The sequence below is a fragment of the Anas acuta genome, chromosome 2, assembly GCF_963932015.1.
Source record: "Anas acuta chromosome 2, bAnaAcu1.1, whole genome shotgun sequence".
NCBI lineage: Eukaryota > Metazoa > Chordata > Aves > Anseriformes > Anatidae > Anas > Anas acuta.
The window spans coordinates 27138156-27282334 of record NC_088980.1 but is presented as its reverse complement, the minus strand read 5'-3'; the positions used below and the strand labels follow the sequence as shown (position 1 = coordinate 27282334).

Below are 144179 nucleotides of genomic sequence, written 5' to 3'. Positions count from 1 at the left end.
CACGATTTTAGTCATTCAAGATACCTGCTTTTATTGCTGTGCCTTGTTCTCCCTGCAATTGATCAGCCTGAAAAAGAAGGCAAAGAAAGTGTGATATTGGCTCAAACTTGAAAACAGACTCCAATTTCTCTGATACTTTTGTTTTCAGTTCACTGTTGTTGGTTCATTTTCCTTTGCATGTCTAGTTTTGTTGTTAGTGTTTCTTTTCTTGATGCTTTAAAGGATCAAGACAAACAAATAAATGGAATGGAATAAATGAAGTTTTTTGCTGGGATCTTTCATAAACCTTGATAGACCAGCAAACCTTCTGTTGGCTGCCTTTGCAGAGGCTTAGTTTTGAGAGAGTTGTATTGTAATTCGGGCACCACAGTTAGATGACTGGGACCAAACAGCACAAACTTCTTTCCCTCTCAGTACCCACCCAGGAGTATGGAAACTGGGAAAGAGATCCCCTCGCTGTGTAATCTTCCCATGTTTCTGTTAAAATTGCATGAAACGTCTTTGTAGATGTCAGCTCTTGAAATAGGTTGAAAGAGTCATTTTGTTGATGCATCTTCTCCCCTCGTAAGACTGCAATATTTCTACTCCTGGGAAGTTGTGGGTAACATTTAACATCTGTCTTGGGACCAGGGAATAGACAAAAAGTTGTGGTGGATGGAAGGAACTGGTAATGCAGCGCTTTCACAACAATTTTTAAACTTTTTCAATTAATAAGTAAGTGCATCAGTGTGTAGTCTAACAATGAAAATATGGATATGAAGCTAAGCATGGATGATTCAGCAGGATTAGAACAGCAGTGATGAGCTTTAGAGGAAAAATTAATTCTTGTCATTTGTCATATCAACGTAAACTCTAGATTCGTTTTATCTGGATTACAGCAGCACCTATTCATGGAGTTAGATTAGGCATTATACTTGTAAGTCTATGTATAACTGTGATGTCAAGTGCCTATATAGACCCTGGCTTTGGTTTTCACTCTTGCGTTTGACAATGTGGATAATTCAGATCAATAGACTGCTCTATTCACTTTTGCTTGTGAAAGGCAAAATGAAACGTGGTTTGAAGCCCTGACTCATTGGGTCTGCATGTTTGTAGAAAGACCATAGGAGATATAACTGTGCCTTGCTTGATCTTCCTCTTGCAGTGAGACTGCTTCTTGCTTTGGAGACCCATTTACTTGATTCAGTTTGATCACAGCTTTCTGGCAGTAGAGGAGAGGAGAGAGGTTGTCAGGCAAGAGCTGTTAAAGAGGCACAGATGGCATTGATTCCCTCACCTAAGCACATCACAGATTTTCCTCCCATCAAAGTACTTTACATAAATGAAATTATCACTGTTTTACAGATAGAGATCTTTAAAATTCTTTTTTTTGTTGTTGTTATCTAGTACCAATGTAGTGTTACTGTATTAAGTTTCTTGGAGAATTACTGATTTAATAAAAACATTTAAGTGAATCAACTGCAGTGCATGATTCTGCCATTTTTTGTAGTTATAAGTTGTGGCGTTTTTAAGGTGAAGAGAGTTTGAGGACTTTCCAACCATGTTAGCTGCTTTGAAAGGACAGTAAACTGAGATGATAGTGCTAACTATCAGTGAAAATGCAAATCCATCTGTCTTTTTTGATAAACACATTACTTTCCCATCAGACTTGCTGAATTCTGCTCTGCCTCTCATTCTGTTCCCTTTTGTTGCTTCTGAATGCATCTCAGAAGAATTCAATTTACTACTTTCCTATGTAACTATGGTAGGTCATCTTTGGATGCTACATTTTATCTTCAGCATCTATAAAAGCTTTGCAAGGATTTTGGCTTACCTCATCGTTCTAAGATGTGATTGGATCAACAGTTTGTTTTAGATATAATTTCCATGGATGAAAGATTCTTGTTTGCCAAGTCCTGCTTTCTTCTATGGGATCTGCTGGCTACTCGTATTAGTGTAATGCTCAGTCAACAACAGATACTTGAATGAGAGGAAAATAAATATTTATTATTTTTTTTCCAGTAACTAGGAGGGCATTAAGATCAGAATTTCACTCTGCTACATGACACTTGTTATTTTTCTTTTCCAATGAACATTAAATATATCCGAGTGACATTAATACACAGATAATGTTGTTCAGCTCTTGGGAAACCAGACAACTTATGCTGCAACAACCTATAATATAATAAAGCTAAAAAAGAGGAGCAAGGAAGTATGAACGTCATACAGAGGATGAGCTGGAAGGAAAGCCTAGGGAAAACTCTTTCCAGAGTTTTAATCATTCAAAACACCAAGCTAGCATTTTCCTTGTTTGCACAGGAGGATGTTGATGGTGTATTCAAATGGTTTTGGAGGGGTGCAGAGAATTAGAGGATTTTCTGTAGTCGAGTGGAGTAGAGATGCATTGGCTAATGAAGATATTCTCTATCAAGCCTCCTTCGAGCATCATGGCTACTAAAAGTTCCTGATATGAAAGCAGGGTGAATCAGTATGCCAGAAATATTATCAGGTCCTGTAGCATTCCAGCTATTATGCGTACTTGTGGAAATAATTTGTGGATAAGTAGCCCACAAACCAGATAAACTGCCACAGATGCGAAGGTGCCCTAGCTGGCCATGTGCAGGGCCATCTTGGTTCCAGCATGTCTTGTTAGCTCTGGCAGAGCGCTGATGAGTGCAGCTGTCCTCCTCCTGAAGCCAAACTGAGTTGTGAAACACTGGTTGTATTTCAGGGTCCAGGCCAATGACTGTGCCAGACCTGAGCTGGTTGCATGTAGTCCTGTCTGGTATCTGTCTGCACACGGGGAGGTTTGTCAAACGTGGTGCTGAGGCTTCTCAGCTGCTTCTCAGAGGGCCAGACAGGGATTTCCAGGGGGACAGCAGAGCTAATGGGCCCAGCTGGTGCCACGTGGAAATGGATATCTTAGCACTGTGATCCTTGTCTTCCAGGTAGGCTTGTTATGATAGGGCCAGCTCAGGTTTAAAGCTGAAACTGAGGTAGCATCTGTCTCAAAACATTGGAAAGCACGTGGAGAATTAGCAGCGTGTGGACATACCCAGACAACTTCAGATCCACTGCTACACAGCTATAACCATGGGTTTGTGTACAGTCAGCTGTAGCGTGACGCTGTTTTCCCTAACAGGCTCCACAGCACCTATGTTTGCTGTCTCTTTTTTTTTTTTTTCCATATTATCTAGATTATCCCTACCTTTTGTTAGTCAAGATAAAGGCTTATGATAAAGAATGACGCAACATGCACAAGTGATCTCTATGACAAAGCTAATGGAAACTTTCTGATAGAAATGTTTTCCAGTGAGGTGGTGGATGCTATTTTTTTTTTTCAGTCAGTGTCAGTGTAATATTATTTCTTGAAACATCTTTTAGTCTTAATACATTGGGAGGAAAAAGGGAACAGGAAAAAAATAATCCTTTCACATCAACTCTGGCAAATTAAGCTTAGTTTTATATGTAAAATTCTATGATAAAAGGTTAATTTTAAGTTTGACTGCAGTTTTCAGGTCAGGTATTGGTGGGCTTCAGTCAGTGTCATGTGTTTTCTATTGTAGTCAGCTCTGGCAAAGAGCAACTCTTGTTACTTCTGTTCAGGATATTCGGGCGTTATTCTTTGAAAGCATAAGAGTTCAAAACCTAAAGTAGTTGAAGGTTGTGTGCTCATTCATGTCTTTCTGCAGCCTCAGGGTCTGCCTTTCCTGACTGTGGGGTTGCTTTGTTATGTGGTTATGAAGTTTCCTTTTAATTCCTTGATACTTCGTTGGCCTGTTTCCAGTCCCTGTTTATTAGCATCTCTCACTTTTTGTGGCTAGACTTACGACTTTGGGTTTTCTTTTTAAAAAAAAAAAAAAAAAAAAAAAAGCTCACTGCTTTCAGCTGTGCCAGATGCTTTCAATAATCTCCTTTGTTACAGCTGAACCAATATCTTAACCCTCTTTTGTTCCCGGACTTGGAATAGGCAGTAGTAGCACGTGAAGTTAGAGACTATTCCAAAAATAAAAAAATTATGGCCCTTTTAAATGACTACAGGAACAATTCACGCTGTGTGTGTAGTGGTATCTGAAGAAATGAAAAATGTTAATCTTCAAAGTTTTGGATGTGAATGAAAATAATACAACTAAAAGCTTAATGTGTTGTAGGTAACTCTTTGAAGGCAAACATTCAGTACTGTTTTTGTATGTGTGTCACCAGTGGTCATGGTACAATGTCATTCCACTGTCCGTTTACAGCATGTTTTTAAGGAAAGTTTTATGCATTAAACCAAAAGTAGCAGCGAACTGTTGCTCACCAGTCTAATATTTTACATTGTACAAGTTGTCACAGAATCACATAGGTATCACAAGAACCTGTAAGGTTTCTGTGGGACACCATGACAAAGGCATTGCTAACATCAGCATGCAACATCCCCTGCTCTCCCTTCACTCACTCACCAGAGGCAGTCACCTCATTGAAGGCAGTCAGCTTAGGAGTGACTTAAATCCATGTAGATCTATGCTGGCTGTTCCGTCTTTCCTTCTCTTCTTTCATGGGGCTGGGAATAGTTTCCAGGAAGGACTTCTCCAAGATCTTTCTAGGAACTGAAGTGAGGCTGATGGGCCTGAAGTTTTCCTGATGCTCTTTTCTGTGCTTCTTGAAGATAGGTGTGATGTTTGTCTCACTCGAGGCATCTCCTCTGATCAACATAACCTCCAAGACAACAGGGAGAACATCCAAACAATTATATCAGCCAGCTCCCTCAGCACCCGCAGATCCATCTTATCTGGTTTCTTGAATCTGTGTACATCCCAGTGGCCTACATACCTCTTGACTGAGTCTTTCTCTAGTGTGGTTAATGCTTCATACCCCCAGACCCTGACCAGTAGGCTTTGAGAACTAGAATGCTGAAGGGCAGATCTCCCACTGAAAAACACAGCAAAAATACAAGTCTGCCTTTCCATATTCTCTGTCACAGTGGGCCTGTGCCTTCTGTAGCCTTTCTTCTGGTGCCACTATCTTTATAGAGCCGTTCTTGTTGCTCTTTGTATCCGGTCCTAGTTTCAACTCCAGAGCACAGCTTTGGCTTTCCTAACTCCATCCCTACATACTCTGGTAATACTTCTGTATTCTCTTGAGTAACCTGACCATGCCTCTGTCCCTACGCGTTTGTTTTGCATTTGAGTTCAGTCACAAATCCATCAATGCTGGCTTTCTGCCATAGATGCTCAGCTTTCTGTGCATTGAAATGGGGAGGTCATGTTCTTTGAGGAAGCTGATTTCAAAGATCACACAGGTGTCCTGAACTGAAAGACCAGTTTAGGATAAACATAATTAGTAAGACTGTGTTTCTTAAAAGAAAATCCTAAAATCAAAAGCTAAAAATTAATACATTTGCTGTTGCTCTCAGATACAAACATGAGAAGTCCTTTAATAGCACATCTGCTACATCTAGCTGAAGTAAGTATTCCTATATTACATTTCCCTCTACCCTTGATTCTGATTTTAATGTCTACATTAATAAATACTGTTTCCATTTCAGTCGAGCTTAACTATAATGCTGAAACATGAAATGTAAATTAGTATACAGTACTATAAATATCACACAAGTGTATCTAACTTGAAACAAGTTCTGTGTGAATGGAATCATTTAGGGTACCACTGAAACCAGTGGGACCCAAACTGAGTGCACTTTTGTGGTCTAAATTAACAGCTAAAAATGGCATAATAGTAGTGGGCATTCAGGTTTTTCAGAGCATTCTCAGTCAGTAAGAAAGGTGAAACTCATCTGGGACTTCAGAGGCATAACTGGTTTCATTATGAAAGTTCTTTGAACAGCATCTGGAATGAATGGGATCCAGGAACTCTTCATGATGGAAATTGCAGGTGATATGGCTTTTGCCAACGCTTATGGTACCTTATTCTTTTCAAGCAACCACAGTTCTGTTTATTCAGTGCCAGTGCTCACTGAGCCGTCTTTGTACAACCTGAATTCTCATTTAGGACCAAAAGCTAATTCCGTATGGGTAATAAAAGGGGTCCAGGGACTAAGCTTGAGCACTGGGCTGTTTCTTGTTCCTGCTGTTTAATTGCTGTAATCTCCCTAGAGTGGTTTTTGTCTATACCACCTACAGTTCCCTGGGACCCTCTGTTTCTTGGCATGTTCTGGGGGATATGGCATGCCAGGAGGCATATCCAGTAGACAATATGGGTAAGATTCCAATTCTGTTTCCTTCCACCCTATAAAGCCATACAGCACTATCTCAGTAGCCTTTTGGCCTCAAACACCTCATGTGCCTTCATGTCACACAGCAGGGCCAGGAGAGCATACCCTCATTTTCATACCATGAAAACACTATCCGAATAACTGTGACACAGTCCTCACAGGTGCTCTGAATTAAAAAAAAAAACAAACAAACAAACAAAAAAAACACACAAAGAGTATCCTGTGGGCATGGGGGGGGGGGGGCACTATGTAGATCTCAAAGGAGTATAACTAAGAAGACCCCAGAGTCAATTATAGGAAAAAAGAATGTGAGCTATGCATGTAAGATGAGAACTCTATGTCACCATGACCCTTATGTCTTCTTTTTTTAGGGACGTTGGTTTCCAGGAGAGTCAGGTGAACGTGTACAGAGTTTAAGGTCAGTGCCTAAGACCTGTTCCCCTTGCTGAGCTACACTTTGTTCCACATAATACACATTATTTCACCTAGATGGGCTGTTCTTTGCTTCCTGTCAAGCCAAGCATGCTGCTCAATAACTGAGTCATGGATGTGCATACAAGCCAAATCCTGTGTTCTTATCTCTCGCACACACCCACTGTTGACTTAAGCAGAACCTGTATTAAAACAATGAAGTCAAGCACATAGGTATTAGAAAACTGGAGTTAACGTTGTCTGTGCCTCATGGCTCTAGAAATTAAAGCAAAGCTGTGGCTGTTGCTCTCCATTCTGCATATTGTCTGACATGACAGTGCTGTAATGCAAACAGCAATCCAAAGCAGTTCTTCCTCTTCATTATTTGGCTGTTGGCCTTACAATTAAATGCTGCTGAAGACAGGGTTATGAATTTACTATGATCTCTTCTGCAGTGCATATGAGCTCTTCACAAAAATTCCATTTCAGGAAAGTGTCCTGCTCTGATAAAATCTTCCAGCATCTCATGGAACTTTGCCAGGAAGTTTCACAGGTACAGAGAGCAGAGAGGCTAGAATCCAAAACCTGGGATTTGGCTTCAATTGGCTGTAAATGGAAGTGTATGTGCTTCACAGTTGCAGGAAGCACTCAGGTTTGCATTGCCTTGTCCGAGTCCCTGCAATCTGTTCCAGTCCCATTACCATCCAGTGTTTGCCATACTGTCTTTAGGCAGCATCTTGTTAGACGTGTTGCCAGAGCCATGGCTCCCCATTGCAGCCCCTTTTTTCTCTCCAAGATTAGTGCCAGAGAGTCCTTTCTGAAAGCAGCAGAGGAGAAGCCAGGTGCTTGGTTTTTTGCAATGAGTGTCTGGCTTGACTAGTAAATTTGGCCTGGAAGGAGTGTGCTCAATTACTGGTGATGTGTGCACCATCTGGTCAGCTCATTGTGTATCAAAACTGGAGATATTAACTTTTAAAATTTAAAGTCCAAACACATGCAAATCATATTCCATTCACAGGAACTGCGATGTCCATCTGAGAAAAAAAACAACTGGTGGTTAAATTTTGCATCTATTGCTCAAGACATAAAGTAGCTAATGCTTTTGAAAAGTGGATCAATGAGACATTGGTGAAAAGAGTAGCTGAACTAGGTTGTGGTTAAAATTCTGGTTTAAAAAACAAAGAAAAAGAAAAACACACTTGACTGGGGATTATTCCTAGATTATTCCTAGCATGTACGCTTCGGGCTTGCCGTGTCAAAAATCACTGAATTTACAACAGGAAAACTTGCTAAAACACAAAAAATCAGCAACACCACTTAAATGTGTTTGTCATGGATTTAAGTGAGAATTGTGTGTTATATGAGAAAAGCATTTGGTCTACAGATGGAAAAAATTTCTTTTGTAACATATACAAGATGATAAAGTATGGTAATTTTTATATGTGAAAAGGCAGGAGTTTTTCTGTTGTCTAAATTGAGAACTATATTTTAAAGATGTTTATATTAACTGATAATTTCTTATTTTATTTAAGTGTCTGAAGAAAATAAGAAACATGGAAGGTCATAAGTAGTAAGTACCTTGGTCATTTTTTATTATTCTAAAGAGTTAATGGTGTTTGGCGTGTTGATTTGTGACTGCATAATCATGCATTATGTTCTGGCATCTAGTATTTATATGAAGTCACTGGTAGATGTTCTGTTTAAAAAGAATAAAAATAGAAAGTGGAAAACTGCCAACTTATCAAAGAATGGAAAAACAAGTGAATTGATGAGATGGAAAAATAGCATATGTTATCAATTTTCTGCATAATGGCAAAAATTGTATGAGTGTCTCATTTCAATGGATTTATCTGTGATCATCAGCATTAGAATAAAGTAGATCCTTCTTTTAGTTATATTTTTGTTTTTTTAGTAAAATTTAAATATATCTATGACTGCTTGACAAAATCCATTTTTAAAGGTATTGACAAGGACCTTTAAACCTCCAGAAAAATTGTCCACCAAATATTTCATTAAGATAATTATTTATAAGCACATTAGACATAAACAGGAGCCAGAAATTTCTCCAAATGAAATTAAAAGTTGAATTTGTCTGTTGTGGTAAAAGATTGTATTCTTCATATTTTCCCAGTTTGTTTATCTGTGTCTAATTCAGAAATCTCTATTAATCCCAGGACTTTTTTGTGACCTCACATTAATGACTCATTTTTATTTTTTCCACCCAGTCCCTAGAATTTCTGGTGACCTCAAGCAAGGTAGCTATTAAGGCTGGTTGACAGCAAATGAATTACGGTGTTTTCTTCGTTTGATCACTGAACTGAGATATCAGTTATTTGCACAGCTGTAGCACAAGTTAAAGCACACAACTAGCCAGATAGCTAGGGTCTTTATACTGCCATGTGATCGGTTTCATTTTATTTATTTATTTTCTTTTAAAAATAATGTTAGTTTTATTAGTTAAGCTCTCATATTCTGCTTTCTCATAATGCAGGGGGATTTGGGAGATATCTAAATGTTCTCCTAATTTATTAGAGGTACAGCAAGTCAGGTCAATACAGGCTTCGCTTAACTTGATAGGCTGGAGTTGTCAGGGGATGTGTAATGTCTTGTTTGTGCAAAGCTGCATGTGAAATGTGATATGTTTTGCAAGTGTTGTTTATTTTGTGCAGTGGCACCAAAAAAGTGTCTTATTCTAAGCCTAATGAAATTCATAAACTAAGGACTGTGGACTGTTGCTTTGGTAAAATTAAATGGGTGAATACCTTTTCTTTTAAAGTTTGGGGAAGAAGCCAGGAAGTGCTGTATATTTGTGCGTTTTGACTTTTGTCTTTGCTCATTTCCACTTCAATTTCTTACCATCTCTTTGGTGATTTAAGTCACTGTCTCCTAACTCACTGATTAGAAATAACCAAAGCAAGTAACAAATCCCTGTCAAGCAGATTTTCTTTTCAGGATGAATTGTGTCATTAGTAACTGCACAGGGGAGAGCTGCCTCTCTTGGTGAATATGTGTGCCAATGGCTTTCAGAACATCTGAAATATTTCACAGCAAGTGTATATATCTGTATGTCTCTCTGCATGACTTGATGTGTGTGTTGAGTCTGAGGACTCTTTGGGGTAGCATCAGTGAGTTACCCATGTGTTGTGTGAATTGAGCTAGTGAGCAGTATTTCAGTAATGTAAAACAGATAAAGAGTATCTTTACTTGAAAAATAAATTCAACCGCTTTAATTTTCTTGGACTATTTAATATAAATTTAAGCAACCATGTATTTCCAAAAAAAAGCTGCAGTGATTTTGAATATCTTAATTTATACACATAAGTGAAATTAATAGTGGAATAACTATTACTGAAAGAGATCAAGATTTCATTGTGAAACTGTAATTTCTATTCATATGGTTTAAATATTGTGGAATGTACTGGCCAAAAAGGAAAGACCTGTTGCAGGGGATGAGGTGGAATGAGCTGAGTTAGGCAGCCCGATCTGCTCCCAGCATAACAACTGGTGAAACTGAGAAAAAATGACAGGTGACAGGTAAGGGGCTCTCTTCTGAGAGGTAGAGACACATCCTTTTGCCAGCCTGATCCACTCTTGAAGGAAGTCAGCTGCTTACCAGGGGCTTGTATCAAGGATGTCACCTGGAGACTGCCAAGCCTCGTACTGGGCACCAGTGATGCAACCAGGAGCAGTCTGAGGGGTATCAAGAGGGATTACAGAGCCCTGGGAACAGCAGTAAAGGACTTGTGAGCGCAGGTAGTTTTTTCATGAGTCCTCCTGGTCAAAGGGAAGGGGACTGAAAAGGCAAGTGGAAAGTGTCAAATCAATGGATGGTTACGGGACTGGTGCCACAGACAGGGGTTTGGCTACCTGGACCATGGAACTGGCTTTGAGAGCTTTGGTCTGCTGGGGGCTGATGAGCTCTACCTGTTGGAGAAGAGGAAGAGCATCTTTGGTCATAGGCTTGCCAAGCTGGTGAAGGGAAGATGAGGAGGGATCGTCACCCTCTGTGTCAATGTGCAGCTGGAGCACATGGAGCTCCTTCATGGGGAGTGTGAATCTCAAGGGCAGCCTTGGCTGCAGTGACCATGAAGTGGTGCAGTTTAGGATCCCGAGGGCCGTGAGGAGGCAGCATGGCAAGCTTGCTACCCTGGACTTTGGGAGAGCAGACTTTGGCCTCTGCAGGGATCTGCTTGGTAGAATACTGTGGAACAAAGCCCTAGCGGGAAGAGAGGCCCAAGAAAGCTGGTTAGTGTTCAAGGATCATCTCTTTCCAAGCTCAGGAGTGATGCATCCCAACAAAGGGTCAGGCAAAAATGCCAGGAGGGAGGCCTGCAGGGATGAACAGGGAGCTCCTGGCCAAACTCAAACCAAAAAGGGAAGCATACAGGATTGGAGGGTGGAAGAAAAAACAGATAACCTGGGAGGAGTACAGAGAAATCATCCAAGCAGCCAAGGATCAGGTTAGGAAAGCCAAACTTCTATTACAATTAAATTTAGCCAGGGACATCAAAGGTAACAAGAAAAGTTTCTGTAGGTACAACAGTGATAAAAGGAAAACTAGGGAAATTGTAGGCCCTCTCCAGAAGGAAACGGGAGACCTAGTTACCCAGGATATGAAGAAGGCTCAGTCTTCACCAGCAAGAGTTTCAGACACTTAGCCTGGGCCACAGAAGGCAAAGGCAGGGACTGGAAGAAAGAACTGACCACTTTAGGAGAAGATAAGGTTCAAGACTAGGTAAGGAATCCTAAAGGTGCACAAGTCCATGGGACCTGACGAGATAACATCCACGTCTCCTGAGCTAAATGGCAGATGTAGTTGCTAAGCCACTTTCCATCATATTTGAGAATTCGTGGCTGTCCGGTGAAGTTCCCGCTGACTAGAAGAGGGCAAACATAACCCCCATTTTTAAAAAGGAGAATAAAGGAAGACCCAGGGAACTACAGGCCAGTAAATCTCAACTCTGTGCCCAGCAAGATCATGGAGCAGATCCGCCTAGAAACTTTGCGAGGGCACATGGAAAATAGGGAGGTAATGGGTGACAGCCAGCGTGGCTTCATTAATGGCAGATTGTACTTGACAAATCTCTGTTTTGCACCTACATTTATCACTTGGTGATTGCACAGTGAAAGAAATGGGCTATCTTGTACATAGTGTGCTCAAAAGAGATAAGTATTCTCTTTTTTTATTCAATTAAAAAAAAAAGTCAGTGAGTAGTCTAATTTCATTCATAAAAAATGTACTTTGTGAAATCCTGACAGTACTAAAATTGCATGAAAATTGCTGTCTGCTTAAGCAATTCTACTAGCGCTCTTTAAACTTTCCTAGTAGCTATATAAAAATAAAGTTTTAATTCCAGGAGCTGTAAATCATTCCATAATGCATTGGAAAGAATTCTTTGCAGTTGATGCTTTGGAAGTACTACACACTAAATACATTCATGTTATATGCAATGTAGTATTCTCCGAAGGAGGATGGGAAATGTTAGTGGAAATATATTACTATTTTAATGGTTTGTTACGAATGCATAATGAGGAAATACATACTAGAACACATGTGTCTGCATGTAAATGCAGTATTCCCAATAGGGGTGTATTAATCTAGCTTGTTAGTCTTATTTTTAAGTATCCTATTGACATTTTGTAATTTTCTTCCTTAATATTTTAGTAATTATCCAAGGGAATTTTATGATCAATATGCTCAAAGCCAAGAAAAATCTGTGGTCAATAAAATGCAACAGAAGTACTGGAAAACAAAACAAACCCTTATAAAAGTCACAGGAAAAAAAGAAGATGAACATGTTGTGGCTTCAGATGCAGATCTGGATGCAAAGCTAGAGGTTTGTAATGTCTACGTAACGTGTGTTCTCTGATAACTCTTAAAATGTTTTCATTTCCATAAAGCTGCTAAGATGTGTATGTATAGATACCAGATAATAACATATATAAATTTTATCATCGCATTTGTGTAATATCCTTTCTAATTTCGGACAAATATACTTATGCAGATGCAGGGAGTCTAGTGGAAGTTTTGTAACACAAGACTTTATTCAGAACTTAACATTTCTCTTACCTCCTTTCAGGCAGTTTTTTCTTTTTTGGTGTCAGGGGGAGCAGGACATCACCCTTTGTATTAGCTATCCATATCCTTTCCTTATATCAGTTTAAATCATTTTTTTAAATACTAGACTGTAGTATACATAAATGATGTTCTTTTTTATAACTATGAAATGCCATATCGTAGCATAGACCATAAAAATATGGAGTATGCAAAGAAGAAATAGATGCACATTGCAGTCTGCTCTCTGAGGCTTTTGTGCAGATTCATGTTTTTGACGTGACCAAAGGCAGCTTCTGAAAGTCTGTGAAGTGTGACTGAGAGAAGAAATCCTACTGGGTCATATCTACAGTCCTACTGTCAGTACCCTCAGCCCCACTTGAAAAGAATTAAGGTTCTACAAACTGAAGAGCTTAAACGTCTTTGACACAAATCAAAAGACAGAGAATGGACTTCCAAAGTTAGCATCTAGCTAAATTTTACTTCTATCATTTTGTTACATAAGGGTGAATATTTTGTCACTATTTTTCTTAGGAAATTGTTGACTTAGGAATCTCAGTTTTATACAGATTTGAGCTGAAATACAAGAGGCATTTTTACAACAATCAAATCTTTGTAGTCTACCTATTGTAGACAACTTATAAAACTTAGATTCTAACTATGTGTGTGGCCTTCATGATAGATTTTAAGTCAAAAGTATTGGTGTTAAACAAGCTGAAGAAACTGAAATAGTATTTTATAAATATATACCTGATTTCCTATTGTGCTTGTGGTGTGGCAGATTAATCAGGAAGGATGCTTTGTTACTTCATGTGGGATTAAAAATAGGGCAATTTGTGTTTACCAGATAGAAAATGCAAACATGTTTTCACTTGAACAGTTTCAAAACTGCAAGTCATGTTCTCTCTTGAAAAGACAAGATCCTAGTAAACATACAGGAGGTCAAGCAGATGCAAAAGGATGACAGTTACTAGCAGTCCATTTTACTAATATTTTCATTGTACTTGATATAGTGAAGTTGAGGTTTAAATTACAGTCTAGAGGTTTTAGGTGAGCAGAAAGAAAGCAGTAATTTCTGTTTTCCTCTTAATTCTCCAAACCTAGTCAAAAGTGACTTTTTTTCCTCTACTTTCTTTGGAAACTGCTACTCTGTCAATTTGGTTAGAGTACCAGAGCTGTGACAGTAAAAAGGCCATTTTAAAATCAAAAACCTTCCTGTTGGCATACCCATACAAGTTTCTTGCACTAGATTTTGTGGTATTAAAAATTCAGTATACATATTGCTGCTGATCACATGTCATTGAAACTACTGACAGCCTTTTGTTCCATTGAGGGCTGTTCAGAATCAAAGATTTATGCATCTTCGTATGTATCAAAAGATAATTTAAAAAAAAAAAAAAGAAAAGAGTATTTTGGTTAACTATGAGCTGTTTGGAGTAGATCTGTTTCCAAAATTATTTTGTCTTTGTTTATCTTTATGTTTGGGTTGTCTGTCTGTAGTTTCAGTGGACAACTTGATTGAAAGAAAAGCACAATTAATAAGGAAAAAAACACTTTCAAGCTTGAAAGATTACTCGGTGTTCAAGAAGGAAATGGTGATCCCTAATAATTTCTACAAAAATAAAGACAAGCTCTTTCTTGTGTCTTAGTCTTCACTGTTTCTTACATACACTTATTTTTTTGTATTCTGTTTCAATTTCAGCTCTTCCATTCTATTCAGAGAACGTGTATGGAGTTGCTGAAAGCAATAGGACTTTATCAGAAAAGGATTTGTTGTAAGTATGAACAAATACAGTAGTTGATAAGGAACTCTGCAATATGAAATCATCTAAAATGTAAAAAAGTAAAAATGAAATTGGAGAACTACTAGTTTCTTTCTAGTTAAAATTAAAGGTAACATTCCCTGCAGACAATTAAATGTAGACTTGTTTAACTGCTTAAAGATCTCTTAGTTTGTTATTAAGCTTTATATTTGATGTTATACAGTGAAAAGTGGCAATTATTATGGGAGAAAGCTTGATTTTGGGGGATTTTTTTTTCCATTAGTTGCTGTGCCCATCTAAATTCAGAACTTCTGAAATTCTAGCTCTCTACTGAACTCCTGTGTTTTTTAATTGGGATTAACAATGAAGATTATTAGTCATATTACTAGTTTTATAATTAAGTAACCTGTGCGATTATGATGAAAATGATTATGCTGACTTGGCTGCAACAGGTGGATGTTAATTATTGGCAGTCGTTAATGAGAGAGAGGAAACTCACTTGGGAAGTTTCAAACAGCAGGTTGTATTAAATGACCTAAAGAAATTGTTCCCTCTAATCAATATTTTTGATCCTCTGATGCTGTGACTTCTGTCCTGGAAAAGAGAATCAGCTATGAATGTATCTTTTAATTTACTTTCTTTTTGTTGAATTTTATGCGTATTTTCTCCATTCTTTCCCTTTTCTTTTGCCTGTCCAAAGAGGTTCTGAGCTGATGTTTAAGGATACTGAGGTAAAATTGTAATACAGAATAGAAATATGAGTTCAAGAAGTGTTACACAACAGCAGGTAAAATCTCTTATGCAAAGATGCGTGTGCATACGCTGGCAAAATGTGCTATTAGACTGCAATAGATTTGACTGTCAGCATTTTAAAATGAAAAGAGGACTTAAAAGATCTTCTTTTTTTTTTCAGTATACTACACTATTCTCCTCATTAAGCCTGGGAAAAAAATAGGCACCATAGGAGACAGCCACTTAAAAAGACAAATAGACGAGGCCACAATGAAATGCTTTTGTAAGGACATGAGATTGTGAAGACTTATTGTTCCAATTTGGAAGTAGCCAACATATAAATATATAAACACTTTTATTTTTCTGCATCCTAGTTTAAAAAATGAATTTGTAAATAGTATTTTTCATATTAAAAAAAAAATCAATATTGTAGTGGAACATGAAAAATGGAGACCAAGAGAAAAAGCAACTGAAAAAGTTTTGGGTAGTATAGCTAAGAGTTAGCTTCAGCAAAAGTATGCTAACTAAAATCAACTAAGGTAGTCCATGTGCTAAAAAAGGATAATGAAAGACAAAACAAAACACAAGACAAAAAGATACTGTAATCAAGCCTTAAGTGGGCCCTTTATGTAGTCTAACCAAGCTACTTTTTTTTTTTTTGTTCAAGAGCAAAGTAGCATGTTTCTCCTACTGATTTTAAGCACTGACAGAATTTTGTGATTCTTGTTAAGTACGGCAAACCTGTCAACAAATGTCTTAAGTGAATCATAATTTCTGATTGAAGACATAAATGTATATATAAATGCAGGAATTCCATGGAATTATTTTTTCTGCACTGCTTGGATTTGGAGTGATTTAAAGTATTTGATATTAGGCCAGCTTTAAAACTGTCAGAAACCTATTAAATTACATTTGACCACTCATTTATTTTTCATTAGTTCTGTCTCAGGAAGAAAATGAATTGGGAAAATTTCTTCGATCACAGGGTTCTCAGGATAAAACGAGAGCAGGAAAAATGATGCAAGCCACAGGAAAGGCCCTCTGCTTTTCTTCTCAGCAAAGGTATGTGTATCAATGTTACCACCTGATTACATGGGAATAATGGTAGTTGATTCTTCATTGCCACAGTTCATTTGAGATATGAGGAACCAATTGATACAAAAGTTGTTATCGACCAAACCTGCTACAGTATTGGCAATATTACTGTCTTGCTGTGAGTAATTTTGCCTGATCCTGGTTTTTGTCCCATGAATCTGCTATGTCTTTTGATCTGCAGATTTCCTCACCTATGCCTGTTCTGATCAGCGTTTCTAAAGCTGTACAGGTGCCATCTGCATGGCCTTTCTAACAATAGGACAGTAAAGGAGCTGATATCAGGTCTCTCTCCTGCTTGATGGCATTTCACACTCTGAAAAGAAATGCTGCTATAGCAGGCCTGTTGTAAAAGTGTCTGGGTCCTGGGAGAGTAGGAAGTGTCTTTTTCTGGACTAGAGTCTCATGCATTAAGTAGACAGAGAAGAAAGGAGTCTGCCATTTCCTGCTTTAACCTTACACAAAAGCCTCCAGGAGAAGATCCTAGGTTGTAACTGACTTCATGCAGATTGAGTAGGAGCAAATTGGTAAAAGGTAAGGAATACAGAAGAACTCATATCCACATAAATTCTTGCTTTTACCTATAGCTCTTGACACTCTGACTCTGCTCATTCAAAGAGTTTAGAAGCAACAGTACTTGATGGTGTTATGGATTTTACTATATAAGGGTTTCTTTCGGCTTTGTGAATTTTTCTTGGTTGGCTCCCTTCCGTTCCATATTGGTACTATGGAACCTTGAATTTCTCCATTTATTCAGAAAGTAAAATTCAATCCTATGACAAATTACAAATTAAATTCTATGCTTTTACAGGATTTTGGGGGGTTCTTAAATTTGGAAAGTTTCACAATAATTAGCTTAACAGCACAGCTGTTTGGCTCAGAATAAAACATCACATACCAAGCACTGAGAATTTCATGTTTATCTTGGGCTAGATTTTGGTTATTAGCACATCCAGTAAAAGCTATGAGTGGGATCTTCAAAATACATGTAAAGCACCATTAAAAACCCTAATGATTTGCTTCTTTAAAAAGCGTATTATTATTATTTAGAAATCCCACTGTATGACTTGTCTACATAAGCTGAATTTTTCCTTTAAATGGTTGTCTGCTTGTAGAATGTGAAGAAATGTGCACTGCACCTACAAAAGCCGCAATAAGAAGTTTGCATTTTGTCATCTGTCTTACTTGATGCATTTTTAAGGCATCTTTATAAACAACCAACCATAAAAATAGAACCAGTTGTTTGTCTTCCTCCTCTTCTTGAGCCATCCGCAAGCTCATCTTGGAGTCAAGACTGCTCTTATTTATGTTGTATGCCAATAGCAAGCTGGAGAGCATGTAGATGAAATTTGCTGGCTATCGGAGCTGAAATTAAGAATTCTCTCATGCCTAGGAAGTCCCTAAGTGGCAAATTAAACTAGCTGTACACTGATGTGGAGCTGATTGAACCCATTCCAGTGAGGTGGCTTCTGGCAACAAACAGGAAAGCAGAAGCAGCAGGAGGAAACAGCGAAAGTTGGAGTAATTCTGTCTAGTTCTGAGATTCTGTTAGGAGCTGAAGTGGTGGCATAGGGAAGACAACAGTGTCCCCTACTGCCTCTCCAAAATGTGGTATCTGGAACAAACATGAAAGAAAATGCCTAAAACTTTCCCAAAGATAAATGTCCTTCAAAGGAATTGTTCAGATTCTTTAAAAAGAAAAAAAAAAACAACAGATAATTATCCACTTGACAGATGACTTCTTTATTTATGCGTACATTTGAAGACTAAATGCTAATAGAAGTACTTTTTTTTGAGGTTTAACATGACAATCCTGATGCATCAATGGTATGTATCCAGTAATAAATTATCTCAGGTATATTCTTACACTTGTTAAATGCAACTGACAAAGAGGAATTTTAATAGCATAAATACAAGCAGTTTGGCTAAATAAAATATACGCATTAGTAAAAGTTCCTTTTCCATTAATGTGTAAGAGAAAGGAGCTGTAAAAGGTAACTCTTTGAACAGAAGTGTTGCAAGCACAATATATTTGTAAAATTACGCCATTAATGCATTCCCGCAACTAACCTGTAGAACTGTCTGAAGGCAGAGTAGCAATTACGTGAATTCTTTTAACTGTGTGTCTTTTGATTGCTAGCAAAGTATCAGGAGTTGTAATAATATGTGTGCTTTTGTGGAACAGCTTTAATATATTCTTTTCTTCATTCCTTCCTGCCTTCCCCCAGATTAGCACTGCGTACTCCATTGAGTAGATTATATCAAGAAGTGGAGACTTTCAGATATAGGGCCATCTCAGACACATGGCTGACAGTGAACCGAATGGAACAGTATCGGACTGAATACAGAGGAGCTCTACTTTGGATGAAAGATGTGTCTCAGGAGCTGGATCCAGATCTTTATAAGCAGATGGAAAAGTTCAGGAAGGTATGATGTTTCCTGTAGTTTCCTAGAAGGGGATGCCTGATGAATGACAATGGAGTGTGATTTTGATTCTTCTGAGGAAGACATAACTCAGCAGCGCTAAGGATGCCATTAATCATAACCAATCTTTTCCGTGTGACAGAACTCCAATTACTCTGATATGGAATACAGTATCCTTCACAGAAGAGTGGGCTGTAAGGGAAGATATGATAGTAAGAAATAGCATTTTTCAGTAGCCGATTCAATTTCAAGCTAAATCTTCATAATTTAAATAAAATATATGGTTTAAAGAATGTTATCTAATTTTAAATACTTAGCTGTGATGCCTGAGTGACTAATGGAAGAAGATACGTCTTCTTTCAGCCGGGAAATGGAAAATTGACTTTTGTAACTAAAATGGACAGAATAGCAGAAACGCCATAGCATCAGCTGATAAATCTTTGGGTGCAGTCAAAGGCCAGTATTTCAAAATTGACTGTTGTAGGATTCTGGGGAGGAGTCACAAAGTTGGAATTTAAGTTCCTCATGCAATTCAGCATAACTCATGGGCAACCACTAAACACTGAAATAGTTAAGAATGCACTCTCCATAGATTGTCTTCCCTCGGTGTCTCTCAAGTTTGCTATACTCCTCAGTGTCTCTCAAGTTTGCTATACTCCTCCCCTTCCAAAGGGCTTCCAAAAATCACAAGTTACAGAAGATAGTCTGCAGATTTTCTATCAGGTGTGAGGATGGAATTTATTTGGGCTGATTCTGTTTAGTAATGCTCAGACCTTTGCATTTGTTAGTGAAACTTAAAAGCTGTGGTTTTTTAGACTATAATGTTCACAGTTTGCTATTTATAAGTATTGAGTATTATGAGGAGTTAATATTCTAGCTGTAAGTTGGTGGCTTGTGCTCTGAGTAAATGCAGTAAAAAATAAATTACGAAAACTGCGATAATTGAAAACAGAGGCCTAATAATAGAAATTGCATTGAAGTACATGCATATGTATGTGCTAGAGGCAGGTAACAGAAAAGAGAATCCCTGTTCATTAATGTCTTCCTGTAAGTGAAAGTGTTTGGAGATGAAAGATGCTTAATTTGGGATTTGAAAAGCTTGACTAAGCCATCCTAACGGGAAGGAACCTGTATGCATACAGACTGTGCCATTTTTGTAAACTGAAGTGGTGACAATAGCAATTAAGAAAGGAGTGGAACAGATGAAACTCCAACTAGTCATCTAATCTTTATTTAATATCCTTCAGTACAGGATATTCCTGTAAGTCTTGTGGCACCAGACATGTATTTTATTATGCCTTGTGGGAAATGTTTATAATGGCAAGTTCTTGCAGGTAAAATAATTGGTATGGTCTTGGCCTCAGCCGATTGCTTATGTAAAATGTTTGATTTATTAGAAAAACACTTAAAAAATGGAATGTTAGAATGAATAAAGCAGTGCTGGTAATGGTCATACAAAACTGATTTATAGCTTTCTTGCAAAATAAATGCTATGGAAGGTATAAATTATATAAATGGCAAAGTAATTAAAATAATGTATGCCTTGACTTGTGAGCTGCTGTAGTTAAAAAGTTACATGTGAAATTTCAGCCCTCTTGTGTTGCTGTGCTTCAAGGTCAGCAAAAATATGACTTTTTAAGCTCTCATAAAACTTGGTAGCATTTAGAATTTCCCCATTTTTACCATGTTAAGTATATTTGAAATATTTCTTGGTCTAAAATGAGTTATGTTCTGACATAAAGAAATGATCAATGTGTTAGACGTAGATTCTGAAAACTTATGTAGCATTTCCTTGAATAGCTCAAAAATATCTTGGAGAAGGTCTTTGAACCTTTCTTTTCTCTGGCTGTCAACACAAAACCTTTCAGATCATGTTGTATTGCAGAGAGCAAAAAGCTCTATTTTGTAGCCAAAGTAAAAAATAAATAAATAAATAAAATAATAATAATAATAATAATAATAAAAAAATTGGTATCAAGTATCAACTTTCCTATGTATTTTAACACCTGTAAAAAGTAAACTTTATTTTACTCATTTTGGAAAAACTTTACAAAAATAAAATACTAAAGTATAACTTACCTAGATGGCTGTTGCTGAACAAGGCACAATAGTATGTTTCTATGGCTTTATGAAAGTAGTAGACAAACATAACTAATGATGAATACTGCAATCCTAAATAGTCATAGGAGTTCTTTTGTCTTTTTGTTATATTTTTGCTTGCAGATCTTAATTGTACCATAGTGTGGCAGTGTAATGCCGGGCTTTTAAGGCTTATTTTGGATCTCTAACAACAATTTAAGTCATACTAGCTTTGTGTTGCTTTGTGTTGAGAGAGATGTTATAACTACATATGTAGGGGTTTAAATTCTAAAATATACCTTCACCAGAGAGAAGTGTTTGATCTGGAGCTGCTTATGTAGTGATACACCACCAACTAGTAAATGAAGCTGGACCTGACAGAGCGCTTGAAAAAAAGTTTTCTTCAGGCTTCTAGTTGTAAAAATCCTAAGTATTACTTCACTAAACATTTTTTTTTATTTCAAGTAAACATTGCTAGTTTAGAGATTTTTAATTTACCTTGTGCATCAGCAGTATTTATATCACTTGGTTATAGGACTGTTTTTCAAGTTAGTAGCCTTTTATAATGTAATCCTAAATATATCACTATGTATACAGATATGGTACTTGTTTTAAGAGACCAAAGCTAAATCAATCCAGATGGGTTTTTCATACCTTCCCTCAGAGCAGCTCAGGCTAAAAGATCAATAGTTGAGTCAGTATTTTCAGAGCTGATAAAATCTGAGTTAAAACATTGACATTTTTGTAGCTCTCTTTCCAGACAGTGGGGTACTTGAAAGAATTTTCTACTGCTGTTCCCAAGGCATCTGTGTAAAGATGCTAGTTCCAACAATATTACAACTTTCAAAGTGTTCCAGTGTTGATTTTTCAGCAATAACCTGCAGAACAACCCTTTTACACTATTATTTTAAGATCCTTGTGATTGTAGCTACTTGAGTCAAACCAAGGAAACAGGTAAAGTATTTACTTCCCCACAGAGTTCTCTAAATGCTATGTACCTCCATTGTTGTACCTCCCATTTGGGGGACATTTGTTGTTCTTTTTGGTTTTCCTGTAAACGGATTTTATGGATGCTCAAGTGTAGTACTAGTTATAGTCACTTGTCATCCCCAGTTAGGAGTATGAAGTGTGGTTGGAGAGAATCTAACCAGTGCTTTGCTGGGCGATGCTGTGATATTTAAAAGAATTTGAACAAGTTAATGTCCCCTTACCAAATTCTCCACCTCTGATCAGGTTTGTAAGGCTCTTAAGTTTAAGCTGTTCTATTGACTGTACACTACAGCATGAGCTCTGCTGTGATGCTGTAAAATTACAGACCAAGTAGCCCAAGTGATTTTGGTCCCTGAGTCTCCTTGCCATGGTTCTGAAAAACGTGAAATTTTCCATGCATTTCCTGAGGAGGAACATACTAATGTGCAGTGATGGGCTATGCCACCAGGCAACAGCTCTTTCCTAGGAGCTCTGCTTCTGTAACAACCAAACAAAGCTTAGGTGGGAGGAAGAAAAGTTGGAAACTGTGCAAGGGTAAGAAGCAGTGCATGGTCTGTTTGCCACAGAGCTTTGTAAATGCCATCAGATTCATCTGCTTGGAATATAGTGCAAGTCCTACCTCTGTGGTACTGAGATTTTGCAGCAATAAATATGTTTGTAAGGCATTGTGTATTAGGCAGGGGTGCTATCTGGAAGAGGAGCTGGTTCTTGATCAATATATTTGTGTGGAAGCTGGGGGGAACAAGAAGTGTGGTTTGTGCTGGGCCTTCTTGTTCTGGGAGATTAGACAGGCCCCACCCCACAATGCAGCACCCCAAGCTACTTCAGTGATGCTGAGGAAGTGGCATAGATCCTACTGTGGAAGAGAAGTTTCAAGGATATTCCCAGTTCCCCTAAAGATCCTAAGAGTTATAGGACCCTTAATGTCTAGATGTTACTTTTCATACAGCTGTGAGAAACTTGCAAGCTTGCTGCTGAGCTATTTGGGAGCTGTTTATCTCAGGTTCTTCCTAGTTGTAACACTCTATATACTTGAAACAAAATTAATGCCCTTAAATGGCATTTTAACATTAAGTCTGGCAAAATAAAAGGCAAAGCAGTAAGAAACAGGAAGGCTCAAAAAGAAGGATTTGTAAGGACATAACGATCGTTCAGACTTGTTTTTATAAATGTACTTATGTAGGGAGTGGCTGATCTGCACAGTTCTCTGTTAAATGTCTTTTAGCAATGAAAAAGTTAAAGCTTGTGTGGACAGTTGGGGAATAATGAGGATCTAAATAAATCCATTGATCAAAAGGTCAGAAGGGAAACATGTAAATATATGTATATATTGTAAAGATTTCAGCAAGTATGGATAAGATACATCTGCCACAGCCTCACAAGGAGGGCTTAGGAGACTGTGGTCAGCCCTACAACTTTATCTCTCTGCTGCCTCCCTTGCCTATCAACTGTGCCTGCTGTGAGTGCACTTTGGCTTGCGTGGTGCTGAAGGGGCTGCACGATGTTACAGCATCATCTGCAGCTCTCCTTCTACCCCCCAGGCCATTGACATCACAGCTGCAAACAGCCCTGCAAACCTGGAGGCACTATGGAAAAGTGCTTGAGGATTATTTTTTTAATTGTCTGTTACATTTAAAAACTCCTGGAAAGCTGAGGAAATGCAAAAGCCTAGGGAGGGAAAAAAATAATATGGTACTGATCTTTGAAACAAGACCAGGCTTGGTAGTTCCTATCCTTGTAAACTTAATTTCAGTTCATGGTAAAATGACGAAAAGAAAAATCTGTAGGCATTGAGAGGGTAACAAAGTGAGGCATAGAAAACAACACAGGTTTATAAATAACATTACAGAATTTTGTGATGTTGTGTTTTTAATTCAAATTATGAAATTAGTAGAAAAATACATTACATGTCATAAATCTGTTTGTTCAAAAGTATTTGTTGCAGTTTCTTAGAGATCACTGGGAAAAATGAATTTAATCTTGCTGAAGTAGTAAGTACTCTTAGAAGTTGAGAATGTTGATTGAGGAATGTTGAAAACAAGTTTCTGAAACTCTTAGAAAACAAAGATGGAAAATGCTATGAATATCAACTAAACTGTTTTCCTGCCAGGACAAAATTGTGCACTTTGTAATACATTTTTCCAAGTGTTCATCTAGTAAATATAATTCAGTTGAGGGTGATGGTCTCAGAATTTTTGTGGGTATTGGTTGTGTTCTAGTTTAATTATTTAAAAAGTCAACCAAAATGTGATAATGTTAATTACTTCTGCAGATGACATTGATCTGGAAAGTGTTTGGGTTTTCCAAGCAGTAAAGTATACCAGTATCTCAAAGAAAAATGTCTTTAGCCTTTGCAATCACAGTGGCATAATCAATAGACTTTCAACTGCCATAGTTACAAATAGCACTGTAAGGGATTCAAGTTTAGACCCAGCTATGGTATTCACTGTTTACTAACTTTGATTTGTTTAAAAATAATAATAATAATAATAATAATTAAAAAAAGTAAACTCTAATTACCTCTGTTTCTTTGATATCTCTGTGATACTCCCACGTTAACTTCCAAGTTTAACTTCATCAGCAAAATGTAAAGCTCTTTTGCCTTTAGGTGACAAGACCATCTTTGTTTACGAGAGAGCAGATGATTATTGTCAGAAATGTCAGAAAGATCTGTGTAGCTTTAGTAGACCACACGTTAGATATGAGGTGTTTGTAGCACTATAATGCGAAAAATAAAAATAATGCTGGCTTTTACAATACCTATTAGGAATGTGAGGTGGTAGAATCTGTCACTTCAGAAGTCCATCTTTATTATTCTTGATTCAAAACCTTCCTTGACATATATAAATCCACTCAAAAAAAAAAAAAAATCCAATCTATTTGCTAATTTGGAATGCTGCTACTCATTAGGTGAACAGGTGAGCTTCCAGGAGACACAATAATTTTGCTGCAAGGTAGCTGCATACACCAAAATTAGTACAACATTATCACTCTGCACTCAGAGATCCACATCTCAGTGTAGCAAGTGATGGCAGAGATAAAAGCATATTCTTATAATATGATGATAAACAATACCTACATCCTTCACTTCTTGTGAGGTGCTTGTAGCATCAAGACTACATTTGCTTTCATTCTGGTAGAGAATAACAGAAGGAGTGTTATTTCTTTTTAGCATTTTTTTTATTTATTATGGAAGTATATTATTCTGGAAGTGTTAAATTTAATGATTTACCTGTAAATCATGGTAATGAAAATCAAAATATGTAAGTAGTGCTCTTTGTACAAAATCATAGCTTTTGCTTTGTCATTATTGTTTCTCCTTGTGAAGTCAGGTGGAGTTTAAGTGCTGAGAATGTCTTCTTTGTGCAATTCCTGCTGTAACGTTTTTTCCAGGTTCTCCAATGTCAATTTCAGTAGCATTAAGTGGAGAAACCAAAGCAGTCCAAGATACCTTACATACAAAATACTTAAGCATTTTTAGTTGGTTGTAAAAGATGTACTTCTTTTGACAGCATGACCTTAAGCAGAAATGTTTTTCACAGTGTAAGTATTTTATAGTCTTATAAATTTAAATTACCATTTGAAGTACTATTTGTAAGGATTGCTGTAGACAATGAGATAAAATCAATGATTTTCTGAAGTCATTTCATGTATATTAAATATCACTGATGATTGTTACTGGGTTAAAAGCAAAGTAACAATTTGTGATAGAGATGCCCTTTTAAAAGCATGATAAGAGGATGCTATTTAAAAATAGAAGCGAGCTTCTTGGAACAGATTACATCATCTTAAGATGTATTGCTTGTAGAATATAGTTGCTTCCAGAGATTGATGCTTGCCCTTGAGAGGTGGTTCATCATCTCTTCAATTATTTTTAAGAAGAATCTGAGATATAAGAGCCAGCAAAATGGCTGTAAAAAGAATAAAATGAAGTGTTAGACTACAAATACAATATATTTTTGGATGATCTTGTTTAATGTAACCTAGCTGAAATGCAAAAAAGGTGGACTTGGTTTAATTCTTGTGCAACTTCAGACTTTTATGAATACCAAGAAAAAGCAGGCTAAAATTGCTGTTCTTATAATCAGAAAAACTTGTAATGCTTCAACAGAATATAGCAAATAAAAGTATACAATAATAATTTTTAAAAAGATAAGTGATTGAAATCAATAATGGTGTTAAGTCAAACTTTAATGTTGGGGTTTGCAACAATAATTATTGCATTAAACAAGCACTCAAATATGATGTGAAAAACATTGTGCTCCAACAATTTTTCTTAGACTTTATTTTATTAGACTTTTTCTGAAGTCCAATAATTATTGAATGTGTAAGCATTCAATGTAATCTTCTTTTTTTTTTTTAATTTCAAGAAGAAAGGAACTACCAAATGCTGTTTTCACTTAATTATCCTGCTCTGTTTTGATCTTAAAATCTGAAGGAAATGATGATTGCGTAGGCAATTTCAAATGCTCACATGAAAACTCTAACCTTGCAAACCAGTCTGTGTGGGTAAAGCCCCTAACCCACATGGATCGTTATGTGAATTCAGAACCTAAATGAAGTGTAAAAATGTAAACAAGATAGGTTGTGAAAGGAGAAATGAGATTTGGAAAATTCCCTCAGTTTTAATAATCTGGAAGGCTAGGAGGATAGCTAAAGAAATATTTTTTAAAAATAAATGAAATACAGATGTGACTGAACTGAGAGAATTCTGCAGGAGAGAAGAATAAACAGGAAGGGGAATACAGCTGTTGGGGAAAACATTGTTTACACAAGAGAACCAAGTTTTTCTATGGTCGCCACTGCCCAGGAATTCCTTTTTATACTTTCCTAAAATGCCTGGGCACATACATAATGTAGTCCATCTGCTTTCACTTCGTAAGGCCTTTGCTGTTCAGTAATGTGCTACATAGGCTTTGAATCTTTACAAAGATGCTAAGTTTGATTTTTCTTCTTAACATAATGAAACCAAATTGAAGATATGAATGAAAAAGAAAAAATAATCTAAAAAACACAAAATCATTCTAATCAGAGAAATGGCTAATGTGACATTTTATCTTTTTATTATTTTTTATTTTAGGGATATTCTTCCTGAACCCTGTTAGATTTTAAATGTTTTCTGTGATAGAACAATGTAAAGTCAAAAAAGCAATGCAGTAAGATTTGTTTGTTTGTTTGTTTGTTTTTATAATAACTAAAATCTTTCTAAGTTTGCATCTGGACAAAATATAATTAAAGTGTTTTGAAGTATACGAGTGAGGTATACTCACCAGTGTATTAAACACCAACCATGAAACCTATTAATCATCGTGCATTTATTTTTCTATTTAACAGCATTGTCATTTCAGGTAATATATAGCTTAGTTGTGTTTCTCACTGGAGCAGTAGTAGTGTACAGGATTACGTACAACAATGCAAATCAGTAAGTGTCATTCTATTATCTATGCGGAAAAAGATTAAATAGAAAGCAAAACCTGAAATTCAACTGTACAACTTCTTTTCTTGCATTAGCACTGTAAACAGGGTGGCTTCATGCTCACAACTGTGAGAGCATATAGGGAGTAAAAATTAAAGGCAACTTGGTCATCGTGGTGATGTTGCAGGTATTTTTCTTAGAGTGTTGGTGTCACACTGATAAGGTCTGCAGTGTGTCAGTTGCATTCCCCAGCATTATCTCGTATCCACCCATCCCAAGTATGCTGCCATCATTTGTGTTGGCCAAGAGGACCTTGAAGGCCAGCTTAGTGTATTATGGTGCTTTAACTGAGGAAAATGCTACTGCCTCTAAGCATGAGCTTTTCACATCCCATTCCAGTTGATTCATTTCCCCTGCCCGCCTACTCAAAAGGGACTGGAAGTCAAATAACAGACTTGCTCAGACCCTGAAGAATTTAATCTGGAGGCAAATAAATGAAAAAATGTAAATGACATTTTCTAACTGTGAGGATATTACACCTAAAGGATTCAAGAAGACCTCCACCACATCTTCAGTAAATGAGATGGAAACTGAACTGTATAATTACTAGGTGAATAAAATCTTGTGCATAGTAGAGAGTTTAGTTTTACACTGTATTGCAATTTTCTTTACATAACCCCTCTTGCTGGTCTTTCAGTCCTCACAACCTTTCTCTGCCTCCTGTGGGGGGTAACTGCCTAATTGCTCTCCTCTTGCCAACACCTCCTCAGCTCCATGTGTGCCAACCATCCTTGGTTCTCAGTTTCCATAATATAATCAGCACAATTGACTTGTGGAAAAAACGCGGAGCAATTCTCAGTACATTTAATACTAAGTCCAGGTTTCTTCTGGTTTAGAGCTGATGAAGATCTTTTATATCTGAAAGCTTATTTCTTTGCCTTTGACATCTCCTTTGGTTGGCCCACTTCTTGCTAGAAATCTTTACAACCATTTTTGGCATTTTGCAGACTTTCATCATAGTATCCCCAAAATGACTGGATTCAGACTGTGTTGAGTTACATGCATGTGTGCAAACTGTTGGATTTTATCAACTCCCTCACAGTCATTTGAGGAGATGTTCTGAGTTTTTTGTTACCAGGAACAACATCTTCCCTAAAGAGGATGTATATTCTTGTACAAAAATGTGCACCCATTTACAGTTAGGAATAGTATGTGTCCAAGCATGTTGTGGTAATTACTCACAACTGCAGACTGACAGATGCATGCTTACTACTGGAACTACATTTGGGGCTCATAATGTAAAAGTCTATCCCAAAACTATGAAGTAATGCTACTCAAGTGAGTGTTGTCCTGTTTGCAGTTAAGAGTTTCTTGGTCAACAGAATAGAGAAATCATTGGTAATTATTTTCTGTGCATGTCATTGCTTCAAGGTCTCCATTAGTGTCAATACATTTTTTTTTTTCCTTTCAGCTTAGTATAGCACACATCCTGAGTTTGACTAATACTGAAACTTGTCACCAACAGAAAGCTGAGGCACATGTGTAGGCTGCTTAAGGTAGAAAAAGCAGACCTGCTAGGAGGTTAGATGCTAGATGGTTACTGCCTTCCCTTCCTTTAAATTGTCATTTTCTATTTGTTCCCTTCTGAAAACAATTTCTGTATTGATCCAAGCTGTAAAAATGAAGTACTGTGAAAAATCTTTCCATTGCAATTGCTTGAGTGATATGTTATGTGTTGGCTGATAATCAAAGAGTAGCCAGAAAGTGTTTACCCTGTGAGAGGTAATGCTGCTCTCACACAGTTTATGCCTGTGAACTCCTCTCCTGGACTGGAAATTATTCCTGTTGCTGGTTTGACAGGGATTTGGTCAGGCAAAGTAAGAGGTTTGAGTGAGGCTTCATCTGCCAAGTGAATCGAAACAAAGCCCATCTTCCCTTTACAACAAAGCAAAAGACTTTGAGGGAGGATGTGGGTGTAGAAAATTGCAGCAGGCCAAGGCCTGCAGTCATGCAGACCTAGCAGTTGTGTGAGTGGCTGTGTTCTGCCCCGCCAAGGCTCTGCGTGTCACTGTGGCCACCCTGTGTAGCTACCCTGAATGTGCTCCTGCTTTGTGGCCCATTCACAGCTGCTCTTCTAGGTTGTTGTTTTTTTGTTTTTAACAGTATAAAACCCCTTTTTGTCATGTAAATACCAGATGGCCAGGGAAATTGTGTTCACCCAATGTGGGCAAGTTCTGAGGAGATTCCACTGGTGTCCTTGCTCTCAGCTGTCATGTACCTGACTGCATGGCAACTGCTCCTTCTTTGGCACAGTTCAAAGTTATACAGATTACTTTAACCCTAAGGAGTTTGTCCATATGCCTAACCAAAATAGAGGAGAAGCCTCATGCAGCCAGCAGTGGTGTCAGTGGGGATGGAGCTGCTGACAGCGCCCCAGTGCTGTCCCATGTCCTCATCTGGCACAAGGTCTATGGCTCATTGGGTCAAAGCCCCTGAGGTCAGAGCATACCCTACATACAGTGTAGGCACATTTGGAGTTCATTTCTTTCACTCTGCACAGGCAGGAGATGTGGAAGTTGGTATGTACCATGTAAAGAGCACTGAGCTATGTATTTGAAAAGTAGGGCAAGATTTTTAGAAAGAAAAAGCCAATAGTACCAATAGGAGTTGTTGAGTTTTTTCTTCTGGGAAAAGGAATGGCTGTACAGATGAGCTGCTCTTCTGAAAGATGTTGCCTAAATGTAGTTTAACTGGTGTGAAACTCAATACAAACGTTCACTGTGTTTTGATAATAGCATATATGAACTTAGCTTAAAAATGTATTCTTCACAGCTTAAATTAAGTAAATAAAGTCTTGTTTAAACATGCTTAGCAACTGTTTAATTCAAAGTCATTTTTAAAACACTTCAGTTAAGCTGCAGAAAAGTAACACATCTCCTCCATCTCTAGAACTGAACTTGGAAGATCTTGAATGTTGTAAGATGGTGCGACTCAGTCATGTTTTTTGCTTTGCCTGAGTTTTAGTGTGTGGTTATGTTGTGCTGTGATCTTAATTTCAGTAATGACTTTGAGTGTGCATCTGATGGATTGAAGACTTACTGTTGCTGCTTTTTGGTTCTTAAATTTAACAGACTTTTCCCTGTTTTATAGGAAGTCATGATTGGAGTTATGGAAGTGACCCACCTCTCATGCCTGAGTCAGTTGCATCCTGTATTTGATAGATCTTTTTCTTAAAGCTGGCTTATTGTTTTTGCTTTGTGTTGTGTGTTTTGTTGCAAATAGTTCCTTGCTAGTAGAGTGGTTGGATTCATAATCTGCAATCGCGCTATGGTGCTCTGTTTGTAAAAGCTGTTGTGAGGCTTACAGCTAAAGATTTGTTCTCTGGATTTTGGCTGGTTGAACTTGCTGGATTGTGCTGAGAAATGTAACTTTGGCTAGGGCTGTGTCCAGCTGCTGGTTATGTGAAAAGTATTCAACAGAGGCTGCTCTCACCAAATAATATGACCATGTCTCCTTGTGTTGGGCCATGCTGGAGGGGCATGGGAAATTGGGAAGGAAGAAGAACATATCTCCAGATCTCCTTAGCAAAACAAACTTAAGAGTTTTTCTGTTGCTATTGGGCTGTACCTCTCAGTCTGTTGGTTTTGTTTTGTTTTTCCTCTGAAGGGACTAAATTATTTTTTAATAATGGAGGAGAAAGTGTATTCATATTGCTGCAAGGCAGTTGTTCAGACAGTTATTTTGCACAGAGAGCAGCAATGTTACTCACCACAGACTGTTTCCACGTCTCGAAGATATTTGATTTGGATGTAACAAAATTTTGCTGCTGCAAAGATGCATTTGGATCCAGATCTTTGCACTACAACAGTATTAATAGTAGGGTGGAAAAGGTGTCAGATTCAGCTCAGAAAGTTAAACAGAGAAGGGAAAAAAAAGGACTCTCCTGAGATGTATTCAAGCAGAATACCTTGTTGGTTGAATACCATGAAGATCTTTGGCATATGAATTTGGGGTATCTTTAACTGATGGACCAGTTCTGACCAGAATATCTAAACCAGTAGTAGGGCTCCTCTAACAATATTTGTTTTTAGCAAACTACCTTGTCAAAAATTATAAAAAGGAGAAAAAAAAAAATAGCTGTATATATGCTTTTTCTAGAGGATTCATATAGATGATATTACTGCATGCGTGGGCAACAGATGCTGGAAACCGAGTTAGACCTATCTAGTAGGTTTTGGCAGTTTGCAAAATTGAAACCCCGAATATAATATTCAGACCCGGGGTTTCAATTTTATATATATATGTAATATATATATATATATATGTATGTATGTATATGTATATGTATATGTGGACTTAAGTGGAGCGGTGTACAGAATTTTGTGAAAACAGGATATTGAGATCTGGGCTTCTCTCTGCACTGCAGATATAATTGTAAAAATGTTGGAGTGTTTGAAAATTGCTCCCATTTTTCCCCAAACGAATCTGTGAATGGAAAGCTTACTTGCTGTCATACAGTTACAATATAGGGAGTATTTCTACATGCTTTCTATTATTTAGGCATGTTTGGGCATACGCAGTGCTTGAATACACCCTGGCAATTGAAGATGAACGCTCTTAGAGTTATAAAATTCTTTAATTCAATGTGCTTTTGAATTTTCGTAAGGGAAAACCTGCTATTAGTGTAGTGAGAAAGAGATTAATACCTTTTTGGAAAAACGGAAGTATCCATGACAGAACAGCTTTCAGGCAGCACCACGAGAAGGCACCGATCCAGTGGGAGTCCAGCACAGCACCTTGCTCACAAAGCCACCTTGACCTGCCTCAGGGTTACCTGATTCTTAACGATGGATGCATTAGCTCAAACTCATCCTGCCATCTGTCCAATATCTTTGTTTGTGACCAGTGGTAGCAACCAGTTGCACGGAGCAAATATATGTTGATATTTTCTTATAATACTGTGACCAATGGACGCATCATAAGCTGTAGTGTTGTTTTTTTCTATAAAATTGACCATTTGCCTTTTGAACTCTGGTCCTCACAATGTATTGCTATGATTGAGAGTTGCCCTACTAACACAGATGTTATGTAAAGATCCACTGTCCTTCTGTTGACCCAAACTGCTGGTTTAGTATAATGCTCTCTGCTTCCTGCGTTGGCCAATGTATAGTCTTTCCCAATGTTTGTATATGCGATCTGATGGCCTCCCAACACTCTCCTTATTCAGCTTTTTTTTTCCATACTGAGAAACCCTAATCATTCTTCCTATAGAAGCTAGTTACATCTTTGATCATACATTTGTTCTATCCTGCCTTTTTCCCTTTCCAGAGTAATGGAGCTTTTTTCCCTCAGTTCTAAGGCCAAACTGGTACACTTTTGCAGATCCGTCTTGGCTCTGGGCAGAAGAAAAATATCCAGTGGGGAAAAAAAAAAATCTTCATGCCACTGTATAATATTCATGGAACCAAATACACAATGTGTGAGGATGTACTTGTTTCTCCACATACCTAAAGAGACACAAGAGAGGTACAGTGCAAAACAGCAGGAATAAACAGGGCTAGGAAGGAAGGGATTTGGTAGGAAAAGGGAAAGAGAAATGAGTAAGGTGTTTGTGTATTTGTATAAAACAGAGAGGAAAGCTTCTCAGTAGGATTCAATTTCCATGATAGCCATCTTTGAATATATTAGAAGATGGTACAACCAGCCTTTGTTTTTTTGGGGGAAAAAGGAATAATATTCAAGTCACCCATGATTTTATATCCTCACAGGGGTCAGAGAATTGCTTACATCTGCTGATTGTCAGTGGTTATGAAGCAAGCAGCCTTGACCATGGCTTAGTCATTACTGCCAGGCTGGCGTTGCATGGCATGTAAGCCAATAGACTCCACGCAGTAAAATTTTTACAGGCTGAGTACTGAAAAACTTAAGAGGGAGATTAGACAGAAATGTGACACAAACAGCAGATTTCATATTCCACAAAAATGGTGGCTTGAGTCCATGACCTTGCTGTTTTGTAAATATGATATTTGTATAATATCCTTTAGAAAAAAAATCCTCTGTTGGGATTTTAAAATAGCACTGTTTCCAATAACATATTTTGTTACCTTATATATTGCTCTTAAGGAAAAAACAAAATACAGGAAGGTTCATTAAGCACTTTGCTTCTTGCCATGACGTTGTCCTTGACCTGGGTGGCTTACCACAGAACACATTGCAGACAGCCAACTAGGTGACATGGGTCTTGAAACAGGAAGAAAAAGGCAAGTATCTGACTCAAAGTACTGGGAGGACAGGGGGAGGGATAGAAATTAGGAAAAAGCTACACAGGTGGGGAAAAAGAAAGGCATTAGGCAGTTAAAGAAAAAAAAAAAAAGAAAAAAACACAGAGAATGGAAATCATAGTTTGGCATATATTTGTATCCTGAGCATAATTGCTTTGTCCCCATTGACTGCAGATACTAACAGCATGGTAGCATCTATTTGGAGTCCTGTATTTAGGAGCTCTTTTGTACATTTAATTGTAATTTCATCTCTTTCTATATCTTTCTTTTCTGCTCTCAGGCAGCTAATTGCAGCTATGCAGCTGCATTTGCTAGGTGTCTGCGCCAGTTTTTGTCAAGATCTTCTGTGAAGGTGTAGCTTAGCCAGCAGCAGGATTCCTAGGAAACTGAGACATTTTTTTTGAGCAGTCCACACTTCTGGCCTGAAAAACTGGAGGGGCAGAGAGATAAAGAGAGAGAGAATCAAAAACTGTAAGAGGTAACTTGAGGACTAGGGGAAATGGCTTTAGACAAGGTGTTTCTAGGTCAATCTGTCTCACTTATCAAAGAGAAGATGGAGAGTTGGCTTTACTGTGGTATGTAAGTTCCTGAAGCTCCTCAGTCCCCTTTTCAGGAGTTTAGCAAGAATCATTTCTTGGAAGCTTATCCTAGATGAATTTATCCTAGATGAATTCAAATAGTAAATGAGCACATATTTAAATAGTTATGGTTGTTATTAGCAATAAAGGAGCTTGTTTTATTTCCAGACATCACTTAGGTTAGGATTCCTTGCCTTTAACTTCTGATAGTTGCTATGTAGATGTCTGCACTTAAGCTAATCATCAAAAGCTCCCTTTTTAGTCCAGTGGAAGGAAATGGGTGGTTTTAGGGTAACATGAATCAAACTCTAGAGTCAATAGTGGATGGAGGGCTGGCCAGCACAAACTAAAAAAGACTTCAGAGTAACAGCGTAGATGTCAGTGGCTAAGCTAGTCGCACCTAGTGTGTCTTTCTGGAAGATGTGCCTTAGGGCAAGCACAGGAGAGATGTTATGTGATTGATCTGTTCTGTCCCTAAACTCTCTAGGCAAATACAAAGCAACTATGTAGGAACAGTTCGAGAAAACCTACAAAACTTTTCTCAAAGCTGGATAAGGTATGAATGATTCAGCTATGCATAAGGGAAAATTTTGGCAAAATAGTGACTACAATTTTGAAGATTACTATGGGAGTTAGAGTGGCTTTCAAAGAATTGCTAAAATGGGCCCTGTCCTATCAGGATATGCATTGACAATTGCAGAATCACAAAAAATAATGGATCTCTCTTAGTGCTTCCCGGAGTTTAAAAGTTTGTTACCCACAAATAACTGAACATTTTAATAAAGTGTTTAACATATTTAAAAAAATGAAAAAAAAAAAAAAAGAAAATGAAGTATAAATTCGTTTTATTTAAAATCCAAAATTGCAGTATTTTTAAAATTATTAGTTCAGCTAAAGCTAATGACAAATGACAGAATATTATCATCCCACCTTAAAAGACTTTCAAATTGTTCTGTTCCATTCTGGGAGAAGATAATGATCTCTAGTGATAAATATGTATATGTATGTTTGTATATGCAGTTTAGGTTCTAAGTAATGCAACCTTGCAAAGTTTTTTAAATATAGCTTCTTAAAAGGCTCTTAAAATTTTCCTTTTCAAATTATAATATATGTAGTGCCTCAGGTCAGCACGGCATGTTAGAGGCAGAAGTAAGCTGTGAGAGTACAATCAGTTCCCTGATGAAAAAATAATTAAAACCCCAGTTCTGTGGTGTAGCATCAGAGCCACTGATGGGAGTAGAACACAAAAAGTGTTTTTATTTCTATTAATTTCATGGGCCTAAGAAACTCCGTTGTATTATGCATTGCATGCTACACACTTATTTAGAGCTGTACATTGTGTCAAAGCTATCATGTGTCGGTGTAAAGTGTCCATGTGAAATCTAGTTCTGTCATGTAATCCTTTCCGTGCTTGGTACACAGAAATTTTCCTGTCTGTAGCATCTTCCAGAGGGGGACAGAAGGAGAAGAGAGAGGGAAGTTTAAAATCCTATGGCCTTACCCATGAGAAATGGTACACAGTGTGCAAAGAAAGCCCCCTGCAAAGCCTGAAACGTTAAGCAGTAATTTGAGTTCAGTTTTATCTTCGCTTTAGTCAGGATATGTTTATATTTTTATTACAAAACAGTAGAAGCAGAAGAAAAATCCAAGCCCTTCAAACTCTCATAATTCTTCAGATCAAGAAGCACAGCTGAAGGCTGAAGTTCATTTGAACGTGTTTTGTCCAGACACCCTCTGGCAGCTCTGATGCTTTTTAGCTGGTGGGTGTTGGTGGTGGAGCTGTGCATGTGCATGCACATGTACTGAAGTGTGTACTGCACTGAAGGTTTAAGAGAACTGTACTACCCAAGTCAAGAATAGTGCATGCTGTTCACAATCATGCTTTTGCTTTTTTTGAAAATAGGAGGGATTCCTACCTTGTGAAGGAACCTTTTAATTTTTCCTACCTTCCGTGCTTTGCTTTCAGCCTGCATTACCAAGTGCCTGACTCCACTACTTTGGAGATGCCCAGGGTGGTCTCATCTCAGGGCTCCTGTGCAGGTGCATTGCGTGGTCTCTTACAGTGTGTGCTGGTGCTGGACTTGGTGCTAGCACGGCTGGCATCCATGCTTAGTGAAACTTAGGAAAGTTTTACCAAGGGCTGCAGTGTTCTGGTGGGGTAGACTCCGCTATCCGCAGGGCAGGAGTCATCCCCTAGGTTTCCAGCAAGGGCTTGTTTTCCCAGCGCAGCCCCAGTTTAAACCTCCATCCTTCAAACAATGGGGCTTGTACTTCAGTACTGCATATCACTGGGGCAAGACCTGTGACTGACTTGGTGCTTTTTGGTGTCTGATGCAGTGGGATCCCTCTCATTGAAACCTTCAGTACCTGCTGCAATACAAATTTTACATAATAATGAGCAATAGTATTGAAATCAAAGGGGATAGATGAAAATGGGAATTATCATCAAAGACTATTGTTCTTATGTGAGAATTAAAACTATTACAGCTATTACTTTGTCTCACATTTTGATTACAGAGGTGAATGAAAAATCCTGTCTTTGACTAAATCTCATTTTGTGAGAAGGAAAACTGAGTGTAAGAATGATGCTAACACACAAATTCAAATAGGATGTTATAGTGAAAATGGGTATAATAGAGCTGGTTTGAATGACAGAATTTGCATGCAAGCTACCAGGTTTGGGGGAATAACATTTAATTACAAAGTGACTTTTTACTAGTTCTTTTCTTTAGACAGCTTCGTCAGAGTAAAAGCACAGCAAAATATATATCAGTCATGGAGATTCAATTGTTCTGACTAGAAATGTGATTAAAGAATAAAACAAACAAACAAAACACTTTTACCAGCATATGACGAAGATTTTATGGTCACTTTGTTTGTACACAATGTTTCAGATCTAGTTGTTTGACAGAGAAACATGGTTGTTCTTTGTCCCAGTAAATACAGCAAAATGCTGCTACTGGTTCACTAACCCATATTAAGCTGCATTTCCCTGTATTCTGCTACAGAATGCTATAGCATTTCTTCTGCTTCCCCTTCTCCCCCCTTTCTTTCTTTGCAGTACTTCTAGCACTCTTGCTTTATTGTGTATGTTCAATTCCAGGACTGTATGAACATGCTGCAGTGAGAACTCCAAAGAAGTGAATTAGATATTCCAATTAAATCTAAAATTTCTGGGTAATTATGTCAGGTAAACTACTAGTAGGTATTTGCAATTATTTGAATAGAGATTGATTTCATCATGTTATGTTGGATATCACTGTTTCAGCTGAATGTTTAATGTTCTCACTATAAATGTTTCAGCTGCTAAAAAAAATGGTCTTACACTGCTGAAAAGTCTTTTTGCTGTGTTGTATCTTATGATAGACTTGCCTTGATCAAATCCATACATAATGAGAGTTTTATGCCCCTTTTGGATACCAGAATGTTTTCTCAGTCTCCTTTCCAGAATCTTAATAGCTTACAACACAACTGGCCTAATATATGTTTAATTTAGCTTTCACTTACATCTGTTGTCTTTTCTCATGGATTTGCTAATACACAGAAACAACCTTGAAACAGGACATTTCAGTTTTCAATAACGATGTTCCAAAGCAGTATTTGCTTGTACTGCTGTAGTGACTGGGATCTGAGTCATGGGTAGCAATTCTACTCTGCTAGTCTTGTATAGGAATAGAAGAAAAAGTCAGTCTGTAGGGCAGGCATATCTGCATTTTTTCCACTCATCACACAGAATTAACCATTACTTCAGAGCTGATATTTTTGCTGTTCTTCTGTGGCAGAAAGGCTGACGATATTTTTGTTGCTTTAAAGAGTAAAACAGGTAGACAACTAATGGTAATTAAGTCCTTTTTAAGAATTGCAACATGACTGTTAATCTGCTTAATCAAGCTTAATAGGGTGAGGTGCCTGGGAATGTTTGCACGAGCAGAAGAAATTGCAATTAAGTCCAAAATGTCAAACTTGAGAAATGTATCATTGGAACTTACACACTTTTTTTCCAAGTTACCTAAACTCTTACCTCTTTCAAGAATTGTTCCACTTCTTGAACAGATTTGGTGTATGTCTGCTTAGCTTCAAACCTGGCAGATATTATTAGGATCTATTACACTGTCCAAGTGGTTTTCCTTTCTAGGTAGGCATTTCTCACTTCGTAAATTTCATCTCCTAAAATTAACTTTTATCAGTGTTTCTCATCGGTTCATAAATGAAGGGCTAAGGCAAACGAACAGAAGTTCGCTACCTCTTCTTTAAACATTGTTCTTATGTATTATTCCTACAAGTTCATGGAACAGAGATTAATACATGCAATAAATACTATTCCCACTCAAGGGAACAGTTGAGTCAAAGTGTAGCCTGCAAAATGCAGAACATAGTGAAGCACACTAAAATCAGGCTTAGTACTGTGCAAGACTTAGGAAGTTCGCATGTTGCACATGGAATAGTTTAGTTACAGTCATTATTTTGTATAAAACATTACCTTTTATGTTCTCAGATTATGTGGCATCAGTCTTGACTTAAAAAAAAAAAAAATCAACATGTGCTTGCATGTGTTGGTGTAAAATTGTAATGGGTGCTCCTTTTTGTAACTTCGTAGCTTGAATGGTGTTCTTACAGTTCTGTGGGAACTGTGATAACCTAGTTCCTTATGCTTTCTGTGCTGTATGCTACATACTTTGTTCTCAAACTGCAGTCTACTTTAGTTTCCATTTCAGTTTCCCGTAGTCTTTACAACAATCAGGTATGCCAGAAGGTGCTACACTTACTTAATGCAGAGATTTGTGTCAATTCCATCTGCTGGTGGAGTTTACCCAGAGCCCCCAGCAGGAAGGTTTGCTATATTCCAGGAATTTTTCCCTCTTGATTTACTTCCCCCCCTTTTCCACCCTGTACACACACTGTGCATGCTTTTCAGATCGAGTAAGTGAGAGGCTGGGTGACAAATTAGACTGAAAGCATCTGTTTCTGCTTCTATGCTGGAAGTGCTGAGACAAAAATATACAGTATATAGAATGAGTTAGTGCATTTATCTGATTTAAGTTCGCTTTGGAGATGATGCCTCACTAGCTGAATTCTCCCTGAAACTGGGCTACTACTAGAAATAAATTTTCCATGTTATGATAGACTGAAAGAAAGTAGTAATATAGAAGACAAGGTTCCTTGAAAACACATGACAAATCCGTATTTTAGTAACTGAATGTACTGAACAGGATTTTTGATTGCATTTGAATATTATTATTATTATTTTTTATGATAGCACTCTTGAAAGCTGGGCCTTTTCTGTCTGAGATTTAGGAACCTGTGTTTGCAGATATTTGCCCTTACAATCAAGCATGCCAGAGTCTGACTTTCAAACTCCCAGGATTTAGGATCTTAACACTGATTATTTATTTATTTCAATCTATTCAAATTATTTCAGTTTTATCTGGCTTCTTAAAGTTTATCAAGCTATTGATTTAATACTTTGTTTTCTCATGTGTTCTCTTTAAAGAATTCTGTCCCTTAAATATTGTACTTTGATATTTGCATTGGAAAATTAAAAGCAGATTGTTTTTCCTTAGAAAAAGGAAAATATGGAGGGTAATGGTCTTTTTTTATGTCAGTACTGCCATGGTAAGATTTTCTTGTACAGCATAAATCTCATAACTAGCACCTATCGCTTCAGATGCTTCAGAGCTCTTTTATTGTAAAATGTCTGCCTTGCCTTTGCTTCAGTACAATTCTCTTAGTCAGTAAACTCCCAACACTTCTCAGACCAGGATTTTGAAGGAATTTTTTATGTTGTACTCAAGTGAAACAAAACATACAAATAAAAATTTGCAGGATAGAAACCACAATGAAGTCCTGTTTGTAATGTCTTAGAGTAATTGAAGGAAAAGGAGAAGATTAATACGTATTACATTAGCTTTCCCTTGAGTAGAAAAGCAAAGGTTCATTCTGATAACTAGTGTGGTATTAAGCAGATTACACTTCGTAAGCGTAAAGGTTTTATACCTAATTCCTGAAGCCACAAGTAGTTTTAAAAGTTGTCTAATAATAATTCAAATTGAAAATGCACTTATACATGAAAGGCAAAAGCTTGTGCTGATGCATTAATGTGGTGGTCTTCCTGGGCTGTCCTGCACTGCTGCTATAAAATGAAGAGTGCTTCTGCTGAATAAACCTTTAGGATATCAAAAAAGCTGAAAAACATTCTTCATTTAACAGTTCTTATACTTTTGCATCTTCCCTGGTTGGCAAGATAAATGTGCATCATTTGGTAACGCAGCACTGCATTAGGTATTTTGGGTCATCTATATGGACATATCAAGCATATATGCCTGATATTCCACATTGTGTTATGAATCCTTTTTGTCAGTGTTCTAGGTTTCAAAAGAAGCACTAATTGCATGTTAAGATAAAACATTGACGTTTCTTGCTAAGTGTCGCTGAAGACTGCAACTAGAAACTTTACAAGTTTTTTTTGTTTTCTGGCCTTTTTACTTGTCTTTCAAGGAGTTGGAGACATGAGGTAGACACAAATCCCGGTCTGTTGTATGAAGTGGAAACCATGGGTGCAGTTCCTCCTTTCTAAGAGAATTCAAATCTGTCTCTGCCTCTCCAAAACATATCCTGACTACCAAAGAACTCTTTCAGCTATGGACAGCCCTCTTTAGTTTGAAGTTCTTTCAAACAACACGAGTGGAATCGTAGAATCACAGAGTAGCTCAGGTTGGAAGCAACCTTAACGATCGTCTTAGTTCCAATGCCCCTGCCGTGGGCAGTAGTCAGTAAAATGCTGTAGTCTAGTGTTTGGAGTACTGGATTGTACCAGGAGTATGGGATGTAGTTGTGTGACTAGAAGTCTCATGTACTGTAAGTGAGTTTAGGTAAATGTGATTGGAAATATGGTAACCCTAATGCTTCAGGTTATGTTATGAGGTATGTCATTGTCCTTCCTGTGTAAATGAGCACAGGTACTTGCTGCAAGGTGCTGGATTCACTTCTGAAGACCAGAAGCATACAAGTTTGTCATATCTTGTGTGACTGAGTCTGTGTATTCTGAACAAAATAAGTTTACTCTCGAAATTAGGCAAGTAAAAAAAAAAGAAATGTATTTGATTTGAGTTTGTTGTGTGTTCTTTTTTTTCACTGATTTTTTTTTTGGGGGGGTAACCATTTTATAATGGCAGTGAAGGAGTTATAGGAAAAATCATCGCATTTTCTGCTTTGATAATTTTGTATTTAGTTGGATGAAAACTAGATTTTGTGTACGAATTTTGTTGCATATAAAGTTCTCTGTTAATACAATATTTAGCGTGTTGTACAAAGCTGTTTTAAAAATGAGCTATCCTGTGCACAAAAAACCTTCATCAACTGTGTACCCTGATACATGATAATGAGAATACAAGTATTTTTGTTTAAATACCTGTATTACAAAAAATACAAAAAAAAAAAAGTGCTGTTTGTGTAACAGACAGTATCGTGTATGCACCTAACACATAGGAGAAGAATCATTTGAAAAACTAAAATTCTTTGAAACAGAAATTGATTGTTGGGCCTTGGTGTTTGTGTTTTAGCAACAAATGGGGTAAGCACTCCTATTTCCAGTAAAATTTTAATGAGAACTTTTTCTACCAGTTCAAAGTTATTGAAGTGCTATACTGTCAACAAGAAATTCAGACTGCATTTTAAGTTTATCAATATAATTGTTTTCCTACTGTAGGTACATGGAGACGTCTGTGTGTGCATGTATATTGTGTTATAAACTTAAAATTCCAAATCTGTTGGTCAGGATTTGGATTGGTATTTCTATAGAGAAAAATAAGTGTGTTTTCTAGTTATCTTCCCAGTGTATATACAATACTACTATTCATCGTATAAACAGGTTAGAAAAGTCTCTTCACTGAATATATTAGAAAAGTAGTAATATAAATGATAGTAAGAACCATATTATAGCATGTTAGCCTGCCATAGCTTATTTTCTGTTGGACAAATACTATAATAAAGTTCTGCATTATTTTTAATTGAGTCTGTTCAGAATTTTGATTTTCCCCCAAAAGTTGTATTAGTTTGCTCTTTCATGAGGAAAAACAGAGAAAAAAAATCACTACATAAACAATTTTCCTTTGTTTGAAGGTTCAAGCTCAAGTGCGACATGCAAAACTCAACTTTGACAAACTGAAGACTGATGTCTGTCAAAAAGTCGATCTTTTGGGAGCAAGCAGATGCAACCTTCTTTCTCATGTGTTAACAACATATCAGGTATTCAAAAAACTATGAGCCTCCAAAATAAGATTTCCCGTTAATGTGTTTTTAACAGGTTACTATAGCAATTTTCAAATACAAGAATATGTAGCTAATATTGGAGGGGAGATGTAAAATCTGTAAAAGCAGATTGGTGTTTAAGCTAACATTGCCTTGAAATTTTACTCTCCCTTACAGACAACACTTCTTCATTTTTGGGAAAAAACTTCACACACAATGGCAGCTATCCATGAAAGTTTCAAAGGTTATCAGCCATATGAATTCACAATGTTAAAGGTAAGGAATACATCAGTGTGTTTGTCTGCCCAGTGATAACAAATAAGAGACCGTATAACCATGTAGAAAGCACACATTCATATTTTGTCCATATGTTGTCTGGCAATTTAATCCCTGTCCCGTCTTTTCATTTGAATACATGCTTTCTGTCAAATGCATTTCTGGCTAGTAAGATCAAAAACTGCATGTAGAGTGTAGTGATAAAGGACATATTTCAAAGGAAGACAATATTCAGGGCTACACTTAAGTATGTGTTTAAGTGCTAACTGGGATTGGTTCTGATTGTTCCTGAAGAATCATGAAGTCCAGCAGAATTAGGGATTTATGCTCCCCTCCAAAATTCCACAATGAATTAATGCTGCAAAGCACTCCGTACTTGAAGAGACGGCTCAGTTTGAAAGCAATTAGGAGACATAGCCTCAGTCTGTGATATGTTTGTGCATGTGACATGCAGAAGTAGAAGCTGGGCTGCAGTGTGCTGTATAGCCTGTGGCTACCCCAGAGCTCCTGGAGAACAAGCACCTGAAGGTATAAAGTTTAGTTCACCCCAGGCTACCATACGTGCTCGTACATGACTATGCTATATTTAAAGTTGTTTTCTAGAACGTGTGTTGGGAGGGAGTGGTTTCTGAACTTTGAAGTGCATAAAGAGCTTGTGGAGACTGTTATTCCTGCAGCTTGAAACAACACAACAAAAGAACCAGCCAAAAACATTTCAAGCTTCAGTCTCTCCTGACCAGAGGACAGAAAGAAAAGGAAGTTCTGCTCTGGACAGCTTTAAAGACTCAAACTTTTCCATCTTACCCAGTCTCTGTCCTGCCGGAAAAGTCTGCATTTGCTATGAAGCTCACAGAACTCTGCGCTTCCTTCTCACATCGTCCATACATGGGTTCTAGCCAGAGTGCATCTCCAAATTCCAGCAGGAGACAGTTGGGAATAGTTATCTTGACACTGCCAGTAATTGCCTACAGACTCACCAGTTAAACTCTAAATCAGAAAAAAGGTCCTCTTTGTTTCCCCATCATCACTTCCCATTGCAGTGACGGCTGGTTCACAGCCTGGGTTTAGCATGGCCAGAGTCCTGTTGAGGAGCCTGGGAAGCATGCGGTGGGGCTGTTCTGCTCCGAACCTCATGATGTTTGAAGTTTTCTGAAGATTTTTTTCTCTATGCTTTTAAACAAACTCTTTCCAATCTAATTTGTGCAGATACTCAGAAAAAAATATAGGCTATTTATTCTTTCATATCTAAAAATATGATTATGTGAACAAGACATGTTTCAAAACACATAATGTTGAGATACCTTGTAAAGAAGCTTGTACGGAAAATGCACCGCTTCTGGAGCATGAAATACCCTTGTGATGGAGAATGAGAAGTACCCTCGTGTTGGAGGATGAGAGAGATTTTGGAATGCCTGTTATCATTTGAACTTTCTCCTGTGAAAATTTTAGTATAATCTAAATTTGGAATTAAATTGGGAATCTGTGATGGAGAAATGCAATCTATATTGTGTGCACATGTGCAACAAGCACTCCCTGGAATAGAAAGTAACTGTAAAAATGATTGTGGATATTGTAGTATGTTTAGGGTGAAGCCCTTTGTTATGAGAATCATAACCGTTTTTATTGCTGGCCTCCTGCTCTGAAAAGATGTGATTTCCTGTTTGTGCAGTTATATGTATGTTGAGAAATAATGCTAATCAGGGGTTAGTTTTATACTACAGAATTTCATGGAAGTCTCTGCTTGCAGAAAACAGCTGCTTGGGGATAAGACTCTGTTGCTGCCTTTTAGTATCAGTTCTTTATTTCTTTTGGTCTCTGGAGTATGGGATTATTGTTTTTTTTAGTATATCAAAGTTCAGTCTCCTATGTGATCTCTTTTGCCTCAATTAGTTTGTTTGTTCACATTAAATGGTTTCTGAGAAGATTCAGTTAAAATCTGTTAGTTGCATCAGGTGAGGTTCTGTTGCCTGACAGCTTGGGTGTCCACTGCTGCTTTAGGGGCATTCAGGTCAGTCTCCAAACCTCCAGAAGAATGTGGACTCCCTCAAGTCCCATGCCTTCTCTGCTAGACATGCTAGAGTGTGGAAAAACAAGAGATGTTTATGGTTAGGAACTGATCCTTACCAGTCATGTCATGTGCTTATGCCAGAGTTTAAGGAGTTGCAACCTACTTCAAGTATTACTTTTTTATAAGATATAATAAATGGCTATAAGTGATCTTGGGTAAGTGTAGTTTCTAGTGGAGAAACTTCTGGTCAAAAAAGATATCATGTCTGCTGTTTGTGTGTTAAAAACATACAAATGGGATATATAATTGCTTAAAACATAAAATATTTTAATGTGCCCATTTCTACACATTTAATTGGGAGTTGTCTCTTAGATATAAGACAAGGGAAAAATATTCTTTAAAGGGATCTTTTCTAAAATAGTGAATGAAGCAAATCATTTTTCTTTTGTGATTCTAGTTCTGTTAGTAGCTTACTACTATCAGCTTGACTTTACTCATCCTTAATTCAGGAGTGATCCTGCTGAATTAAGCAAAGCTTACGTGTATGTAGGGTCAGCATTTTACTTCAAAACAAGAATTTAAGGAAACAATGTTAATATTTGACTTAGATGTAAATTGTCTTACTGAAAAATTAGAAGGTGCCATGTACTGGAAAATTACTATTTGTATTTTGTAGTATGAATATATTCATGTACTAGATTTACCTCAGGAAAGAGACTCTTAAATGCCTCTCGGGATTGTTTCTGGAAAGAAAACATTGTCTTTAGAGATGTTTGCCAAACTCCCTTAATGAAAAGCAGCCCATTTGTTTTCTTTGCTTCAGGGTATATGCTGAGAGTAGTATAATTGTGCTTTTGCAGCTGTATTTCCTAACTGCTAGTTTTATGCTTGATGAAAGATGATTATTAATGTGCTAACAAATCTATGTATCACGATGTAAAAGTATCCATTACTGCAGTATTAAAGATGATGGGCTGCTGCTTTGGTAAAATCTTTAAGATTTCGTTGTCTTGAAATCACTATATATCAAAGGAATTCAAATTTATTTCAGGGGCTACTTTTCATGAATGGTACCTATTTCTAATTTCTTTCACTGTTTATTTGTCTTTGGTACTTCACGAATCTTTAGTCACATTGTTTACATTTCACTACTCTAATAATAAACTTCCTAAAGAGTTCACATGAGCCTAGAAACAGCGTTAGCCCTGGCGAGGGAGTCAAAAGGCCTAAATCTCAATGCATCCATCTACTTGTGTGCAAAGTGGAGCACTGCTGCTTCTGCTGATTACTTGGTTTGGAAAACCCTGCCCTAACACAGCTACTTCAGTACTGCTGCCTTCTGCAGACACTTGCTGTAGACCGGTATCCTTTCTCATTTCCATTTTGTTTCACCATGTCTTTATTGCCTAGGCAGGACTGCATATAATCTTACATCTCTGTTCTTTTCTTTTTCTTTTCTATTTTTTTCATAAATCTCCCTGAGGAAATACTGAAGCTACCTGATTGTCTTCCTCCCTTTCAGCCCTCTCTTCAAATGAAACAGATCCAATCTTTTGTCTCTTCAATGGTGTTATGTGTTTCTGGATGTTGTTATGATGTCCTGGGATGTATCCCTGGCTCCTGGAGCTGCCCTTAACCATGTTACTTTGATTCCTTCCTCAGTAAAGAGGAAGAGCATAAGTTGTCCAAGGCACTTGGGAGGAATTGTGGGCAAGCTGAATGCATTGTCAGCACTCTGGTGATGTAACTACAGAGGACAGGTTTTGTGTGCAGTCCAGGTCATCTCAGCTTGTCTTGAAAGAAGCTATAACATAAATGAAGGAGTTTTCATGAGTAGCAGTCAGCTTAGGAACAGTGCCTGAACTGGAATTAGAGCTGCCTCCATGGTGGAGGAGCCTCACAGTTAACTGGCTGGGATATTCAGTCTGAGTGATGGTAGCAAGCAAAATGTCACTGGGTGACTTTTGGTTGCAGAGTCAGGATAAGCACAAGGAATGACTGTGAACTTGCTTCAGTAGCGTTTACAGTCTTATCCTGATTTTTATAGTAAAAAAAAAAAAAAAAAAGAGAGAGAGAGAGAGACATAATGAAGCTAAGAAGAAAGCTTTTTAGACCTGAAACCTTCAATCACATACATGTGTGGCTTACAACAAAGTCCATGTGAGTTCTTGCTAGCATCCAGGCATATGCTGTGAAGTTGCACATTTGTCTGTTCAGAGCCAATGAAGTCAGTGATGTTTTACACACCAAACAAGTATGCTTGCTTTTGTCTGAATTCAGTCTGTATCTCACAACTTTGTTTAATCATTTTATTTCCTAGATGATGGGAGTTCTTCCTTTCTTTAGATCTAACCTGAAACAACAGAATGTCACAGTGTCATTTCTATGCATGTTGACAATAGTGATCACATTACTGTGGCTTTCTGTTTGGAAAACAGTTGAGAATGGCTTTTTAACACTTATTTCATACCCATTGTCTAGATTTTGTTTATCCTTTTATAAAGATACCTCAGTTCATAGTACACACTGGGCTGCAGAGTGGAGGAGGCAGGGGAGAGGATAGTAATTTAATTATTTGCTGTTAGAATTGGAGGAAATATTGGCTAAATGTCAAAATAATTAGGTAAATTGAATTATTGTTTCTGCTAATTTTCAACAATTTTATCATAGTCTCTACTTAAACTGAAGCTGTATTTCAGAGCTATATTTATTTTTCTAATACAGGAAATAGTAACTCCCATTATTATCGTGCTGTTTCCTTCCCGAGGTACTCATGAACTTCATTTCTATATGCTTTTTCTGTGGGTTGATCACAGTCCTTTAAAAATGGATTTCCTGAAACACTCTTTAACAATGAAGGAAGCATCATAATATAGTTTCTTGAAGAAGGATGCTGATTTCTCTGTATTTTTCATGAAGATGCAGAAGGTTTTACTTCTGATAATTCTCTAAGTTGCACAAATTCTCTAACTTCTACAAGTTAGGCTGTAGTTAACGTATCTGTTGTTTGAAACCATTACATCCTTCTTGGGCAGGCTCAGTGCTGCTATGCTTAGCCACAGAGCACCACACACAGTTGCAGCATCACCTCCTGAGTGCAGTGCACGGTGTGCTCTACGGTGGAGGTGTCAGAGATGGGTCAAGTGCCAGAAGCACTGCTGTCATTCTCTGCACTCTAGTTCTGTGCATATGTTTCTGAACTTTAACCCAGGTCCTCTTGGAATCAATGGAATAATCCCCCACCAGTTTTAGTAGTACACAGCGCAGTCTAGTCAACAGCTGGTACAAACACAGCTGAAGAGTAACATTCGTTCATAGGTGATCTAGCTGACATGGCTTGTGTCCATTATTCAGAATCCAAGAAGTACACTTAGCAGTGGTTCTGGTTAGCACTGTTACAGTGTTAAAGGAAAAAAAAAAAAGTGGCAACCATAGATAAGGTACATTTCCTTAAGGCCTCTACTTGTTATTGCTGCCTTTATGATCCCTCATCTTCTGACACATGATGTCTGCAGTGCTCTAGATGCTTATGACAAATTAATCTGTGGCACTAGATAAAGGCATTAACTTACTGGGAGGAGAAAAAAAAATCCAACTGCAGTTTTAGAAACCAAACGAATGACAAGTCCATTCGTTTGGTTTCTAAAACACAGAAGTATACATCTCCACGCAAGTACTAACAGAAACAGAAACTGGAATGCCCCTTCTGGTGACTAATGCATTCTGGTTAACAGGGCAGTGCATACAAGAGCTACAACATGTGTGGGAATATTTTTCTCACAGCAGGTGAGCTGGGGACTCTAACCTTTATTCAGTAGGTGAGGCAGATTTAGCAAACATGTTAAGTAACCTTCAGTTATTTAAGTTTTCGTGCAGCAACCATAATTAATGCATAATATTAATGCATAACATTAATTGTGGGGAAAACTAGTAGTATATTAATACTTCAGTAGTCTCAAACAGTCACTACACAATGCTTTTATGTGTTGGCTTGTTCACTTGCCCAACTTTGGGTTATAAAAGTGCAGACCGTGAAACTGCGCATTGTTATCTTATAGCCTGGTCTTTCACATTGCAAGGGGTCAGCAGGCTGTGGTAATATCACACCTGGCCTCTATCAAATTATCCAAGATTTTAACCCCTGCTTTTGGATTGAGGATATGAGCAGTACTGTCCTAGTGGCACTGCAGCTGCTAAGGTTCTGTGAAGAGTTGGGTCAGGGAAAAAAAAGAGTAAAGAAATAAAGAAGCAGTACAAGGAACAAATAGATTTAAAGAGTGCATCTATTCATTCTGTTTGAGTCAGATATGCTTTTGATACTAGACTGATTTATATAGGCTTTTAGTCTGGTTTGGCCTTACATGACACATTTTTGCTTCCCTGAATCTTTTTTCTTCTCTCTTTTCATTTATAATGATTATGATCTAGAGCTTGCAAGATCCTGTGAATAAACTAACAGAAAGAGCAGAAAAGGAGGACCTGCAGATTGAGAGCACCAAATCAGTAGAAGATCAGCAGAGTCAGTAAGTCACGTGTCCTGTATCTCAAAATAATAAGTAATTTTATCTATAATCTACTTTCTCATTGCTAGTCACCAAACATTTAAAACTAAAAATGTAGACACTGGTAGTCGGACCACACTAGCAAACAGTAAGCTTAATACAAGCATTACTGAAATTATGTACTGTGTGTATGAAAGTTACTAAACTTTATGGTGAGTTTAAGAGCTTAAAAAAGAACCAATTTAACCTTTATATGTTACTCATTTTTCTTAGCCACCTCTTTATTTTTCTGCTTTTGCTTCATCTTTTCTTTAGTAAAAGAAGTGCTAAACAGCATCACATGGGAGAAGATATATGAGCTCTGTATTTCTCCCTTCAGCAGCATCTCCTTACACCTGGGAACAGGATATGGATTCCTGATTGCTTTGGGCAGCGATTAGTTTTTGTAATGTATACAGCATTGGTTAGTAATCCAGCAAAGCAGGAGGTACTTAGTAAAAAGTACATCTAAGTGAACTGATGCTATCAAGGTTTGGGTTACCTGTAGCTCTGAGGTGAAAGAGAATTATGAATGGGCTGCTATAGAGAGAAAAACAAGAGAATGAGATGTGATCCCTCCCCTATGGGACCATCAGGATTCAGTTGCAACGAGATGCTACATTGATACAATCCTGCTGCCACCTGTTGTTTTGACTATCCATGGTTAAGTGAAGCACCCAGCTAAGGATCAGTTGTCAAAAAGCAGAGAGCAGCTTGGCCGATAATTAGTGTATTTTGCTTGGCTATTTATGGTAACAGTTTTTGAAAGAGTTCAGTTTTTCAGTTGTTTTTGCTTGCTTAGATTCACATCCACTGACCAAAACCAGTTTATAAATTGGTCAGGTTTGGGGCTAAGCAGATGAGAAATGACTTGGCCAAGTACCATTTGGCAGGTGGCTGTTTTCATAGCAGTTCCTTGAGTCTGATGCCTCTCACGTGACAATAATAGAGAATTTCAGAAACAATTGTTTTCTTTAGTGTTGAAAATAAAATTCTAGAATAAATGCATGATTTATGCAAAATCTGTGCATTGGCATCTACCAGCAAATGCGTCAGATCCATGTAATGGTTTCACTGCTTTTTACTTATGGATTATCTTTTTCCTTTCATTAAAGTGGGGAACATAACATTTCCTTACAACTTTGGTGTATCCATCAAAGCATAAACGTGCATCTAAGATTCTAGAAGAATGATACAAAGTAAAACAAAGCTTTTCAAATCTTCATGATCTTTCCGTTCACGCTAAACATTCATTATACTAGAGTTTGGCCTGAGTAACTTCCCTTTGTGTAAGAATTGCTTGTAAACCATTGGTGTTTTTTTTTTTTTTTTTTTTGTGTGTGTGTTTTGTTTTGTTTTCTTTATTGCAAGAGCTGTTTCATCAATAGTGCTGATTTGGTTCTTTAGAAACCTGCTGTCATGGGACAAAACTCACCTGACAGTTGTTTTTATTTAGTCACTATTACAAAGTTAAAAAGAGGGGTGCAAATTGTTTTTCTGTGGACCAGTTATACCTCCTTAGTGGTATTGATGACAGCATATTGTGCTTTTCCAGATTTGGTCTACGCTTTTTATTATAGATATGTAGGTAGGTGGTAGGTTTTGACAGTTGGTCTTCAATATTATTTTGGTTTTCAACAGACTTCTGCCAATGAAGCAATAAAATTTAACAACAAACCAGCATATGTAGCAAATGCAGGAATCCATATGAATTAGTGTTTATTTGTTGTCAATATGATTCTATAGTGATGTGACCAAAAAGAAAAATATATGATAGCGGTAGAATTGTTTCCTCATATTTTTTTTTCTTACTCTTTCAAATTAAGGTTGATTTCATTAGATGAGGAGAGCCATACCAAGGAATCAGACTATTCAGGTATTTTATTTCATGTGTTCATAACTTGCTAAATGCTGTAATTTATGTTGTTTTCATTTCTGTTATTTAATATACATTCAGCTTCAACAAGCAAATCCATATAAATGCATAAAACTTAAGGCCAGGAAGATATGGTAAACATAATATCTTATATATTGTATCATAATGCATTTCAGTCAATTACTCTCAGACAGGTCAAATAGTTTGTCTTCCAAAGTGTAATTCTTACACTGGGCATGTATGTCCTCAAGGAAGGGATTTTCTGATTAGTAGATGTCAAGACAAGGAAAGTACGCCACTTAGCTTGCTAGTTTATCCCAGTGATTAAATATCCACTCTGTTAAAAACTTGTTAAATTTGGTGGAACTTCTGGCTAAGTTAGGCAAAGTCCTATTCAGCTGCTGCCAGTGACCTGGTGGGTGGTTATTACCCAGAGACACAGCCAGGCTCTAATTGGAGATGCACAGTGAAAGAAGGGGAGACAATGGACACAAGTTACAAGAAGGAAATTCTGGTCAGATACTCAGAAAAAAGCTTCACGTTGAGGATGGCAAAACGTTTGCAACAAGTTCTTGGTGAAGCTGTGGAATCTTCATCCCTGCAGATACTCAAAACTTGACCCATCCCTGGGAAACCTGATCCAGCTTCATAGCTGGCTGTACTCTAACAAGGGGCTTGGACAAAATGACTCCCAGACATCCTTGTAGCCTAAATTATACCATGGCTTTAGAGTATATTTTTATCTAATAAATTAATGGAGAATCTGTCTAATATGTAGTATTTCAGCCTCCATAAAGGTTCTTAAAAAGTACTACATTAAAATCAAAACTCCCCTCAATCTTCCTCTTGGTAGGCTAAGCATATCAATGTCTTTAAGACATCTCCTATAGACCTTTAGTTTTGAAGCTTTTGTTTCCATTCCACTTCCAACGTTCCTTTTAAAATTTGAAAAATACTACTGTAAGAAACATTCCTGATGTTGGTCTCCCCAGTAGTGTTTCTAGAAAGTAAAATCACGTTCCTTTTTCAACTCATCACCTTCCTTTTTGGATTTCCAGGAATATCTCATTTTTCAGTAACATCATATTAGAAGCTCATATTTGATTTTGTTGTTGTTTATAAAAACTCAGTTCATTTTGGTCACAGATTTCCATGACTCATTCTTCCATTCTGGAGCACAGCTTGTATTCCGTATTCCTTGAGATATAACTTAAGGCTTAGTGGTAGTAAATTCTCCCAGCTTGACTATAGAAACTCAATGACTGGCCTGAATGACCACCTCTAACAGTCTGTTATAGTTGTTTGTACGTTTTATTCAAGAGGGATTCTGTGTTTACTTCCAGATGACTGTTAAAGCCATTGAAGAGCAATGGAAATAACACTAAACCTTGCAGATCTAAACTAGAAACACTTCTACTTTGCAGTTGTTTCTGCTAACAACTTTTTTTGACATCTGTTAGTTGTCATGTTCCTAATCCATTCAATATGTTCCCTATAGTTATTATGCAGTGCTAACTTTTTAGCTGGAAGGCTATGCAGCGCAAAGTCAACTTGTTTCTAAACAAATATCTTTACTAAAATAAGCTCACAGTTTCATCAAAGAATGGAATTAGTCATTTTGCAATGCTTTCCATAAAAATACCTTTTATTATAGGAGCATTTATTATGCTCCTATTCTTTTATTGAATCAGTTAATGTTTCACCTTGGAGTAATGATGAGCTATGAGCCCCTAGTTACCTACAGTTATTTGAATCACCCTGTTAATTACTGTTGTTTGAGTGTTTTTTTTTAATAGTGGCACCATAATAGGACTTTTTTGGTGTTCTGAAGTTTCACCCATTTTGCAAGTAATCAGTAAGATCAAATATCTGTTTTACCATATACTTTAGCGTTCCTGGATGCAAAATCTGACTTCTAAGATATTGTATTAGCAGATGTTTTCTAGAACCTTTCTCAGTTATTTACAGACTGTAATATATTTCAGCATCATCCGTAATGTAAATACTTTGTTCTGTCTCTTTCTGTGTCACCTTTAAAAGGAACTGAAGTATTTTGTAATACCTCTCCTAAATTTTTCCATTTCCCTATACTAGTGAGTCTAAGTTGTTTTTCTTTTTTCTTGAAGTACTCTGTACATCCTAAAATAATAGGCAGCACTGTTAGTGCTGTTTCTTCATAAGAGCAGTTTATGAGGAATGCTACTTCATAACTTCCAATTTGTATCATTTGCTCTGCATTTGCCTTTAATGTGCTATGGATGTTTTTAAGATTGGCTCCATCACATATGCCATTCAACTGACGTATGGTCAAGAATGGCAATTTAAGGAACAATGAGGTCCTGGGCACTTTTGTGCTCTCTCCTGCCCTGTGCAAGTACAAGCTTCTGAAAAAAATAAAATAAAATCTCTGCTTCTGCAGAAAAGCAGATACCTGTCTGATTCTTGCAGTTGCCTCAGCTGGGTGCACCTAGCCTGGAGATGGGCTTCTGCGGCAGGTGGTAGTAAAAGGAAGATCAGAAATTTGACGTCCTTTAAAGTGCTTGTATCTAGGCTGGGTCTTTCATCAGTTGCGATGAGGTTAATTTTAAACGTGAATACCAACAACTGTTGCATGTTGAACTTAGTGACATTGTTTATGAACATATATTCCTGTGCCAAGTGCAATTTGACATGTTTATGGATCTTGATTACAGCTGCCGATGGCAAGGATGCCCTATCCAAGTTACAAGGAAGTTGTAATCACAAGCAGAACTCAGGTGAAGTGTCTTAAGAAAACTACCTCTAAATATATATATCATAATTGCCAGTGTACTGCAGGTCTTCTTTTGTTACTTACTAATTATTTTTTTTCCTGCTCTTAGGTGCCATAGATGACTTATTAGACCTACAACCTGAAGAAAATGGTATGAAACATTTGTGTATATCTCTTTCATTTGCCTTTCCATTGTAGGTTTCAAGTATAATTTTAATCCTAGACGTTAATTGTTTTCCTAATCTAAAGGGTTCATATGTTTCTGAATGAAATTGTTCAGTTACAGTTTTTAAACAGTGTTAAAAGAAGCCCAACTTCATAAACCTACAGAGGCACTATACCTGATGTTAGAATATAAAGCATACCTTATTGGTATGCCAGGGGTGATTCAAGGGTATATTGCATTTTCCCCATTAAAGTAAGTTCCACTGTAAACCTACCTTTCCTATAACTTTTCAAAATCTTTTCTTTTTAGTTCTCTTGTTGTACCCCAACCCTTCACTTGGCAATACTTTGTAACCACAAGATTTTATATCAGAAATGGACATATAAGAAACAAATGATTAAATCCTCTTAGAAAACATGTAAGAACAGGTAACATTTTCAGCCACGTAGTTAATTAAATCTGCTGTGCTTTTCTCAAATACCCATGCAAAAGCAGTCTTTAATTCTGGACTCTACTCCTATTGTTAAACTTCTGTTAGATTAGTGACAGCTCAAGGGGATATGCTGTACCAAAAGGGCTGTTTTACCATGTAACATATGAAAGATCTAGACAAAAAATTTGTATCAAGTTCTCGCATGGAGTAAAGCTATTGCTTGTAGTTTCTTGATTTGCTCTTCACTTCATTCATCTCAGAAGAATGAGCAAAAGCTGTCTTAAGAACAATGAAAAGAAAAACCTGTGGCAAGTCAAAAAAAAGCAAGCAAAGAAAAAATCCCTCCCTGTGGTTTAGTCAGTCAGCCTTAGTGTTATTTGGAGTATTTAAGGCACTGCCTTCATGTTAGGTAAGGAACAGTGGACTTACAAACACTTTGACTTTGGATTTGCCACAAGCAGTCTGTCACACTGTAGGGAAATTACGCCTCCACTCATGAAGGCAGAAATAGGGAAAGTTTCCTCGGCTACCTGTGCAGATAGTCCTAATCTGTGAACAGATAAGGTAGTGATTACTTCTTTTCTGTGGTTAATAACAAAAAGGTCAGTGTGTGGCCTTTTTCCTCCTGGTTTTCCCCTTAATCATTTGCATTCCTTCTTGGACCTTCTTAGAGCAGGTACAGATAATGCATACAATTACTGGTCATACAAGTTTAGCCTTGTCAGTTAGAAGTGCTTTCTTTTTTTCTTTTCTTTTTTTTTTTATAAGTGAAATAGCTATGTCAATATGAAAGCTGTTGTGGGACAGCTACATCAGATAAAGATGCTTATGTTAATGTTATGATATCAGCTGTCTACCCTAATTTCACACAATAGCTAGCTTTAGGCTAGTGAATACTGTATTATTTTAATTGCTCTCAAACACCCTTTTTTGTGTGTTTCAGAAGGCTGTAGTCTTTATCCTGTATTTCAGAGCATGTATCATTGTAAACATTTTTCGCTTCTCTTCCTATGAATATTTTTAAATACCAGCAAAATGAGGTGACATTGCAAAGGAGTATGAGGGTTGTTAGAGGCTTGTTCATATAAACACAGAATATAGTGACATTGTTTTTTTCAGTGTTTTACTGGAAATTTTTGGTTTTTTTTGTGGACATTTATAAGATGAGGGGCAGCATGTGAAGGCAAAGAAGGGATCTTGACTGTGAAAATGGGCAATGAAAACAGAGAAACAGGAAAAGAAATAATAGAAGTTCTATGGGTGAGGTGAGAAAGTCCATATCATTCTAGTAATCTAGCAGATACCACATGAGTAATGTCTTGATAGCAAGACTGGTTTCAAGATAACTTTTATGTCAAATAAGTCAAGCTTACTGCTGTTTACTTGGGGTAGTCTCAACATAAGCATCACCCTGTCCTCCCCTACTCTGTGTGCATTTTCTCACCAGGGAAACCAGAAAGACTGCTGAGACATGAAATGTGTCACTCTTCTTTTCTGGTGGTCATGTGAACTACAGCAAGATCTAAGTGCTCTTCAGATGTAAATCTATATGTTTTGCTTTTTCCCACAGTAATAATGGGACTACTGCAATGGGATAGCCAAATGAAGCACAGTTTTGCTCTGAGCTGTGTTGCTGCAGAACTTCTGTTCCCTTATAGTAAACGTAATCTGTGGTTAGGCACACTATTGGTGGTGTGTTTCAACAGTTCTGTTACTAAGGATGCTCACTTATGCATCTCCTTCCAAGTTCATGAAGGGGCCTAGTGAAAGCAGTTTTGAGATGGTGCTGTCCAGTAAAAATCAGTTCTTACATGTCTTAGGAATAATAATTGTCTTTTCCCTATGGAAGGATTCCCCCCTCTTCCTCACATCATGGAACAGCTATGGGCTTGAGAGAATTCTAGGTGCTGGGAGAACATTCACATTTATTACTATTTATCTGAAGTTTGGAAAGTGCCTGAAAGTTCGTGAGAACAAGTTGTTTTATATAGTTTTAGTTATAGTCTAGTGGAAATATTAGAAGAATTGATTTGTTTGTAAAGTTTCTGTTTCCATTTTTTGGTCCTGTCAGGGAATATAAAATGTAAAATTAGAAAGGAGCTGAACCTCAGTGTTGACTTCAGTGTTGACTTAAAAAATCCTTATATTATGTGTTGGCTTGTTTGTTTCTTAGCATGTAGGTGTGTATGTTGACTCATCAGCCTATTTTTAAATCAGTTTTGTACTTTTTTTTCTCCTATGACTCAAATTCAGCCATTTCATTACAAATGATTACAGCTTTTATAAGGGAACTTTCCTGAGAAGGTAGTTGCATTTAAATCAATAAAAATCATCTGTTGCTCTGATAGCAGACACTTTGCTGCTATCCATCGTTTATCCCAACCCAGAAGGGTTAAAACATCTTTGCAAGCTGTATGCAGCTTGGAGACCTCAGCTGATCTACCAGAGCTTTGGAAAACTGAAGTTGTTTCTGCACTTTACCACAAGTTTGAAATGATTGTAATTAAGACAAACTGATCTGGGTTTTAGTAACAAAGCATTATCAGCATTGTTAACCACCATTTTTGTCCTCCACATACTCCCACAGTGGAGTTCTAAATGTTTCCAAGTAAAATAACACTTGGGATTCCTTGATAGTTCTTGCACTCTCCAAACATTTTGTAAGCTAGGGAAAGGGATTGTAATCCTGGTTACAAGCTTCATTTATTTTATATAACTGTTTAACATTTCTAAAATAGGAAAAAAAAATGTTTTTAAGGAATGTCAGCATAAGATTCCTCTGCTGCAGTTCTGGAACTAGGAAAACTAACAAGGGTAATCAGAAGGAAAGTGGCCCCAGTTATTTCTCAGTGGCCTAAGAAAGAAAAAAAAAAAAAAAAAAAAAAAAAACATTACTATAGCATTGAACAGTGTAGAAATCTCACTTTGTGTGGAGTAACCTGTTCATGTGGGGAAAAAAATACAAATAAGCAATGAATAGAAGGTCATAAAGGCTATCTGAAATACATTCTCACAAAATTCTAGAATCATCTCCAACTGTTCTTTATTTCCAGTTTGTACCAATCTGCTTTTTTGAGAGGAACTTCATATGATGCTTCAAAAAGTTTCTTCAATGCTTTTAAGTATTGGACTATGTAATGGTTTTGGTGGGACATTTAATAGATTTTTAAGTATATCTGTAGTTTTTTAATGGGAAGTGAGTCTGAACAGTGAAGTTATCTAAGATAATCAAGGAATAATTTGTTGCATAAGCTACAGCCCAGCTGTTCAAGAGAATTGGTTCTAAAAAAAGAAAACAACAAATATTCACAGAAAAGTATCCCATCTCAGTTAATATATAAAAACTAGATTGGATATTTTTTAAATGTTCCTTCTATTCTTTGATTGTTTAAAAGTTGATTTATCTTTACTCTCTGTTTTGCTCTGAGACAGCATCAAAGGATCAGTTTGTGAGGCCCTTGGAGTCAGAACCTGGTGATAAGGATGACATGGTGTTACTGAATGAGATCCTCAACGCTTCCTCCCTGGATGAGGGGGAATTCAGCAAAGAGTGGACAGCTGTTTTTGGACAGGTTGCACTTAATGATCTCACCATGAACTCTTCAGCTGGGGATGAGGAGACCACTTCATCGTCCATGGCATCAACACCATCAGGCTATTTGCCCTCACAGCTGTTAGACCAAAACATGAATGACCTCCAGTCATCTTTACATGGTGAGAGCTTATCTTGGTTTGTTAGATCTTTGTTTCTGCTTTTGGGCTTTGGAGTATGTCTTTTTGCTTCTTATAAGTGTGGTGTTGTCTTACATCGTGTCAGGAGCTGCAGAAACCCTGAAGTTAAAGTAAGGTGTGGCCTGGAGAAAAATATGTGTATTTGTTTTTCAAGCCCTGCTCACTCAGTGTTGAATGAATTAGTCTAAAGCCTGAAGTACAAATAATAGTCTTGAATATTTTCATTAAACTTTCTTAAATATTCTGTAGGCCTTTGAAATGTTTTTTTCCTGTAATAGAAAATATGTTTTGGTAGGTTTTACTGTTTAAATCATAGCTGCTGTGACAGTTAGGGAGCCAAAGAACCAAAAATGATTACTGTATTTTGTCTGGAAATAACTATTTTTAAACAACTTAATGAAAATCAGTTGCGTTCATTCGCTGCCTTATTTTTAATGCATCCAACACTGCTGCAATGTAGGGATATGGGTAAGGTAGAATGGAATGTTTCTCATCCAAGCAACAGGTGGATTCCTCTTGTGGGCTGCATATCTGCCTACCACCACAGGTAACAGCTCCTTCTCTCCCCCTTGTTCTGTGCCGATTGTTTTTTTGGGGCTTTTTGAGTTGCTGCTGTGGGAAGGGAAAAGGTGGGAGTGATACTAGGAGAAAACTTTCCTATTGCTTATGTGGCTTGGGGGAGGGATGCAGATGGTATTAAGCCAACAGCAACTACCTTTGTCCTCCCCCCCACACGTGGCTGCCAGCCTAGGTTTCTCTGTAGGGCTAGGGGAGAAGCTTGGTGTTTTGGGCCAAGCCCAACAGTCATTTTCATCTCATTTGGGGAAGAGCAGAGTAGGGAGACTAGCAGACTGATTTCTTCCTGAAGACTACTTCTTGGAACCCATGAAACTCGCACAGTCACATGTGATCTGAAGTGACCTGTGCCATTTTGGCAAAAATAAGAAAGTTTAAGTTATAATTAATTCAGATACAACTCCTTCCCCCCATCCACCCAAATGCAAATACTTAGGTTCACTGACTTCAATGATTAGATGGGAACTGGGCAAGTGATATTTGCAATGCTGTGCAATTTTGTGACGATACATAGGAGGATATATCTTATATATATATATATATATATATATATATATATATATATATATATATATTGATACATCATACAGGAGTATGATTAATAGAGTAAAGAGGGACTGGAGAGGATTTGACTCCATAAAATATGAAAAAAAATCACGAGGTTTAGTCATTTCATTGACAAACTGAGCAGTTTCTGACCAGAAGTAGACATGCTATCTACTGAAAGGAGAAAAAGGAGCCATGAGAAACACCTTTTTTTGATATAGAGACATAAACAAATTTTAAGCAAATTACTAAAAATAGCAGATATATTATGAGATTGGGTTGCGTTTTGTGTTATTATTGTTATAGCTTAGTTTTTGCATGTTTTTAAATGTAAGCATGATTTTGAAGATAAAATATTTTTAAGGTGTAATTGGCAAACAGACCTGTGTATCCTTTCTGATGTTACCTCTTTTATTTGCATGAGACCGTGACATTGGCTGTGTTTTTGCCACTTCAAAATCAGAAGTCAGATATATGGCATTCAAGAAACACTAGAAATAGAAAATCAGTTCCAGTCAATATAATATCCCAGAATTGTTTTGAATAAGAAAAATATAAATATGTATTAAAAGAGTAAAATATGTTGATGTTTTCAAAATGAATTTCCAAGGTTTTGGCAGAAGATCATAGTAATTGATCTACTGGCATTTGAAAAGTCACGGCTAATCAACTCCATGATTGTATCTGATAATCAGCATGTTCCCAGATGACTCTAATTGCCAAGTGAAATACATTATTTAAACTAACTCTTACAGAATATTTTTAATTTTTTCCATATTTTAACTGAAGGTGAAATTCTGTCCATTTGTGTTTCAACTTTAATTTTAAACTGCATTTCATTTCACAGCACTTCTTTTGTAATTCGACCTTGCCAATAAATTTGGGAACAGAGACTATTTTAAAAAAAACAAAATACTAACTGCAGAGTAAACATATCTAAACATTAAAGTTGAAAAGATCAGAGAATATGATTTATGGATATTTTACTGAGGATCTGTGATACATATTTTACACTGCTGTACTCTTTTTTACTCTAATTGATAATGCTTAATAAATATTCAGTGTGAGGTGCTGCAGTAGAGCCTAGATGGTGCATGCTTCCTGTGTGAATTTGGCCTTAAGACCATAAAGATTCTTAAAACTCACATGCTTAACTTTAAGCACATTAACTTTTCTATTAACTTCAGTGGGATTACTTACTTATTTTACGTTAAGCACACTCATAAATCTTTGGGGCTTTGTTTTTTCTCTGCCTCAGATCTTAATCTGTAAAACAGGCACAATGCTATGCAGGTTATAAACTGTTATGGTCAGGAATTCCCAGCTCCGAGTTTTCTCTGGCTGTATTTATGGACAGGATCTAGCACAATGGGACTTTGAGTTGCTATGGGACTACCAGGTGCTGTTTTGAAAATATGTATAAATATGTATAAATATTAGAAGCAACGCATGCTCCCAGCAAATTTTTTTTTATATTCCACTCCAGATACAGCTTTGTGATTTGGTTGCCTTGCCATTTTTTTCAGACAGCATTGGCTTTCTCTTTCATAATGTATATAGCCCCCTTCACACCACCAAGAATTCCTCTTTATATTACCTACACATGGTCGTGTTCTGGTTAGTAAGAAAATGTGCAGTGCACTGGTTCCATTTCTAAATGTAATTGTGGTAGCTTTTGTGAAGATGCTAGCTGAAAAGTAAGCTGTTTGGTTTCCTTGCTGTCTCAACGATAATCTTTTGTCTAGTCACGTAATGAATCCATCCTGTGAAGAGGCAAACCAGAGTAGGCGTCAGGCCAGCAAGAGCTTGCGATTTGATAAAGACTGCAATTTCGTTTTGGAAGGCAAAGCTTTTGTTCTCTGTAACTCACCGTGAGCGGACACTAAAAATAAAATCCATGAAAGTATTTCATAAAAAAGCAGTGGCAATCTTTCCCAAAACCTTCATTACGAAAGCATCAGCTATTTTGAGGAACACTTTGGGCTGGATTTTTTTTTTCCTTGGTTAAGTCCTTTTTGTTTTCTAAGCGGTGCTTAAGCTAGCTGTGTTTCAATGAACAGAGAACTGAAGCACAGTATCTCCCATGGACATGCTGCTTGCCAAGACTCAGGCCAGGGAGTCAAAAGGAAGGCCCCAAAGGAGTTAGGTGCCCTGCAGAGTTTTGCCTCATGGCTTGCTGATTGCATCAGTGCAAACTCACCTGGGTGAGTCCTTGGAGAGACAGCTCCTGACCTCACTGAAGGCAGCGGAACTTACACAGAATGTCTCTGAGCAGTGCCCCCATTCACTTATATGAAATTTGGATTTGGCCCTGTTCATTTCAGCCACTCAATTTGTCCGTTGCCATCCATGATATATAAAGCACTATCTTGCAATTTATCTGGAAAGAAAAAAAAGCATTACATGTTTTCTCTAGTTGTTTGTAATCTCTGCCAGTCTTCTCTTGTGTAACACAAGAGACAAAATGCCTGAAAAAAAACATGTCATTCTGAAGTGGTAATGCATACTTTTTTGTTAGTTATGATTCAAATTTGCTTATTTGAAAGATTAAACTCTTAAAACCTCATTTTTAGGAGGCACAGGCTGGCTTATAAGCCATTATCACCTTTGCCTAGAATAAATGTTTGTGACCCCTCTGCATCCAGATTTTGAAAAAGGTTTTGTTTCCTCTCCTTGGAGATACAGAGGATGTTTGTGGCTTGAAATTCCCTTTCTAAGCTATGTGATTTTATGGAAACATTCTTCTTGCCCCCTTTTAACAACACTGCTTGGGCTTCGAGCCCTTTAGAGTCAAGGCCAGATCAGAGAGTGAAAGGAATAATCTGTTAGAGGAAGGAAGGGTTCCTGTGATTTAGCAGCTGTTGCAGGAGTTCTCAGGAGGCTGGGTACCAATATCTGACAGCAACCTCAAAAATTGAGAAAGTAAAGGGAGAAAGGAAGAAGTGAGCAAAAAAATGATGTGAGAGCATGAACTTGTAGACTGAATAAGGAAATGCTAGCTGTATGTACAGATGAATATCTTGTTTCTGATACTGCCAAGTCAGATATAGCAGCTCCCTGTGATGGATAGATAATTGACCAGGCAACACTTAGAGGAGACAGAGTTGAAATAAAACATAAAAGCTATCTATACAGGCCTGTATTGTAACATTGGTGTTAAAAATGTGACTGTTTGTCCTCTAAATGTGATAAAGCATAAGAATTTAAATACCTTAAACCAGGGATAAAAATGCTCCATTATTTCCTGATCTGTATCCACACTATGCCATCCCTAGTTCATTTTGCCAGCCTAGAGCATCCAGCTTCAATAACTGTAGTTATCATTACTCTCTTGCGAATGGAGAATATGCATGTAGGAACAATAAATTGTGAGTACTGTTTCAGTTTTTCCCACATAGTTGCTCTCTCCTGCTGAGAAGATTCTTACAAATGAAGGATAACAAAAAAAAATATTCAATTAAAACCTAGTTTTAAGTTAACAGTAAATAGTGCATCTAGAATTAAATTCTTCAGGGTATTTTGCAACAAATGAACTTTTTCAGAATTATTCGTTTTAAAATTAATTTAAAAAACAGGGTCACAAAATACTTGTTTTCTGGAACAGTTGGAATGGAAGTCTTTGGAATTGTAAAAGTAAAAGAAGGAGGAAAAAATGTTTAGTATGTATGATATTTTTGCCCAAGTGTAACTGATATTCTTTCCTCTACAGCTATGCTTGACTTGATTACTGTGCTGGCATTTCTATGAACAAGTATTAGCTGTGATTGGATAAAAGAATTGAGAAAAAAGTCTTTGTTTAGGCATATTAAAGGTTTGAGAAGAGTACAGTTACTTGGATCTGGAGATGAAGAAACCACTCCACAGCTATTCTGTTCTCAAGGATAGTGGTTGTCTGCAGAATCTGACTGTTGATTTCTCATGTATGAGGAAAGATGCAAATAGCCATAACCAAAACAGAATACTCTGCTCCTTCACCTGGTGTGAGTGCTGTGCTGCTAGATAGGGTGGCAGAGTGGACAAAGTAATTCTTAATGCTAACGCTGCTATATTATTGAATTCTAGGATGGGCAGCTAACAGTGGGAGCCCTCCATCTATACCACGGCCAGCACAGAAACCAAACAGCCTGAATGTGAATGCTAACAAGACGCCAATGAAAGGTGGTAAGTCATTTAGTTCTTCAGTTATTTAGCTTTTCCTGTTTAGCTGTGACTCATGCATCTTTCTAGTCTTCCCATCTAATCTACCATAATAAAACTTATTTTTGTAGTAGTTACATATCAAGAGTCCTGTGCTTACTGCTAATTACTCTTTCGGTGTCAGTTATACATATAATACGTGTGTGTCTGTGTATTGTGTGTAGTCTTCAATGCTGGTAATCTGTCAGAAGAGTAGCGTGCTATATATATAACAAGGGAGCTGAAACAACAGTTTCTTCTACTACTTTAATTTTGAGTCATACAGAATAGCATGTGCATGCACTTAGTCTAAGCTAAACACTGTTTTGAAGCTCTGGGAAGACTCTGTGGCTAAAATACAAGCTGCTGATAAGGCAGAAGAGACCTGATTACAGATTTCATTGATAACACGCATCATATCAGTAGTCAAATGAAGCAATTCACTTGTGGCAAGTGAGCCAGGAGTCCTGTCATCAACTGATTCCAAGCCCCACTATTTTGACTAGTGTTTTATGGGTAGGCAAACTAGGAGCACATTGCATCCTTATTGCCAGTTTGCAGTATATTTTCTGCATTCATATTCAAACAAGAGCTATGTGAAAGGTGTTCAGTGCAGAAGGAAGGAGCAATGTGTATTCCTTCCCCTGCCCCCTGGGATTAAAAGACTGACTAATTTCAGCCCAGTAGAAAAAGATGGTTAAGATGTTTTGGGAACAATTTTGGGAAAAGTGAGATGTCACAGCCACAATAGCTTCACCAGAAAAAGGAACAGCCTTCAGCTATTTCAAAATCTGTTTGTAAAAGTAACAGATCTTCTAGCCTTGCAGACACGAAGATGGAAATCATGCTAAATGGAGCCTATTCTGTCCATGAATTCCTCCTAGCACAAAGGGTGCTTTCATTTAACATGCAACGTTATCTTTCTGAGTAGAATAGCACATCTCCACATCTTATTTCTCTATGAATATAATGTGTGTTAAGCATGAGATCACAAAAAAAGAAAGTGGTGATGTAGCTTCTTTATGGCAGCCAAACTCACTTCCTCTTTAATTCGAAAATCTGCCCTTTTGGAACAATCAGGTTCCAAAGGAAGCAGGAAGGCAGGAGACCTCTGCAACATCTATATGTCAATACAGACACAATAGATGCAATACTCCAACTGTTGCTGGTATTCAACATATTCCTGGTTCACGTTTTTTTTTTAAATATAAATCCAAAAATATACCTTAATACCAGAAGCCATACTTGGGACATGACTAATGATATTGTATGGTCATATACAGGGGGAACAGGAAAGTCACATGAACTGGATTTAGGTTAAGGAATTCAGGCCTGTAAGATGGTAAGGTAAAGTAGAGTTTGCTTAGCTTTTGGTCTTTCACAGGCCTACAGGTGCACACACAAGTAAAATACCTTTCACTAAACAAAGCTAGACGGAGAGAGATTGTTTCTATTTTTAATTAAAGTGTTCCTGTACTTATCATGGCAGGAGGTATATAAAGCACACAGGCAGCCAGATGTAAAACATTCATTCTTACTAAAGTTCCATATTCTGTTAAAGGTGGTGTTTTAAAATGTAATCACTCATTCTGATTTTCTTGTCAGAAGTGCCCTTAGTAATAAATTAAACAATAGCATGGCATTTGTTTGACCTCAGTAAAACTTTCAGTCACTTTTGTTTTAAAATAGCTGACAAGCAAGAATTCCAAGTTTGTACTTTTCCTTTTTCTTTCTTTTTTTTTTTCCTCTCTTTCCAGAACCTACAAGGAATCCTAAAGACTTGACTGCTTGGTTCAGTCTCTTTGCTGACCTTGACCCATTATCCAATCCTGATGCTGTTGGGAAAACTGATAAAGAACATGAATTGCTTAATGCATGAGTCAGCTGCCTATGGTAACTCACATTCTTCCATTCATCAATGCTATTTTTGGGTTTTAAAAAAAATAAATGAAAACTAGTATGCTGTTGTGAAACTATGAAGTATGTGCCATGATAACAAAACTAAAGGGAATGAACCCCCTTTTATATACGTACAGTTATTTGCTCTTGTTTTGTATAAAGACTTAGCATTTATTTTCTACGTGGATTTACAAAAATGAGGTTAAGAATTAGGGCAGATTTCTTGCCAAATAAGATTATCTGCTGAAACACTGTCTTTGCCTGAGGTGATGCAGAGCTAACACTGGAGTGAAATACAAATTGCAAACCTATTTTTTTATAATGTTTCTTGAGTAAATTAAAAAATACATATATCATGTAACTGAGGAGGCTGCATGAATCGAACATCTATCACATCTATAATATATATATATTACTGCTATGTTAAGACGTTAACTGAATTTGTTTTGTTAGTACTCACAGTGAAAAATCTGTGCTGGAGTTAATTATTGAAGAAATACATTTGGGTCTATGCAGCCATGGAAATTGTGCCCTTTCTGATTTAAATTATTAGACAAACTGTACTACCTAAACAGAAGTAATGCCCAAAAGGCTTCTTTTCTGACTTTTTTTTTTCCATTGCACCAACAGAATTTGCACCTGTTTGCAGAAGTTTCTTGCAACTGATGATTTACCATGCCTTCAAAACGCATTTCTGTTCAGAGTGTTTTTCATCAAATTTATTTCTGAAGCATGTGTTATTTTGAGCTTGTTGTGACATTAACTCTTTAATAAAATGATTTTGACAAAAAAAGATATTTTATTCCCCCTGGAATGCTGGTGTGCTGTTGAATTGGTATGTAACAAGCATCTGAAGATAACATATAACTAGCTTTTAGAGAGTATCTGATAATTCATATCATTAGCTCACACTGTTTCTGAATAGTGATGCAGTAGGACAGTAAGAAAATCTGAACTTGATGGTCTCTCTTTGCCTCCCTTCTCTCCTCTTACAGTGAAGGAAGGTGAAAAGGATGGCAGCAGCCACAATATCACAAGTTCTGCATGTTTGCTATATGTGCTGTATAGGATCTGCTTTGCAGTTTATTGTATTTGGCCTTTTTTAATTCAATTGATTTTTGTTTTATGTTGATGTTTTTCATCCCCAGTTAATTTGTATGCTCAGGTAGTTAATCGATTTCTCATGATCTATTAGATAACTACATGCCTACACTGTAAGCCTCAAAATAACCATGTAAATGTAGAAGTTATCTAAACTGTCCTGCTTCTCAAGCACAGCAGAACATCATCTGGCAGCTGCACTGAGCAGTATTAACGTGTGTTTGATATGTTCTAGCTAAAAAGCTACGTGCTACTTAGTGGACGCGCAAGCTGGACTGACTGGGATCCACCTGACTGAACCCTCAGCAAGTTTTAATCACCTCCGTACAAATCTGTAATGTTCAAAATCCTTCTTAAGGTGCCACGTAGCTGGAAAGTCTCAAGGTACTTCCATTTTTGCCAGAGATGTTCTTCAGCTGTTTAGCAGTGTATTATACTGGATAATGGACAGCCTGGTCTTCTCTTTATGGAGTACCCAGCCCACTGATCCCCAACAGTAAGACCATTCTATCTTGTGGCAATTAAGACATGGAAGTTGATACAGACGTGGATACCTAACTGTTTGCAAAGATCACTGTTTCCTGCTGTTTGGTAGTGGCAGCTCCTTGCTCAAAAAGCTGTCACCTGTGAAGTCTCTCCTGAGACATGTTACTTTCTTGAGCGTTAGGGCTGGAGCCTGAGGTCCTGACTTTGAGCTGCCGTCTCTGGCATTAAGGAAGGCATCTGCAAAGAAGATTAACTGGAAAACACCTAACGCTTACGCTGAGGTGCATTTACACTTATGAGTGTTAGTTTGCACTCAAAACACTAGATGTTTGCCTGAAATCCTCTTCATCTCAAACGGTAATTATCTGCAACGCCAAAAATGTTAGCAGCTCTAGGAATAGACAGGCTGCTGGCATTTTCAGCCCAGCTTGGTTACCACTGAAATCATCAAACAGATTCTTGCAACGTTAAGCAAGTCTGTGGTTACTAAACTTGTTTTAGATTATGTTTGTCTCAATACTTAAAACACTTCTGGATGATCTATTCTAGCATTTTTAATGGCTAAAGCAGTTATAATAAAAGCAAAGGTGAGGCTAAAATATGGCCTATATTCAAAATAGCTAACTGTACTTTAAGTTAGAATTGAGACTCAGAAAAAGGTTGTTTTTTAGGTTACAGATTCTAGACTTTCAGGATGTTTAAAACAAAACCCTCCTTCTTGATTGGGAAAACTAAGGACATTGTACAAGTTTCAGCTAAATGTGTTGTGAATCCTTGTCATGTTTTTAGGTAGAAAAATAGCTGAATAATCATCCTTTTTACACAAGAGAAACCATAGCTGCAGGTTTTTTACCTCAAGCTGCAATACTGATTGGTTCATATTATGCATTTTCTTGTAATATGTGATTTTTTTAAATTAAAGTTAGCTTTGAATTTTGTGCTTTCTGCCTATGCATTTTTTTCACATTTTTCAATTTTTAAAAAAAAAAAAAGAAGCCAGAGGTTTTTAATACATGATTAAATTTGCTTAAAGAAAAGCAAGTGAAATTGCCATGTACAACGCATTACTATAGTGATTATTATTTAAGTAGAAAACTAGAACAAGAAAAGAAACACCCTGCAAATAGCCATTTTTTTAGGCAGAAAAAATCTTAATTGCAGTTACAAACAATACTTCCTTAATCATAGAGAAGTGTATGGCATGCACTTCTCTGTGCAGTCTGGGCTGCAGAGTAACTCCAAGCCACAGTGCCATTGTTATAGGATTTTCTGTGATGTGTGTGCAAGCTCAGCAGTAATTGGGACAACAGGGTAGTTAATCATTCTGGTAAAATTACAGATTGATTGTTCTACACACATAATGTTCATCTTGATTTAATATGCTTCATTCCAATTGCATATTCTTGTTTAGTAGAGGATTGTCTTAAAATAAAAACAGCTGCAGAACCCCTATGGCAGATGAAAACAGTGGTAATTGATTAACTGTCTTTATCAGGAAGTTTATTAAAGTTGATGTAATTGATTTTGGTGAGTCTAGGATTTTGCAAATCTAAGAACAGCTACTTCAGGAGAATTGGACTGTGCACCTTGGGAAGTTGAATAGCTTATGGAAAAAACAGTAACTTTTTTATGGAAAAAACAGTAACTAAAAAAAAGTAACTTTTCTGACCTCCTTAAGTGATCAGAATTGACTTCCACCATAGTAATATGATGCAGCTTGTTCCTTTCTATTCTTTCCATATACAATATTGCATGGGCATGAAATTGGTGTACTTTCTTTGAAGCAGGACCACCTGGCCATGACAGCTCCAAGCTCTGAGCCTGAAGGGCTCAGTGGAGCAGCAGATTTATGTGAGGACACAGCACCCAGTCACTGTCATGCTTCAAGCCGAGTTTTCCCAGGGCCTTTGCCATCTACCATCACAAGCCCCTGCTAGTGATACTGGATAAGCAAAGTACAGTGATGAAGGTGGGTTGTACTGTCCCTGGTTGCTGCTGAGAGCATCCTGGGCCACCTGCAGCGACACTTGCTCACCTCGCAGGCTAGGATGAGGACCTCCAGGGATGGAGGTCCTCAGGGCATCCTCCAGGGATGGAGGTCCTTGCAGTTGAGGAGCCTGGACTTGTGCTGCAGTAACCTGTAGATTTCCCAGGGGCCCTATGTGTTTGTAGGCTTTTGACCCTCTGATGTGTAATTATGTGGACGTTGAGTCCTCACTGAAACCTGGGGTTTGCTGTACCCCACTCTGGTTGGCCTACTTTTACAATTGACGCTCTTTGTCAGTGCCTTATTTTTAAATAAGGCACCATATGGGAAGGCAGGAAGCAGAGCAACAGCTCAGCTTGCCAACAGCCGGCAAGCAGAGGGTTTGCCTCAGCTGAGAAGCAGCAACGCTGACAGTCTAGCGCTATGTTGGCGAGCTGGGCCCAAAGAGGCTGTTAGGGCTGTGCTGCCGTCCTCACTCAGCCTTTGCTTGGTGTATAAGGGAGAGGAGTCTGTCCTGGTACTCTGTGCTCCTGAGACCCCAGCAGGAGTGCTGCCTTCAGCTCTGGGGCCCCAGCACAGGAAGGATGTGGGCCTGGTGGAGTAGGTCCAGAGGAGGGCCAGGAGGATGATCCAGAGGCTGGAGCACCTCTCCTATGAAGACAGGCTGAGGGAGCTGGGGTTGCTCAGCCCTGAGAAGGTTCCAGGGAGACCTTACAGCAGCCTGCCTGTACCTAAAGAGGGCCTACAGGAAAGCTGGGGAGTGACTCTGGGTCAGGGAGTGGAGGGATAGGACAAAGAGAATGGCTTTAAACTAAAAGAGGGTAGGTTCAGATTATGTATAAGGAGGACATTCTTCACTCAGAGGATGGTAAGGCACCGGCACAGGTTGCCCAAAGAAACTGTGGATGCCCCATTCCTGGAGGTGTTTAAGGCCAGGCTAGATGGGGCTTTGGGCAACCAGATCCAGTGGGAGGTGTCCCTGCCCATGGCAGGGGGTTGGAACTGGACGGTCTTTAAGGTCTCTTCCAACCCAACCCATTCTGTGATTATCTGATGATGCTGTGGAGTAAATGAGGCCCAAAACCACAGGTGTGGACCCAGGGCTGCACCTGGGTGCCCCAGCATCAGGACCTGCTGACTGCCCAGCACACGACATAGGCACACAGGCCTGCAGCTACATAGTCACTGTGACAAGGGATGACTAGTCAGAAATCTAGGCCTCAGCCCTGTGGCGAAAGTTTCTCAATTAACAGGAATGCTTATTTTCTGCCACTTGGCTGCATTTAGTCATTGTCCCTGGGAGTGCAGCTGTGTTTACACATGCCAGATATGACCCAGGTGCTTTTAGGGCAATTCACCTGCACACCTGCCCGTAGCAGTGGACAAGGACACCATGACCAAAGGGGCCAGGCAGACTTAGCACATTTTTCCCCTTGGTGACCACCAGCCCTCCATCTCTCAGGCAGCCTGGCTTTGCAGTCAATCACTGTGCTAACCAGGTGTTTATTAACAATATTCTCCTCAGCATTACACTGACTTTTCCCCTCATGCAGTAATTATAAACCGGTCTAATTATGCAGTTAAAGAACACAAGGTATTTGTCTGCACAGGAGCCACCATGAAGGGAGGATGCTGCCACTTGCCAGGGAGCAGCATCCAGCTCCTAGCAACTACATCAAATTTTAACTCTTCTCTCATACTGGAAGGTTGTGGCTGAGCTCGTGCTGAGCCATAGTGGGGGGGGGGGGGGGGGGGTGGAGTTTGCTGCTTTTAAAAAAATTTATAGAATTTAAAAAGGAAAAAAAAAAAACAAAGAACAAAGAAAAAAAAAAAAGAGAGAAGCATGCATGCTATAGCATGGAAGTGAAGGTCTGTCTCATTCTACCTGCCAGCTGGTTACATGGGTTGCTTTTGAAATCTTTATGGGGTAATGAACACACACACAAATAGATAAGGAGTTTAAGAAATGGCTAAATGCCTGCAGACCTACCTAAGCCATTAGGCACATTAGCTGAGCTCAGTCAGCCTTCTTTTTAAACAAAAGTTCCCAAAAACCTTTTCCGTAGGGTGTTTCTTTTATTTTGGACTTCCACAGCTATTAAGGCAGCAGGAAAAGCCCCAGGACAGGTGCTGGAAGCCATATGCTTCATGAACAGGCTGGAAATTAAAAAGAATGTGCTATAATATGAAATCATCCATCCTGTCTCCACCTATTTGGGTAGATGGCTGCAGGAAACAAGCATGCTGAATATAGCAGGAGCAGGATCCAATGAGGAAAGCAAACAAACAAAAACACTACTCTTATTCCAAGTGCAATCTTCACAATAAATACTTGACACACGGAAAGTATAGAAACTAAATTCACAGTCCACTGAAGTAACTGCATTGTTAATGTAGTTGCTTGTTTTCCTGGACTGTTCAGGCAGTCCATGTGGTTTTCTGCAGCCTGCCATGAGCGACTCTGCTTTGAACATGAGTACCAGGGCTTCAAAACACCAAAGTCTGACAACACAGAGATGGCCTCACTATAACAGGGTTTAGTCTGATTCAGTTTTGTGAAGAAGACAACAATTCTGATAACGAGACAACACCCTGAAGGGATTTTTCTGATCTACATTACAGCTCAGTCTTGAGCCAATCTGACCTTTCTGTGAGGCTGCCCCTGAATTTGGTGACAGCAAGGGCTGCAAACAAGCCATAGATAGACAAGTGCTCCAAGGCTTTGTCTCCAAAATGCCCGCCCATACTGTTAAGTCACAGAATCCTGCCCAGGGGTCAGATCAATGAGCATCCCCAACCCATAAAAAAGGGGGCCACCGCTCTCCTACCATCAGCTCCATGGTCTCATAGCAGGCACTTTCCAACTGCTAAAGAAGCATTTGTAATCTTGCTGAAAATCTAGGGAAAACAAAAAAGAAAAAAAAAGTTTGAGCCACTGCAGCTCCACACAGGCACATGAGCAGTGTGGATTGGCAGCAGTGGCACCAGAGCCTTTGGCTGTTTGTCTCCAAAGCACAGGCAAGTTTACCTGCAAGGTGTGTACAGCCATTGCTGCTCTTCATGTAGGGAAATAATAATTATGAAAAACCCTAAAATGAACAAAGTCTCACTATTAGCCACCCTTAACCCACTCCCATGCTGAGTGCTTTACAGCTTTTTCTTTCATTTTTAAGGGAATGGATCCAATCCAGGTCTCCTCGGAGGTAGAGGTGCTCCTGGATTTGCTGGCCTTTGCCACTCATTAGTTCTTATTGCTGTGCTTTGAAGGCTAGAGGGACCTCAGAGAGCATCTGTCTATCTCGCAGCTTGCAGTTTAAGCAGTGGGAACTTTGCCAAGACAAAGTAAAAGGGAAACAAGATTAAAAAGCAAACAGAGACTTTCAGGAAGAAAGGTTGCACTGCCTGCTTCAAGTCCGTCCTGTTCCCCTCACTCCCCTCCAGGCTAACAGCCCACCCTGTTAGCAAACAGGGAACACAATTGGAAAACACACAGAGTCCATAATGGGTCATTTTTCTACCTGAGCTTTTAAGGAGCAGGTTGAATAGCCTGTCCCGGGGTTGTTTTTAGAGAACACTACAGCTTGCCTGTCAGTGTTTTGGCTTCCACCTCCATTCCCTATAATCACACAAAGTATGTAATGGAGGGAGTGCTTAATTGAGGTGAAGGTACATAATGCTGTTTTCTTTGATAGTTGTTATCCAAGTGAAAGAAGGAAAGTATTTTAAAATACAGGAAAATGCTTTTATGATCCTAAAATCAGTCCTCCCCTTGTGCAGCACTGCCAGAATAGCACAGGTTCCTTTCAACAGGGCGTGCTGCCAAAATGAAGCAAGTTCCTTTACACAGGGAAGACTTAATGCAATGTACACACCATCAGCATTGACAAAAACCTCTATTAAGTTTCTGCACCAGCACATATGAAAAAAAAAAAAAAAAGCCTGACCCATGGCAGTGTCGAGTGCCTTGGAGGCCAGTTGTACCACAACTCACAGGTGTGATGGTTCCTGTCCCCAGCTTGTCCCTGGAGCCTGAAACAGTGCTGAAACTGCTTAAGTCTTGAAGATTGCTGGTGACTTCTGGCACCAGGACAACAGATCCTGCTCCACCTTCAGATCTGCAGCTCCAGGACAGCCCCACTGCCCTGGTGACATGCCAGGGGATGCAGCTATGTCCAACGAAGCACCCACACCAGCTGAGCCATGCAGTGGTACCAGGAGGAAGCAGCAACTGAGAGCAGTGACAACTCTCTGCTGCCATCCCGACCTATCATCTATCATCTATCTAATCATCTATCGAGATTTGCAGCATCCCAGGAACTTGGATCCAGGATGTTACAGAGAGCCTGCTGAGGCCTATCCAGGCCTCAGATCCCCAACTAGGTGACAAAGTTGCCCAGGTTGTCAAACACAGGGTGTCAGGCCACATGGACAAGAGAGACCTCAGGGATCAACCAATGCAGCTGAAGAAGGCCCATCCAAGGTGTAGATACACCAGTAAGGAAAGTGCCAAGACAACAGCATTACAGGGAAGATCTCCTACCATTTCTGGGAAATAGGGGTGGTTCCTTGAACGAGCTGCATGAGGTGAAGAAGCTTGGGATCCTGAAAAGAGGGGAAAAAAAAAAAAACAAAAAAACAAAAAACAGAAAGCTGGATCATAACCCTGGACTCCAGGAGAACATCCTTTGGCCTCTTCAGCGACCTGCTTGGAAGAATCCCATGGGATACAGCCCTGGAAAGGAGTTCAGAAAACCAGGTTGATTTTCACGTCCTCCAAGCTCAATAGTACTGCTACCCCACAAGCAGGAAATCCAGCTAAGGTGGCAGGAGGCCTGCATGGATGAACAAGTAGCTCCTGACAAAACTGAAACATAGAAAGGAACTGTACAAATGATGGAAGCACAGTAGGGGACCTTGTTCAGTCTGGAGAAGAAAAGACTCAACGGGGGTCTTATCCATGTAGACACATGGACAGGGAAGCAGGCCTGAAGATAGGCAGGAAACAGGGTGCCAAAAAAAAACGGAGCCAAACTTTTCTCAGTGGAGACAATGGGCACAAACTGAAACACATGAAATACCATTTAAACATAAGAATTACTTTTTCACTGTGAGTGTGGTCAGACACTGGAATATGTTGCCCAGAGGGGTATGGCCTCCATCCCCAGAGAGTCTCCAAACCCAACTGGACACGATGCGAGCAACCCGTTCCAGTTGATATTTATGACAACTATGACATTTATGATCACCAGGGTTATACCCACAAATTGACTTGCCATGTCTAGAATAACCTTCCAATTCTATTCAGCAGTCCCTGATCCCAAAGACACACAGATCTCCACACATTTCAGTTTCCCTCAATGTGTTTCCACAAGCACCTACACCAAGGGCAACTATGTAGATATCAAAAGCCTCAGGCACCGGGGGTGTCCCACACTGAAGCAGTCACAGGATTCACAAACTTCACTCTTTGCTCAGCATCTAGTTTGCTGGCCAGTCTAGTAGGTACACTTTGTCACTTAGTGGGTACATTTTTTTTGCCACTTTCAAAAAACAATTACTCAACAGCGCTGCACTCAACAGCCTATCAGTTAGGAGGCCACCAGAGACACAGACTTCAACCTACCGACGGCTTGATTTGGGGAATGAGTTACATCTACCCAGGTTTATGTTCTTATGGAGCATCAAGGCATCTGCTTTCTTCCTAACCCAAGGAACATCCTGTATGTACAAATACACAGATACAAGACAATCCTCCAAATCATGTAGAGGTGGAGCCTACACTGCTTTTGTTCTCCTGTTGCTTGAAAGGTGAAAGACCTATTACCAACATTTTTTTTTTCCTTAGGTTGTAGGCATTTCCCTCAAGAAGAGGGTCAAAACAGCAAGTCCTTCCTGGTACCTGAACTCAACAACTGTCTAAACTCTCTCCTTAGCATTATCCACCAGAACAGACAATGATCATATCCTCTGTTGTACCCAACTTCAGTTCATGAATAAAAGTCCCTGAATGAGGTGGCAATCCTTAACATACATGCACCCCATCTAAGGTAAGACCATGTAGTGAAAGCCTGTAGTATGGTACCATCCCTGCACTGTCATAGAGATGTAGGCTATACCTTACACTTTTTTTTTTTCAGAGATCGATATTGAAACGCTACATATTTTTCAGAGCTTTCTCAGGAGGTGCAATGAATTAGAATTAATCCAGAGGAATCACAAAAGCGGAGCCAGGCATTTGGTTTTGTTTCCTGAAAACAAGGTTTTGTTTCCAAAGGCAACACCCTTTCTTCATTCTTCACACGAGTAAGTTCTTCCTTCCTGATGTAACAAGCCCAAAGATACCACCAATCTCATGGAAAGGGAGGCTGTTACTCCCTGAGAAACTTCTGCATGACAAACATAGGGCAAAACTAGAAATTCTTATCCAAAAAAAAATCAGAATGGAGGAATTGCATCACCCATATTCTTGGCACCAAACCTCAACAAGGAATCTACTCTCTCTCAGCTTTTTCCTCCTTGGAGAAAGAACCTCCTTCTGCCAAAATCTCAGTGACCCTCTTAGACCTCAGCTGCTCTTTCAGCAAGCAGTTAGACATCCGTAATTACTCAACGTGACCACTATGCCTCCCAGTCTGTATTTAAATAAGGCTATTGACTTGCAGCTTATTTGGGGAGCTAAAAGTTAAAGCAAGGGTGCAAGAAGCATATTACCATGAGTATTACAAAACATATGCTGCCCTGAGCAAACCCAACCAACAGCTGTACAAATCCCTGCGAAGTTTAACCACGCACTTCACTATGCACATAACACACACAAAATCCAACCACCACCAGAAATTACTTTTCTACAGGCATAGTTTAGTATAATTGTGCTTTGTTAACAAGCATAGTCACTAATTCAGAGGGAAGAAAAAAAAGATTACAAAACTTCTTGTTCTCCCAGGCTTTCAGCTTTTCTGTTTCTGAGCTTCCAGGCTACAGCTCAAGGCAGCCAATTTAAAATCAGAACTTGTTACAACCTGACATAAAATTTCAAGTTCTTCTTTAAAAAAAAGGGGGGGGGTCATCTATCAAGCTTGATCTGATTCCTATTCTTTCTTGTTGAATTAGCAGTTTAATATCCATATTCACTCACCTCCACCGAGGTCTTTACTGAGGAAACACTCTACCTTCTCAATCAACATCTTCCTATCAGCTCTACTTGACACATTATTTCTCTGACCAATGCACTCTGAAAAGGCACCACCTACTCTAGTTCCTCGCCATCTGTCCAAAATCACAGCACTATTGAGGAGGTGACAGAAATCAAAACAACTCCAAAACTAGTCAGCCACCTCTGCTTCACTGGAGGCTTCATTCAAGTGTGATGCAAAGCAAAAATCTTCAGAAGTTATCTTCAAAGAATATTGCAGAAAGGTTTAAAGAAGTGTTAACCCCACCCACCCCCACCCCAGTTAAAAAATATTTCAGGATGCTGTTGTTTCAGTGATGCAAGAATGTTTCAGGTTTGTTAAAAAATGCCTCTTCAATGGCAACTGAAATGTAAAAAGCCCAACATAATCATGAGCTACTAGGACTTAACATTTCTATTGTAATCTACACAGTAGCAGCATTTCATATTTCAGAAACTGATTCTTCTTTGAGAGCACCCTTTGTAAAACCAACTCACACTAAGCATACCAGTGCTTGACAATCCACCTTTCCAAGATGGCCAAGTACCCGACTACCCTTAGGGCTAGAAAATAAATCAATCCATATTTCTAGTATGTGTTTATCTAGCTTCATAGTCTGTTTTATTCTGTGCCTTTTAAATTTAACTAGCTTGATACTAAACATATTCTATACAGGTATTTACTAACTGGAATTAAATTAGTCTTCATCTGTTAAGTTAAACGCAAAACTTTGCTGTGTGTTTTTTTCCAGTATCTCACTCATTCCTAGAGCCCTTTCCTGAACCTTCTCCAACCTTTTACGGTTTTTCTTGAACCAGATAGTTTTCCTGGAGTGGTTACACTAATGCAAACAGAGACAAGATACACATATTTTAACTGCTTGACGATCTTTGATCAAACAACTTCCTTTAGCCAAGCACCACACGAGGAATGGCAGTACGTGTGCAGCCCGTTAACAAATGTACTTTCCTAGCTTCAATCACTTTTTCCTTGCATTTAGGTTCTGGAAACACATTGCCGGAACTATGGTTATTTCCTCCCGGTTGCGCAGCTTCAAGTTTCTGTTTGCAGGGCTGCGTTTTGCAGAGCAAGCCAGGCTGTTTTACAGCAGTAATTGATTTATACTCCTACCGGCCGCCTGTCATCTCCAGGCTGCTCGGATTTTACCTCAAGAAACAGTTCTACATATCGACCTGCTATCACCGAGCAAGGCCCGGAGCGAGTTCGCTAAGACTCGGCGGTCTTTGCCTGCAACTGCAACATCAGCTGACATCTCTAATCCATTCCATTTCTTCTGTTTATTTTGTATTACCCCAGGCTTATGTTTAAATACTGGGAAGATATTGAGGCTCTACCCACGGGCCGCTATCTGGCCCTTCCCAAGAGGTGATTTGCCAGGAAGCCATAAATCATTTCCCTGACAGCACCCTGCTTCCTAAAACAAGCAGGTCACTATCTGCTGCCCCTGGCCCAGCATCCTTAAGGGCTCCCTTTACACACTCCTCCACAGCCTCCAAAGGGTCCCAAAGGGTCCCCTGCCAGAGCCATGAACTGCTAGGAAATGTAACATGCAAGTCAAGGAAAATCCTTCCATGAAAGCAGGGACACAAAGCAAAACCATTTCATTACCACTCTATTCTCAGCTCTTTTTAGGCTGCTCATCTTCATTGCTCTCTCTGAGGAAGATGTACGCAGTGAGCTACAAAGCTGCATGTTACCACAACCATAAACTAACAAGGCAAGGGCCTGCAGTCACAGGGATGGTGAGAAAAAGTCATTCATGGTACAAGTTATATCACGCCTTCCAGGGTAAGCTAGGTGCTTTTGCTGAAGGAATTCTTGAGAAGCAAATGCCTTCCCACACCAGGACAGACTGAAGCTGCAGCAGCCAAATCCTTTCTGAGGGCAAGACAGCCGCAAAGCTTTCCTTAGTAAGCCATATAAGCTTATGATGAAATGAGTGATGTGCATCAACTGTTTTCAGAGTAGGGTAGGATACTACAGCCTTTGAAGCTCCAGACTGTCAGCACTTGAGTTTCAGTTAATGTTTTTAACACAGTCATACATAAACCTTGTAATCGTTGGGATGCTGAAATCCTAAATTTTGATTCTGGGATAATATGCATTAAACCATGCTTACTGGTTATTGCCATGGTACTTTTCAGTAAACACCAACTCTGGAGGATTTACATGTATTTAAGTATTATTCTTCTTTTTTCCTCCCTCCTCCCCCCTCCTCATCTGGAAAGAATTATTTTGCAAGTCAAATGACAATCATTTGACTCACACAAAACAACAAGAAACCAAGACTGTCAGTAGATTTATACCACATCCTTTAAGGTTTTAGTTTAGTTTCACATAGTGAAACATCTAATGGCTTTCATAAGCTAACAGATAACTTGAAATTAGCCATACCACAAACACAGCAGTGGATGCACAGTTTCCAATAATGCCTGTTTTTTCTATGTTCCGAGGAAAGAAAAAGTTCATTATCAAGTAGCTAAATAGTTAAATATCCTAAAAATAGAATTTTTTAAAAAATATATTCTTTCCTCCTTAGAATGTAATGTTTTTGAAAAAATTAGAAGGTAAGATGTAGCACAATGGTCATAAAGATAGATGGTTGACACTGTTCTAGATGCAAATTTGGAACAATATTAAACTTTAATCTCATTCTATGGGGTTTCATACACAGTTTCCAAAACAAATAAATGAACCACTGCTTTTGTCTCCCCCCCACACACAATTTTTTTTTAACTATAGTTTTTATTTAAATAAGACACAGGAACTTCTATACCAAAAAAAAATACAAAACAAAAGCCACACACTTCCTTGTGTAAAGCAATATTGTGTGATAACTTGAATACTGTTCAGCACAGTGGCTAGAAATAACAGTACAACTATGTACAAAACTTTAAACAATATTTGACAAATTTCTACAGCTGGATGTAGAATACAATTGAGATAAACAACTGCTGGGAAATTTACATGGCAAAGCATTAGCTTTAACACATTTGGTTCAAAACCTTCAAATCTGCTAAGAACAAATGTGCAATTTAATTAATATTTAGTTTCTCATGGAAAAAAATAAAAAGAACACGTAATGGCATTGCAATTATTGTACAGAGTTCATCACTGATCTAAAAACAACTCATCGTATCCCCTGGTAACCTAACACCAACAACCGAGACTACGATTTCTTATCTGGATAAAACCAGAGAATAAAAAGGTCATCATACTGCAATGTTAATCTAGAAGGAAAAATATTAAAAGGAATTGATACTTACATCATGAGTATTTTCTCCCCTTTATCTTCAATCTATAAAATATAGTGTTTTCACCTAGGCCTGAGATTAGTAGGGTTTAAAGATGGCTGTTGTGTTTCAAGCAGGTTTTTCACATGAAAATGGTTAGAGACAGACCTCTCTCTCCTTATGTTTTCTGCAAGGGGAGCCAAAAAAAGTGACTTTTATAGGCTGCAAATTCCACCTTGTAAGACAGCATTAACAAAACCTCCGTAATAAAAAGGAAACCATGCATTATCTCCAAAGAAAGCATGTATTTAGTGAGCAGTTATTGGTGGTTCACTCTCACCCCCTCCAATCTCATCTTCAAAAGATGAAAAAAAGAATAATGGAGCAAGTTTAAATGCTCAGTAGCTGCAGGCTACTAATCTCCTCAATTCCTGGAAAAGGTGAGCCTTATTCTCTTAGGAGCAGACAGCATAAATGTAGTTCCACTGAGCTGAAAGCAATGGAGCAAGAACATCAAGTTTATTTTGCCTTTGGGGTCCTCTTTGTATCACAGGAAATTATCTCTGAAAGCAGTGCTCTTGTTCTGGTACAACAGAAGAGCACCACTAAACCGTTCTTGCCATGTACTATTTTGAGAAAGCGTCCAGCCTGCAAAACCAGGATTATTTCACCAGGATTTTTTTTTATTCATACTTAAGGAGGGGGGAAAACACACTTTTACACACACAACTTAAGTAAGCAAAAGTTATGGGAGAAGCTTTGATTACGTAACACGAACTTAAAACTATTGTTTTCCCCACCCCTCTTAAAACACCCACTTGCTACTTTTGGACTTCAATCCAAACACAATTACTCACTATATAAATAAAATGCTGCTCATCTAACACTGCTTGACAAAAATCTGAAAACCTAGTTCCAACCAGCAAATGAATGAACATTTCCAAAAGAGAAACTAAACATTAATTTGACTTTTAGACGGTAACAGTAGCATTTCACATCCTTAACTGCCAACAAAAACATGAGAGGAAATCCCCATCACCCCCTGTGAAACCTGAAAGAATTTCTGTCCTTGAACAAAAACATTCTTGTCTTTCAAAATCCTCTCACACACAATGTGGAATGTTTCTCATGTACAGCCTAGTACTGAACACTTTATTTGCAACAGTTTAACAGTCATTAACTGAGCAACACCTGAAACCTTTAAATGCCACATTTTACATATATTGAAATGACAGTAAATGCAACAGTTGTTTTTACTTGTAAGCACATGACAAAGTGATATACATCACAGATTTGCTGGTTCTCCTCATGTTCACCCATGTCCAGGGTCATCATTCACCTGGAGCTGAATGCACTTATTCCAAGAAAGTGGAATGTAATGAGGAAATATTAATGCATAAAATAAGGAAAGGCAAAAGAGTGATGTTCCCTCTTTAGCTTTGTAGCTGTAAAATATTTTATATCCCAATATGATATACATTCCAAGTTACCTGAGTTTACACTTCGAGAGAAGTACCTGAAGCTAGGCCATAGGGTGGGCACTGTGCAACTGTTGTGGCCATTTTTTTTTTTTTTTTTTTGCATTGTGTGTATTACAGAAGTTAGAAACAAACACCTGGATCAATTGTAAACATAATCCTGAAGTACAGTATTTTCCATAGGACACAACACAGCAAGACATTTTCTATTCAGACAGGCAACTTTTTTTTTTTATATATATAGAGCTTATTTATACTGTAGAATTTGAAACAGAACACAGGACACAGTACTAATCTGGTCAAACATACTATGAAATGCATAGTCTCCACTTAAAACGCTTAATGATATATGGATTTTGCAGGCATTACTGCTTTCTCACAAAAAAATGCTGAATATGAATTCTGTCCCTGCCAAGAACAGCGTTGAGATATTTTTTCAAATGCTGCTAAGTATTCTGTTTTGTTCTGAAAGGTTGCCACCTCATGCAGATGTATCTGAGACGTTATCTCCTCAATCCTTGCTTTGGGGCAGAGGCCTGCTCCACCTTGGTCTAGATTAACGCGTAGCTCTGAGGAGAGGAATGGTCTTCAGTCTGAATTTCTTGCAAAAGCGGCTGCTGCTGCTGGGATGGTTGCTGTACCGAGACCTCTGTAGAGTCCATTGTGCTGGTGTCATCTGACAGAGATGAGAAAGAGACCCGAGACGAAAGCTGCTCAACAGTCAGGGTACTCAAAGCTGTGCTTTGACCAGAGTTGGGAGAGTTCTTCAGCGTCAGGTCTGAAGCTGGAAGTAGGGGGCCCAGAAGTTTTACAGGACAGAAAGCTGATCCGGTTGGGATGAAGTTAACCTTGTTTTTGTCAGGACATGAAAAGAGAGGGGTTGAGACAGGCTGACGAGACCTACAACAAGAAAGAAGATTATATACCTGGCCAATGAAGGTGGTTTTGTGTGTCACAAACTTTGTGGTTCTACAAATTGCTAAAATGTGAATGACAAGGAATGGGATTAATTGGACAGAGGGGCAAACATCTTCCATATTGGTAGTCAGCTAACTGATCCACAGCATGAAAAATAGTGCCGTCACAAAAATGACTTGACCGTTACTGGATAAACATGCAACTTCCAGCAAGAAAAAAGTCTGCACTACATATGCACATGAAAAAATGCCATGGTAATTTGGAATGACCCAAATCTTTCTTTAATAATAACACTGCAGCGACAACGCACAGTCACATTAATTCCCTTTGAGAAACTCCATGAAATAAACCTCTCCTTTCCCATATTCCATAATTTCTTTGGAGGCTTCCTCCACAACCCAACATTGCTCCTTCACCATCCAGCAGGCAACGAATGCTATTAAGAGCAAGAACCATCCCTTCCTTAATGCTTTCATCCACAGGAGCTAAGCATGCAACCTCAACAGCATGTGCTCAAATACTGCTGAGTCTAGGGAAAAAAACATCCAACAGTTCAATTTCTGACTTCTTGCTCAATAGTTCTGCTGTTGAGCAAAGTTTGCCATTAAATATACCGCCTACCAACACTTCACATAGGTTCCATTCCATTTTATATGCTTTATACACATCAAAATGTAACCTATGATTGAATTGATAAAAAATAACACGGGGAGTTTTTGTTTTAAGCCACAAATATTTACAAAGTTCATAAAAATATATGGAAAGAGGTTTATAAATGCTTAGGAAATCAAATGTACCTTAGCTTTTCTGCTTGGATTTTTGTTGCCTTTTATAAATGCACAAAAAGAGTTCAAGCATAAAAGACTCCATTTCTTCTTCAAACCAACGTGAACACTTCAATTTCTCTTCTGTGCAAACTCTTAAGAATAGTTTGCTCCTGAAAAACCCATCAGCTGGAATAGTTTATTCATCTGCAGTTGAATAGGCTCAGTAAACAGGTTTACTGCTTTGCAGATACCAGCTGATATAAAAGGCATTACTTACGACATTTCCTCAAAGACCTTCACTCGCTCACATCCCTCTGGGGGCTCTCGTTTGAACATGTAGCTGTTGTTTGGTTTGGGAGATGAGGCATACTTGGGCAACGGTGAGCTACTCCCACTGTCTGAAAATTTAAAGCAGTTATATTACTAGAGATTGAGAGTGCTTTTTAATTAAATTCGACTTCCAAACAAGATGCCTTTTTTTCACAATTTAGCCACTATGCTGGTTTGCTTCTACCACAATGCTTCCTTTATTGCAGACTATTTCTAACACCCTTGTATAGCACATTTCTTCTAAATAAAAGCTTCAGTGCAGCAATAATCTATCACATAACAAACAACACATAGCAGGAGGGTATTTTCATTCAGAACTCTGCAACTGGAACAAAGCAGAGCTGTGATCCTGGAAACAAACTCTTTATTATGTAATTCAAAAAACATAAATAAACAAGGTAATATGCATAACACATGCAGAAGAATTATGAGTGGTAATGATAATATGCCTTTTCACTGTATAAACACAGTTATTGAAAGTGTGTGTATACAGCACATCGTATGTTAAAACAATTCACGGGAACATTGACCTCATAAGTCTCATGAACAGTTCAGAATTTGCAAAGAAACAAAACACATTTGTAATACAGGTACTTATATCTCATCGTTGCAATCTTCTACCTTATTGGGTTCACAATTTAGTTGTTTTAGTATCCAGAGTAAAAACTTTCATAATTCAATTCTGTCCTCAGTACTAACTATATGATCTAGGTATTCTTCAGGACTCTAGCTGCCTGTGTATTTTTTTTTTTATTTTTTTATTTTTACAGATGATTACCAGACAAACTTAGAACTGAAGACATAAACACCTAGGATACAAGACAGACTCCACAGCAGGTAGACTTCATTGTACTCCTTGGCAAATCTGAGATAAGACAACTCTGGTAGCATCAGAAGAACAAAAGTTTGACAGACTAAGACCACAAAAGGGTTCGCTTTAAACAGAAAGTGAACCACCCTTCCCTTCATCTTGAAAACAGAACATTCAATGCATTAAGATAAAGTATGTACAAAAATGATTACAGAAATTTAGCTTTCTGCAGTGGCTTCTACTTTTTCAAAGAGCAACAGCTATCTCAGGCTAATATTAGTAGCTCCATATTCTGTGCTTGGGTTTATAATTAAAATGAGTCGAAAAGGCAGGATTGTAAAGGATCCACCAACTTACAAGTGAACGTAACTTGAAGAGAGCTAACAGCTCCTGCTTTAGCTCCTTTCAAGTTTTTCCACCAGACTGGGATATCCTAGCATTTTTATCTCAGATACCTTTGTTTATTCTGCTGCTGTTCATGTGTGCCTTTCAGGCAACAGTGGAAAACCAACCAAAGCTTCAAGCATTATAGTCCAGAATAACTGAAGCATATAAGGTTTTCTTTAAGAGCCTGCAAACAGTAACTACATAAACACTTGTATAAGCACGACTCAAATATAGAGGCTGATCATTAGAGGTTTATCATTAGAGGTTTTGAAATATCAGTGCTTCCTTTACAAGACAAATCAACTCAAATGTCACTTTTTTTTTTTTTACTATGAAAGATATGAGAAAATGGTTGAAGTGGACCTCAGTAGTATATTGATTATTCTGCTCTTTCCTGCTCTATAGTGAACACAGACTTGTTATTTACAGAATTTTCGGTGTTAACTGTATGAAGGCAGAAAAAGCCTAGAGACAATACAGATATTTGTCAAGCTGAGCACACGATGGTCTTTTGGAATCTATCCACTGTTGGCCCACACAGCTCATTGCAAACACAGAAATCATTAACAGAACCCAGACAGTTTGTTTCCTTCTTCTAATATTTAAAATTGAAGATCCAAGTTTCTATTTAAGAACTCTGAAATGTAAAATGAGCTACTGTTCATTCCAGTGAATACTGGAAAACTGTGGAAGTACATCCAAGGAAAGAATCAAACTGCATTCAAAGTTAAGTCAGTTCTTGGAAGATTCAGTGTGTTGTCTAGCCAGTACAGTTTTCAATAAAGTTTTTGGTTTATTTAGCCCTGTTTGGCTGAAACTTTCTATACAGGACAGCTGTTAAACATGGAAAAAATATACAATATAATTTAACTCATCTGTTCCTCCCTTCGCCTCCCTGAGCTTCTAAAGCTTACTAAATTCTTAGCTTTTAATTTTGACCAAACACATCACACGAACATTTGAAAAATACATGAGGGTTACTAGGAGGCTGAAACATATAAGCTTAGTGTTAGTTCTACACGTACAGCAACAGAGTTAGAACGGAAGGGTCCTGAGAAGAACAGATCATTAGCTGAAGTGATAAGAGGAAGTCTGTGGCTTAAGCCAGTCTGTAGGTGTGTATCCTGTAAGGTCTTAAGTGCTGAACTGTAACATCATTAATCCTTAACGACACTGCAAATGCAATTCTCAAACAATTGTATTTTCACATGATTTATTTATTTATTTTACTTTCTCAGAGACTGTAATGCATGCTGTCATCTGCATCTTCCAGGCTCCCACCAGTAGGGTGTGCTCTGCTGGCATATTTCAACAAACTAATCAAATTTCATTATGATGACAATGATTGAAGATTAACAGATGTAACCTCTAAAGCGAGCTTTGTTACCATAACTGTGCTGAAGACAATATGGAGCCTTATTACACAAAATTTCTGAATATAAATATTTAAAACGGACAGTCCATTATCTAGAAAATGTTTGAAATTGTAATTAAACACTAAACAATATTATTTTAACCAAAATATTTAACACCACAACTTTAGCTTGCATATATTATAATAACAGAAAAGAAAGATTAAGAGAACCCGTAGAACAATTTATTTTGAGTGACACAACTTAAATGAAACAAGAAACTGTCAGTGAACCTTGGGATCTGGTCTGATAGGTTCAAAAGGATTTTCCAAGCTCAAAAATGCCTTTGTTTTTCTTTTTTTTTTTAAAGACTGCCCAAAGACTTCTCATACAATTTTAATTTTTAAAACTATGAATCAGATGCCCAGAAGTTAAAAAAAATATCTCCAGTCCAAGAGATAGCATCTTCATGAATACACTGCTTGTTACAGCCCGCTAGCAACAGCAGGAATACACAATCCTACGCAGAAGCACCTAAATCAAAATCCCTGAAAAACAGGTTACACTATTTTCATACGAAAAAAAATCATTTCATCTTCTATATTAGGATGGCTTTGAATTTCACCTCTGTCACAGTTACTAAGTATGCTACATGGCACTCTAAAATTTTAGTCTCAAGGAGCAGAGTATCATAAAACAGATCTACTGAAACCAGTAGCTTTAATGCAGCAAGGCATTACACTTATCTTGCAGTAGGCTGATATTTGAAAACAAAATCATAAAAGCCAGGTGCCATGAAAATACCTTCCCACCCTTCCTTCTCTGCTCCAATTTATACTATTTAGTACCACTACTCTTATTTAGACAAGGGTTGTGATCCTTCTCTGAAATTTAGCATTCACTTTCTTTCGAAAAATTCAATAGATTTAGCAGCTCCTTGCAAAAAAGTAAACCAAACAGCTGATACAGTCCGAAGAGCAGCTGTGAGGGCCTCAGGCCAAAGCACAGCTTTGCACAAGAAATAAAAGATGCTTTAGAAATGTAAAGCAGTGCTGTGTCTGTACGAGTGCTGGCTCCTTGCACTGCTTATGAGTCTCAAACTACTAACCTTCATTTCCTATTCAGAAACACTCAGGAGCATTTATAAAACTGGTAATTTTAATGGTAAATCTAAATTATTCCAGCAGAAAAGGAACATAAAACTCCAACTTGAGAAAAGTAACAGAAAATCTTGGGTTTAAGATGTCTACACATGGTTATATGTGGAAATACATTTTTCAAAATTGAAAGGTTTTGTAGAAAACTTGCCGAAGTTGTATTCCAGCATCACTTTAAAATGAACGTGCAAAAAATGTGTTTTTAAAAAAGTAGTTCACATCAGTACAGATGTTAAGAAACTTTCTCTCAAATTTCGCTATTTCTTCATAATTTCTACCTATATCCCTCATTTATAATTTGGTAATTTATATCTGTCATTTGTATTTTATTCTATTTTGATAACATTCTTATTCAGAACAACCAACCTGCGTGACCTCAATGATCTGAGCGTAAATGGCACCTATCTGGCTACCAATGAACTTTTACAACCTCTGAACAAGTTACTTTTTCTTGGGAAACTGCTACATGTTTTTCTAGTTTCTATCTTGCCCATAAAGAACAAAGTTGCAATGAGCAATTCAAGATTGTATTTTTCATGAATGTGGTATAATAAATTTTTAATTTAAAAATGCAATCATGTTAAAGTCTACAAAGCTGCTCATTTATCACAATCACCTATATACCACTACTAAAACAGGCTTTTAATACAAACCTAACATTAAAGCCAGCCTCAAGATTGAAAACTACAAATAAATATCCTCTCCTTATGAAGTTCAACAATAAATTTTACTCCAATTAGCTGTTCAAAAACATCCTAGATAGAAGATAAAACCCTTGAAAATCATTAAGTTAAATGCAGTATTTCAAACTGTCTTTACTTACTACCAATAAAAAACACCAAAAATTTCCAGTTATTGTGATAATTAAATTAAGTACTAACTGTAAAAGGGATGATTCTTTCCATTTCCTTGCTTTTTATCATACAAGTTTTCAGAACATATACGAACAAATTACCTGTCAAGATATTTCCTTGTCTGCCAGTACTTTAGTGGATATCTATATCGTGATTCAGTCTTGACAAATTGCAACTCACACAACTACTCTAAGACAGGAAAGTAGTGAAAGTAGTATGTGGTGGGGGGAGATGATATCCATGTTATTTTTGGAACATGGCCACCTATTATGCTGTGCTAAGACTTTTACTTTCATGTGGTTAACTTACACGCACACCCCCAGTGCAGGATTTGGGCTGGTGGATTTGCTTTCTACTATTTACTTTTAAATCTAGGAGGGAAAAGCAATACTTTTTGGAAACGAAGTGTAATTTTTTCTGCCCCAATCTTACTGCTTTTAGATTACATAGAATTAAAATTATTTTAAAAATGATTAAAACAGAATATTTACAAACAAAGCTTCAATCTTACTCATAACATCAAAACACTGCTGCCTTTAGCTAATCAGTAAATTGTTGCCAAATCAAAATCTTAGTTTTCATCTCATGTGAAATATACTCTTAGCTTCCACATTTCTTCCAAATGCATCCCTCCAAACAGAGGGCCATATTTGCAGTTGATAAAAAGATTCAAGTCTAGCCATCCAAATCCCAATCATTTCATTAATAAATAGAATTGTCCAGTTTTTTTACGCTACTGCTTCTATTTTCATACTGTGTCCTGTCTGTGAATTACCCTTTAATTACTCGAACTCCAATTTACTCCTTCTACAATACTAAACTACTTTTTACAGACTTAGAAAAAATGCAGAATATTGACATATAAACAGAAATTATTCAGAAATTTTGGGTTGTGACAGATAATTACTCTCCATCAGATTATTCAAACTCATATTCGAGTTCTTCACCAAACAGCTTCAAGTGGGATGAGTTCAGAAGCAGAGTACTTTTAAAGCAGTCCAAAAATTCATCACTGTTTTGATCAGCAAGTAACTCACCCATGATGAGCATACATCACAATCCTACATACACAAACCTTCTTGAAACCTTTTTTAAACAGAAACATGTTACAATCTGAATTCTTCACGTTAGAATCTTCATAAATAGTTAAGGCTGTTTGCTGTGCTCCTCTGACATATTTATGGAAGATGTTTGTGAAGTTTCACAAACAAGAGGGAAAAAGATATGTAAACAAACAAAACCAATTTTAAGATAAATCTTCAGTCCCTCCACAACAATCAAACAAAACAAAAACTGATGTAATGAGTAAAATGAAGGTAGTTGTAAAAGCAGGACATCACATGCCTCCCATAGGTAAAGGCAGGCCATTCTACTCTCACCTTTATCACGGTCATAGAGTAAATCTTCTGTTGAGCAAGGACTCCCATCCTGAGATTCAGGAGGGCAAAAGGGAGAGACACATGGTGAATGACTGCTGCAGCTGCTGCTGCGCTCCTGGACAGATGGAGTCTGAGTGTCAATGCTTCGTGTACTACTACTACGATAGTGAGCAGGTAACGGGGCCCTTCGACCATCGGGGATATCCAAAGGCTGCAAGAAAAAGAAGCAATTCAGGTTACAGAGAAAAGATCCAACTTCCAAGTAATGTCAGCCTGCAGCACTCATAGCTGAAGCAATAAGGCAAGGCCTTAAGAACAGCAAACAAATCAGGTTTGAAAGAACATTAATGTAATGTAAAATGGACACAACTAACATAAATTATGCTCAATGCTGGGATAATATGCAGATGTTCCCAGCCAACTATATCCTCTTATGCAAAGTTAACAATAGAACACACTTCAATATTTATCTACACACAGTAGTGTTATCAGAAAAATGCTAAAACAGGTATTTCAGGAAGCAACTTCCCTCACACACACTTGACAAATAGGCCTTGTACGTAATTGTACTTAGTAGTACAATCTTCAATACAGGTCACTTGTTACAAAGCAAAAACAAGTACTCTGATACCACATTTGGATAAAACAAAAAGCAGAAAACAAAATACAACAGCATGTTATTGCCATAACAAACTGAATTACTGTTACAAATTAAACTATTCAAGCTTTGCTAGTAGGCAATAATCCTCTAACACACCTGTACTCTTCATCCTTCACTTTCGTAGGCAACCTCTGATAAACTGAGAACTAAGCAGAAGTACAAGCTTATATAAGGTTCACCAGCTTTGTTCTGAACCTAAGATAGCAAGCAGTGCCTGCTCACAGCAGTCTAGTTGGCACTGGCAAGAGTGATCTTGCATCCTAGTCTGCAACATACTGCACAGACATGTTCACTGTAGTAGGTTGGTACACCCTACTTCTTGCTCCCTGTGGGAAAATTAGTTTTATCATGAAGACAGCACTATTTTTTTTTTTTTTTTTTGAAAGAAAGAGTATTAGAGTTCCAGTTAAAAGTGAAGGGGTAAAAAATACCTCCAAGATTTAAAATAATAGTTTTATCCTCACTTCAGTGAGGATTTTATTCAAGCCATAGAGAACAGATTAAATGTTCTAGCTGCAAGAATCCTTTTTTCCTTTTCACGTCAAGTGAAGATTTTTATTTTATTGTTTTCTTTTTTTCCATTCATGCCAAAATCAGAACAGCCCATTCTAGAGCTTAAAATTCAGCCCAAATATTTCACAAGAGTACACTGTCCAAGTATCACATTCTCCTCTCTTCAGCAATAGTCTGTCCAGAAAACCACCCCATACTACACAAAGAGGCAGACACAGTAAAGTCAGAGGAGCCTTCCCTTCTTATGAGCCTTCCAGTTAACAGCATTTCACATTTCATTTAAAAGCAAAGTAACACGCTATAAAGAGAACATTACAGTTGCTACATCAAGTGCTCAGAAGTTTGGACAAGGCTGCGTAGTCTGTTCCAACAGTTCCTGCTCACATTGCATATGCGTTACAACACGACTACGTGTTGCTCTTCCCATCACCCCCAACAGGCCATGACTCATTCAATGCACAAGATAGACCTAAAGCATTATATCATTTGTTACACAGACCGAGGAGAGGTAGAAAACAAGACTGAAGCTGTAGAAAGGAAACAGTCTTGCAATTAACATAACCAAAAAATAACTGCCATGTAGAACAGCATTCTATCTCCGTCTCTCACAAAAATTTTACAAGATGCCAGGAAGTCATCTGAAGCAACCCTTCTCTTTTATGGGAGCCCAGTCTGTATAGGACCGGGTCGGCACAAGTCTTCCTCATTCACAGATGCAGAAGGAAACCACGGGAGCTGCACTTTAAACTCTGAAAATACAATTCAGTACCCTGAATTACCTGAAGAATCACATTATAGAAGAAGCCTGATGGATTTGTGTTTCTCCATCCATAAAGTGCAGATATCATCCTTCTCACACAGGTGAGATGAAAAGAGAACGATATTTCAGAGACACTATTACATAGAAACAAAAACCAAGGAAGAAATACAGATTTTTGACTTTGAAGCAAGGTTTAATAGTGAGCATTAGGACACATCTAACAGGGAGAAAACAAAAACATTGAACAGCTACTCATTAAGTGCACACACTCTACATAACAGGTAAACCAAGGATTCCAGGCAGGAAAAAAAAAAGTTAGGCACATAATTCAGGACTTCGGTATAACACAGACGTTCTTCCACACCTGTAGAAACAGCGTGGTCTTATGTAGTCAGGAAGTATATTCCAAATCACTTACTTCAGCCTCCACTGAATTAAAACTTAAGGTATAGAGAGTAATCTGTATTTTCAAGTATGCCTCTATATACAAGTGGAAAAAGCTGAATATTTATCACTCTTTCCAAGTAGAATAACTTAACACGTAGAAAGCACCTACAAGTATTTCAGATTATTGTGCTTCTGTGTATTTCTTCCCCTTCACACTGAATCCAGGTTTTGACAAGAGCAAAACCCTTCATGAAAATATCAGCTAGATACTATTCCACTTCTTAAAACTTATGAATCAAACCTGATCAACATAAAAAAAAATACTGGTTACTTTCCATGAGTCATTCCTAAAATATTCTAAAAACTGAAGCCCTCACAACATTAAAGCACAAGAAATAGGGTAGCTAATTCAGTACAGCTGTTATTAGTTTTCATAATGCTCAATGCATGGAAAATGACTGGAAATTACTGCATTCTGTATACTGTATTTTTTTTTTGTAAAAGACTCCAGTCATGTACTAACTTTATGCCAAATGCATTCCGACAAGACACCAGTCAACCACTATGGGACAGTACGTTCTTGGACATTATATACTATCCTCATAACTCCCTGCAAAGGTATGGAAACCATCGATTTGACAACAGCATGCATTTCTTAATACACTGTTAAAATTCACTTTTTTTTCCAGTATCAATATTTCTGCTTGAAAAAATTAAAGCCACCCTCCATAGTAGCATCAGGAATGCTACTATAATATACCAGTGGGAGCCTTAAAAATAATCTGTTCTTCACAAGCCCGTCATCTATTTGGGAGGCAACTTCTTCAGAGCAGAGTATTTAATGCTTCTGATATAGAAACTATTCTCTAAACTGGAACAACAAAGGTAGATATGGGAAAGTGGTTCTGCCTTCTAGCGTAAATGCAGTCATCAGTGCATTAGACAGGGTGCAAATGCAAAAAGACATCATGTATCTTGAAGAGACTTGCTCCTGGCAACAAACACATGGAGAGGGGAAAAAAGACCTTTCAGATAAAGGTAAAGATAGTCTGCTTCTGCTCAAATTAGCAAAACAATCATTTTATTATAGGACCGAGTTTTTTGATAGGTATATAAAAAGAATTTTACTACCTACTTCCAGAGGCATTAGAAATTAAACAAGAAACACATGAATCAGTTTAACATTTATTGCATGACATTTGGTCAGAACTGCTTCATTTCTCATTTCTTTTGTATATTTGAAAAATAGATGAGGTAATATTTTTCCTATTTTTCCTAATAAGAGACCTGTGAACATGTAGGCCTCCAAGTGCAGGGCATGTTTCACTAGTTTCACAGTGTATTCTAACAGGGAGCTTCTAAATACAGTAAGCCCATCATCTTACTGTTCCAAAGTCCCCAACATTTGTAGACATAGTAGAATCACAACAGGACAAAGAATAAAAACCAGTCACAACTACACAAGAAAGGTGTCCCACTACAAATCGTAAGAGGGAATCAGAACTATAATTTCCTGGAAAGCTAGTCACCAAATTATAAAGCAGGAAGGAAAATATATCCCAGATCTTTGAATAAATGCGTTAGAAGATGAAATAACATTTATTAGTAAACCTGAAGAGAAAGATGCTATTAAAAAGGGACTAAAAAAATGCCAGCTCTAACTCTGTTTTTATGAAAGGAAAATGAAAATGCCTGCAGCTGACTAAGCAAGAGGGATGATCTGAAAAAATATATACATATATGGCCAAACTGAAAAGGAAGAAATGCTTGGAATGTTTTGCCCATGTATTACTAAACTTCATACTAAATTAGATTATTAAAAGAAAAAGAAAAAGCTAATGACATTACTGTATCATCCGTTATCTTTGTGAAGCACAAAAACAACATGGCTACTCTCTCTACAATTACCCTTCTAGAAGTAAAATTACTTTTATCTCTAGAAGATTGTAGGAAAAAGGCAAAAAAGTTTCCAAAGAATTCATATAACTAAGTCAGCAAAAGATATGACAGAAAATATATTCCAGATCAATTTATACTTTTTTTATGATGTAGGATGACCAAAATTGAAGTCAGCAAAAAGGAAAACAAAGTACAGAATATCATACCCTACAAAATAAAAAAATCTAAAAATAAATGAAACTGATTTGTGTATCCAAAGACTACGCAGGAAAGTGTGAACATGAAAGGAAAGTTTCACTAGTTTCCAATTTTAACTAGGAACTAAATTAAAAAAGTAATTCAAGTAATATCCATAAAGTAGGTCTACTTTAACCACAAACTTATTTTTGTCCTATGCATCACCTAGTCCCCTTTTGAGGCGATGAACTAAGGAACAGTTTGCTCCAAAATTCACACATTTATATTGAATAAATAAGCAACAAAAAAAAGTTCAAGAAAACTAAACTAAAATTTTAAAAGTTAACAGAACTAAAATGCATTTTGTTTTAACTTAAGAAAAATGCATTTATTGAAAGGAAATGGAAGAAATCAGAAAGCTATTCATATACCATCTAAATCTGAATTAAATTTTAGATAAGGAACTGCATCTAAAAAACAAAGGTAATCATTCTTCTGTGTTTTTTGTAAATTGTATCTCCCCCCCCCCAAAAAAAAAAAAAATCTTTCCTGACATATTAAGTTTTAAACATGCACTGAAACAGGAAGTATGCTTGGAAACAGGTTAAAAGAAACCAGAAAAGCTCTGGTTGCCCACCAATCTTACAAACAAGCCTGTTAAAATGCTTATCATTCACACATCACCCAAAGCAACCAATTGCTTTTGGTTGTTACATTTTTAAATAGAATGTTACTGAAAAGAATGGCAGAAAATTGTAAGAAAAACAAATTGTTTCACCAGCAGTGAAACTAATGAATTTTGGTTTCCTATGGTTTATCTTTTGTTCAGTAATTCCTAACCTTTAACCCAGCTGCCCCAACTCCCCCAGGCTAAAAAAGAAGCTAAATTGCTGCATTAGGAGAAAGTTCACCAGCGGTGAGATTCAGTAAATTACTCTTATTATGATCTTCCATAAGTAAGCAATGAAATCTAATAAGCTCAAAGACAGTGCTAGTAGTCCCTCTTTAGGTCCCACCAGAAGAGATCTGACAGAAATTAACAGTTATGTAACAGGAAACAGCCCTCTGCCCACATAGATGGACTTGACTTCAAGGGCAATGTCTAATTTATGACCTCCTTTTGTGCCTGAAGACTCTCCCCAACTAGATGTTTGGACGAAGGGTTCACTATTGCCTTGGTTGCGTAAACTGCTGAGCACCTCTGGCCTCAATCCAACAATGCACTTAAGTATGTGCTTAACTGTTTGGCTGGACCAGAGCCAGTACATTCAGTAACTTATGAGACTGAGTTCTGCATCCAAAGTAATAAGCTGTTAAAGCCCAAGGACAACATTTACGAAGATGATTTGTCTGATAAATAAATGAAACGTCCTCTAACCATAAGAGATAACAACCCTAGCCATAGCAACATCAGTAGTGGCACTATAATACACCTTTTTATACTCTCTTTGGAGATGGCAACAAGGTTTATTGATTTGGGCTTTTTGTTTTGGTTTCAGTTTTCTTTTTTTTTTCCCCCCCTTTATTCTCTATCCCAACACAGACCCTTCTAAAGGGATGAGACAGCTTTGGGAAAGGCAACCTAGCATAAAACATTTACTACTACAGTATTTTATTCTTAATGACAGAACACATCTACATCTCTGGAGAAGCCAAGAATATTCCAAAGCTTTTTAAGTTTATTGCCATAATAAAGAAATACAAATACCAGGTTTTGGAATCTTAACCCTCCGATTAAAGTTTTATAGCTTGATTTGTGCACTGAATTGCTATTAGAGGACCATTCACAAGAACAGAACCTACAATTTACAGAAGATAAAAAAACAGCAGTTGTTGATACCACAGCAAAGTTTCATTGGTTATTTAGAAATGAGTGGCTGTAAACTAAGTATTTCACATTTTAAGTGTCATCTAAGCACTGCAACACTCTTCAATGAGAATTCCAATGCTCCTTAGATTATATTTCCCATACAGAGATCTCCCACAAGAGATCAGTTTGTTTAGGAAGTAAAAACAGTTCATATTTGGTTTATGGAAGAAAAGTATTAAAACCAAAAAGCTGAGCAGAGCACAGGAAACTTAAGTCTTGCCTAAAAAAAAAAACAACAAATAAATAGAAGAAAATAAATTAATCTGTCCCTTCTTAGTACTGTAGCCTAAAGTATCTAAGTTTTTGAGCACTTATATTTCTCACAAAAACTTTCAAGTTCTTCATAGGAAGGGCATTCTAAGTAGCCCTTTAAAAATACTGGGCCCTTTAAAAATAGCCCTTTTAAAAATAAAAATTATTTAAACAATTTTCAAACAATGTCTGTGAAGAAAATTATTTGTAGTTTCAGCCACGAGGAAGTTTTCCCACGTGTTTATAGGTTACAAAGAAAAAAAACAACTATGAGCACGTTAATATAAGCTTACCTTGGATACCTCTTCTTTTCCACTGTTTTCCTTAATGAATACTTTTTCCAGTTCAGGGCTTATTCCTTCTACATTACACGGCACACGTGAAACAGTTGATTTTGGCACTGAAATGTTTGACAGTGGCATAGGGACTGATCTGGAAATAGAAGCCTAGAAGGTAGAGAGCCACATGATTTGAAGTTGGAAAATGGAATAAAACAGAAGTCTGAGATCAGCACTAAAGCAGGTAAAGTAAGAAACCATGTATTATTTGCTATGTAGATCATCTTTGTCAAATTTAACTAAAAAATGCCTGCATAAATCAAAAGCCACTAAAAACACCTCTACTTAACTCATTACAATTCTATAATAAAATCTTTCTACTACCTTACTTATCAGTAGGTAGGCAAGTATATGTACTTTTCAGACTTATAGACTGCAGAATACACAATACGGGGATGTGGATGGTTTTAACTGTGATCTAAAAGGCATTTCCCAACATTCCTGAACCTTAACCACTCAATTGAAATATTCACTTAATGCACTTCGTTGGCTTTAGTAAATGAAAAATAAAGTATTCATTCTCAACCTCTAATTTCATTAGCTTCTAACATTTCAGAACTTTATGTCAGAAGTCTTAAAAGAAAACAATTGGAGTTTAAGAACCAAGCACCTAAAAAAAATGCAAGTATGGTTTTTGGAAAAGAAAAAACATGTTGAAATGGAGTTCTGTTACCAACAGAAGCCATTCTCAAGAAAACATGTCTTGCACAGTCAACCCCAAAAGCTTTAGCTTAGCACCTACACTGACAGCCATCAATAGTGGTCACTCCCTAATATATATTTTCCTCTCATCCACAGCAACATGTGATAGGACAAAATGTAAAACATACCTGTGGACACTTCCAAGAGATTACTGAGTTAATTGCCTTAGGGTGGGGGGACTCTCCCTCCCCCCCCTTTTTTTGGTTGAGTTCATGCAAAATGAACATTAAAAAAAAAGTGCCTGCAGGATAGCTTCTCACAGTGGTACCAGAACTGAAAACTTCACTAGTCTCATTAGAGAACACTTTATTGAGAAATCAGAAACGTGTGAGCGAGTTCCAAGTGCTAAAGAATGTTACTGCAAAGTACACGTCTTAAGTGGATTTCAGCCTGTGACAAAGACTGTTTTTAGTACAAATAGTGGCACTGATACCTGCAACATCATACCTTGGGATGGAAAGCAGAATACCTTCCTACACAAAATGCAGTGAATCCTTTGTTATAGAGGCATAAAAGTTTCACGAAGAACATTAATTCCTTATACATCTTCATCACAAGATCAGGTTTTAAACATGAGATTTTATCTAAACTGAATGAACATGAAAGGACTGACCAACACAAAAGATCAGCCAGAGCTTCTTTCTGAAACACTACTTATTTAGAAAGGCTGGCAGAAAATACAATGACAGAGCAAACATTTAAGGAGATCAAACAGTTGCTTGTTAGTAACATGGAGACCAAGTTAAAGATCCACTGTAGATGAAATTTAATCAGAACTCAAACGTCTGTACTGCCAAATGAGAAAAGATTAACTGCTTTTTACAAATGGCTTAAGGTTCACAAAGTTATTCACTGAACCTTGCCTGAGTTTTAAAATCCGTTTGGTTTCAGTTTCACTGGCAGTTTGCGATATCTAGAGAACAGACACTGTGTGGAGCATCCTCCATTGCACCCTGCTGAGAGTCTAGTTCAGGCTCACGTAATTTGCCCATGTAATTTGCCAAAGCTATTCTTCACAGTGTCAGCACCTTTCTAATAAGAGAGAGACAGAGAGAGAGAGAGATGCTCAGAGGACAGGTGACTTTTTTTTTTAAAAAAAAAAAAAAAAGAACTTCACGATACACAAAAATGACCTGAAAACAAATGTTGGCCTGGCTAGCACAAAAATGATCAGCTATATTACAGTTTGCATAAATTCACAAATAATTTTGAAAAATGGATAACAACAGAAAACAGAAGATGTCAGGCTAGGAGCCTGAGCTTTACCCATCAGAGAGGTTAAGAGATTATGATGTCCTATTCGTGATTCACAAAGATGTGCTTCCTGATAATGTTTGCTCAGGTATATAAGACCTGAGATAGGGAACAGGAAACAAAAAAAAGTTGGTTGATGTCATAGACTTACTGCTGGAAAAAGTCCTGTCATCACATTGCCCATTGATATAGAACATGAGAATGGTCATCAACACAATCTGAACCTGGGAGTTTTCATCCTAAAAACTCCCAGGTTCAGTCTTGGATCCTGTCTGAATTAAGTTTTTTCCTGCAAGTCACAGTGTCTAGAACAGGAACAGGCTAACAACAATGACAATTTTTCCATTTAATATGATGGAAATTCAACATAAGCTGTAACATACTAATGTTGTTCCACCTCAAGTAAGCCACTGCTACCACAAAGCATGTGAAGGCTCTCAAAGAAGACAATCCTGTATTGACAATGATTCTAAAGTACCATAACAACCAAAAGGTTGTTATAGACAGCCTTTGTCCTAGACAAAACCATGAAGAAAAAGGTTTGCATCCTGTAGCATGAGATGATGACCAGTTCTCTAATTCCAGGGATGTGGTTAACTGTGGCAAGCACCACCCTGATTTCAGCTAAAGTTTATATTTGAGGTGAATTATCTTTTTAGAAAGCAGACAACAATATTGTTTTACTCAACTTCATAGGGATACTCTGATCTGGCCTTTCTGGCCAGGAAATGACCAATAAGCTAAGTATCACAAGAACTCCTGAAACAGGACAAGAAAATGATGTCTTCCCTCAAATATCTGATGATGCAACACTGTCTTTTACTGATGAATATATAATAGGGTGAATTACAAGCCTCTGTGTAACTAACCGATTAGTTTTGAGAAGAAGAAAACTAGGTTCTGTAATTTCAATGCAAATACTGTCTAAGGGGTCCCATTCGAAGTTCTGCCTGCTGCTCAAAGACTTATAAATTGTTGGGCTTCCAATCCAGTCCACTTACTTTTAGTGCGTTTTGTTTATTTATAAAACAAGCTCAAATGAAGCTGTGTTGTAAAACCAATAAGAAAATACCCTCCAGAGGAACACAGACTTTTGAAAGTACACCACAAAAATTAGTCTTGGAAGCAAGTACATATTCGTGGAAAGACAGCCTTATCTGGCCATGCTCAGAATTTTTACAGCATCTTAATATATTTGCTTGCAAGCCCTCATTCTTTTATTATATTATGGCTATCAGATAAAATTCAGTGTAGATGCAATGGCAGCAGAGTGTTAAGCATTTCAATTTCAAGCACGTAAGAAACCAAACAGGAGAACGATGGGAAGAAACAGCAGACTATTCACCCAACACAGATAAGATAGGAGGCTGTTAATATAAGCAACTATCTGCTTACCTGAGTCTGACTGATTGCTATGTGGTTGCCATGGAGAGGTGACTGACGTTCTTTCTCTTTACTGTGACGACTACTCTGCTTACTGCGCTGAAGCTGCTGCCTCAGTTTGGCAATCTGCTGGAAAGAAGTTCAGGTGAAGTGATAATGAGGTATCAAATTAATATCTGCTCATTTCTTCCTTTATGAAGTGAATCACAGACATCTTAACTCCTCTTTAAAGAATTATAGAAGCACATTGGATTTTCTTCCCTCTAAGTGTAACCATTAAAGCTTCTGCCTCTAGACACTTTCTGCAAAGCATCTGCACTATTTGCAGACCTGAACATGTCAACAGGCTTAGCTTCTTACTAAACTTCCTCATTTACAAACAAGCACTGTAATAACTGATGCAAACAAAAGTAGTCCTCCTGACAATTTGTAGCAATTTCTAGACTAATTGGCTTAAACTGGGGGACTGCAAAGCCCATAGTTTAATTTGTTTGACCTTAAGCCAAACCAAAATTTTCCAGTAATTCAACTGAAAAATAAAAGAGCCACTACAAACAAAATCAATCAGTATGTATTGCTCCATCTTGGAGAACTTATTTAATACGTTTAACAGTATTTCCCCACAGGCTACATTACCACAGATTCCTTCAGGCAGACAGAATTGTCTTTTCTACTGTCTGCTGTAAAGATGGGTAATCAAATGATACATATTTTAAAGGTCAAATGCAACTACAGTCATTATTCATTTGACATGTTCCTTAACAGAAACTAAAGAATTTCATTCATGAATTCCTCCATTTATTTAATCCTCCTGAACAGTTTCTACATGAAAGAGTATTTACCCTCTAATAAGCATTGCCTGAGAAGTTCATACTACATGCAAATTCATACAACAGGTAGCAATACTTCTTTAAAATTACCTTCCTCCCCCCGCCTTTGTGCTCGCATCTCACTATCTTCCACGATCAGCACATCAGCACGCTAGCATATAAGGCAAAGTATGCATTTCATTTTTAACTCAGCTATAGATAAAAAATTTTAAAAACCTGAAGTGCAAATAAGGAGATGTGAATTCACACAGAAATAGTGTTTCAAAGAACTTCATCACCTGGAAGTATCCTCCTTTTGATTGACAGACTACAAGCACATTCACTCTGTGGTCAACTCCAAGTAGTTAAATATATCACTATTGCTCTTTCAAAGCAGCTTTGAAGAGTGAAGTGTTGCTCTACCACACAGTGTCAGAGATGACAGTGCTTGGTGAAGCTTTCAATGGAGCCTTGCTCCAGGCTTTGCAATTTTCTTGGTGTTTCTAATATCACTCACAAAAGACAGATCCATCTCTAATGCTTCATATCAAGTCTTGCCACACCTCATTATCCACATTCAGAGAACTGCTACTCAGAAATGGTTGACTACTCTTAATCTTCAATGACAGACAAACAGTTTAGATTTCCAAAAGGGTCTGAGTCAAATACACAGAGAAAGATAGAGCCTTAGCATGGCCAAGTTTCTAACACAGACAAGCTGGATTTAGAGAACAAGACTGATCTCCTGATGAAAGGTGCCACTTGGGCACCATGATAGAAGAAACTTCAAAGGAGTTTGAAGAGATACTTCACCTCTACAAAAAATATTTGTCCAGAACTTCCCCATTCTGGCTGTAGGAGCAATGGAAGTTAGGAAACTCAGCTCAGAAAGATGAAGCAGCAGGAAAGTAACCAGTCTGATAAGGGAATGTGAAAATAAATCTATGATGATTTATATCTAGAATGCTGAAGAATGGGAAGAACAGGGAAAAGATCTTCAGCTCCTTTAAAAAAAATGAAATAAAAAAATGAGGCCCAGACAGCTATGGACTGAAATGGATGGCTACAGGAATAACCAAAAAGCAAAGACACTAGGCAGGGAGAGTACCATATATAAATCTTTCATTTCTGCTGCCTTTGCCTGGTCCTGTGGGCTTCCTCCTATTTAAAAAGTTAATTACCCTATTTTTTATTTAAATGAAATCTAGCTTTCTGAGCTTTCCTCAGGACCATGCTATAAAAAAAGATCTATACAAATCCACATCAGAGTTCTGACTCAGATTTTTGATGCAAGCAGCTTGCAAATCTTTAAGAGAACATAGCCTCTTACTATAATATCTGGACAGTGAGATAGGCTATATCAGGCCAACACACCTCTAGACTGTCCAAAATCTTGATGCTGTGATGCCCCCCTGTCTGTCAGGGCCCTGAACATCCTTTTCTGTGGTGGAGCCAAGACCCACACGCAGCAGTCGAAGTGGGGCCAACACCACACTCATTGGAGCTGGAGGGAGGATCACCCCTTCTGGCCAGCTGGCTGTGCTGTGCTCAGGACACCCCAAAATGAGGTCTGCCCTCCTGGCTGCCAGGGCACACTGCTGGCTCTCACTGCACCCGCTACCACCAGCACCCCCAGGTCCCTTTCTGCTGAGCTGCTCCCAGCCACTCGTCGCCCAGCCTGGGCCTGGGATTGCTCCATCCCAGCTGCAGCACCCAGCATTTACCCTTGTAAATTCCATGCCACCGATGGCTGCCCAGTGCTCCGATCCATCTAAATCCATCTGCAAGGCCTCTCCTTCCCTCCAGGGAAGTAAACAGCACCTCCCAGATGACCAGTACTGGGTAGAACCTGCACTTGAAGATGCAGGTACTACACTGGTGTAAATACACCCCGACACTGAACTTCATTCAGGGCTGCTGACAGTGCTGGAGCGTACCAGAAGCACAAAAAAAAAAAAAAACACTCAACTCTTCCTGTTCTGAGAACAGAGATGACCAATATGGTGTCATCCAAGCCAGGCTGTGAGTTACTGAGAGTTTGAAGGCCAGCAGGTTTTGAAAGCTTCATTCTGAAGTCAAGAGAGAAAAAAATATCTATGGCTTGTATTGTGGTTTTCACAAAGCAACCTGATGCCAATACACACATTTTCCCAGCACCACTATGTGATCAGGAATTATAGTTCTATCAAATGAATATATTAAGGATGTAGACCAAGTAAAACATGCCACAAGGAAATACAGGAGTGAGCCCATTGTGGCAAGTTTTCACCTGTGTAAGCAAGCATGCCAAAAATACACAGAAGATACCTCTCTCAACAACCTCAGCCTGATCAGGCAATAGCTTTGTTATACTTTTGAGTTCTGCAAATTAAGTAACAAGTAACACTTTTTCTAGGATTTACCTGGACATCTAACAAACATCCCTCTACAAGGCAGTAAAGGGTGCCTTGCTCATAGGCTGGGAGATGGAATCTTGCCCTCAAGCTGTACAGCAATAGAGAGATTACAGTGAGAAATATTAGGCAGAAAGAGAATAAAGTGCTATGCTGGGGGAAAAATAAGAACAGCAATGAAACACTCCATCTTAACAGGGCAGACACAAAGAACTGAAAGGGTTTGGAACACCATTTTCCTTACATTCCCAAGTAAGGAGCATGAAGGTGACCAACACATACACAACCTTAATAAAAGCACACATGTAAATAATCACTTAAACATCTAGCATGTATCCTTTAAAGCATCCAGTTGTTGAAAACATTAAAGCCTTAGCTTTGCACATGTGTATCCAAAAAACACAAACATGATTTTAGTGTACCAACTCAAATGCTCTCCCTTTCTACCAACTTGAGGGGGAAGGCACAAAATTCCTTTCATGCAGTACAGGTATTTTCTTACATAATAGGTCTTAAATCAAGATTTAGAGGAATCAGCTGATTGTTTTTTCCCAAAGAGAAATCAAAATAGTGGTTTCACTGATGTGCATAAAAAAATGATTGCACAGAACACCAACAAAAAGAGACTTCATATAGGAAGTAATACCTGCAAATTGCAGTAATGATAGTTAGAAGATCTTTACAAGATCTGTCCCAGAAAGAAATAAAATGCTTTTTATCATTGTTCCCATTACAGAAAATTATTACTGACAGGTGTGCGTACTTTTTGTGAACATTTACTTTCAAAATCTGAGCTCTAAAGACCCAAGCTTCCTTTTATTCCTCGGGGAATAACAGCAACTTGAACCCTACTTCCAATGTTCAGATACGCTTACTTAAAAATTACACTACTTCACAAGATGCAAACATATAAGCTGTTAAGTTTCAAAAGGCATTTTTAAATTCACACTTTGCAAGTACTCTAGTGTGATTGTACTGGGGATGGAGAACAAACATATCTGTGCACTTTTCAGAAGAATTAAGAAATGTTTCAGCCTTTTTTCTCCAGTGGCCATTGCCTTCAATATTCTTGATGTATTGAAAAGACTTTTTCTTGACATCAAGTCATTTATACAACAGAATCAAAAAGAAGAAAAAGATCAGTGCACGGGTTATTGTCATGCAGCCAATTATAAGATGACTACACATGCTGAACTGACGCAAGGATTATTCAGTAAAGTTAGGAAAAGTCTGTATTTTCTGCTTGCTGAGTATTTTTACAATGAGAAGTATATTTGCAATAAATACAAAGCTTGTCTACATCACTTGTAATATGCATGTAATCTAATATAGCTAATGGCACAAACCTGATAAATAAGCAAATTCTGTTGGCTCTTTACAGCATTGCAATAATCTGAGTATCCTGATAATTTTTCATTTGAAGAGACAAACAGACTACAAATATGAAAGAACATGTCACATCTCACCACTCCTAACTGTTCATTAATATTTATCAGCTAGTAGATTGTACTTCTACAAATCAAGTACACAATACAGTAACTTCCCATTGCTGAACAAGCCACAAACTCATCATTAACGATAGAAAGCTTTAACTCATCCGTGAGCCGCTTGTTAAACAAGTTAACAAACAGGTCAAAGAGTAAAACAGGCATTAGAAATTCAACTTAAACCTTTGCACACAATCTTTCAATACATATATGAAAGCATATAAAAAGTTCAAGCCTTCAGATCCAATTCTTTTATTCCGAAGTCTTTTTCGAGTATTCTGTTAGACAAAAAATGCGGACCCTTCCACCAGGAGTTTCCTGATGTCAGTGTAACACATACAACATACAGAGGTATTTAAGGTAGGTGGAAATCAGATGTCTGAAATACTATAGTCTTAATATACTGAAAACTATTTCCCCAAACCCTGTTTGTTTTTTTTTTTTTCCAGCTGAGGGTAAAATCCAGGGTAAGCTATAACTAGAATGGTCTTTTAAAATTCTGTTGAATTTGAATAATTATCTATTCAGGTTCAAAGAAGAAAAAATACCCGTGGTTCAAGCCTCTATTTTTTGATCAGAGTTGTATGTGACACAATCTTCACCTCTCACTCAAGAGTGATATCTATTAAAATAACTTTAAAGAAGCCTGGCATTAGCTTATGAGAAGTTATATTCCAGACTTGGTTAAAAAAAGCCGTAGATCAGAATCAAAATCAGAATCAAAAAAGAGGCTTCTTGTTAGGAAGTGATAAGAAATGTGCACATTTTTAGGGTTTATGAATTTGAATGCTTTTAGAAGAGTTTCCTGTTGTGGTAACAAATACATTTGATTGAAATGGTTCTCAAACCAAGAAAAAAACCTTTTTTAAAAAAAATTTGAAGGACATCCAATCTTCTTTTATCACAATCAATTAAAACCACACATACAAATATTTGGTTAGTTTACAGTATCAAAACAATGAAAAAAATCACATGCTAGAAATCATTCCATTAGTTGTTGGAACAAGAAAACACGAATTTAAACTCCTGTGACAAACCAAGGAAACTGTAAATAGCTATCTGCTTATTAACTCAAACGCTTAGGGAAAACAATCCTAAAGATTGAGCAGAAGTACCGTTACCTAATGTTACTGGTAACAAATGCAGTTGTCCAGTAAAGGTGATACTTTTATTTCTATTATTTAAGCTCTTACTTACAGATACCTACAGCTTGGTCAGTTTTTTATTTGACTTCTTCCAATGCTGTATTCAGCTCTCCTATTAACATTCCCATCAGAAATTTCAGCAGAAGTATTAAAGTTGTTTTAAGACTGAGATTAAAGTGAAGGGGAGAAAAATCATTTTATCTATGCTAAGACACATTAGCATAGTTTTCAGACGTTCAATGTCTTGGAAGAATCACACAGAAGACAAACATTTGATTGGGAGTCCTTTATGTTGTGAATGCACCTATTTCACTGGAAAAGCCTTTATGTCTGGTCAAGTTTTAGCAAAATTTCAGTTTGCATTTGTTTATGAAAGATGTTTTGAACTGGCAACTACATTTGCTAGTATCAGCAGCTTCTTCTATTGAGCTTTAGACTTAAACAGAACTATCTCAGAATTTTTCCTTCCAGAAACCACAGATTGCTGAGACACAAAGAAACTGAATGCACAAATACGATTGGTATTGATCAAACTCTTACCATCCACCACACAGGCATTAAGTAGTTTGGTGGAGGAAGAGGACAGGTTTGCATGTCCAGTAGAGCAAACATCACACACACAGAATGGCTGGACAGAGAGGCTGGAATCAGGCCTTACAGGTGAGGGAAAGGAAAAATTCAGGGACAAAAATAGAAGCCAAACAGAACTGAGAAAAGAGCTCAAGTAAGGGAAGGTAAACTAGAGCTGGTTGGATAATATAAACAGAATGACATTGGAATTATAAACCTGCGGAACTGGAAAAGGCAACAAAACAGCATAGAAATCTGGAGAGAGAGAAAGGAAAACAGAAGAAGGGAAAGAGCTGCAAGCTGGAAGAGGTAAGACAGGTCTTAGGGTGAATAACCCTTACAAAGTTTGAATAGAAGTAATTCCCTTCTACACATCCCAATTTATTTATTTATTTTACCTTTTTTTATTACTGTGTTCTATCTGTAAGGAACCATGAAACCCACCAGCCACATGTTTATCTTTCTCTTGAGCTCAGCCCATAAAGAGGATGGCAACCTAGCACAATGGATCACTGCTATCAAGTGGCAAAGACTCACTCACATACTGAAGGTTTCCCTATCACTGACAGTCACAGCCATGTGGTGAAGAAAAGCTGCTTGCTGCAAAACTTGATAGGAACCACCAGATGATGAAGGATGGTCTCTCAGTAAAAGCGACTGTTATCCTGGATATACAGACGTTATTCCTGCCTCTGGTACAATTCCTTTGTGCTGGTAGCTAATATTTAAGCCAAAAACTTTTCAGACACAAGACTCATTCTGCACTAATTCCTGGGCACTTAACTTGTGATTCCGAGTATTTGCTTACAGCTGCAAATGAAGTCACACGGGCATTTGGAAAGCCCATGTAAAATAAATCAGTTAAAATGGGCTTCATATTGGGTACTCAATGAAACAGAAATAGACAATCCTCACCTCTCTTCAGCTCAGGTCCTTGTCTTTAAAAATGAGGATATTTCTACTACCAGAATGAATGATTACTCCATATTCAAAGTTGATTTCAGTATTTGAGGAATCAAACTTACACCACTCCTTTTGATAGGAAGAATAACTATCAACAGCTACCTAAAAACTATCTACTGCCAATAACAATGCCTCCTTAGACAACCTATATGTTTCTCCTCATTTCTGAATGCTCTATTAGACAGGGAGCCAGGAGAGCGTACACAAAAAAATGGAGAAGTAGTGCAAAGTCCCATCCTATGGGGGAGGAACCACCACAATATGCTGCAAGATTTGTTTCTTAAAGAGAAAGGTGTAGCTCTAGAAGAAAGGCTATACGCTTCCTGTGGGGACATGAGGCTGACTGCAGGCCAAGTATGTGGCACTGACCAGAGCCAGAGCTGCACGAAGTTGGGACAGAATGTAGTTCACTGGTGCGTAAGGCTGAAATAGTGCACATTCAGCTGAGAGATGGAAACCCTTTTCCTGCATCTAATTTCTCATTATGCAAATTGCTTAATTTCTGATGGATTCTTTCTAGTTGCTATTGTAGTCTACAAGAAAAACGTATGACTAAAGAGCATTTCAAGTAACCATACCACTACTGTATCAACACTCACCCTGTTTCATTTGCAAAACTGACATCCTCTCTATCTCCACCCTTAAACTCGACCAAAATTTCTGAACAAGATTATGGTAACATCCTGACAAATACTTTGTCTCTTTCAGTATTAAAGAACAGAAAGCTAGCTAAGGTAACTTTGAACAAACAATAACAGCAACAAACTGGTTCCTCAGCACTCTGGCCACTCCTCTGCTGACAACACTGTGTAGTAGGAGGGGAGGAAATCCAACAGGCATAAAAACAACCAGTCTTGAAACAACTCTTATGTTGGACATAAAACCTGTTTCAAAAGCAACAGAGGGAAGGGAAAGGGTGCAGTTTCCTGGACTCCAGATAGGGATTAAAAAAATATGTCCTGGGCATATCAAGACTTGAAAGGCTCCACTGTGCAAGAACTTCTCACCTCTTTTAGTTGATCAGCACTTCCCCACGATGCCGAGCGCTGATGAGATCTCTTTTCTGCTCCTTCTTCAGCCCAACAGCTAGGTGTCTGGAGAGAAAAAAATACATATTGTACTGAACTCCCCACGTAAGAAATTTTTTGGCACAAATTACTGGTTTAATCTTTCTGCCATGTCAGTGTCCAGGCATCATACATAAAGAATAAGTATCAGAACTTGATATACCACAGTAACAGTGTCTATAGTAATAAAAATACAAGCAACTCAGTTTAAGGCTTTGTAAACTTGCATTTACAAAGGATGAAGACATTGAACATTATTGAAGAAAATAGCTGCCTGATAATCACAAAAAACCCTTACCTGACTAGCTCCATCTCTGCTTCAGCATCCATTTCTATTTTTCACCCATGGCAGAGTTAAGAAAGCCACAAGAATAAAGTATATAAACAACCTTAGAAACCAAAAGCCAGTATTTACTTCTCTCACCTGTGTTCCTTAGTCACTGTGCCATATAATCAATTCCTTACTGCTAACTCTGACTCAGTACACAACTGATTATTTCTGACACTGCCCTAAACAGGCAGAAGACCAGGCCTTTTCCAGCCTTGTCTGGAAGCCCAGAAGGTTGGTAACAATTCTTGGATGTCAGAGCTATAAAACTAAACCCTGACTGAGAAGGGTCTAGAAGCCAGATCTGCACCTCCCTCCTGGGTTCATTCACCGCAAGACTTAGAAAATTGTGGGCATTCACCAGCACTTCTAAAGATGAGTCAACTGTATGTCAGAGGACCAATGAGGACAGTTAAAATCCAGAGTGAGTTTGGGGTATGAACAATGTAAAAGGGCTAAAAACACAGAAATCCATGAAAACAAAACGTTTTTAGCATTTCCTACTGGTACTAGCTGAACCCTTAACAATGATACTGACTGCAAGAAATAAAACCATGCCACTAAGAACTATGAGAGGCGGTTTTCATGGCTGCGGGATCAGGGCAACACCAGAGGATCATGGCAGACACTTTCCCAGGGGGGTTGGCAGCCCACCCCAGCAGTCAGACAGCATCAGGGATCCACCTCTCCACAGAGATTCATTCTCTTTAGTCTTCATCCCCTCCACACACGGAAGCCTGGGTCCTCCACAGCTTTTCTCTATTGCTTCCTCTCCAGGATGTAGAAATCTCTACAGCACCTGCACATGGAAATGGCACTTGTCTGGTAAGTAAGGAGGCTTGGCATGGCCTTGGAGAACATCACCACAAGCAATGCCTGGAGCTGCTCGCTCTTGCTGCTCACGGAACAGGGGTAGGAGCAGCTGCCTGGGGACTGGAAAGTTGAGCCCCACATGCCATTAAGCACTGAATTTTAGTCTCAGGCTGTACATAGGTTGTACCGTTAGGCTGCTGTGGTATTACATGGCCTACAGCCCAGCACCAGCGCCAATGTTTAATGTGTGAAGTCACATGCATATGCCCACGTATCCCATTGCTCTTTTCTGGCAGCCCTGCACTTTCTGCATCTTCTTCTGTTATTTTTATGCCACCAAGAATACTTCCATCAAAGCTGTGTGGGCGACTAGAAAACAAAATGACAACCATTTTGAAAATCAGCTTTTACTGATCCTTTTCCTGCGTGTTCCCAAGAGAGCAAAAAATTGTTTTTATAAAAAGTTCGGGTTCTGTGTATTGATTATGTGACTCTGTAGGTCCAGGGAAGAAGCCATAATGCAGTTATTAAAAAACAAAACAAAACCCAAGAGAAACAAGTTAAGCAGCTATTTAAAACTACCATAAAAATACATGAGTCACTCAGCCAAGCAATCCACTACTCTTTTCCCTAAAATCAAAGCTTCAGTGCCACACACATGCTACCTATGCGTACATTTACTTGCTCTGCATTTTAATGAAGCTATGCTCTAAATAATTGCTTGTTCTTGCAGATTAGGTGCTTACCACCTTCCTGAAATTTCTCAATAGAACAGATTTTTACTACCTTCTCATGTTACTTAAAGTATCACCAGTATTTAAGTGGCTTGCAGTTTTCTAAAGCACTAAAGAAAATGGGGGTAAAATGATTCCCTTTTTAAAATCGTGAGCTTTCACAATTTATTTTCAGTTTAAATTATTCTTTTCTGGAAGTATTTTTACTATATCCTGAGTGCAGATGTAGACATACTCTCATGCTATAAAAACAGACAAACTCCAATGCAAAAAGAATTCTTTGAAATTTATGTTCTGAGAATGCTTTCTGAACACATTACTCCATAGTTTGGTGAACAATTCCAGGACAAAGCAGAAACATCCAGAAAGATGGACGTTACCAGGGATCACTACAAACTCACAACCCGTCAGCTACAGCATAATAAGCAGAACAGAAAAGACACTGAGTGACTAAGGAGTGCAAGTTTCTCAACAAACAGAAAGACTTAAAACAAAAACATATGTAGTGAGAACATGCTAGAATTTTTTAAAGCACAGATATTGATCCAAATAGGAAGGACAAAAACTAATAGCAACACAAAAAAAAATCATCAACAACACTGGTGACTGTTACTAAAGAAGTAGAAATGTTTACATTGCAGCTGATTTAATCAGAATTCTGAATAACAAATATATGACATCCATTCACTTAACACCAGATTTTGTACTGCCTCAAATATCCTTTGACAGGCTCTTCCACTCAGATACTGTCCCTTGAGACAAGGATTGCACATAGCTGATTTCAATCTCTGGAAAATTGAGTCAAGTCACAACCTTTCAAAATATACATACAAGTATCAAGATACAGGGGGGGCAGACTGTGCCCCTCACATTTATTTGCAGAATTAGGTTACACAGACTGTATGATGTTCCTAGCATAGTACTGAACTCAAGCAATGTTTTAATAATGCTCTATTTTTAATCAGGTGGAGAAAAAAAAAAATAACATAAGCAGTTGCTAGACTATTATAGCAAGCCAGTCTCTTCTTTAAACTCTATGAATTGCTGCATCTAATATATTGTAACCTACACTATATGAAAATAAGTTCTACTTTTGTAACCCCAAAGCCTTATATTCAATCAAAACTTCATATTCAATCAAAAACAGAAAAAATAAAAAACCCTTGTCACATTCGAACAGGAATTCTTTTTTGTAAGCTTAGTTGATACAGAAGCACCTCATATCTCATTTGAATGTTGCAATTTACATCACAAATAAGATGGGGTTGTATAGAACCCTTGATATGCCACATTTCCTGAAAGTTGTTCTCCCACCTTTATTTACCATTTCTGCAAAATGTGTTCATGGAAGCTTCTATTTTATATAAGCTGCTGTAAAGCGTACTCCCCGTCTGTTAAACATCCAAACCAAAACAGAGTAAAAGAAAAAAACTCAAGAGTATTTGAAGATAAATTTCTGAATCACAATAGATGAAAGCAAAATTGCTGCACCTCAAGACAAAATAAGAGGTCATGGGTACTGGCTCTGAATCTGGCAATGCCATTTCAGAGTTGAAATAAATTTATTATATTAATTATGAACTAAGTAGGATTTTTCCTACAAGTTTATGTGACGAAACTAAGATTTAAAACACTTCAGGACAAGAATCCAGAAAGCATTAAGCAATGCATGTTTCAACTTTAAGAGGAAAGTCACTTATATTTTGAAGCGCAGAGGCTTACGGTCCCCGTCTGTTGACACAATGCTTAAAGCATGTGCACGGGATAGGGCGCGCGCTGAGAACACCACATCTGGTTGCTCTCCTCAGTCCTAATGTAAATCACAATTACCATTGTTCTAACTCATCCAACCTTGCAGAGATTAGCATTTCTTCTAAAGCATTTGGTAATTCTGCCTTGATTTTCCATCCATATCAGGGATATACACCTACATTCTTTCCACTTCATTTAGATCAGAATAACCGCATGGAGTACCAACCTACCTAAACCTAAAATAAGACTGAATTACTCTAAATTTCTCATTTTATTGCAACCCCTTGGTTTTAATTACTATATCTAGCTTGCATCCCAGATGAACTAGTTTTGGGGGATGCATGCAAAGATTAAGAACAAGTCTCCATTTTACGATGGAGTTGCTAATGTTTTTGAAGAATTTCTATGCTCAAAAGAAATGTAACAATAGCACTAGAAGATAAAGTCAAATCAGTGTTTACATATTTCTAAATCATTCAAATCTAGAGATTTACAAAAATAAATGTCCTAAAGAGTTAGAAATTAACTCAATTGTAGGTGACTCCTCTTAAATATTTGAGAAGTTAAGAGAAAGTCAGAATGATAAATTCATAGCTATGTAACAAGTATCCTTGTCCTTGTTCCCTCCCCCCAAAGCATTTTGTTAAATAACATGAGAATAATAACTGATAAACCAATTCAGAAAAGCTCCATGTAATTCAGCCTCATGGTTTATGTCGCCTATTTTTAACAAACAAAATCTCTACACAAAAGAAAACAAAAACTTTATCTAGGGTAGTAATGACAGGTAACTAATTGCCTTAAAGCCTTGACCTACATGGAAGAAAAACATTTTACCCCAGCGTTCCAGTTTAACTCTCTAATCTAAAGAGTAGTGGAGTAAAAATTCTGAAACGCAGTTTTGCAAACTTTCTTCATTGCTGTTTGCATAATACGTAATTGTCATGCAGAATGAAAAAAGGCATATCCAAGCATCTTGGAATCCAGTTAAAAAAGGGGGAGGAATCACTGAATCATATACCACTTGGACATTTGGTGTTTTTTTGGTTGTATTATTCAGATTGAGAAAGATCAGACTGATTCATTTTAACTGGCAATATATTTGTTATGACATCAGCATCATATGTTTATCCCTAGCCTCCCTTTTTTATTTTTCTAAAAATGTTTTCAATGATTTAACTACTGCCAAATAATTACATTAATAAACTATGACAACTACCCAACTGTTTCTGGGTATTCTGCGGTTAGGCATAACCATTTCAACACAGAATTACTCCTCAAAGGTGGTGGCTGGGGGGAGGGGGGAATTTCTTACATCTATAGCACACAGGAGAATTATACAAAGTTGCTCAATCAATGCTCCCAGTCCTGACAGAAGAAACATGGAATGAAGCTATACTGAATTTTTAACAGTTTTAAATGGAAATTTTAACTTTACCAAAAAGGAGAGGGAAGTAGGACAGCAGAAGAATTTGGGAAAGTCATCACAGGGTACATCAACATGTGCAATAACATTTTATAGCAGTAAATTTATTTGCATTTCTGATATTTTGAAGTACTAAAATGTTTTTTTTTATTTAGTACTATTTATTTAGAACGTTTAAATATCTGTAATGGTACTGAATAATAGTTGATTATCTAAAAACATACTGCTCCCTGAAGATCAGCTAGTTGTATACACATATACACACAAATGTACAGGAATTCTGAGACATTTGGAATTGCGTAAATATCACGAATATATGAATTGTAGCATATTTTTCTAAAAGCAAATACAAACCTCGCTCCTCTTCAGTGCTTTCTGTCAAAACACTCAAGGTAGGAGCAATATGATAGTTACTGTTCTCCAAAATGCAACTGAAATTAAAACAATAAAAATGTTTCTCTGTTTAAATAAGGTGCTATTGAGAACTCTTTAGAACACTGGCTTAATTTTAGAGAAAGGAGAAATATTTTATTCATGAGCATATGCAGGTTTAAAGAATTGCAATAAAAGTCATTAATGGTTCATCTAATCACAGTGACAACCAGAATATGACCTTTTTATTATTATTATTTTAACTAGAAAAATTCTGAGGAACTTGGAACAGCCATAATCACCACCTTCATGAAACTGCACAAAATCGAGATTTAAAATTAAGGTTTGATTAGGGAAAATAAGTACCCTTGAAAGAGGAATAATTATTCCACCTACAAAAGTTATACTGATAATTTTGTTCATGGATTTAGAAGTCAATCAAGAATTTATTCTCCAATGAAATATGATCATACAAAAAATGGGGTTTATTGATTTTCATTATCTTGTTTTATTGATTTTGTTTGTTACCATCTTCCATTCTGCTAAACTACCAAGTATTATTATTTTTAGCTGCTGAAAATTATATGAACTCCCTTGAGCTGAAGCGTTACTTAGCCAAGAAACATGAAGTAGAAGTACTTGTGCTGGTACTCACATAGAGAGCAAGATTTTAATTTAATTTGCCATGCATGCACTCTATCAACAACTGGGACCTCATCCTTGGTCCTTGAAACTAACCGGAACAAAAACATAACCAAAACTCAGTAATGATTTATGAGTAAGTTCCATCATAAGCCTTCACACTGAGCATTTTACGTATAAAAAGCTGAAAGTTGCCATGCCCATCACAATGCTTATTACATTTTAATGTAATAAGGACTGCATGGGTTGAAAAAATGTGTATTTATATATCCAACTTAAACTGCTAAATGTCTGTGTTTTTTTATATATATGCATAATTTGAATAAACAGACAGTGAACAATTAATTCCTCATTAGAAGACAACCACACAAATCCAAACTAAGAATAAAAGGTGGAGACCTTTATTTGAAATAATCCTTCACCTTTTAATGACCACAATATTACCTTTCCTCTTTTTTTCATTTGATTATGTTGAAAAGGTAAAACATTGTCCTTTCCTGAGCTTTGTTTCTGAAAGAGGCCAAGGGTGGCAGCCAACAGGTCAAATAACCCAAACACTTACTTTCAACTCAATAGGAAAGCAATTTAACTGCCAAATGTGCAGAGCTCAAGTATAACAGAAAAAAACTTGTTATAGAACAAGTTTGTTTCTGTTTTCTGTAACTACTGAAAAGGTTTGTGAATGCTTAAATATTCCAAATATTCCATTCATAACAGTATTTGTAAAGTCTGATATTCTATGAGAGAAGGGTTAAGAAATATAGTATCTATGAAGCATGCCATAGATAGAAATGAAGATGAATAGAAATTAGTTTTTAAAAAAAATCAGTACGTAGTGAAATGAAGGCACCTTGGGAAAAAATCCACAATTAACAGCTTTAGGTAAATCTTTCATAATTGCTTATTTGTCTTTGCTAAAACTGGTTGGCTGGTTTCAAAATGAATGAGTAGAATATGAAGATGCCATTTTCTTAAAGGGTCCAATCACAGTTTCCTGTAAAACCTAACTTTCTTAGCACAAATTTTACGCGTTTTATTCCCAAATTTGTTACATAGAACTTCTAGATCATACTACAGCTAAGAAATACATACAACTAATAGCTCTCCAAAACCTACAAAAGCAATACAAGCTTTAGAGAATTCAGACTTTTTTTCCTTTTCTAATCTTTCTACCCTTATTTTTCCTGTCAGAAGACTTTCTGCACCACGTTACAGTACACTTCAAAGAGATGTGCAAAATTATTTATACATTCTAACTTGTCATGTGAAATTCTGTATTACACAAAAGACTAAAACCTCATTTTAAAGAGCTGCTGCATTTGCTCTAAGCAGTGGCGACAGAACAGGCAGAATGTAACAAATTAGTGGAAACAGAAAATTAACCAAAAACTATATATCTACAGGTAAAGTTACCACAGGAAAAAATCTTTGATATCTAAAAGGTGTCACGTAAATTGTAAGCTTCCATGAAGAAAAATATTAATGGCACAATAGAGTTACAAGCAAAAGTCAGGGTGACAGAAGTATCTATCGTTTTTTCTTTGCAGGACACCCATGGACCAGGATCACGGCACAAGAGCTAGACAACTGACGTAACCATCGCTACAGGGCCTCTTGACTAAAAATACAACCGAAGACAGTTTCTTGTATTTTTCAACTATAGTTCAGAATACGGAGACTAAGATGACTTACCCTAACAACATTACTGGAAAACTAAGAGCATGACTTATTTGCTAGGAATGAGGTTTTTCAGAATTATGTGTTTTTGTTTTTTTTTTTTTAAACCTGTTTGATGGCAACCGTTTCTGTGGGCAACAAGCCCAACGTAAGGAGGACTTGGGCAAGCAACAGCATTCACTTTCCCAGCCAAGGAGTGCTACAGCAATAGGAACGCCACAGCAGCCTACCTGCCAGAGGACCCTACTAAGGACAGAGCCCTCAGGAGAATCCAGGAGTACTGGGACAATCTCAGCAGCCTTCCCTTTGCAGCTGGTGTAAGGCTCTCATTCTGATGTCTGGCTTCAAGAAGCACATCTTCCACAGAGCACTTTTACTCATCTTTCTTGCTACTAAGCAGAAGGAACATCTCAAGACTGCACCGTATGCTTTCTCTTCTTCAGTTCCCTCTAGTGACACGTTGATCAATTCTTCTCAATAGTGACCTCACTCCTCACCTCCCCCCCAATTTTTTAAGACCCATGGATTTATTACAATTTAATAAAATCTTTAGTTTGTCAGCCACTACTATTATGTTTTAAGTAAGTCAGCACAATTTTGCATATAGCAGCTTCAAAATGACCAGATACAAGTCTGAGATTTAAACCTGTTTATTCAGCCTCAATAGACCTGCCCACAGAGAAAATTTTTAACAAACGCTTTATAAAAGCATAAAAATATTAACTATCAGTTGCATAATGTTACTGAACTGATGCTAACTGATTAAGAAAAGACTACTGTACCCTATTTTTAGTGCTTCATGTTTATAATAAAGTGAAAACACATTTCTTTGAAATTGAGTGGAGCTTGGGTTCCAGATCAGGTGATAAAAGTATTACCAGAAAGACATTAATTATATGAAACATCTGTTATGTTGTCTTATGGCTTTTACCTGAGTAGATTTATCTTTCATACATGATGGGTAGTGTACGTGGGGATCACGTGGCCACTGTCCTGTGAGGTAAGGTCCTGTAATTGTGTCCAAAGAAGAAGTTCGCCTTATGGTACCAGAAGTTCTGATTTGCTGGGATTTTGGCCTGTCCACTGTGGAAAACCAGAGCAAAATCAACAAAAAAAAAGTCAGGCTACATTTGTCGTGAAATGTTAAAAGCTAGCTATGACAGACAATGGCTAGAACATATCAGAAATCTTTGTCTAAATGCTAAGCTGAAAAGAATGCCATTACATCAAAGCAGATAACATCAGACAACAGAAAAATACAAAAGCTAAAACTTAGCTACAAAATCCAACAACACTTGATGTGCCCATATCTGCAAAGAACAAGGCTACTTACTTGATACATTTTCATCAACAAAGAACATAAAGCAACATGTTGATGATGCTACTTAGGAAAGCCAGATATTTAGAATAAGAAAGCATAACATTGTATCCGTTTGGGTTTTTATTTATTTATTTGAAGTCAGCTTGCTCAGCTTTACAAACACTAAAACAAACCCTGGCAAAAATTATTCTTAAGAGAACGCGCATCGAATTTCTTGCTCTCATGTCTCTCATTCCATATTGTTTACAATATCCCAATACAGGCCTCAGCAAGCTGAAGTGTGTGACTGTGTACTTCTCCCTGACACAGCTCAGGTCAAGGCAGCTGCTGTGTTTGCCTTCACTCATCACAGTACCTGCAATCTTTGGCTCCTCCCTGCATGTCTCTCCCCATACACCTAGATCATGGAACACTTCTACATGCATTTGGAAAGCAGGAAGGCGGGTGATTCATGAGATCGCTCGTTCCCACATCAGTTTATGGCATGCTCTCTGGATCGTCTAGCTTTGTCCTTTAGGCAAAATTACTTCATATATTCATTTTCAAGGCTTTACATAAGCCAGTCTAAGCCCTATATTATAGCTACTGTCTATCTTGCTCACCCCACTAAAGTAAGTTTGCAAGTGAAATTACTTTCAAAATAGTCACATGCTATGCTCTGATCTAACCCACCAAAATCCTGTTCACTGCTCAGAACTTGAGAACTGACCTACTAGCATGCTTTTGTGGCCCACCACAGCCAGTGCCTCCAAACACATCTTCTCTTGGTATATCATATAGAACCACTAAATCTCAAAAGGCAGACACCTCCAGAGTTTTACATAGCATTAACATGATGATTAGGGTACTGTCTGCACTAATACAGCATGCTTATTGTTTGATAAATGAACTTACACTGTTGAAACACATTGTTAACAACACATTCTAGGTGATGAGTTCTAAATAATGCCATAAATTAGTGCAGTAAGTGCAATGGTGTGTACATATGTATTTTGCCTTTGTGTAATGTAATTTTTTTGATTGCTTTGTTACTTACAAAACAGATCCCTACAGTTTCAAACAGATCTACCCTCACAGGATTCCAACCTTGAAAATTTTGCATTTTAAGAAAAAAAAACTTTTGAACTTCTGCAAGTGAAGGAGGCCGAAATCCAAAATAAAGGTGACATTTTAAATATGAAGCCAGCATTTACCTTTGTGCTGAAACACAGAAGTATGTCAAGGGTGCATACCTATAAAGCATTCTTCCAACCTTCACTGTTAAACTACGGCACTACACTACTCCTGATAGTCTGAGTATAGAAAATTCCTCTGAATGCTCTGTTCACTAGCAACATATTACACAGCACAAAACTATAAGGAAGTTGCGAAGTGTGTAAGCAGTGAGGTATGTTCTTAAAAAAATAAATAGTAATTCCAAAGCAAGCTAGAGACCATGCAAAGAGAAACTGGCAGGATAAAGTCTGATGATGGTGAAGTAAGAAATAAGCATAGTCTATGTTTGCTTTTCAAAATATTATGAAAAAACACCACCACAAGAAAGCAAGCCCAAAACACACAAACAAAAAACATGCAACTAGAGTGAACTAAGGTCTGTTTCTTGTTCTACAGGCAGAAGAAAGGCAACAGCAACCCCAACATTAATAACTCACAGAATTCCACTGCAAGGGGGACAGAAACCACCACCAAAACTACTGTGGCAAGTTATAAATATAGTGATCTTGGATGTGAACTGCAGGACACTATCAAACCCTAAAGCTAGAAGGAGTGTTCAAGTCACAGTCTTGTTAAGTCCCCATTACTCTTAGTATTTCTTCAAATCACACAAAATAAAACAAGGACAATTTCCCAACTGCATAAACCAATAAATCAAAGCTACTGCTGTCTGCTCCTCCCATCTACCTTGAGACAGCATGAGCAGATGTGTGAACTCATAGTGCAGTGATGCACTGAGTTAAATATAAAGAAAACTAAAATCTACGCCAAAAAAGGCCATAAATATGCAGTTTTCACCAGTAGAGGCAGAGGTGGCAGCACATATGGGGCAGAAACAACCACAGGAGAGCCAGGGCTCCAGCAGCGTTGTGTTCTAGTCAATAAATATTTAATCTCTTACCGTTTTATGATATATACATCCTTAGACCATAAAAAAAAAAAAAAAGGACAAGGGGATCTGCAAGCATGAAGTTTGAAGGAACTTCTACAAATTAGTATTGGACAAATTGTCTTGTACAGGGATAATTTAAAGGTGACTGGATGTAGTGGAGAGCAGGCTTGAACTGGACCACAACACTACTGGTTCAGATCAGTTTTAAACTGTTGTGGAGCCACAAGCAACAAGGTTCATTTTAAGTCTGAGTTCTTGCTACTCTGGAGCTACTACAGAGCTTTCAGTTCTCCCCAGGCTTTCATTACTAACTGGATTTAATGTTATTATCGTGAATATTTTTCTTCAGTCCCAACCACTTTCACCTGATGGAAACCTCATGCTCTGGTTCTCCTGTACAGGAAAAAAAAAGCACAGCAAGTACCTTCCAAAATCTCAAGCACTTCAACAATTCCTGAAGTTAGCCAGCATGCTTTAGCACTGAGAAAAGCATGAGCAATATAAAAAAAGTTTCTAAAATCATTCAAGTTTTGGACTGTACCACCTCTGACAACACTCAAAGAACATGAATTGATTCTGCTGCAGTGGTAAGAAGTCAAAACAACGCTTTTTCTTCAGTGATGAGATGCTCCATCTCACGAGGAGCTCAGCTCTACCTCCAGAACAAGTAACCTTAGGAACACAGAACTTAAGAAACATAACATTACTTAGAAAAGTTAGCTGTAAGTTACAGAAGCAAGACATGCTCATAGGAAAACAAAATACTTCATGCATTATTTAAAATACACCACGAGTTTTAATGGTATGTATACAAGGACTATTGCTAGACCTTTCTAGTTATAAATGATTTTACATAAAGTGACACAAGGGTCCACTTGAATACTACAGCTGGTAAAATTCAGAGTGATCCTACCTCCCAGCAGGAATCAGCTAAAATAAACCGCATGAAATCATGGTTCTGCATGCTGTATCGACAGCCAAAAGAATTCTAGCTATACCACCTAGAATGACTGAAAAAAAAAAGGTTTCAATTTCTCTGCCAGCAAAATGTAATTCAGTACGACTAGCACATGACAGTTCTTTTGAAAAGGACATAGGGCTCAAATAAAGCCATCTGCTACAGCTCTGAAACGAAGAGATTGCCTCCCCACCCAGCAGAGAGGCAGCTAACCTGCACATAATCTCACAGCCATGATCACAGTCCATTTCAGCTTAAATAATGTGTGCTGCCATGCACGCAATAAGGCAAGTTACCTGCAGTAGAGGAACAAGACTGACAGCATTGGTACTGTGATAAAAAACTGCTTCAGCGAAATCCACCAGAGTTCATTTATCAGCATCTTTTCCATCCTCATCTCCTTCAACAGCTAGCAGATGCAGCTCAAATTTGGCCAAGGCTCTTCCACTCACATCTTTGCATAGATATATCCAGCTCCAAAAGACTAAAATTATCCTAAGAACTTCTCAGATGACAGATTCCTCTCAAGTTGAGAGCAAAAACATGAAATAAAAATAAAGCTCATTCTTCCCTGAAGCCAGCAGTATTAATATTGCCATCTCTTTACCAACATCAGCTAACTGCAACACTCTTCTACCCAAAGGCTAGGTAAGACTTTCACACTAACACCGCAACCTCCTCTTGAAAGCTCATCCGTAACAGATGACTTTACTTAAGACAGCCAAGTCACCATACCATGAAATATAGGTACAGATTTCCACAACACAGGTGAGACTGTTTCATGAGGTGTTGCTTCTCTTCGGTTCAATTACTTGGTACTCTGCAGAACCTTCTGGTTCACCTTCAGAGCTACTACTGAACTGAGTCCCAAGCCTGGGTCCCATTGACAAGAATTTCAGATTTTACCCAGGAAGTCAACACTTCTGAAGAATTTTGTCCAAATATACTCAAAACATGAGGCCTGCAAGACTCTCGACAGGACTCGCTTGGTGTGACTTGATGGACATCCATCTGCTTAAGACTCCTCTCAAAAGTCCCAAAGGCAGAGCTCAATTCGTCTGGCTAGGAGATGCAGAGGACTAGAAATCCGTACAAAGAACAATCATGTATGTCTGGGACACTTCTACTAGAGACTGCAATAAATTTACAGCAATCTGCAATACCAATGACTCAGAAGTGCCCATGCGAATCCTTTTTGAATAACGAACTATGTGGGAACACAGCACAGGAACAGAAATTGTAATGTAAAGATAGAAAGCTGAATATTAAGGAATGGTGACCCACAGCAACCACTGAGAATGATGGCCCAATGCTTGGGGCCCAGTTACCACAGCAGCAGCTGTTCATGGCTACCCTAAACATTTCTAGACAAAATTCCCCTCTTCTCTTACACCTTCTAGAAGCATGAAACAGGATACATCTGCTCTTACTTATTTCAGACCACAATTCCTTGAGTACTACTAACAGACTTTCAGATAGAAGAGGAGGAACAGTCTTGGAAGAGCCTGTTCAAGGTTGTTGTTGTTTTTTTTTTTTAGCATATATTGATACTATACTGATTCCTGAATTTATATTTGATGGGTATTTCCCACTCTGATTATGTAGGTAGGTGAAGAAACCAATGTATGCTCATTTTCAGAACTTGTCTCTAAGATACCGTGAAGGAAAAGACTGAATGAGGATTTAGAGGCTGCTCAGAACAAAAAAAAAAAATAAAAATCTTCGTTTTCAAGAAGGCTTTTCTCTTGTAACTAGAGCTAAAAATCTCTCAAGAAAATGATTAGTGAGAGATTTCAGGTCCCTAGACATTTTACTCCACAGGACAGACCTACTAACTCAAAAGACATTTCCCAGTTGCTGGTGACTGACAGACTGGTTTCTCACCCAACCTGCAAACTTGCTGACCTTCCTATTAACAGCCCAGAACAATGGGCATACTGTTTGCCACGTGCTGTTCCTAATAATAACCAAAAATAGGATTTCAAACAGCAATTCAAAAAACCACCCTAATACGCAACTAAGTGCGTAAAAATATGAATTTTAAGCTACTGCAGTCTTCCTCCTGCAACAAGGCAGCTTAATCTCATCAATAGCTTAAAACAAAGCAAAACAGTATGCTCAAACGTTGAAAATGCACTAGAATTTTTCTTCTATGAGGATGTAAGAGGCAGTCATGTCAAGTTACTTTCTGATACATCAGTAAAAATACTGTAATTGCAGCTCCGTAAAATGTCTGTCTGTATTATGCGCACCACATTGTTTTTGATTGAGTTTTATCAACTTCGGAAACTATTCTGAAGTTTCTATTTTCAGAAACTGACACAGAAGATGACTAAAAATGAAGGGGGATGACGGTCTGAAGTAACTGCTCAAAATAGACCGATACAATTCACATTGAATTGACCAAAAAAAGAAGGCATAGAACAACATCATGATCTAACCAAGGCCCCAACAACCAAATTGGACAACCAGAAAGCGGTCCACAGGTCTCCAACCCCAGACTTGTCATCCAAAATAATCTACAAGCTAGAGTGCCCAATTGATACAGGAGGCTGTACGCGTAAAACTGTAGACCAACACCCACTGTAAAGATCTTCAGAATCAATTATACTGAGTTATCTTTTATAGCTACAAATAAGGAGCCTGGAAGGATGAGGGATTCTGACCAGTCACTGAATCCAACAGGCAGATCAAGGCATTTCCTTCCACCAAGGCTTTATGCATGACTCTGCAAGGACATACAACTCCTTGCATACACCTGCACAGGAAGGCACCGTGCTCAGAGCGAGTGAACGGACACCTAGAGGAAAAGGCGGATAGGAATGAACCCGCAGGCACACGAGTTTCTTCGGACCTACAGCTGAATTAAAAACTTGGTTGTCTACACATGTTGAAACATGGTCTCTGCCTCATGTCCCCATTCCACCTAGCGACAGGTCAAGTGAAACATGGCTTACGTGCATCATTTAGAAGTCAGATTTTGCTCAGAGCAAAACTCCCATTTAAAATCAACATTATCTTTAGAGATCAAGCATAGAAAGAAAACTAATCTCAGTAAGAAAAGCAAACAAACTATAAGGAAGAAAGTTTCTGCCCTCTAAAGCTAAGTTATTCTTCTAACAAAGATTACAGCCGGCATGTATAGGACCTGTATAAAATGACTAAGCATTTAAGATCACAAAAGCCTGCTTTGTTCAACAGATATAACACCTACGTGTTTGCACCTTAACAGGACGCTAGAAGGTAGATAAAACGCTAAATTAAAACCTTTCAGATTTTTATGTATTTCAGACTTTCAGAACATATCTTTCTTTGTAAGGTTATCACTTCAAATGTAAATACTACGCAAAAAGCTAAACTTACATTATTTCATTGAATTATGCTATTTCAAATATATTCCTACTTTTAAAGAAACTGACTGGAGCTCTGTAGCTAAACACTTAGGAAATGTAAAACTAACCCATTAACTGCTGTACACTTCTGCAAGTAAAGAGATTATTTTAATTTTAGTTCATTAATTTAGATCAGCCAAATAATAAATTCATCCAATCTTGAGAAATAAAGAAGAGCAGTAAAGCTGTTTTTTTCTACTTCCAGTATACTACAAATTAAAATCCTGAACAAAATCGTAAACACTTGCAATTAGTTACTAAAGATAATACTACCTCTGTCAAATAAACTGGGTGACTGAAGGGATTTTTTTGTTTGTATAATGATAATTTAATAAAATGTTTTAGAAAAGCAAGGCTTTTGTACACCTTTAATTCCACCTTCCTTCAAAATGCAACCAGACAATCCTAAATTAACAAAACAAATTTAAAAAGTTAGAAGGCACAATTCACCATTTTCACACTCAAAATTCAGAAAAAACTGCAATCAGCGCATGTCAGGCCATATGTACAATACCACCATTCTGATCATCAGCAAGCAGGGATAGAAAGCATCCCCCTAGCTAGAACTAATTATACTAAGCAAAAATAGTATTTTCTTCTGGAAATACTGAAAAATAGAAATGTTAAACTAGATTTGAATTGCTTGCTTAGAACATGGAGGACCAAAACTCTGCAGTACCTCAATGTCTCAGCAGGCCCCCACACAGCAGGATGCCCGTTCCCACAAAACCTGATGCTCAGCGTTTTCTGGGGTCATTTCATGCTGACAGTCAGAAGTCCCAACATCACTCAAGTCCACCCTTCAGCATTTCCAAACAACAAGCCCTCACATAAAGGAAAAGATACCCTGTTCAAGTGCAACCTCATATCCACGAGCATCCATTTTATACTTTCAAATTTCACATTTTCTGTTATTTCAAATTCCCAAGTTCCTTCAACTCTTGCTGCATAATCTTCCTGCATACTAATTAAACCTCCCCAAATTCATCAAGTTTCATCACCTTAATTTTGAGATTTGCCTATGCAGATAAGATCTACTTCCTGCACAGGAAATTATTTCTCCTACAAAAACTACCAGGTGAGCATGACACTATTTGGAATTCTCATCCTGCATTCAATGTTCCTCACTCACCACTTTCCACTATCCCTTAGAATTTGCTCTGAGCTTTTACATGAAGCCCAAGTTAGACCAATAGATCTCTACTTTTCGGAACTGGTCTTAGCAATTTCCAAATTTTAAGACTACGACTATATCTGCTCTTCTCCTGTCTATACTTAAACAGTAACACCTCCTATCCAGAAGACTGCTTTAGAAAATTGCAAGCAATGAATTTCTGAGTAGGCTTTTCTGGAATCCTGTAAAAGAAAGCACTTAATTGACTTGATTAAAATCTGTAATCTGCATCTATCCCAGCTGTGGCAATTCCTAATTCCAGACAATCCTCCCCCTCAGGCTTCCACCTTGTGTCTTCTTGGATGAAAAATCACCGCCCTCAGTGAAAACTGATTGCCTATACTCCACATTAGTGAGGACAAAACATTGAATAAATATTCATGGTATTTCCTCAGATTTTTGCTACTATTCTTTGGAGTCAATTTTGAAAAAGTTCCAATAAATTTATCCTGGACCATCCTTAATATTTTTTTTCCTTGCTACAGACTGGCCCCAACTATTTTTCCCATACTTTTACTTGAACACTTTAAGACCCAAACCAGAAACATGCAAAGACAAAGCCTGCTTGGGTTTTAACAATTCTCAGCTAAGACTTTTTTGATTGATAATGTGACTTGCTCTTTTTAGTTCATGCTGTTTCCATCAGACTCTCCTCTAATTCCTAGCAGCCTTTTTGAGATAAATGTGCATGTAATCAGATCATCAGGTTTTACTGATGTTTGAAAGATTCCAATAGTATATTTTTCATTAAATCAGATTCTCTCCACATTCATCAGAGCAACCTTGTTTAACCAAATTTATCATACCGTTTTCTTATGAAATATGAAACTTTACTCTAGCCTTATGTGTCATTTACCTCTTTGTAAGATTTTTTATTTTACTGGACATGCAGATAAATTTGGACAACTTAAGCAGGCCTAGCTGTAGAAAACTAACATCTCAAATCATCTACTACACATGTAATGTCAGTACATTCATTTCTTCTGTTCACCCACATTTTGAGTTGTCAGACTCAGTAATTTCTGTCTTTCGTTTGGTCAAACTAGGTTTCCGCTTCGATTCTTGCAATCAGAAGATCGTTCCACATCCTCCAACTCAATATTAAAGGTAACATACCACTAAATAAAATCATGAGTCTCCATAAAATAACCTTAATTACCATAATTGCTTCTGAAGAAGGAATTAGCCTGATGTATACAACAATTTTACAATGAGTTACTTTAAACACTACATGGACTGCATACACAACTTGGTTTGGAAATATGAATTGTTCTGTTTGTACAGTAATGCCCCAAAATTACCTGGATGGACAACCTAAGATGGGTATATATCTCCTGTCACTTCACCTATGAAGATTACTGAAGCTTCTTTGTACTGACATTTCTCAAATACAGATATTTTCAAACATGCATGTTGACTTTTATTTTTTTTTAAACAAAGAGCCACTGAGGGTGAAATACTAGAGGAATCAGAGTGTTACAGAAAGGATGTGTAAGGCTATTTTACTACCAACTGCCACAATTAAGCAAGGAGAGCTACCAGTTAAGAATAGAAATTTTTAAAGTCCTTGAACTGAAATTTACTTCAGTAAGAACAACTTCTCCCTTCACCTGGCAGCTGCCCAACTTCTGTGTAAACCTAACTTTCATTCTGCATTCTTCAGCAGTTAGTTGATATTTTTAGTCACAGTGTTCGAAGTCTGTTCCGGGACACTCAGCATAACAAGGGGTTTAATTTTTAGTGAACAAGTCAAACTCTCCATTGCTTTGAAAAACAAAGTTAAGATAGCCTGCGTAACAGGCAGACTTTGAGTAACATATGACATGCTGGATATAGAGGTGCACACCTAACAGCATCGAGCCAACGTTGCACGGCCACTTGGGTTTTGCAATGTACTTTCCAGCCCTCCAGAAAGACTGATCAGCAGCACTCAGCTTCAGCTGACTCCGTGTGAGAAGACCAAACCTTTCCAGAGCACAGACCACACAGGTACCTGCTATGCTCATTAGTGCCTTCCAGTCCTACTGGCCTAATGAGCTCTGTCATCGTGCGTGGAAGGCGTGACACTACATTAAATACCCACAGATCCTGCAGAGCTGCTCACGGGCTCCTCTACGCTGTATGTCTGGGTAGCCTGAGTTGTGGCAGCTCAGAACAAAATTTTAAAGGTTTATGCAGCAACATTTCTGATCTGGCATGGGTTATGAAGTACAACATTTCATCTAATGAAAGCACCTGTACTACTACCCCTAGAAGTGGTGCGTTCACAGACTTAACATTCATATCTACACTGACAGAAGCTACTCCCAAACAGCCGATGGCTGACTTACATGTCAGACTTGGAGAAAGCAGGGGATTGGATGTATGGGTGATTTCTGCAGACCAGCATTAACAGCTAGTGGCCAAGTATTTAACAGACAGAATTTGTTTTCTAGTAAGAACGTGTTATTTCCAAATCAGTTTGGCTTCCAAATGCTGACAGAGATCAACAGAAATCAGAGTTCTGAATTTTTGGTACCACAGCCTAAACGCCTACATTAAAGTGTATAGGCTTCTCTAATCACAAAGCCTTTAAAAAAATAGTGTGTGTATGCATCCAGGCAAACTTCACGAGGTATTATACCAGAACAGGTGCTATACACCAAAACACCAGAGATTAAAAAGCATATAATGATACCTGTTTTGCCATACAAGCCCTCCACTTGCAACTGCACGTGAGCTATCTGTCCTCAGCTGACTAAGCAGGAGCATGGTGTACTCCAGGCATCCCAAACACCACATGACAAAGCCCACACTGGACTTTCTTACCACTTGGAATACCACCAAGTGCTATAACCACCTTATCAGGAAGACTTTGTGTTCACCTGCAGAGGAGCTGGGCAGCTTCACAGGAGCTGCCCAGCTCCTCTGCTTGTTATGACCCTGAAAATGCCTTAGTACCCTGTTCACACAGTAAGGCAGAAATAATTTAATTATTTCAGAACCAAGTGGTTACTATGACTGAAAATATTTCCAGAAGATAGATCTGTACTTACAAAAAAGAGAAATTTATAAGTTTCTCTAGTTGGAGAAATGAGTTTCAAGTTCATAGTATGAACACCAGCGAACTTGCAATGATCAGTAAAGCCAGACAGATACGAGCATTAATTCTCAAAATTCAGAAGTGTATCTACAGTTATAATCTCCTTGTTTAATGCCTGGTATGAGAATGTGGAAAGGAGATGAAGCTAATGTTCAGACGTGTTACTTGCACAGTTCAAGGAACAGAACAGCTGAAGTACAGTCTGAAGTGGAATCATAATGCAAGAAAGAGGGAGAAGAGGATAGTTTACAGTAGGTTTTAGATAATTAGAAACCTGTGACAGAATTGCTGTCACACTGTTCTTTGTTACCACTTTTCTGAGCAAAATACAAGACATTCTTCCTAGAAGAGAAATAAAGTGCGTAGTTTGGGTAAAACTAGTTTCAGGTTGTGCAAAACAAATTGCACATAAAAACCTGTGCTGTTAATCACTCATTTGTGCTTGATTCAGAGAATGAAATCCATTTCAAATAGCAACTCCTCAATTTAACACTAATAGCAGTGAAAGTTAAACCCTTATAAACAACTGTGTCATTGTTTATTGTTAGGGCACATGCAACACTAAATAAGATCTAACCAATACAGCGTTTAGATAAAAATCTGGCATTAAAGTTTCAAAACTCAAAGTCGTAACATTTTATGACCTACTGGGAACCGTCTATTGTCTCCAAAGTAGCAATATCTCATACAGAAAGCTACTTAAGAGATCTACTACCACAAAAAATGAAAACTTTCCATCACAACTGTCCTACATTGACCCAAGAAAAGCAGGTTCAGTTAATCCCTATTTACAAGTCATCTGTGCAGAAAACAGCTATCACTTGAGCGAAGACACCCACACCTTCTACTTTTTTTCCGACCAGAGAAAGCTAATCTGTTTTTAGCAGTGTGCTAGTTAGTATTTTGGTAAGACTAATGGCTAATAAGAAGCAGTACTGATACCAAAGCAGATGTGAGGGTGAAGGAGACAAATGCACAGAACTGGACCGAGGCAGTACTGCAAGGCTAAAGACCATGCTGAGGGCAGTGCCCAGCATGGCCACACAGGGTTTCCTTCCCTGAGACGGGCTTCCAGTAGCTAGATGCCCTCTTCTGTCTTACCCAGGGCAGCAGTATGAGCAGAGTCACCACTTGTCACCAGGAACACATAAAGGAACAGCTGTGATCCCAAGGCCACATTCACACAGCTGGGAGAGAAGGAAAGGGTTCCCGAGGGAGAACATATTTCCATTTCAACCATGGGTGAGAGTACTTCCATGGATGGCATCCCACCTACAGAGCTGGAGAAACTAACTCGCTATTCAAAAGGATTAATATTACACACTATCATGACATTTCATGTGATGCCTGTACTGCAGAAGTATCACACTGTGATCCCTTTCAGTACCTGTCAATCATTTTCAAGCTTTGGGATTTAATTTGATTCAAAAATAGTCAAAACACAAATCACCGGTTGTGAACTTCAGAGTCAAATCAGGGAGGAAAAAATTAAAGCATAACTGCAGAAGAATTTTTTGGAGGAATGGATGCTTGAAACATATATTAAATAAAAACACTCATGTTCCTTCACTGCAGTCTCATTCTCTTCATTTTGCAATCATCCACACCTTGAAAACGGTGACACAAAGGAAAAGGGGATAATCTTCAGCTGACAAGTTGCTGGGGATACATCCCTTCTAATGATGAGATACAAGTATTAGTTTACTTGCCTAAAAACACCTTAGGCCATTGTTTAGGCACTACAGGTTTACACAGGAGGCAGCGCTGAAAGAGAAAGAACTTAATGGATTTAAATATTAAAGCAAGACAATCATCATTAACACAGTTAACCATCGTAAGTCTAGAGGAAAATTTTTCCGTTAGATCTCTTTACTACAAGGCCTTTTTTAAATTTTTTATTGATGAAAAAAAGTACTACTCAGTGTGTCAAACCCTACTATATTAACAATTTTGTTGAACATATGCTAAATCCATGGATCACTTACTATTGTGTCAAGTGTTGGCAACACTTTTCTCTACAGAAGACAGTGCCAACTGGTTTAAACAGGAACTTTCATTTTCCACCGTGAAGAAAAGCCATTACCTTCTTCAGCTGAAGAACCATAAAAAGTTTCTCAAGTATTCAGAGACTGAAATATTAAGGGGCATATATTTCCAATAGGTCTCACATCATTACAGCTATTTCTTTGAAACAAAATTTCAGAATTACTGCGTCAATTGTATCTTTTTTTTTTCATGATCGTATCTAGAGTAGGAGCATAAGCCCCATTTAAAAAATAACTTTCCACTGTCAATTTTAGCAATATAGCAAAGCTCAACGACTCATGATGTGTCAACCTGGATTTGGCAAATACTGACTTTTCAGAAGATTCTACCACAAGTTCTCTTGCTCTACACTACCTGAATTTAAAGATATGCCCTCTGTTCACCCCACTGCTACCCTGAGAATGGGGCAAAAAATGGGGAATAGTGAATTTCAGAAAGCAGATGTCAGCATTAGGTACTGTTTAACACGTGCAAGGATGTTGGCAAGTATCTTCAGTTTCACCCTATGTAGCATACTGGTATTCACATACTCCCAAAGAATAAGAATTGAAGGTCATGTAGTGATTTAAAAGAGATATATAAATATACTTCATTTTTGCATACACAAGGGGAGGGAGTGCAGAAAATACCTTTCCATTTTTCTTTCCTGCAGTTGTGTTAACACCTGAAACGAGCATAGTTCATTTGTCTTACAAAGCACTTTTAAGGACATCTAATAAGCTTCTCATCCGATGTGATGATGTTAGAACTCTAACTAAAAGGCCTCTGACTTTAAAACAACTGGTTCAAATTTAGCCAGTGTCTTTTATATCACCATATTACACTCCAGCTAAAGCTATTTTGGGAAGAGAGAGGGACAAAGCTGGAGCAAAACTGTTTTGGCCATACAATTATGGGAATACTGTTATTATTCAGGCATCAGGAAATAGGAAGCGTCACAAAAATTACTTCCTTACCTACATTTGTTAGAAATAAAGGAAAGATCTTCTTGATCTCTGGTATAAATGCTTATGATGCCAAAATATTAGATGGCTTTAATCCAGGATGTTAAAATAGTTCTGCCTTTTGAAGTCTGTTTTTTTTATTTTTTATTTTTTTAAATACTGATATCCCTTACAAGTCTACAGATCAGCAATACTGTTTGTACTCCCCTATTCCTCACTCCTCAGGGCTTTATTCTGCTAGCATAACAGATAGACATATTGCTCAGGCCTTGGTTATGCAGTTGTTTTGCATCTTCTTTAATTCCTCTTTTTTTTTACTAGTGTGGGCAACAGGAGTTATTTTGATAAGTAATAGATATTGGGAACTCTTAACAGGCAAGTTGATTACAGTATTTTCCACATTTTTAAAACTAACCTTTGCCTCCTAAATCTTCTATGGAAAAGAGTTTATATAAGCCATGTAATTGAAAGTTAGCAAAATAGTAAAGAAAATACTGAAGCATAACACTGAAGTACCACCATGGTTAACACTAAACAAATCAAAGCATTTGATGAAAGCAACATTGAGCATGAATCATAAAGACGACATTTGCACGTTCCTTGTGCACAAAACATCACATACCATGTGAAAGAAAAACTAAACAGGAAACCCACTCTTATATTTATACAAGCTGCTTTACATAACAGAACCTACTGATTTTATCCAGGTAACGCAAGGAAGAAAACAACTTGCAAAACACAAGTGTTTACAAGTAATACCTTTCATTTGATCATTTCAAAGTGGTTGGTTTTCTGCTTTGTTATTATTGAATAGTCCTTTGTCATAAACCATGCTGCTTCACGTTCTGTTGGCATGACATTTATGCTATCAGAGGTACATTTATTATCCCTTATAAGAGAACCATATGCTGTTACATCCAACCACTTTTTAAGTTGCCAGCTCCCTAAAATATGAATACAAGCTATAAAAACATATCTGTGAGTAAGGAATAACACATTTAAAAAAAAGAAAGGAGTAGACTCGCACATTGCAGGTTTATTCTATGGTAGCAGAAGTCATCCCCCATCCCCCTTTTCCTACTTCTTTAGCATCCTGAAATTGGCATCTTTGAAATTCATGATTTCTCATCTAGTATCAATACTAACCAAATACTGACATCAGTGGTTTCTTAAGAACTACAAAATCCTCAAGTTTGCTTAAATAAAATACCAAATGCAGGTTTCAGTTCTGAACACAGTATTTTGCTGCAGAACAAAAACATCTACAGCATCCTAGAACTGGAGCAGAAAAGATGCTGATAGGAGAGGAAACAGCCTGCTGCTTTCATTCATGTAGTAGTGATGTCAATGTCTGCAATGGTAGCTGCGCTGACCTGTAGAGGCTCAAAGCTGAAGTGTTTTCACAGAATCTCATTTAGAAAAAGGACCTCTGGCAAATCACTAAAATATCCACAACAAAATAGCTTGGTGGGACATCCAATTTGAAGAATCTGCAGTGGAAAAGGCTGAAAGGAGGTGGGAAAGGGGCAGGTGTCTCGAGACGAGAAAAACATCTATCCATCAGAATCATAAGCAGCCTCCAGCACAAGCACATTTGTGAAACAATCTAAGTCAGACTGCAGAGCCAAAGACAAACAGAGCTCTTGCACTGGTGAGAAAAACAACAGGATTATACCTAGAGCATAAGCTTACATTTTGCAGCAGTGAGAACCATTTTTAAAAACTGACCAAAAAAACTTAATCAAGTAGCTTCCCCGAGACTCGCGTGCTGATAGCAACTATAAATAGCTGGAGTAGCACATTGTTTAACAAGCTGCAGCAAGACGGTCTGTGTTTGAAAACAGATTTTTTTTTTTTCAAGTCCTCCATTATTACTGCAGCAGTCCTTCAGCTCCCCAACCAATTTTCTATATACTACTACCACCGTATACACTACAAACATCATTTCCAGCACCTCCACGTCATGTGTTAAAATGATGGGAACAAGCTGGGGAACAAAGACAAAATCCTGCCCCGTGGCATGCGACCATATTCCAAATTGTGTAAAACTACTCTAGATGGGGGGGGGCAAAGGGGGGTTGTTTGTAACCTTTTTTTTATTTGCAAGGCTGAAGAAATAGGGTACCTTATCGCCCTAACCTGCTAGAAAATGGTGCCTGTATTTCTATAAAATAAAGCTGTTGACGTGTGCGATTGTGGTCATTATTAGGGCGATCACGTTGTTTTCATTCATTCATTCATTCAGGATTTGCTGGAGGATGTCAGCTTCTGCAGCAGCAGCTGGCTTGACCTGGGGGGGGGGGAACCAAATTCCTCTCAGTGCATACAGATTACGGGGTGGATTTCTTGATGGACCATTTATGATTTTATACATTGCACTCACTAAACTAAACCAGGCTGTATATGCTGCTAACGTGGTTCACCAAGAGGCAAGCTCAAACAAGTTTAATGACTGAAAAGACATTCAGTACTAATTTACAATCTGATTTATTAAGGCTAAAATAGCCCACAGATGAAGATGACTAAAACCACTTTCTAAAATTAAAGTTTCCCCTCAAACAACAAAAAAAATTTACATGTACTAATGAAACGCTTCACAGCTTTGCAGTATTCCCCCTTGCTTGAAGGTAACTGCCCACATTCCTACCTCTCAATACACCTTTAAGCGTAGACCCTCACATACTGCACCACTACAATGTTTTGCGCCAGGTTCCCATAATGAAATCATTTACAGTACTCATCATCAGCTCCAGTGGTAGCGCTACCCACAGGCACTGATTTTATATATATATATATATATATATATATATATATATATATATATATACACACACACACACACATTTTGCCTGGTTTTCCATTAGCATTTTCTGAAAGTTGAAAAAAGAAGAAAAAAGGGAAATCTACATCTAATATTTCACAGAGTGGGGGAAATATACCTTTACAATTTTAAGTGGAGCTTGAATGAACCAAACCTACTGAAGACCAGCTCCATTTTAGAGCATGCAAAAACTTCTGCATGTGATCATTTTGAGATAGAACTTATGAGGTATCCCTGCTCCAATTATAACAGATTTGGTCATCTGCATATGCACAAATGCCATGCAGCGTAAATTAACTCCGTGCATAGGTGGCAGTGACATTTTGCTCACTGGAGAGACGCTGCCCGTGTCCTAGGACCATTCTGGCTACGCAGATTTACCGAAGTTACAACTACTACGGTGTGTAAGGATTTACTACACGTTGAAGACTGGAAGGGGGAGGGCTGGGGAGAAGGTAACAGATTCCACCGCTACAAAACAGGCTGGCAACCCTCACGGACCACGACCTGCCACAGAAACGAAGGAGACAGACCTGGGGAGAGGACAGAAGGCGTGAGGGGTGCTGGAGCACGTAAAGAGGTGGAAGGCAGGAAGAGGTGATGCGTGATACCTGATAGCTACAGCTGGGCAACATAAAAAGTGCACCCAGCCCGGTTCATTCAGCTGCCCAAGCGGTGGGGGAAGGGGGGAGGTAAGATGGCCACTGCCACTCCAACACGCTCAATAATTTAGCAGACAACCTGACACAGGTTAAGCCGGACCCACCGGTGATCAATTTTAGGTTTTAAACTCCACAGGCCCATTCTGGCCACGGGGCTTGTTTGTTTGGTTTTCCATCTAAGGGCTCGGCATTAAACACCGCACGGAGGCAGGCGGCGTTATTCGCTTTTAAGCACTTCAAGATGGGATATTTTTTTTTTTTGGTTTTGTTTTAGAGGCTGTGTTTGAAAACATTACATAATTTTAACCTTAAGACTTTTAAAAAAAAAAAAAAAAGGGAGGGGGAGGGAAGCAAGTCCTTAAGCAAGCAAACCCCACAGCAGCACAGAGCGCACGGGGTTTGCTTGGGCACCCATCTGAGCCCCTGGGCACCACACCTGGGGTCTGCCCGTGCCCCTACCCCCACAGCCCGGCTCTGGGGAGGGGGGCACAGCGGGGACAGGGGCTGTCCCACCCCCCCGGGGTGTCTCTCCAGGGCTGTGGGGTGACATTTGGGATCTCGCACCCCCCTCCCACGGTCGGGGGGGGACGTATGGGGGTGCGGGACGAGGCTCTTTCCCTGCCTCCCCCCCGCGTTACCTCGGTACACCGGGGAGCTGGGGCTGCGCCTCTCCGGGGAGCTGCTCCTCCTGCTGCTGCTGCCGCCGCTGTCGGGCGAGCGCCGCTGCCGCCCCTTCGCCCTGCCCGGCTCCAGCGGCGGCGTGGCGCTGGGCGCCGGGGGGGGGCTGCCGCTGCCACCGCCGCCTCGGCCCCCCCCCGGGCCGGTGCCGCTGCCCGCCGAGGCGGAGGGGGAGCGGGTCGGGCTGCGCTGGCCGCCCCGCAGCAGCTGGTAGGGCACGGTGGCTCGGATGGGCTGCAGCAGCCGGCCGGGCCCCGCCGCGCACCCCCCGCAGCCGCCGCCGCCGTTACCGGGGCCGCCCCCGGCCGTGCCGCTGGCGGCGGTGGGGGAGCCGGCGGCGCCGCGCCTCATCCTCTGCGCCGGGGGCTGGTGGTGGGACGGGGGCGTCTGCGAGGAGCTGGACGACGAGGACATGGCGCGGCGGCGGCGGGGGGGGACCGAGGGGGGTCCCCAGAGCCCCGCATGCACCGGCCGCGGGGTGCGGGGGGAGGAGGGGTCGGAGGGGGGGGGGGGAACGGGACGGGGCTGCACGGGACGGGACGGGCGCTCCGCGGCCCGAGGGAGGCTCCGCGCAGGCTGCCCCCGGCGCTTCCTATCGGCGACGGCGGCTGCTCCCGCGCCGGGCTCCGGCCATCGCTGCCCGCCCCAGCGTCGTGGGCACCGGGGGCGCTGCCGAGCCCCGCGGCCGCTCACATCGTACGGCTCCGGGCGGGAGGGGGTGGGGACGCGTCCGCGGCCAGCTCCTGCCCCCGCCGGCGCCCGGGAGCAGCGGCCACCACCATCCGCTCCCCGCGCCGCCCCGCCGCCCAATGGCACCGCGCCGCCCCGCCGCACGGCCGCCACGGGCAGGGGCGGGCAGCACGCGCGCCCATTGGCCGGCGCCGCCGCCACAGCGCCGGTCCCATTGCCTGGAGGAGCCGTCGCTCTTCTCTCTCAGCCAATGGCGAGGCGCGGGGCGGGGCCTGCGGGGGGAAGGCGGGCGGAGGGAAGTGGGATGTGGCGGCGCTGAGGGGAGGCTGGCAGTGGGCGGTGGGAGGGGGCGGGGAGGGGGCAGCCTTCAGCGCCGTCCCCGGGGGGGGGGGGGGGGGGTAAAGATGGCGGACCCCGCGGCGTGTGGGGGCAGCCCCCGGTGGGCAGCTCGGCAGGGCTCAGGGGGAACCGACCCATTTCTTGCTGTGGAGAGCCGAGCCGAGCTACGGGGGGCTCCGCCGCTCCCCACGCTTGCAGGAACAAATCTTAAGTTACCTGCAACAAAGTTTGCTCGCGTCGAGCCTGTGTGGGTGTGCTGAGCCCTCACAGCCAGCTCCTGCTGGAAAGCATTCCTCAGGTTCTAATTAAATGTAGTCGCATTTCGTGTTACGTTTACGTGAAATCTTATCTTTTTTCCTAACATACACCAAAAAACAGTTTTCAGGGAGTGAAGGGGAAAATAAGTTCCACAGCAGCATTAAGGAAAGAGCTTTTGTTCCCCCACTAGATGAATTGGTAACACAGGACAACGGGACAGAAAGAAAATAAAGATTAAGGCGAGTAGCTTAATAGCTAGGAAAAAATAAATGGCTATGAGATCAGGAAGATGAGCAGAGTCCATCAAGAGAGCAGTGTTTGTGTTGAATTCGATGTGAATAGGATGTTAATGGAAGGGAAACGCAGTGAATCTTGCTTCTTGGAGGAAGCCAGCCTAGTGCGATGGCCTCTCAGGTCTAAAATGAGGGCTTTAAGAGAACAAAAAGGGCGTAGAAGAGAGGTATCATTAGAATGGGTGATGATTAAAAAGTTATAGTCTATTTGATATAGCTTTAAAGTCAATCGGTAATTAAGTAATAGTGTCACAGAATTAACGATATCCTACGTACTATTTTCAATTATATAATACACACTCATCATTGTCTTTACCACGCTAAAGACTACCATCCTTATTCTCTACTTCCAAAGCTGTCTGTACCTATCCTTATCCTCTGGTAGCCCAGGCACCAGTCGATAGTCCTAATGCGAAACTGTATTCTAGGAAAATGCATCTATTCATGGGCTGCTAATGAGACTTTGTTTGCACTAGCATCATGTGATGCAGTCACCACGGTTATGTTACAGAAAGGGTAGAAATAATACACCTCACATCCACACGAACGTGTGCTCAGGCAACAGAGCCACTTGTATAAATTAATTTTAAGAAAAGTCATCAACCATATATTTTTCCATTAGTCCAGTCTTCTGCTAGCACAAGCCAACTTTGCTTGTATAACTGCAGCGTGGAGACGTTTTTTCCCCTAGGATTTTGCACTGTGCTTAATCACAGCTTATGAAGTCTATCTAGTTTGTTTTTTCTACTTCACTGCACTGGAATCAAAATGGCTGGGAAGCATTCACCTGTAGAAGCAGTCTGCGCACACTAGTATTTTAAATAGTAAGCACATTTTTCTCTATCTGTAACTTTGTCAGATAACATTGCTGATACAGTAATGTCTTACAGAGCAAAAATCATTTAGGATAAGCTGAGAAAAAGTGCATCTTTGTTTGACCAGGACAATAACTGGTACGTTGCAGTTATTGCCAGTGCTCAGAGTTACACCAGACTAAAGTAAAGAAGAACTAGCACAACCCTTGAATTTAGATAGTGTTTAGGCACTATTCTAAAACCCCTGCAAATAATTCCATCGTGTCCTTCTCCAGCAAAAGAAATGAGATATTTGAATAGGAACAACAGATGCGTAAAGAGAAGCTAAACACGTGACAAAGAAAATCCCACAAAATAAAATACCCCTCCCTCCCCCCAAACCTCCCCAGCAATAGTCAGACACAGCAGTGTAAAGTATCAGTAGTAATTCTCCCTTTCCAAACAAACCCAGGACTACGCCTTCCTGTCCCAGCCCAGTGAACACATAGCCTGCATAGCCTTCAGAGCAGTGGTCCACCGGGGGCATTTCCAGTCAAATTTACCAAGCCCATCAACAGCTGTACGGGGTAGACTTTACTTCCCCAAAGTTATCTTCCTCCTTGTCACTGTCTCGGCTAGAGTCAGCATACAGTGTATAACACCACCACACCATACTCCCAGGAATCATATGTCACATCTAGTTCAGCAAGATGAAGAAAGTGTTATCCTTATTTTAAAGTGATATGCCTATTGCAGGTATTTTCCATTAAGTGTTTGCTCTAGGTTTCGGAGTACTTCCCCCAGGGAATACCATTGCTCTGTAATGTTCAGAGAAGGATGTAACGGGGAAAGTGAAGTTAAAACTAGGCTCATATCAGAGTCTACATATCTTTCAAAAACACACATTTGCCTTAAATACCTTGAGACAAGTTTTCAAAAGCCACATAAAAAGTGTTTCTTGCTTCTAATTTACATTTTAATAAACTGCCTTGAAAATCGTGTCAGATCACATGTGCTTTAGGGAGTTTACACTGGAGGTAATGGGAATGTCTGAAATTAAAGCCTTTTGGGAGGCATGGGCATTCTTAGCACAGTTGAGAGAGGCATCTTGAAAGCAGTGGAAATTATACATTACAGCAAGATCATGGAAGCAAGGGAGTAAACTGAAGGAGCAGGGCAGCTGCAGACAAGCATGGAGCAAAGCTACACAAATCTATCCCACCATTATCAATTAACGGGTTCATCTCTCTAGGGCAGAAACAGGTTTACTTGAGTGCCACGAGCCATAGAAACCGAGAAGGTTTAGGCAGTCATGAGGCACCCACAATCCTAATCTTTGTTAGTTTGTCCCTACCTGAAGTTTTTAGAGAGGAAAAAACTACAAAAAATAAAATAATACATATATATAAAACAGCTAGATAAATAAATAAACACTTAAAAAAAAAAAAGTCTGTACATGTCTTTTTTTTCTGGGTTCTTACCTGGGTGCGAGGACATCAATGCTCTGCTCCCAGTGTATGAACCAGCTTGTTTCATTGTTTTCATGTCTCTTTTATCTCCCTCCGTCTACATTTTCTTTGCTGCCCTTTGCCCATTCCACTTAGAATCAAGTCCTTTGTGATCCCCTCTGAGGTTTTTGCAGCATCTAACACAAAACAGCAATGAAAAAGGGTGTGTTTCTCTTTACGTATCTTCTGATCCACTCCCTACAGTTGACTTATTTCTAATGAGTTTACAATTGGGAAAATTACATTTGGGATGAGAAAAACAACAAGATGAAGTATGTACATCCAAGTGCTGTTCTGGAGGAGACAATCAGATAACACCAGCTGCAGCAGAGGACTAGAACAAGCCAAGGTGCAGCTCTCAAGTGATGAAATTTGGTCCTGAAGGAGCTGCACTTGGGGGCTCCACAGCCAGGAATGAGGGCGCCATCTGTAGTCAGGGCTCCGGTGTAAAATACAGCTCCTGGTGCTGCACAGCTCTGCTAAAGGACTTGCAAATTTTCCTACAAGTGGGGTTCACTTGTATTTTGCCCCATTTTTCCTTGAAAAAGTTCTAGTTAGAGAAAGTCAGGCATTTGCAAAACAAAATGTAGGGATTTTTTTTTATCAAAAGTTTTTTTTGTCAGCTGAACTTTGGAGATTGCCTTAGTCAAGCATGCTCCATCTCCTCACAGCTCCAGAATGTCCACTGGCCCAGATCTGATGTCCTCCGACCGGCTGAGCACTTCTGTCTGTAGGCTCCTTGGGACTTACCTTGCAATTGCACCCTTGAATTCTCCAGGGCTGCCATTACAAAGTCATTACCCCCACTGCTGTATTTGCTGATGCTCTCCAGAGAAGAAGTTGCCTTTGACAAGTCTGGGTAAAACAGACCAACGAGACATGGGACAAGACAAAGAGGGGGAAAAAATAGAAAGAAAAAAAAAAGAAAGAAGTGAAGTATTTGGGAATGGGGTAGGAGGGCCAGGAAGTTCAAGCACAGAGAATAAACAGGAGCAGTAGAAGGGGCAGGAGCAAAAATGGAACAGGTAGATGCAGACAAAACTTCTGTTTTCAGTTCAGTACCCCACAAAGCACTACCACCTCTTTCAAGTCTCCACACGCTCAGGTTATCTTCCCACAACAAAAGGAAACCCCCTGCTGAGGACTTACCTTCTGTCCCTCACGCTGCAGCCATGGAGCTGTGCCTTCCTGAGCATCAGCACAACCTCGTGCTGCATTGCTCATGGTCCAGTTTAGGGCCAAACATGTGGTCAAGTGGAATTACAGGTATTACAGTGCTTTCTTTTTGGCCAAATGCTACTTGTTGCTCTACTTCACTGAGCACACAAGATTGTTGCTGTGAGTAAGGAGTGCATAATGAAGAAGCCAGGAAACTACTGAATAAGAACCATAAGATTTCCCCTTAAGAATATCAAAAAGCATTTTGGATAATTGTCTATTTTTTTTTTCCCTGTCTGCCAGAAGCTTTATTTGTAATAGTGGATAACTCATTTAAACCAGAACATGCTCATTAACCATTACTTTTGTTATAACAAAATCTTATCTCATCGGGAATCAGACCTGCTGCTACATCCTCTTCTCGTCTTCAGGAAAATAGGCCAACCTCTTGGGACTTCTGAATTATGTATTCCTTGGGCATTCGGTTTACCACAAAGGCAAACATCCAACTCATGGCTAAAATCACCAGTCCTTCTTCTTTCCAGGCTCCTTATTCATTCTGAAGTTTTTCTTTCTGTCTATTGGTACAGGTAATTCCATTCAAAACTCTTCTGTAGCTCACAAGTCAAACATCTCAAACCATGCCCTGCAAGAAGGCGAGTTGCCTCTAGCCTGCCACCCTGCCCTGTGTTACTGTTCCATGTTCGGTCACTTGATTTGATCACCATCACTTTTCCTGGACCATCATTTGGGAAAAAATTCAATTTGCACAGCTGGGACTAAACCCAGTTCCCTTCACCAGCATAGCTGAGGGGTTGTGAGGGTTTGTTTTCCCTTTACTCCATTTCCAGGCAGTGTGATGACTCTTGAGGTCCGGTGAACACCGAGGTGAAGCCTTATGGTGCCTTAAATTAATGGAACAGTGTAAAATGCTAAATATTCTAATAACCTGAGGTGTCAAAGAGTAATGGAGTCTGCTGGTATTTTTTTACCTTAATTTCTCTTGCCTATGTCTTATCTGTCATATATCAATGATAATATCTAAATAATACAACACTTTATTTTGCAATAATGTAATGAAAATAATTATTAGTATTTATAAAGCACCCTCATGCTACACTGTACAGCCAGCTGTGAGAAAACCAGTTAGGTACTCTGTGCTGCAATAGGGAATGGAAAAGAGGGAAAGAGTAGACAAATAGCAGTAGCAAACTGAGTATATTTATATCAGTTATATTTATTACTAATCATGCCAAATATAACAAATGAAAGGTAAGGCACCTTTTTGTGTGTGCAGCTACTTTTCTAAGGACATTAGGAAGGCACAAATGTGCTGTATAGTACTTCGAATTTTATGGCATTTTACTTTTTAAATGAGTAGCTCCCCTTAAAAAGCTGTCCTGGTCCATCTAATCAGTTAAAATTGTCGGATAGTACAGTCCCTGGCATCTTTCCATTAAGATTTCTTGATTTGATCTACATGTATATCTGTTTGTTGTTGTTGTTGTTATTTGTTATTTATTCATTTATTTATTTTTATTTGAACTGCATGAACCATGAAATGTTATCACAACCGTGCCCTAGCTGTCGGGTCTGCAGTTTCTAAATAAGGGTATATTTTGACAATACCAATTTAAAAAAGCAAATCTGAGGGTTTGGGAATGCCTACCTCTGTGTTTCTGGGTTTCTTCTACCTCTCTATTTACCCTACTTTGCTTCTGTTCACCAGTGAAGCCTTGTTCACCACCATCTTTCTTTCCAGGCACAACAAACAGGACAGAACTTTCTCTGGCATCACTTGTCATCACCTTTCCCCTACCAGCCAAGGGGGATGCCATTGAGTGACACAGCACACTCCACAACCATGGCCAGGGAATAAAGATGCTGTCTCTACATCTTCAAAGCAGGAGAATAGTCTCCTGTCAAGTAGGTACTGCAGTCTGGTAAGAAGGGTAAGAATAAAATGTATTGCAGAGCCAAGCTGCTTAAAGAAATTTAGGTTTTGCTTCTCCACAGGCTACATGCACTTAATATGTAAGTTCCTTTTTGAGAGGTTCTGTGCCCACAACAGGTTATGGGGCCAGAACAGAGGCACGGCACTGAGACAAAATGCTGGAAATAATAATTATTTCCAGGCAAGTAATATATTTGCCGGTGGAACAAATATTTACTTGTAAATGTTGTTTGTTGGTGTGACAGCTATAAAACAGGCTTTAACAGCTAGCCTAGTGGTAATTTACATACAATAAAAGTGCATTTACATAACACTGAGGAATAAACCTGCAAAAGCAGGGAAGCATGCAGTTTGCTTTAAAGTGTACTGTTGAGGTGGCATCATATTTATGATGCATTTCTATTTTAACTGCAGTTTCCTTGGGTTGTGGGTCCATGTCACAGCCTTAATTGCATTTAAAAGCAGGTTTGAGAAGGTGAGTTTCCTTTGTAGCTTTTACATCCCAAACAAAAATAGAATGAAAACCTTGGGCATCGTTAAAAGTGAGACAAAAGAAAGGGAACTGCTACAAAGTTTCAGCAGCTGGGATAATCTCCCAGGGGGAGAGGTGGAAACCTTATTCCATGAGTCATTTAATACCAAATAAACAAAGCACTGGAGAATAAATTGTAAGGCGTGATTTTTTTGTTGTTGTTGTTCATTGACAGAGGGAGGGCTAATTGACTTAATAGATCTTTTCCTTTTTTTAGTTCTGTAGTAATAGAAAGCAGGGACAATGTTATGGATATAGTTTTTCTTTATTTCTCACTGTCATGTTGCTTCTTGCTGTAATGGTAATATAGTAAAAAGATGAGTCACTTTAGCCTTTGCACTGTGAAGTAAAACTTTATTTGCAAGACAGAGCCCTCAGGAGTTGCTAAAATTCAGGATCTTTTTAGACAGTGGCCTCCACTGATGTAGTTAACGCAGAGTTTTAATCACAATTCAATAAAAAGTTTTGCTGGCCCAGTTATCAGAAGTCCTTATTAAAAGCTGTGCTTTAGTGGCAGAGCTCTGAGGAAGGCAGCTGAGTAAGCTGTGCACGCTGGCACGGCGTGCTCTTGGTCTCCGGTGGAATCCAGTAGACTGATAGAAGGAAACAAATAACCCCTTTGCATCAGTACAATAGAAACATGTCTGTAATCAAACATAATTATAAAATCACTACCAGTCAGGGCTGTTATAGTCTTGCCTGTAATCAAGAACAACATTATTTCAGTATTTATTACTCTCAAGAGTAATCTGAGATTTATGGGCCCTTGGAAAGAAAAGTGTTATTTGGCAAATCCATTTATATGTATTATTTGCCCAGGAAAAGAGCTTTTTCTTTGAGATATCAGGGCAGTTCCAATAATGTTTTCTGTATGTTTTCTTCAGGTTCTTAATTGCTTTCATGGGCAAAAACCCACACACTACTTTAAGAATTTTTTTCCAGGATAGTCATGTGCAGACGGACTGGCCAGTCAGGTAGACATGCATCATTTCCCTGATGCTTGAGATATAATGGAACCACCATGGCACTGGTGGGGATATAACTACTGCACTCGGATAAACAGCTTAAAGCAGTGTCATCATGCAGAAACCAAACTGTTTGATGTAATTGTTCTGTTATTGTATGCCCAGGATGAAACATCTCAAGGGGAAGACCTTCCCTACACTACTGAGTTACAGCTTTGGCTCTTGCAGCAAATGGCTTGTCTCTGTTGTATGAGAGGGAATGTAAAACAAACTAAACAACGTATTTGGAAAAAGAACAATAGGTAAGATAACTCATTGTATGAAGTGTAGAGAAAGGGAGTAAGAAGTGCAGTTGATCATGAAAGAAGATAGAGGCTGTGTCTCTTAATTTTGGAAAGGAGAAGGAAAAATAAAATGATTTTATTTGGTTTTATTTTATTTTTGCCTTCTTAGCTCCCAAAGGGACAGAAGGCAGCTCTGAATTCAGAAGTGGGTGTGGGTGGGAAAGCAGTGAAAGAAGACAAAAAAAATCTTGTTACCTCAAAAAAAGTTACCTCAAAAGGTTTGGAAGCCAATTAATAAACCAACCTCAAAGCTCCCCAGGGAAATTGTATATTTTGCTTTCAAGATTACACAAGTGACCTGTAGAGTTGGTTTGGAGGGCACACAAGCTGACACAGACTACTCCTAAACACAAGTGTCTGAGGTTAAGCGAGTCAGCTCCTCTGTTTGTGTATATGGCGATAGTTCTGCCAAATACTTCTCAGGTACAGAAACGTTATCAGTGGGAAGGATCTGGACAGCCGTGCAAAGATAATCCTCCCCATGGTGTGTCAGGCTTCAGAAAGGGTGTGATTATCATTCCAGAGGAGTGTGAAGTGAAGCTATGCCTCCCATTCAGCTGAGCAGTTGCGAGATCCAGAAGGCTTCTGCTCATGGCTTGCTCTGTTCTTTCTTCCTTCCTTCCTTTCTTTTTATCTTTTCTTTCTTTTTATCTTTTCTTCCTTTCCTTCCTACAAACAATTTATGTTGGTATTAACTTATTTTATCATTAACATTTAAATGTTCTAAGTGTGAGCCAATGCCACAAGTCAGAGTGGTCTTTGGAAAAGGATGTCCAACGAGAACATCAGCAGGGTGCGAGGTGGATGAGAGTTTCCCATCCTGGGTTGCTGGTATGGCTGCTGGCTCTGATTAGCACCTGGCAGTAACTAGCTTCATCCGGAGACAGGATCTGATGGTGTCTGTCACCAGCCTGACTCAGCTCTGCTAAGCCTAGTGGTGTTTCAGGACTTCTATACCAGCCGCAGCCTGGCACACGCAAAGCTCAGGTCTCCATAAAGGCGACGTGGCACTTCACTCCTCTGCTTGAATGGGTCCCAGAGATGGATGCTGCCTGTTTGCTCACCTGGAGGAAGCAGGCCCTCACCTAAGATGAAATCAGATGTCTGATCCCA

At 38.5% G+C, this 144179-nt stretch overlaps 2 protein-coding genes across 9 annotated transcripts in view; one reads left to right on the top strand and one right to left on the bottom strand.

Moving 5' to 3' along the window:
* ICA1 (islet cell autoantigen 1) overlaps positions 1 to 67764 on the top strand; it is a 72598-nt gene extending 4834 nt beyond the window's left edge. The window contains exons 2-17 of one of the 5 annotated variants that reach the window (XM_068674033.1): positions 6562 to 6608; positions 8134 to 8171; positions 12267 to 12438; positions 14359 to 14431; positions 16090 to 16213; positions 18472 to 18670; positions 42130 to 42255; positions 42436 to 42534; positions 48971 to 49065; positions 50910 to 50959; positions 53653 to 53715; positions 53821 to 53862; positions 57743 to 58024; positions 63227 to 63325; positions 65098 to 65233; positions 66576 to 67764. In XM_068674033.1, coding sequence (XP_068530134.1) covers positions 8155 to 8171; positions 12267 to 12438; positions 14359 to 14431; positions 16090 to 16213; positions 18472 to 18670; positions 42130 to 42255; positions 42436 to 42534; positions 48971 to 49065; positions 50910 to 50959; positions 53653 to 53715; positions 53821 to 53862; positions 57743 to 58024; positions 63227 to 63325; positions 65098 to 65219 — 1563 coding nt within the window. In that variant the 5' untranslated portion in view covers positions 6562 to 6608; positions 8134 to 8154 and the 3' untranslated portion in view covers positions 65220 to 65233; positions 66576 to 67764. Of the gene's footprint in view, positions 1 to 6561; positions 6609 to 8133; positions 8172 to 12266; positions 12439 to 14358; positions 14432 to 16089; positions 16214 to 18471; positions 18671 to 42129; positions 42256 to 42435; positions 42535 to 48970; positions 49066 to 50909; positions 50960 to 53652; positions 53716 to 53820; positions 53863 to 57742; positions 58025 to 63226; positions 63326 to 65097; positions 66035 to 66575 lie in introns of those variants that run through there. The other 4 variants (XM_068674032.1, XM_068674031.1, XM_068674035.1 and 1 more) reach the window with 4 other exon arrangements.
* A 10866-nt stretch (positions 67765 to 78630) lies between these two features.
* GLCCI1 (glucocorticoid induced 1) lies at positions 78631 to 135060 on the bottom strand. Of its 4 annotated transcripts, none has more exons than XM_068674027.1 (8): positions 134192 to 135059; positions 115978 to 116129; positions 107243 to 107329; positions 98881 to 98997; positions 95485 to 95637; positions 88673 to 88883; positions 82680 to 82800; positions 78631 to 81617 (listed from the first exon to the last, which is right to left on the bottom strand). In XM_068674027.1, exons 1-8 carry the CDS (start codon positions 134643 to 134645, stop codon positions 81269 to 81271), a joined length of 1644 nt encoding a protein of 547 aa, XP_068530128.1. In that variant the 5' UTR covers positions 134646 to 135059; the 3' UTR covers positions 78631 to 81268. The 4 variants fall into 4 exon arrangements, with proteins under 4 accessions (XP_068530128.1, XP_068530129.1, XP_068530130.1 ...); XM_068674028.1 differs by having other exon boundaries at positions 98881 to 98994; positions 134192 to 135058; XM_068674029.1 differs by lacking the exon at positions 82680 to 82800 and having other exon boundaries at positions 81384 to 81617; positions 134192 to 135060.
* Positions 135061 to 144179: the final 9119 nt, after the last annotated feature.

Coding starts and splice junctions, on each gene's coding strand:
- GLCCI1 (XM_068674027.1), bottom strand. CDS start 134,645: ATGTCCTCGTCGTCCAGCTCCTCGCAGACGCCCCCGTCCCACCACCAG. Junction 116,130..134,191: donor CAGCTCCCCGGTGTACCGAG/GTAACGCGGGGG, acceptor GGTTTTCCACAG/TGGACAGGCCAAAATCCCAG. Junction 81,618..82,679: donor AAGGTCTTTGAGGAAATGTC/GTAAGTAATGCC, acceptor TTCTTGTTGTAG/GTCTCGTCAGCCTGTCTCAA.